At 45.5% G+C, this 144,179-nt stretch overlaps 2 pseudogenes; both read right to left on the bottom strand.

Moving 5' to 3' along the window:
* Positions 1-44,131, bottom strand: part of LOC123453223 — a 58,697-nt pseudogene extending 14,566 nt beyond the window's left edge.
* Positions 44,132-49,772: 5,641 nt separating this feature from the next.
* Positions 49,773-109,240, bottom strand: LOC101607554 (annotated as a pseudogene).
* Between the last annotated feature and the right edge of the window lie 34,939 nt (positions 109,241-144,179).

The following is a 144,179-nucleotide window of genomic DNA, read 5'->3' as shown; positions in this document are numbered from 1 at the left end:
TTTGTCATCTGTACAATGAGATGGTAGAGCCATTCAAGTTGAGCCCTTCCTTGTTTTTCTGGCTCTGTTCTGAAGCTGAGCCAATGAGCAAGGGCGCGAGTAAGTCCCGTGTCTAATCCGCGGCCCTCCATCATGACTCCAGCCCGTCTTCACTACCGTCCTTCAACGCCTCCCCGGTGCACTTTCTCCTAGAGTCCTATCTCCCATCTAGCATCACCTCCAAGCTGCTTTGGCAAGCCCACCTGCCTGATAATTCCCCCAACATTCCTTGGCAGGCTCCTCTTTCTCCTCCTTGGCCAAGATTTAAGAGCCCAGAGCAGCCGTGAGCTCATGCGCTGCTCTGGGCTCATTACTTCAGAAAGACAACCTCGTGTGTGAAGGTGCGATTAATTGCTGTGGCAAGGAATTGAATCTAAATTTAATATCCTGAGACAACTTTAAAAAAAATTACCTCCAGTCTGGGAGGTTTGACTTTAAAGACTGTTACTCTCTCTGCTTTAGGATTTTGCAATTATGGCCAAAAACAAAAAACAAAACAAAACAAAACAAAAAAAACACCAGTAATGGTGCTTTAAATAAGTTGCTTTTAAAAGTTTTATTTATTTATTTCAGAGAGATAGAGAGGTATATATAGAGAGAATGGGCATGCCAGGGTCTCTAGCCACTGCAAATGAACTCCAGATACATGAGCCACTTGCGCATCTGGCTTATATGCATCATGGAGAGTTGAGCCTGGGACCTTTGGCTTTGCAGGCAAGTGCCCTAACTGCTAAGCCATCTCTCCAGCCTGCAGTGTGTGTGTGTGTGTGTGTGTGTGTGTGTGTGTGTGTTTGAGAAAGGATCTGACTAGCTCAGGCTGTTCTTGTTGCAATCCTCCTGCCTCAGCCTGAGTGCTGGCATTACAGGCATGTACCACCACAACCAGCCTCTACTGGTTTTGATTGGCTGAGGAGCAGGAGGGGCTCCCCTGGACCCCTCATATCTGTTAATGCTTTTAAACATCAGGACAACTGAGGCTATTATTCCCACTCCACAGGTGAAAGGACCTGGAAGGGAAGGCCTACAGTCAATGGCAAAGTGGGAGAATGGATTTGGAAGCAGACCTGTTTGACTCAAAGCACCATGTTCTCTCATGGTGCCCACTGCTTTATCCACCAGGGCTCGGGGTCTGCAAATAGAAATTGAAGGGAATCAGCTCATGGTGACGACAAGCAGTGAGTCCTGTCTTGATCATACCTTCCCGTGCCTTATCTTTTGTTTCATCCCAAGATTAGGACATTTGAAAATCTTTAGACTTTGGGGAAAATTACTTAACATTTTAAATCTTTAAGAAAAATAAAGCACAAGCATTGTAATTAGCAAGAAATGATCCTGGGGGTGTAGTGATGTCTCAGTGGTTAAGCACTTGCCTGCAAAGCTTAAAGACCAGGACTTGATTCCCGGGTTCAATTCCCCAGTACCCAGGAAAAGTCAGATGCACAGTGATACATGCATTTGGAGTTCTGTTTGCAGCTGCTGGAGGCCTGGGCACACTTTCTCTCTCTTTCTCTGTCTCTCTCTCTCTCTCTTTGTGCTTGCAAATGAAGTGTGTATATATATACATATATACATATATATATATATATATAGTTTTTATATATCATTTATATCACTTATATATATACATATAAATGATCCTTTCTTTACCACATAGCAATAGGAAGGAAATTTTGCTAGACATATAGTTTATAGAGGAGAATTTTTTTCTCAAGTAAAATTTCTAAGTTGGGCATGGTGGCTCTTGCCTGTAATTCCAGCACTTGTGAGGATGAGGTAAGAGAATCTCTATGAATTTGAGGCCAGCTTGGGCTACAAGAGTGAGTTCAAGTCAGCCTGAGCTAGAGTGAAATGCTGCCTTAAATATATACACATACGAGCTGGCCGTGGTGGCGCACGCCTTTAATCCCAGCACTCGGTAGGCAGAGGTAGGAGGATCACCATGAATTCAAGGCCACCCTGAAGCTACATAGTGATTTACAGGTCAGCCTGGACTAGAATGAGGCCCTACCTTGGGAAAGAAAAACAAACAAACAAACAAACAAAAAAAATATATATATATATATATATATATACACACACACACACATATACAAGTGCCATGGTGGCACATGCTTTTAATCCTAGCACTCAGGAGGAAGAGTTCGGAGGATCACTATGAGTTCAAGGCCAGCCTGAGACAACATAGTGAATTCCAGGTCAGCCTGGGCTACAGTGAGACCCTACCTCAAAAAACTACACACACACACACAACCTATCCTTGGGGATGGGGATATAGTTCAGTCAGTAAAATGCTTTCCTTGCAAGTATGGGAATATGAGTTTAATATCCAGAGCCCACATGAAAGGAAAAAACAAACAAACAAAAAAACCAGGCACAGTGGTGTGTACTTGTCATCCAGTGCTGGGAGGTGGAGACAGCTGGATGCCTGGGGCTCACTGGCCAGCAGTCTAGCCTACTTAGCAAGTTCCAGTCCAGTGAGAGACTCCAACTTAAACAAAAAAGTGTTCAGGGCCTGAGGAACAACACCTGAAGTTGTCCTCTGGCCTACATACATGCTTGCATGCACACACACACACGCATACTGGCACACACACAACTATGCATGCACACACAGAAATCATATAATTTGAGCCGAGGATGCAGCTCAGTTGGTAGAGTGTTTAACTTGCATGCATGAAGCCCTGAGTTCTGTGCCAGCACTACATGAACGGGGCAAGGTGATGCATGCCTGTAATCCCAGCACTTGGGAGGAGGTTGTAGGAAGATCAGAAATTCAAGGTGATTCTCAGCAACAGAGGAAGTTTGAGTAAAATCCCTCAAGAAATTATATTGAAGTACACTGCAGAGCTAAAATTTCTCCCATACCTGTCTTGCCACCATCATGTACCCCATTCTTAATATATTCATTTATTTGAAAGAGAGAGAGAGAGAAAATGGGCATGCCTGGGCTCCTAGCCACTGCAAATGAACTCCAGACACATGAATCACCATGTGCAACTGGCTTATGTGGATTCTGAGGTAGGGTCTCACCCTAGCCCAGGCAGACCTAGAATTCACTGTGGAGTCTCAGGATGGCCTCGAACTCACAGCAATCTTCTACCTCTGCCTCCCGAGGGCTGGGATTAAAGGCATGCACCACCATGCCTGGCCTCTCCGGCCCAATTTTTAAAAGTATTTTATTTATTTAAAAACTTCTGGCTTTTCCTTAAGAAAGGTGAGCATATGATTAAGGAAGAATTACTTGAATGCTAATACAAATATAAGTATTTGTTAACAAACAAGCAAGATGGATGCTAAATATGTGTGTTGCCAGATAAAATTTGAACATCATAGAATGGTGGTGTGGGGAAGAAGCAGAAGGCAAGAGGAAGGAACCACAGAGACCTCTTTGGGTGGTTTCAGCTTAATTTAGGTTCAAGGTCAACAAAGTTTAGTCTATAGTCAAATTTGGCCCACCATCTGTTTTTCAGTGCTGTATGAGCTAAAAAGAACTTTTGCATAGTTAACCATTGAAAAAAGTTATAATAAAAATATTTTGTGCCACACAAAAATTAAATGAAATTCAAATTTCAATGTTTATAAATAAAGTTTTATTGGAACATTGCCATGCTCATTCAATTATGGAAGCTGCTGCTAGAGTCTGCACTGGAGGAGACAGTTCTCATGTCACAGAATGCTGTGATTGGCATTGCCTTCAAAGTGCCATGTGTCTACCATCTTAGCTCCTATACCCATGGGCAGTGGCACAGGGAGATGGGTGCGAGGGGAGAGGACAGCCCTCCTGGCATTGTAGCTTCAGAAACAAGGGTGGCTTGTGAGCCTTCTGGGAGCCACCCTCTTAGCTGCTCTTCTGCAGCCTGGGTTGGCTGGTCCATCTTCTCTTCAGCTTGATTAACGTCCTAAGAGCCCCGTCTTTGTACACTCATGGCTCCTGCTACTTTTGTGCATGCCTGAGTGTGTGTGCATACATGTGTGTGTATGTGCATGTGGAGGCCAGAGAACAGTCTTGGGTGTCACCTTCAAGTGCTTTCCACCCCCTTTTACTTATTTTTATTTATTTTCCAGGTGACGGAGACAGAGAGAATAGAGAAGAGAAAGGAAGACAAGAGAAGAGAGAGAGAATGGGTGAGCCAGGGCTTCTAGCAGCTGCAAAAGAACTCCAGATGCATGTGCCATATTGTGCATCCAGCTTTACATGGGTACTGGGGAATCAAACCAGGGTAATTAGGTTTTGCAGGCAAGTGACTTAACCACTCAGTACCCTCTCTAGCCCTCCCCCTTTTTGAGCCAGGGTCTCATTGACCTGGATGTCACCAATTAGGCTAAACTGCCTGGTCAGTGAACCTCAAGCATCCACCTGCTCGGATTATAGGTGCTCGTCACCACGACCAGCTTTCTATGCGGGTTCTGGGGATCACACTCATGCCCTTAAGTTTGCATGGCAAGCACTTTACTGACTGAGCTATGTCCTCGGGCCCTCTTTCTTCTTCTTAAAGATCTTGTGCTCCTTCTGATGGCCCAGTGACCTCGGTGTCGGGGATGTTCTTGCTCATCCGCTGTGGAGCTCTTCTGCTGAACCTACTTTCTCTCACCCTCCACGGTCCACGACCCTGCAGGCAAGTTTCACCTTCACACTCACATATCTTTCCTGGGCAACTTCAGCTCCCAGGAATTCAAACATCTCTCTTCGATGGATGGCTCCAGAGTCTGAATCCTCGGGCCTGGACTTGCTGTAGAACTACCAATGTGTACTTCCACTGTGTTTGTTCGTGTGCTCATTGGTTATACATTGAGACAGTCTGGCTCCAGCACTGCGCTGTGGACTGCATACAGTGGTGCTCAGGAAGACGTTAGTCCAGTCCTAGGAGAACAGATTGAGTCAAAGGAATGATTGCAAAAAGCTGACTCCCCACTTTGACCAGTGCCCTAGAGCAGAGAGCACAGTGCTATGAGATTACAGCGAGGGGACAGAATGCAACACAGAGTAGTCAAGCCACCTGACCAAGGAAGGGAGGAGATATTCTGAAATGCTGTGGGAAAGAGACCACTGAATGACCACATGCAGGCTTCATTTCATTAGCTACTGTGTTGTAGCTGTAAATGGAAGAAACCCAGCTCGAGTTAGCTTAAGAAAGATGGAGTCAGGTATAGTAGCTCACAACTGTAGTCTCAGCACTTAGGAGGCTGAAGCAGGAGGGTTGCAATGAAGTTGAGGCTAGCATGAGCTACCTAGCGAGTTCCAGGCCAGCTTGGGCTGCAATTTAAAACCCCATCTCAAAAAAAAAAAAGAAGAAGAAAGAAAGAAAGAAAGAAAGAAGGAAGGAAGGAAGGAAGGAAAAGGAAAGAAAAGAAAGGAAAAGAAAAGAAAGCAACAACAAAAATAGAAGTGAGAAGCCAGGCATACAGTACGTTTGCCTATAATCCTAGACTTTGGAGATGGAGTAGGAGGATTAGAAGGTCCAGGCCAGTCTCAGGTACACACATACGAGTTTGAGCCCTATTTGGAATACAAGAAACTCTTGTCTAAAAAATAAACCAGGGCTGGAGACATGGTTTAGCTTGCCTGCCTGCGAAGCCTGAGGACCCAGGTTCAATTCCCCAGGACCCATGTAAGCCAGATGCACAAGATGGCGCATGCATCTGGACTTTGTCTGCAGTGGCTGAAGGCCCTGGTGTGCCCATCCTCTCCCTCTCTCAAATAAATAAATAAAATATTTTTTTGAAATAACAAACAAATTAAGGAAATAAATGTTAAGTTTTAGAAAGAAGAAAAGGTATCCACTTGACTGGATTGAATAGCCCCTTGGGGAATACAGTCACCTCTGAGTCCATAAGGGCAGTTCCAGAGATGACCTAATGAATGAGTCAGTCTGCTGGTGGATTCAGAATCCGAGTAAACTCCTGGCAGGAGCTGTGGACGGTTGGGCCTGGTTGGAGTAAAATGGCCTCTAGGTTGTGTTCTTGGGATTATAGCTTGTCCTTGCGCCTTCTTGATAAGATTCTACTCACCCTCTTGTCTGCCATGATGTGGGCTGCTCCATCAAGCCCACCTCACCATGATGGACTAAAACCTCTAAAATGAATTTTCTTTTCTCTCTTAAAAAAAAAAGAAGAGGGCTGGAGAGATGGCTTAGCGGTTAAGCGCTTGCCTGTGAAGCCTAACGACCCCGGTTCGAGGCTTGATTCCCCAGGACCTACGTTAGTCAGAAGCACAAGGGGGCGCATGCGTCTGGAGTTTGTTTGCAGTGGCTGGAGGCTCTGGTGCACCCATTCTCTCCCTCTCTCTCTCTCTCTCTCTCTCTCTCTCTGCCTCTTTCTCTGTCTGTCACTCTCAAATAAATAAATTTTAAAAAAAATTTTTAAAAAAAGAGCCAGGCCTTCAATCCAGCACATGGGAGACAGAGGTCAGAGGATTGCCATGAGTTCAAGGCCATCCTGAAACTACATAGTTAATTCCAAGTCAGCCTGGGCTAGAACAAGAACCTACCTCAAAGAAAAAAAAAAAAAAAAAAGGAGGAGGAGGAGGAGGAGGAAAAGACCTGAGTTCAATTCCCCAGGACCCATGTAAAGCCAGATGCACAAGGTTGCATTTGCGTCTGGAGTTCATTTGCAGTGGCTGGAGGCCCTGCCATGCCCATTCTCTCTCTGTGTATATCTGCTATCTGCCTCTTTATCTCCCTCTCTCAAACAAATAAATAAGTAAAAACCAAAAGTTTTTTTAAAAGGAGAAAAAGAAATTTTGCTGTTATAGATGACTGGAAATTCTAAGGACAAGAAAGTTTGAGGAATGACATAATGCAATGACTCTAATTGTCACCCAGGGTTGTGTAACAAATCTCCTGACTTAACAGCTGAAGACATAACACCTTTATTGTTTCACACTTGGTCGGTGTCAAGAATCTAAGGATGACTTAGCTAGGTGACTCCAGCTCAAGATCTCTCCCAAGGGTTCTTCCAGGCATGTCTATCATATGGCCCACAGGTCACATCTGGCCCAAAATGTCTGTGAATGTAGACCAACACAAATTTTTTTTTATTAATTAAATTATTTTTTATTAACAACTTCCATGATTATAAAAAATACCCTATGGTGATACCCCCCCTCCCCTCACTTACCTCTTTGAAACTCCACTCTCCATCATACCCCCTCCCCATCTCAATCAGTCTCTCTTTTACTTTTGATGTCTTCATCTTTTCCTTCTCTTATGATGGTCTTATGCAGGTAGTATTAGGCACTGTGAGGCCATGGATATCCAGGCCATTTACAACACAAAATTTTGAACTTACTTAAAACATTATGAGGACTGGAGGGATGGCTCAGCGGTTAAGATGCTTGCCTGGAATGCCTAACAACTGGGGTTTGATTCCCCAGTACTCACAAAAAGCCAGATACACAAAGTGGTGCATACATCTGGAGTTCATTTGCAGTGGCTAGAGGCCTTGGTGCACTCATTCTCTCCTCTCTCTGCAACTAAATAAATAAAATATTTTTTAAAAAACATTATGAAGCCAGGCGTGGTGGCGCATGCCTTTAATCCCAGCACTTGGGAGGCAGAGGTAGGAGGATTATCATGAGTTCGAGGCCACCCTGAGACTCCATAGTGAATTCCAGGTCAGCCTGGGCTAGAAGGAAACCCTACCTCAAAAAATAAACAAACAAAAAACATTATGAAGTTTTTGTGATTATTGTTTGTAACTTGATCCTGCAGTTCTCAAGCATAAACTTTGTTGAGGACAATATTGTGTCACAATGTCAAAAGGTTGTACACACCTAGGCCATTGTCCAGCAGTGTGGTCATCCTGAGATTTGATCGGAGCTCAAGAACATGATTCCAGGATCAGTCATGTGTGAACTTCACAACTGCAGGGGCTGTGAGACCCAGAACCTCAACTCTTTACCATGTGGGTTTCTCCATAGCAGAGTTCTGACTTGGGGGCTGGAGAGATGGCTCAGCACTTAAGGCACTTGCTTGCAAAGCCTACTGGCCCAGGTTTGATTCCCTAGTACCCATGTAAAGCCAGACACACAAAGGGGTGCATGCATCTGGAGTTCATGGGCAGTGGAAAGAGGCCCTGGTGACCACTCTCTTTCTCTTTCTCTCTCTCACCCTACATAAGTAAGTAAATAAAAATATTTGAGAAAAGAGTTCCAAAGGGAATTGAGCTGATTGTGTGTGAGAGAGACAGAGCCTCTGAATGAAGCTGCAGTCTTTCAAGATCACACATTGGCATGGACACCAGGAAGTGGGAGATGACTTCAGAGGTTGTCTGCCGTCAGCTCCACCCATACTTCTAAATTTCTCCTGGCCTTGACTTTCCTCTGTTTTATATCAGGATGGAAACGAGATGGCCACAGGGGTTCCGAGCTCTGTCCCCATATGTGAACACATCCTGAAGAGGAGAACAAGAGCACTTCCAAATGCTCTCCAGAATAACTGTCTCCGGACCTTCTTCCACGCCTCACCCTCCCATTCTGAACTAGTCACTTGCAAGATAGATGAACTTTCTATGAGGCCACTAGGTTCCTACGACAGGAGCTGGAGATAGGAGCAGCTTCTCTGAAAATACGGGCTGTGGGGAGGGATGGTGGAGACCTCTGGCAAGTCCTGCACCTGTCCCAACCGCTAGCTGCCCCTTCTTCCTTCAATGCCCATCTGATCCTGTGTAGGGAGTGCGTCACACCGGGACAAGTCAGTCACAGCAACGCCGGCTCCCTTTGCCATCACTTCACATTTCCCGGCTCTTCGGTACTTAGAAGGGGGTCATGTGACGTAGCTGTAGCCATGAGATGTAGGAAGTCTGCTGGGAGGCGCCTGAGGAACATGTCTTATGCTACTAAAGGACAGCCTCAGGATGGCTGGGAATGGCCTAAGGCACAATCTCCCCCTAACCTCCACAGAGACTGACTGAGGCCCTTAGGACCCCACAATGAATACCAATGACCTCACGAGGAGGAACCTCAATAGAATGGGGGTGGGGGAAAAAGGGATATAAGAGTATAACCTTTATTTTAATTTATTTTTTCAAAAAATTTTTTTGAGGTAGGGTCTCACTCTAGCCCAGGATGACCTGGAACTCACTCTGTAGGCTGGCTTTGAACTTATGGTGATCCTTCTACCTGTGCCTCCCAAGCGCTAAGATTAAAGGCATGCGCCACAATGTCCTGCTAAGAGTACAACCATAAATACCTTCAAAAACTGGTACTTTTGCCGCTGAGACTACACAGTTACTTCCAGGTCAGCCCGAGCCAGAGTGAGACCCTACCTCGAAAAACAAAGTACGGGGGGACTTTTTCTAAGAACAAGCAGATTTGCATTTTTAGAAGGTCGCTCTGGGAACCGCATGGAGAAATGACTGGGGGTCAGGGTCCTGGGAAGACAGGGTCCCTGACAGCTTGTCTTGGGTGGGCTCAGTGGGAGACACACACTAGAGGTGAACAGCCAAGCTGGAGCTGAGTCAGGGACTTGAAGCCACAAAGTCAGATTATTTTTGGAAAATATCCTTAACCTTGTCACACCATTTCAATGTCCGCTTGTCCTTGCTGGAACCTTGTGAGTTGGGTAGAAACTTATATACCCTTTTACTTTGGGGAAATTCTACCTAGAAGCTTTCAAATAGTTTGTTTTATTTTGCTTCTGATAAACTATGTAAGCATTTGCAAAGAGGTTTCCCCCATGAAGGCGTGAAGGAGAAAACTTGATTCATGCTGCTATTGTTATGACTATATGATATAAATTATCATCTAAAATGCCTAAATGGACATTTTAAAATATATTTGTATATATATATTTTCAACCAGAGGGAGACAGAAAGAGAGAGAGGGGAGGGAAAATGGGCCTGGGCATGCCAGGGCCTCTAACCCCTGCAAACAAACTCCAGGCATATGCACCACTTTGTGCATCTGGCTTTACATGGGTACTGGAGAATTGAACCAGGGTTGTTAAGCTTTGCAGGAAATCACCTTAACCACTCAGCAATCTCTCTAGCCTCTAAAAGAACTTTTTTTTTTTTTTTGAGGCAAACTCAACAGACTGGCCTTTTATGCAAGAGAGGGAGAGAGAGAGGAGAAAAGAGAATTGGCACTTGGCACGTCAGGGCCTCCAGCCACTGCAATCAAACTCCAGGCGTGTGCTCCACCTGGTGTGCATGGGCGACCTTACGTACTTGCATCACTTTGTGCATCTGGCTTACGTGGGACCTGAAGAGTTGAACACGGGTCCTTAGGCTTTGCAGGGAAGTGCCTTAACTGCTAAGTTATCTCTCTGAGTTACTTCCTACAGCTCCCAAGTCTTTCACAGTTGCTTGAATTTTAGAAGAAACCAATAGAATTGAAGACATCAGAAGCTGTCAGCTTGTCTTATATAATCCAAAACAAACAGAATTGCAATGGCTCTCTGGGAAAGTTCTCAAGGTATGAATAAAGCCAGAGAGCTTGGACTTGGGAGCTATCCAGTTCTAGGTTCTAATTCTGACCCTAACACCTACTAGTTACCCAACTCAGGGTGAGTTATTTAATGTTTCCTCTGTATCACATGAGTGGTATGGTGTGTGTGTGTGTGTGTGTGCATCAGGTTGGGAGGTCCTGCCAAGGATCTCAGAGAGGAGAGTTCGTGGCAAGCTGCCTGGACCTCAGTGGCTGATCCCATACAGGCACTGAATAAGTGGTAGCTGAATGTGAAAGTTTCTAATAAAATCGCCATGGGAACATTCCCTTATTAAATCTCGCCTGCTCCAGGCTAAACACGTTAAACATTTCATGTGGATAATTCAAAGAGCCCACTGTGTTTATGCTAGGTTTTCTTTGACTTCAGAGCAGAAGTGGGTTTGGCAGTGGGCACCACTCCTCACGGGAGACACTGCAACCCTTCCGAGCAGGAGCGAGTCTAGGAGCCCAGCGCTCCCACCAGCTCCCTCTGGCCCAAGTCAACAGGCCATGTGTCTATCTGGGGTTTTGCCATGCGCTTTACTATCTAGCTGCCCGCCAGATATCACGGAGGTATGCCCCTGCCATAGCCTCCCCATGGCCTTGGTAGGACTGGAGCCAAGAGGTCTTGGGGATTCAGAGCTTCTGCTGGCAGACACTCTGCCCTGGCCATTTTGCTCCTCCCTCACCTCCCGTCCCCAAGCAGCTCCAGGCCTGCCCTTGTCTCCCACAAGCTGTTATTCTTGCCAGGCCGTCTGTCCTCCTATGACACTGCATGACGGCTGCCAGGCGACTATAGAGGGGGTCCGAGTGTGTTGGGCGCTTCCAAGGCGAGTGCCAGTTACAGAGGTGGCACTTGTGTGGGGGAGGCCCTGGCTCGTCTGTGTTTGCCCTTCCCTTCCTTCCCATGAAGGTGGCGATGATGCTGTCAGAGAAAGAAAGCCAGACACAGCACATTCCCCTGGAGCACAGGATCTGGGAAGGGAAGGAGTGGGGGGTGGAGAAAGGATGGGGCTCTCTAAGCGTAGACTACAATAATGGGGTGTGAATGTGGCCATGGAGCCTCCTTAGGAGTCAAAACTGAGTGAAGGCAGGAGAAATTACCCCCAAAGAGGACCTTCCCTCCTTTCTCCTTCTCCCTGGAAAGGACCCTGAGCGACCCTCACAGCCCCGGCCTGGGAGAAGAACCAACCCCACTGGACCCCAAGTTAAGAGCAGGAAGGCAGGACATGCCCCCAAGTTGTAGGGGTTTGGGACTAAGCGGTGTCACTAGGCAGCTAGTAGACAGGTCTGGGACCAAGGGTTCACTCAGATTAGGACGCCCGAGGCTGATCCTGCCCCAGCACCCTCGCATATGTGGTTCCATATGTGGAGATGCCTACACCGCACATGCATGGCTGTATTTAGTTGTTGGCAGCTGCCAACTTGCTGCTGGCACCAATGAAATCCACCTCACAAGCTTCTGCGTAAATATCCCCTTGTCAATAATTTCTTTCCCACCAAACCTAGAATGCCACCCTCTCATTCCTTGTCCACCTCCTCTCCTCCACCGTTTTCTCATGGGCCTTATCCATACAGACAGGCACCTGCACAATTCCATCCACAACGGTCCATGAATAAGACGGTGGTCCCAAAAATTATAATGAAAAACTTCCTATTCCCCAATGATGTCACGGACCATCACATGACTCATGCGCAGTATGGTGGGGAGTGGGGGGCTGCTGTTGTCAACAAACCTACGGCCATGCCAGTCCCATAAAAATGTAGCCCAGTCAATTATGCACATACATAATATGTGAAAATAATAAACTCTGTTACTTGTTTATGTGTTTACAATACTATTTTCATCATTATTTTAAAGTGTACTTCTGCTTATAAAAAATGTTTACTATAAAACAGGATGCCCTATCATGCCAGAGGCAGCCTCACGCCCGTCATGGTTACCCAGCCTCTGGATAGACCTGCATCTTCTAGGTTGGCGTAAGTCGGCTCTGTGCTGTCCTCCACTCACAGTAGAGAACGGCCGGCCCGGCGACGCCTTGCTGGGAGCGCGGTGTCCGGCTCAGCTGCACTCTGCTGGGTCTCTCTCCTTTGTCTCTCCGCCCAGCTTCGTAAGGAGAGACGTGGAGTTTTGTTCACGGCTGCATCTCAGCCCTAGAGATGTCTAGTTTATAGAAACTGCTCAATAGATATTTTTCAAAGAAGGAGGAAAGGGGGGCTGGAGAGATTGCTCAGTGGTTAAAGGAAAGCCTGACAGCTTGGGTTTGGCTCCCCGGTACCCATGAAAAGCCAGGCTCACAAAGCGCTGTAGCATCTGGAGTTTGTTTGCAGTGGCAGGATGCCTTGGTGAGCCCATACACACATCCCCTCTCTCTTAAGTAAAGAAATAGAGAAATTTTAAAATGAGGAAAGAAGGAAGTGAAGGAGGAGAGAAAGGAGGGAAGAAGGAAGGGAAAGAAGGAAAGAAAAAGAAAGGAAGGAAGAAAAAAGGAATAAAGAATCAGAACTAAGTCGAGCAGTTGTCTGGTTAGTCCCTGGCTAGCTTTTATGGTTTCCATCCCAGAATTCCACGTTGAGGACATTTCATATTAAGTCCACACAGAGGCATAAAGAACTGTTGTCCCTGCAGAAGGTTTGTGGTAGCTGGGCTTGGTTGACAGGGAGCCCTTGAACTTGGGCCTTTTGTGTTTGTTTGATTTCTGAGACGGGTGGAGTCTTGCTCTGTAGCCCAGGCTGTCCTGGCACTCATAATGAAGCTTCGTAGCCTCAAAGTCATCTTGACTTTCCTGCCTGAGCTTCTGGAGTGCTGGGATCACACACTTATTTATTTATTATCATTTTAAATATGTTTTATTTATTAGAGAGAGAGAGAGAGAATGGGCACTCCAGGGCCTGTAGCCTCTGCAAATGCACTCCAGATGCATGTGCCACCTTTTGCATCTGGCTTATGTGGGTCCTGGGGTAATGAACCTGGATCCTTTGGCTTTGCAGGCAAACTCCTGAACTGATAAGCCTTTTTATTGTGCATGTGTAGGGTTGTGTGTGTGTGTGTGTGTGTGTGTGTGTGTGTGTGGTGGTCACATGTATAAATATATCATATGTATGGGGACACGTGTGTGCAAGTCTGTGTGCAGGTGTGTGTGGAGGTCAGGGGTCTTCCACAGTCACTGCCCACCTTACTCTTTGAGATAGGGCCTCTTGCTATATCCAGAGCTCACAGCTTTGACTAGAAAAAGGAGCCAATGAGCTTCAGGGGTTCCTGGTCTCCACCTGCCCAGCGCCGAGATTACAGGTGCATGCCACCTTGGCCACAAGCCAGCAAGCTCCAGTGACATTCCTGTTTTCACTTTCCCAGTGCTGGGGTTATAGGCTCAAGACACTATGCCTGGCGTCTTACATGGGTGCTTGTGATCTGAACTCAAGTTCTTATGTTTATGTGGCAAGCACTTGACTCACCGAGCCATCTCCCAAGCCCCCATGCTCTTTTCTTTCTTTTTTATTTTTTTCCAAATTTTTATTAACAACGTCCATGATTATAAAAAATATCCCATGGTAATACCCTATCCCTCCCCCCACTTTCCCCTTTGAAACTCCATTCCCCTCCCCATTTCAATCAGTCTCTCTTTTATTTTGATGTCATGATCTTTTCCTCCTCTTATGATGGTCTTGTGTAGGTAGTGTCAGGCACTGTGAGGTCATGGATATCCAGGCCATTTTGTATCTGGGGGAAGCACATTGTAAGGAGTTCTACCCTTCCTTTGGCTCTTACATTCTTTCCACCACCTCTTCCGCATTAGACCCTGAGTCTTGGAAGGTGTAATAGAGATATTATAGTACTGAACACTCTGGTCACTTCTTTCCTTTCTTTCTTTTCCTTCTGAGTCATCCCAAGGTCACTGCCATCTGAAAAGAGAAGATTCTCTACCAAAAGTGAGAATAGCATTAATATAAGGGTATGAAAATTAAGAGAAGTGCTTACTGAGCAGTTTGATAAGCATAGTATATACATTTAGCCAGACAGCAACAGACGTTATACCCCCAGGACTCAAGACTACCCCGTGTTAAGTTTTCAGTATCAGGAATGTATTTCCTCCCATGGAGCGGGCCTCCAGTCCAATTATAGGGCAGTTGGTTTCCACCATTACATATATGCCACTATTGCACCCGTTGGCTCATTTGGTCTGGTTGGCCAAATATAAGGCTTGCAGTGTCCACTGTTGAGTATCTTCACTGTTGTTTTCTCTTTCTCCCATTGAACTGCATGCAGAATGGCTTCTTCTAGCTTTCTGTCAGCTGGTCTACATGGAGGAGCTTATCAGCTCAGTTTCAGCAGGATTTCTCAGTGGCCTTGCAGCCCAAGTATGTGGAGTCTTCAGCAATAGGGTCTTGCCATCTATTCATGGTGGGAAACCAAGGGCCTCGGCAATGGCCTATACTGTTTTGGGGGCATCAGGGACCTCCCTGGCCAACAACTCACTGGAAGGTATCCCATCCCTACCATGCTCTTTTCTTAATGCTGCCTCCATGGCCAGTGAGAGCTCTGCGTGGGCTGGCGGCACTTCCTATGGGAAAAGTGGCATGTGTGTGATGGAACTGAGGCCTCACTGTGATACGGGTAACTGTTAATGTCCTGGTGGCCCAGAAAGTTATGTTCACCAGTCAGTTGACTCAGCCGCTCGAGGGGACAGAGGCAGCTCATGAAGATCCTGAGCTTGACACTGATCTGATGGCTCCCAGGCCTCATTTTCCTGCCGCATTGAGCTCTGCAGGTGCTCTGACTCAGCCCGTCCTGGAGCAGCCCACCCTGTGAAACTCTGCCTCTCCCCTCCGTTCTCTGGACCCAGATGAATTCATTCCCACAAAGGCTAATCGCTGACGAAGGCTGAGTTGCTAATCCTTCTAGAACCCAATGAGATAACCCTGTAAAGCTCAAGTCACCTGCTCTAAACCCAAAATGGATAGAAGCTAGTAATTACAGCACAGTGCCTCATGTCCTAGGAGCCTGATAATTGTTTTGTGGCTGTCGTAATTGTCCCTGAGGTAGGTGGGAGGCCAGGGCCTCACATTCTTTTTCTTGTCCTTCCTTGGTCCAACTATTTGTCACCCAGCTTCCAGCAGTCTTCCCCAGTTGAAATGCACTCACAGCATTATCTCTTTCTGGCTTTGCAAAGAGCAATGAAGTGGCTTGATAGTCCCATTTCTTGAAATAAAGAAACTGAGGCTCTCTCAGGCCAGAGCTCTTTCTACCATGCCTCCCAGCCTCCCTTATTTCCCTTCTCCCCTTCTTCAGTCTAAGAAGAGCCACCAGACACTGGCTGGGGTACAAAGAGAGGAGTTATAGTGTTTGTCTTCTGTTTTCTTCAGTGGCTCTGGGGTGTGTGAGGAACTGCATTGTTTGCACAACACAGGAAAGTCTCTGCCAAGCTAGCCTAGTGAGTGTCTAGCATTCACTTTTAACACTGGAAGCTATAAAGAATTCTCTAGCATTCTGATTGAGGGCTTGGTCTGAGGTGCTATTTTTCTTCCAAGAAGCCTTTCCAGGGTGAAGGAGGTGAGGATGGGAGCAGAGGATCAGAGACACGTGTTTGCATGACTTGGAACTGTTTCCTTCATTCTTTATTGTTTGAACCTTGACTCATTTGGCCATTTTTATTTATTTATTTGAGAGAGAGAGAGAGAATGGGCACGCCAGGGCCTGTAGCCATTACAAACGAACTCCAGATGCATGCACCCCCTTGTGCATCTGGCTCACGTGGGTCCTGGAGAATTGAACTGGAATCCTTTGGCTTTGCAGGCAAGAGCCTTACTCACTAAGCCATCTCTCCAGCCCCTGGCCATTTTTATTTAAAGCTAAGATTGGCCATGGATCGTGACGCACATTTGTTACTAATGCGGAGGACTTGTGGACTAAAGAGCTAGAGCCAAGTGGATGCTTAGTGTCCTGACTCATGTCAACACAGCATGGTGGCTGGGAAGATGGCTCGGTGATCACAAGTCTGGGGACTGGAGCTCCCATTCCCGTCCCCGGGTAAATGCTGGACGTGGTAGCATGTACCTGTGCTTCCAGGGCAAGGGAACAGAGGTGGGAGGATCCCCAGGGCCTGTTGGCTAGCCCAGCTTATGAGCTCCAAGTTCAATGAAAGACTCTGCTTCAAAAACAAGATGGAGAGTGACTGAGGATGAAACCCCAAGCACGCATGCATCCACATGCATGAGCACCTTCACATGCATGTACCCCTATGCACACACATGCACACTACACAGGGAAAGAAAGCAAAAGTCAAAATGTAAGAGTAACTGAAGGTTGACCCATGTTATTCAGGGACTTGTACTAAAATTCACGGGTGTCGGGATCACGCGAGGAACGGCCTGCTGCGCTTCTCTTCCGGGGAATCCTACGAGAACGTCACGCTTGACTCTCTCCCCCTAGACCCCTTCTGATTCCTCGCTGGCACCTTCCTCCTAGGAACTCAGGCAAAGGCCTGGGAACTCTCCGGACCCCATCTACTGGATGTCTAGTTAGGCCTCAAGCCAGGTAATCCATACCCTAAACATCTCACAAAGCCATCCCATCTACCTGTACCCCTCCGCGTCTCCACCTTCTCGTGGTGCTCAGGCCCCACTCCATTTCCTTCACACGATCGACACTAACTAACCATAGATCCGATGCTGTCACGCCGGCCTCTCAGAGTGCTGCAGAGCTACGCCACTGCCTAGAGAGACTCCAATAGTACGGCCACTAGCACAAGGCCTTCCACAAGCTAGGCCCCCAGACATCTGTCCTCGCATGATGCCTTAGCACCGCAAAACCATCTTGTATTGGTTCCCATTCTCTGCTGGCAGCACCTCCTTGCCTGCCTCTATGCCCTGTCTTTCTCAGCGGTGGCTCTGTTACCTCTCTCACCTCAGTTCTACAATGAGCTATTTCTGTGAGTAAGTTCTCTATCAAGAAGGAGAGGGCTGCGTCTTACTCATCTGTGCATTCCAAACACATGGTATATTGAAGGTGTTCCAAGACTGTTCCTTTGTAACTGACTAAAAGATTCACAGTAGTCTGGTTGATCTGTACTGGACAATTTCATGGAATATTCTAACATATAATTTATGTCTCTTTTTGTTGCAAAGATAGCAGATGAACACCACATATCATGTCTGCTATAGACTGAATGTTTGTGTCCTTCTAAAATTTGTAGGTTCAACTGGATGTGGTGTTCCACACCTGAATTCTTAGCACTTGGAGGCTGAGACAGGTAGATCTTGAATATGAAGTTAGCCTCAGCTACATAGTGAGAGCCCATTTCAAACCAAAACATATGGAAACCTCTAGTGTGATGGTATTAGAAGGTGAGTGTTTGGTAGACAATTGTGTTATGAGGCCAGAGTCCCACTGAGTGGGACCAGAACCCTTTTAGAAGAGACCCAGTCAGCTCTCTTCCCAATTTCTGCCATGAGGAGACACAAGAAGTATGCTATCTTCAACCCCATAGAGATTTTACCAGAGCCTAATGGTGCTGACACTTTGATATCAAACTTCTAACCTTCAGAACTATAAGGAAAAAAGTTTTGTTGTTTAAGCCTCTCATCTGTCAGACCTCTCTTTCAAACACAGACCTCCTCACGCTCAACACAGAATGGACTCTGGTGGACTTCAGTCCGGTCCTTCCGGTGGCCTAGTGTCAGGGGTCATGCCACAGACAGCAAGGGCGTTGCCCATCTTGTCCACTGCTTACCCCAGTGCCCACAATCCATGGTAAGCACTCGGCACATATTGGCTGAATTGCTTACTTCATGAGTTGGTAAATGTTAGCATGAGGTCAGGGTTTGTTGGTTGGCGTAGAGAAGCCAGGCATTTGAGAACTTGATGAGGGTATGTGGATGGATACCAAAATCTCCTTTTCCAAGGGGGTAAGAGGACCACTTTTTGTCCTAAACCCAGATCATAGGATGTTCTTAGAGTCCCTTGGGCCAAAGCCTCCATGAGTAGGAGAAAAGGTTTAGAGGACCAACAGCTCCTAACACCCTAGGAATGGGGTTCTTGGAAAGGCATATCACTTCTACTTTGGGACTGAAGCTCATCGCCTTCCAAGAATGTGACTGAAGGCGGCAAATTCAAGTTCAAAAGAGATTAGATTTCAAGGCAACTGGAAGCTATTCAACCAAAGCCAAGTTTTACAGGGAGCGTTTCCGTCTCCTCTCTTCTCTTCCCTCCAGGGCAGCCCAGGGCTTGTTGGAACCGAAGAAGAACTGACAGTGCCTGTTTCTCTAATTGGGGAATGGAGAGATGGAAAATCAGGCTCTGGACCTGTTCATAAGCCTAAGGACCATCTGAGGGATCCATGCCAGGGCACTCCTGGGAGATAGATAGCTTCTGAATAAAGCCATGGTGGCCAAGATGCCTGGGCTCGACCTGAGCACACATGTCCAGCAGTGAGAAAAGACCATGGTCTCTGCAGGCCCTAATTAAAAAGGCCACCCATAACAGATTGAAGCCTTATGTTTGTGCAAGACTTCCAAGTTACAAAGACTGCTCAATTTTAATCACAGCCCCTCAGTGAAGTAGTAGGGGAGATACCACCAACACAGAAGAAACCTGGGGCTAGTGGAGGCTAAGAGGGCCAAAAAGATGGCTTAGTAGTTAAGACACTTGCTTGCAAAGCCCCAGGTTTCATTCCCCAGGACCCATGATGCACAAGGGGGCATGTGCATGTAGAGTTCATTTGCAGTGGCTAGAAGTCCTGGTGCGCCCGTTCTCTCTTTCTCACTATCTGGATCTCTCTTTCTAGCTCTCAAAATAACAAGAGAGAGGTTAAGAGGCTTAAGAATGACCATACCTGGTGTGCCTACTACAGCTAGGCTTTGATGGACATTGCCCCACTGCACTTGGCGAACTTCTAGGCACCTCCCTACACCAGCAATGAATCCTCACAGTGACCGTGAAGCAGGCGCTGCTTTTGTTCCCATTTGTACCGATGAAGAAACAAGCTCAGATACATTAAGTAACTTGGTGAAGACCATAAAGCTGGTGATGATGTGTGACCAGAGCCAGCTCTATAACTGCTGCTCAAGGCTAAATTGCTAACCTCTAGCTGAGGCCTAAAATCTCCTCTAACCAGGAGGCACAGGCAAGAGGATGGACAGGTCAAGGGTAGCTTGGGCTACAAAGTGAGTTCAAGGTCAGCTAGAGCAACTCTGTGAGACACTGTCTCTAAATAAAAAGCAAAAACAACACTCAGGAGGCAGAGGTAGAAGGATCACTGTTAGTTTGAGGCCACCCTGAGACTACATAGTTAATTAATTCCTGGTCAGCCTGGACTAGAGAGAGACCCTACCTCAAAAAGCCACAAAAAACCAAACCAAACCAAACCAAAACAAAACAAAAAACAAAACAAAACAACAACAACAAAAAAAACAGCTCAGTGGGTGAGTGTTTGCCAAGCGTGCAGTCCTGAGCCCTACTAAATAAATCATTTTCTATGCTAAGAGGAAAACCGCATCCACAGATTTTTCGGGGAGAGGTAGAGGATTCCCCATGTTTGAACTCTGTCTGAAGATGAGGTCTCCATCCCCAACAAATCTTCCCACAGCAGCCACTACATGTCACCATAGCAGGCCAAGGACTCTCTGGGAGACTAAAGGGATCAAACACATTAATGCAAAAGCTAGCGCACTCATAAACAGAGGACAGTCCTGGGGAAGCACATGTTCAATTGTCTTGTTGATTTTAGATGACTTTTACTGAGTGTTTCTTTTATGTCCTGTCCTGTCATAAACCTTATTCAACCACACAAGGATGCTATGAAGCCTGAGTTCTGAGAGGCTGTTGCCACCTAATAATCCTACTAACCTGTGGGCAGAAAAGTTCTTGACTGCTAGTATAAGATGACCTGTATTCTAAACCACCATTATAGGTTCCTAAGGGTTTCTCCACTCACGCCCCTCCATGGTTCAGTCAAAAACCCACAGCCATTTAGCACTGAAGACCCTTCGCAGGAATTCAAAGCAACATGGCTCACAGTGCCACCTCTGCCCACCGGGAGCTGACAGACTCCTCCCAAATTCATCTCCTACACAGCTAGCAACAGCAGCGGGTGAAGTGGTGCTTTGTTTGAATAGTAAACCAGAGTGTTCCAAGCGTGAAAAACTTCAGATATAAAGCACTGGAAACAAAACAACACACAACAAACAAACAAACATGGAAATCACTTTTCATTCCCTCATTAGTACTAACTTTAAAACATCTATTTATAGCAATAAAACAAGTTTACTTAAAATAGTTCCCTCATTATGAAATAAAAACATACACCGTTCAGAAGCTTAGCTGCAGAGGAGTGGTGACATGCCTTGGAGTAAAAGCCATACAACCACTTACATTAATTAAGCTTAATTTGCATTAGTTATTATCCCATTTAAGCTCATCTGTTCCTCTCAGATCCACTTGCTGGTCAGTTTTTCCCCCTTTTTGTAGCGCCTTTGGATCCTCTGGAGAAAACTTTCTCTTTTTCTTCTCAAGTCCAACCCAAGGGCAAACAAAATAAATAAGCACAAGACCTTGGCTGGCTTTACAAATACACACACAAGGAGATAAGCAAGAGAGCGCACAGCCAGCACTATGTGTCAAGAGAATACAGTAGACGAATGGCTCCCAAACATTATCTATGCACCTCTCAGTGTCTCAGGCATTTCTCCATGGTGCCCCTTGGCAAAAGGCCAACACTTTCACTCATTAAAGAGTTATGTAATGAGAGCCAAACAACTTAATAAGTATTTATGGCTTAAAACTTAGTAGCCATTTGAAAAATTAACATACAAAAGCTTGAAAGAAAATATATTTGTATTTCATTACTAAATAATTACAGTGACTTATTAACGGGTACTACACAATTTCCCACCGTGTAGAATCAGTTTGGACACATCCACCATCCTTTTCTCTCTCACATTGATTTTCACATGTGACCTATTGTTTCTTTAAGCACACTTGTAAAAAAAAATCATCAAAAGGATTGTGGTAGTTGAGAAATTTCCAAATGGGAGGAGGCCAAAAATCCTGTTATTCTCAACTTCATGCCTGGGAAGTGGTTCAGTTTTTAAGCTGCAGTTAGAATGCCTGTCTCTATGTGTGCATTTGTTCTGGATTAAGCACATGGGGGAGTAAAATTACCAACCTGAAAAATATATTTTAAAAAACACACACAGAAAAGAACATGGCACACACTAATATTGAAATTGTACATTTTCTCCAGTGAGGAGTTTGCAAGCTGTCTGACAAGTATTTTCTTAGAGAAAATTTCACATTTTGAAACACCCTAGGAACTTCTGGAAGTGCACCCTGCGTATCTCAGCAACTCACAGTTCTGTCCAAGGAAACATTGTGAATGTTCAAAGGAGGAACAAAATACTTTCCATAAGGTGGTTTACAGAAGACTTCACGGAGGAGAACTGCAGCTGAGGTTGCGAGTTTGGCGGGGGGAAGAGGAAGGAATGGGAACAGGCTAGAATGGAAGGGGTTTTATGTAATGGAAGCCGGAAGAAGACAGGCTGGAGGGAGATGGGGTAGCAGAAAGGACACAGCAGGCTGCAGCCTGTGGCAGGGGAATCTCAGCAATCAGCCTGGCGACTGTCTTTGGTCTCCCTCCACTTTCTGAATGCTTACCAGTTAATCATCTCATCTAGACTGGACGCTCTCAGGACAGGGCCTGTGCCATCCACAGCAAGTACAGAGCTTTATACAAAATGTGCTTGTAGTAAGTCTTGACCACACAGACACACACTCCTAGCTGAAGGCTAGCCTAAGGGTTGTAGATTAAGGGCTCTGCAAAAAGAAACCAAGGAAATGACAGAGATTTCTGTGCCAGGATGGGTTCCTGCTTCACTTGCCCACTTGGCTAATTCTTAGAGAGCAGGTGAGTTGTTGCCGTGGCCTTTTCCTGGGCAGACAAACAAATATCTGCTCCTCCTAGATAGAGCAGCAACGACAGACCAGAACTTCTTAATGATCCTACCAAAGTCCAACCTCGTGAATTGATGAATTTATTGGGCTTACTCATAGGAATGGGTGTGACCCCAAAGCAACCACATTACCAAAAAAAGCCTCACACCAGCATGGATGACAAGTCCCCCAGAGCTGCATGTGTGAATGTCCCTTTTTCAGCTGACCTTCTACATGCTATACCCTCTAGCTCCTCCAGAGACCACATGGCCACCTGGACCGCCTGCAGCTGGGGCAGAACTACACACGGCTGGCAGGGAGGAGCTGGCGGCAGTGGTTGAGCTTCAAGTGAGGGACTAATGATCCTTCCCCACCCCGTTCTTCTAGGAGGGGAGGTGACAGGCCCAATCTGGAGACTTTTAAATAGTCTCGCCTGCCCTGATGCAGATGGTAATGGCCATTATCCTCAGAAGGCAGCGTTTTACACAGCATGAGCATAGTGCCTGTGTCGTTTGCAGACAGTGTAGCAAATGTTCCTTTCCAGATCTCTTATCTGGTGCATCTCCACGTCTTACCAGGAGGGCAAACCTCCACACTCTCAGCCAGCCACGCCTCCTGACAGGCCTCTGTTCCCACGCAGCGAGCGGCCCAGATGTGGTAGCAGCTCATCTGAGAGCTGTTTGTGTCTCTCTGGTTTACAGTGTAAACAGCATGTAGACTGCAGCTTTGGAAAGCCTCAGTTTGTTCAGGTCAATCCTGGCCCTGGATGTGGTTCTGTGCAAGATCTCAGGCCAACAACGCACGGGAGGTTCGCGGTAGCTTTGCCGCGGCCCCTTTTGCCAGCCAGGAAGAAATCCTCCGGGCTTCCTTGCTTTCACACCTGTCCTTAGATCCTAGACTTAGGCTGTTCGCAAACAGATTGTGTCCTGGGAGAAAAGAGGGGCTTACACTTCCGTACCTCATTCCTTCCTTCTCATATACCCTGGATTTAAAGCAGACTTAATAATAACAAATGTCATTTTCATGACCAAGCAGCAGTATGCATCTGCAGCTGTATTACCAAAAACAAACAAAACAAAACAAACCCAAGGGCTATAGAGATGGCTCAGTGTTGAGGGTGTTACTGTAAAGTCTGCAGGCCTGGGTTCAATTCTCCAAGTATCCTATAAATGGGATTGCTAGGTCAAAGTATTAAATCAAACAAACAAAACAACTTCCTTTCAAACAAATACATGTTATTCGAATTTTCTGGCTTCATTGTAAATATATTCATAATTAGTAGTATCTTTTACTTGTAGAGAAGCGGAATTCTATCAAGCCTAACTCATAAAGAGTTCTGTTTACAAGGGAAGTCTATTGTTTTCCTCTTAATTCCTTTCATAAATGTGAAAATGCTTTCTCTGCTTCTCACGGTCTTTTAAAGGTCTGGGTTTACAAAGTAGCAATCAAGAGACATTTCAATTCCTCCCAGGTATTTTGTCTTCAATTAGAGAAAATTACCACCAGTCGTACAGTAATGCTTCATGATTCAACCACCCAAGCTTCTCATGAGGACCTTGCTTCAGAGTAAAACTCATAACTTCTTTAAATCTATCTCTTTTTGTGTGTATGTGTGCATGTGGATGTATGCTCTTATGTGTGGGTTCACATGTATGTGTATGTGTGCTCTTGGTGTGGGTTCACATGTATGTGTATGTGTGCATGTGGATGTGTGCTCTTGTGTGTGGGTTCACATGTATGTGTGCATGTGGAGGCCAGAGGTTGATATTGAGTGTCATTTCACTTACCACCTTATTTATTTATTTAGAGGTAGGGTCTATCTGTAGCCCATGCTGGCCTGGAATTCACTATGTAGTCTCAGATTGTCCTTGAACTGACAGTGATCCTCCTACCTCTGCCTCCCAAGTGCTGGGTTTAAAGGAGTGTGCCACCTCGCCTGGCTTACATACTTACTTACTTTTTTTATTTTAAGGCAGGGATCCTCTCAATCCAGAGCTCTCTGATTTGACTAGACCTGCCAGCCAGTGATTCCCAGGGATCCACCTGTCTCTACCTCTACAGCCCTGGGATTAAAGGCGCTTACCACCATTCCTGGCATTCATGTGGGTTCTGAGCATTCAAACTCAGGTCTTCACAGCAAGCACTTCACCCCCTAAGCCATCTCCTCACCACCCCAAAATGTATCTTAGAAGGTGAGAACTGGGGGCCTAGAATACAGCTCAGTGGCAGTATACCAAGTGAGGTACAGGGCAGAAAGGAAGGGAAGAGGGAAGGAAGGAAGGAAGAAAGGAAGGAAGGAAGGAAGGGAGGGAGGGAGGGAGGGAGGGAGGGAGGGAGGGAGGGAGGGAAGGAAGAAGGATGAATGGGAGAAGGAGGGGAGGAAGGAGGATGGGAAGGAAGAAAGAAGGAAGGGAGGGAGGAAAGGAGGAAGGGAGGGAGGAAGAGAAGAAGGAAGGACTGAGGAAGAAAGCGGAAAGGAGGAAGGGAAGAAGGAAGGAAGAAAGGGAGGGAGGAAGGAGGAAAGGAAGGAGGGAGGGAGGGGAGGAGGGAGGGTGGAAAGGAAGGAAGGGCTGGGGAAGAAGGAAGGAAGGGCAAGCAGACAGCAACAACAAAAGCATTATGGCCGGTGTGGTCTCGCCCACGTAGTTCTAGCTAATTAGGAGGCTGAAGCAGGAGGGTCGCTTGAGTCCGAGAGTTCTGAGCTGTAGAGCGCTATGCCAATCCGGTGTCTGCATTCAGTTCAGCATCAATATGGTGACCTCCCAGGAACCAGGGAACCACCAGGTTGCCTAAGGAGGGGTGAGCTGGAAAAATAGCATTATGCTATTGATTCACTTGGCAACAGTCCTGAAGAACAGTAATCTAGACAAAAGTTTGAAAGTTGCCCTAAGTTCCTCCTATTATGAATCTATCTTAAGGTAATTCTGACTCTTGCTTTCCTACAGGGGGACATGAGGGTCTCTTTGACCCTTGGTATAAAAATGACCTCAGGTCAAAAGCCTTCCCTGGGATTGGTGAATTGCATCTTCACCTGAACTGACCATTACAAAGGAAACGCAGACCACATCCTGTCCTTTGCACTGTTTTTCTACTCCCTGTTTGGGTGAACACTCACTACAATGTGGGCGCCATGAAGTCAGGCACTCCATGGCTTTATCGCCCGTGTTTACAAAGGAGTCTACCAGGTAGTTAGTGGCCGAAGGTATTTTTGAAAGAAAGAAATGAGAGGCAGAAGAGATGGCTCAGTGGTTGAGGCACTTGCTAGCAAAGCCTGGAGGCCCAGTTTTCAATCTCCAATACTCACATAAAGCCAGAGGCCCAAAGTGGAGCATGCATCTGGAGGCCATTTGCAGTGGCAAGAGGCCCTGGCATGCCTGTTCCTCCCCACCCCATGCAAATAAATAATAAAAATATTTTTAAAAAATTAAAAAGGGGCTGGAGAGATGGCTTAGTGGTTAAGGCACTTACCTGTAAAGCCAAAGGACCTCAGTTCGATTCTCCAATACTCACGTAAGCCAGATGCACAATGTGGTCCATGCATCTGGGGTTCATGTGCAGTGGCTGGAAACCCTGGCTCACCCATTCTCTCTCTTCTTCTCTCTCTTTCTCCTTCTTTCCTTCTCAAATAAATAAGTGAAAATAAAATATTTTTTAAAAATTTTTTTAAAAGAGCTTGAGAAATGGCTTAGTGCTTAGGGCGCTTCCCTGCAAAGCCAAAGGACCCAGATTCAACTCCTCAGGACCCATGCCAGCCAGATGCACAAGGAGGCGCACACATCTGGACCTTGTTTGCATCCACTAGAGGCCCTGGTGTGCCCATTCTGTCTCTCTCTCTCTTTTTTTCTCTCTCTCTCAAAGAAATAAAGAAAAATAAAATATTTTCTAAAAAATAAGAAAGGGGCTGGAGAGATGGCTTAGCGGTTAAGCACTTGCCTGTGAAGCCTAAGTACCCCGGTTCAAGGCTCAGTTCCCCAGGACCCATGTAAGCCAGATGCACAAGGTGGTGCATGCACCTGGAATTCGTTTGCAGTGGCTGGAGGCCCTGGTGCACCAATTCTCTATCTATCTGCCTCTTTCTCTCTCTGTCACTCTCAAATAAACAAATAAATAAGATTAAAAAGAAGAAATGGGGGTTGTGGAATGTAGCTCAGTTGGTTGACCATAGACGAGACCTGGGTTTGACACCTACCACTGCATAAACCCACTGTGATCACACACACTATAGCCTTAGCATTTGGGAAGCAGAAGCAGGAGGTGTAAGAGTTCAAGGTCGTCCTTGACTACAAAGTGTGCTCGAGGCCAGCATGGCCTACATAAGACTCTTTCTCAAAGAGACAGGAATGGGCTGGATGAAGTGTCACGTGAAGAAGTGCGAGGGTGACACATGAGGCCACAGAGTGCCAGCCAGCTCTCAGCTCAGGGAGTCTTCAGCCATCTTCTTCCTCTTGCCTCTCTGACCGCTAGACCATTCTTCTGGTCATTTTGCTTAAGGATGACCATGAATATATAAATATCCTTGGAATAACTTTCCACTAACTTGGTTCCTTAGAACAGAAAATTTCTGCTGCACAGATCCGGGGGCCAGAGGACCAAGGTCAAGGTGCTGGCAGAGCTTGCTTCCCTCCCTGCAAAGGCTGTGGGCAGATTACTTGCTTCTTTCTATGTTCTGGTGGCTCCTGACAGCTGCTGGGTTTCCCTAGCTTGTTGTTGCTCCACCCCGTCTCACTGTCACATCATCTTCCCCTCTTCTTTTTCTTCAGTTTTCGTTTTTCTAAATATTTTATTTTTATTTATTTATTTGACAGAGAAGGAGGGAGAATGTGTGTGTGTGTGAGAGAGAGAGAGAGAGAGGGAGGGAGGGAGGGAGGGAGAGAATGGGAACGCCAGGGCCTCCAGCCACTGCAAACGAACTCTAGACGTGTGCGCCCCCTTGTGCATCTGGCTAACTTGGCTCCTGGGGAATCCAACCGGGGTCCTTTGGCTTTGCAGGCAAATGCATGAACTGCTAAGCCATCCCTCTAGCCCTATTTTTCTTTTTTATCTTAGAGAAAGAGAGATAATTGGCCTGCCAGAGCCACTGAGGTGAGATCTGGAGGATGGAACATGGGTCCTTAGGCTTCGCACAAACGCACCTTAACCACTAAGCCATTGATCCAGCCTTTCTTCAGTTTTTTTCAATGAAGCTTTTGGTACTTTTTTTTTAATTTAATTTTTTAGGGCTGGGAAAATTGCCCAGTGGTTAAAGTTTAAAATTATGACCTGGGTTCAGATTCTCAAAGACCCACATAAAAGCCAGATGCAGCTCTCCTATGGCAAGATGGGAGGTGGAGACAGGAGACTGGCCAGGAGCTCCCGGGCCACAGCATGATGGATGAAGCGGTGGGTGAGAGACCCTGCCTCAAAGCAAGGCAGAGGGAGGGACTGACCTCCAAGGTCGTCCTCTGACCTCCACACACCCGCTGTGAGACGCATGTCCCTATGCTCACACAGATGAACACAGCACACAAAGACAGTAAAAATGTTTTAATTAATTTTGGGGGCTAACATACAAAGCAATGGGTGTCATTATGGAATTTTCATACATTGTCGTACTTTGTTCTCATTCATACCCTCCCTCCCAGGCATCTTGCCCTGCCTAGCTGGTTTCCTTCCTTCCCTTAGTTAGTTCCCCTTCTACTTTCATTCCTTGTATATTCCGTTACCCAATCTTTGTCCCTTTTTTTAAAAAAAGTATTTATTTATTTGTGTGTGTATATGAGAGAGAGAGAGAATGAGTGTGCCACAGCTTCCAGATGCAAACAGACTCCAGATGTGTGTGTCACTTTGTACATCTGGCTTATGTGGGTCCTAGGGACTAGACCCTGGGTCCTTTGGCTTTGCAGGCTAGTGCCTTAATTGCTAAGCCATCTCTCCAGCCCTCTTTGTCTCTTTTTCCTTTTTGTTTTTTTTTCAAGGTAGGGTCTTACCCTAGCCCAGGCTGACCTGGAATTTACTATGTAATCTCAGGCTGGCCTCGAACTCACAGTAATCCTTCTACTTCAGCCTCCCAAATCCTGGGATTAAAGGCGTGCGCTACCACAAGGAAAGAGACTGGGCATGTCAGGTCCTATAGCTGCTGGAAATGAACTCCAAATGCATACACCACTTTGTGAATCTGGCTTTATGTGGGTACTGAAGCATCAAACTCAAGTCATTAGGCTTTGGAAGGAAGTGCCTTAACCACTGAGCCATCTCTCTAGCCCCCTCTTTGTCCTTTTCTTTATGAACTTTTATTCACCTGTCATGATATACTTTCTAGTTTTATGATCTACACACACATAAATAACTAAGTTTTTAAAGTTTATGTATAATGAATGTTCATGTGTGTATGTGTGTACCTGTGAAAACTTGTTTTTATGCAGTTAGTTCTAATAGCAACCATATGAGACAGGATCTACTGTTAAGCCCATTATGCTAGTTAATTTCTGGTTGTTAACGTGACAGGATTTAGAATCACCATAGAAACAAATCTCTGGTCATGTTCCTAAAGTGTATAAAAAAGGAGAAGGCTTAAATTTTTTTTTAAAAAAGGAGAAAGCTTATCAACAAAGTGTGTATCCATGTCTGAACTAAAAGAGAGAGAGAGAGAGAGAGAGAGAGAGAGAGAGAGAGAGGGAGAGAGAGAGAGAGAGGGAGGGAGAGAGAGAGAGAAAGCTAGCAGAACTTTCAGCATTCACTGTTCTCTACCACCTCCCACTGCTGTGACCATGTGACCCTGCCTCCCCTACTTCTGCTATGCCTTTCCCGTCATAATGGATAAAACCGTAAGCCAAAAACAAACTCTTTCCTTCCTTTAGCTGTTTCTGGCTGGGCACTGTAGCCCAGCAATGAGAAAGTAATGGATCCAGCCACTTTACAGAAAGTTGCCATAAGCCTGAGTGCCAAGAAGCATTCTCTTATGGAAGTTGGCTACATTAAAAAAGTCTCCATTTTGTGAAGATAATGTTGCTGCTGCCAAAGGCTGTCCCTTTATCTGAATAAAGCCATCCCCCACACAGGCTCCAGTGGCTCTTCCCTGTGCAGTGTGCTGGGGATGCTGTCTGAATTCAGAGGCTCCACAGATGAGTGAGTGCCATTGTGCTGTAGAAGATTCTCCATGTTTAGATCGGAGCTGCGTGCCAGCTCCATCCACCCAGCTCCCGCCTCCACCCTGGAACCATTCCTTCTTGCCGAAGCCTTCAAACGTACTGACAATGTTTGTGGTCAACGGTGCAAGTTAGCACCACCAGTGGGACACTTAAACATTAGCTAAATGACCTGTAACTGCTGCAAACCAGTTAAATATCGTTCTTTAAGAATAAGACAGAGAGTCAACATTTCAGGCACGCCTTCCGAGCCACTGATCTTTGTCCTTGATGTTGGCCTTGCGGGGTGGGGGTCTAGCTTTCCTACCTGAGAAAATGACCGGATTTGGAAATAGGGCCTTGAAAGAGGTAAGAAAGAATGTTAGAGAGGCCCTCTAACTCACTCTGACTTGTGGGTTTGGGGGTTTTTTGGGTGTGTGTGAGAGACAGAGAGAGAGAGGGTTTCATGTAGTCAAGGCTGGCCTCAAACTTACTCCATCATTGAGTGGCTTTGAACTGATCTTCCTGACTCCATCTTCGCATGACAAGGGCGCACCACCATAGCCAGCCTGACTGGTGTCCTTAAAAGAAGAGCAACTGAAACATACAAAGACACAAGGGGCATGCACACACAGAGAACAGATCATGTGACAGCCACAGCAAGACTGTGGCAAGGGAAGGAGAGAGGCCTCACAGGACAGACCTTCCTGACATCTTGATCGTGGATTTCTCCTTGCCAGCATGGTGAAAAGTAAAAGTCTATTGTTTGAGGCGCTTAGCCTGCAAACTAATATGCACACCACATGACTCTCCATTGGGGACTTTGCTTCATAAAACCAGCTGAAGCCCCAAGCTGATGGGGTTGCCAACATGTTTTTGTTTCCCTGCCTTAGCAGCAGGAGAGGGAGGGTGGCAGAAGATAAAGAAGATCCTGGAAAAGTGCTGGTGGCTTCACATCCCTCAGATGGGAAGGGATACTGGTCACTACTGCTCAGGGGCCACTGGTCAGAACCAGTCCCATGAGCCTCAGACAGGAGCTCAGGCAGCTGTTGGAGAGCATCTGTGTCTCTGGGGTATTGGAACAGTTGCACCTTATCTCTGGCTTCTTTTTTTTTTTTTTTTTTTTTTAATCTATTGACAATGTATTATCTTCTTTAATCAAGCACACACTTATTAAGCCCAACTTTGCGATCAGCACTGTGCTGGGAATTAATGGCAGACAGGTTCCAAGAGAAATAAAAGATAGGCTTCCTAGTAGCATAGATTCTTTAAGGAGATAACACTCACAGATAAGGTGGGAACAATAGACAATTTGATACGGAAGCCTCTGCAAGCAAGAGGGAGATGCTCAGAAAAGGAGCCATCTAGAGGACTGAGCAGGGAAAATCAGAAATGAGGAAGTGGTACTTGGGCTTGTAGAAGGTTTAAACAACATCATAAACTAAACATGGCCAGTACCTGTAATCCTAGCTCTTGGAAGGTGAAAGCAAGAGAATTAGGAGTTCAAAGTCATCCTCAGCTACATAGAGTTCGAGGCCAGCCTGGGATATATAAAATCCTAATTAAAAAAAAAAAAAACAAAAAAACACAGGGTCCTGAGAGCTCATCATTGAAGTAGACTTAAAATACACCCTCCAAGGCTCAGGGAATTTTGCAGAAGAGGAGGATGAAAGACTGTAAGAGCCATGTTATGCCCAGAGGCATTGCCTCCCCTAATAACTGACTGCTGCTCCCACAATGCATAACCCCACAACCGCATGGGGAATACCTACACCCCCACTGAGGAGGACCCCCCCAGTGGAATGGAGGCAGGGATGAGGGAAATGATGGTACCAACATGTAATTTATCCATACAAAGTATGTTCTTAATTAAAAAAAAAAAATTGGCCAGGTATGGTGGTGCACACCTTTAATCCCAGCACTTGGGAGGCAGAGGTAGGAGGATTGCTGTGCACTCAAGACCACCCTGAGGATACACAGTGAATTCCAGGTCAGCCTGGGCTACAGTGAGACCCTACCTCAAAAAATTTATTTTTAAAGACATTTTTTTTTACCCTGAGGCATGGTCCCCCACTACCCTACAGGGACTGACTGAGGTCTTCATGACCCTACAGTGAATGCCATATAACCCCAATGTGGAGGGCTCCCAGTGTAATGGGAGCCTAGGAGAGGGAATAAGAGTACAACCTGTTATAATTTATATAAAATTTAAGAAAAAAATTTAAAGTGTCCCTTTATTATAGTTGGTATCCCCTCTTCGAGACCCAAGTCTAGAGAACCAACCATCAAGTGAAGATCAATAGTTAGCTCGATATGAACTCTAGGCAATGTCTTGGATGTGGGATAACTTCTGCTTTGATACATTTCTTCAGCTCGTGCTAGTGGACAGAGCTTGCTTGTGGCAGTCCCTCTATTGTCCCCAGAGTGGTGACCCCTCTCTGAAGCCCATAGGTAGAGTGAACCCCTATGGAAGACTTAAATACCTAGGAATGACACTGTCATACACAATGTGGAACCATCTCTTTTTTAATATTATTTATTTATTTTTGGTTTTTTGAGGTAGGATCTCACTGTAGCCCAGGCTGACCTGGAATTCGGTATGGAGTCGCAGGGTGGCCTCAAACTCACAGCAATCCTCCTACCTCTGCCTCCCGAGTGCTGGGATTAAAGACGTGTGCCACCACGCTCGGCTATTTATTCATTTAAGAGAGAGAAAGAGACAGATAGAGAGAAAGAAGGGGCACACCAGGGTCTCCATCCACTGTAAACAAACTCCAGACGCATGTGCCACCTTGTGCATCTGGCTTGCGTGGGCCTTGGGGAATCAAACCTGGGTCCTTTGGCTTTGCAGGCAAGCATCTTAACTGCTAAGTCATCTCTCCATCCCAGAACCACTGTTAAGCCTGCCAACCCTCATGTCCAGCCCTGCTTCTGCCACCACCATCCTCCTTCAGATGTACAGAGCAAGGGCATCAGAAGCTCCCAACATGCTCTCACCACGGGCAGGGCGCTGCCAGCCCAATAAACGAGCAGGGAAATAGTAAATAGATGCTGTCACTGGCCCTCCAGAGGAGTCTTGTGCAATCGCCTCGCCAATGCTGCTGCCACCGCTCCAGCTGGGGACCAGAGAAGCTCCAAAGAGAGTGCGTCCCTGCAGACAATGAGCCAAGTCTCTGCTGGATGAGCAAGGTGCTGGAGGCTGTGCCCGTGGACAGGGCGGGCCACTGAGATTGGGATCTGCTGGCTGTGTTGAAACCCAGTCTCCAGTCTCGTGTTGGGCCTGGAGGAACAAAGCAGTCTACAGATAAGCACACTGGGTTGGAAGTCTGGGTCAGGATATGCTCACCTCTGAGAACAGCTTCCTCGGCTGCTGTGAGAACTGAGGTCTGGACATGCCTGCCTGCCTGTGGCTTTGGCCTCCACAGCAAGGCGGAGGAGGGGAGAGAGGGGAGAGTGTTGAGACATCAACTGGGAGGTAGAAATAATTCTCAGGGTGGTTACACCAAGGTGGCTGCTGGAGGAGGAAGGGAGTCACCGAGGGAGAAACTGCTTTGCAGGGGCTGCTAAAGGGGTGGTCCCTCTTATCACTTACAGGAGAGCCTAAATTATTTCCCAGCTTAAGACATCTCCTCTTAGATTGAAGAGATAGTTTAGCAGTTAAGATGCTTCGCTGTGAAGCTTAAGGGCCCAGGTTCAATTCCTCAGGACCCACATAAGCCAGATGCACAAGGTGGTGCAGGCATCTGGAGTTTGTAGTGGCTAGGGGCCCTGGCATGACAGTGCTCTCTCTCTATAATAAATAAATAAAATATGTTTTAAAAACATCTCCTCTAACTCCTATGTTTTGCATGATAAGGCTCAGAGAGGCAGCGCAAAGATCCAAAGTCGAACAGCAAATGAGAGTAAATTCAGGATAGCGCACGTCTCCCGGATGACTGCCAAACCACTTCCCTCACACTGCTGTCGGGGGAAATTCATGAGCACATATGTTCACGCATACACGCACACATACATGGGGACAGCAACAGAGCACACGTTTACCGTGGGTAGTCATGCTTCTGCAAGGTGGAGAAGGACCCTGAGGAATGCTACCTGGGCCTCCTCGGCATAGGTCACCACCTCTGAGAACAGCCTCACAATCAATCAATACAAAGCACCTGTTTCCAGCAACATGCCCCCAACCTTCCATCCCAGGTGAGCTTCTCATTGTCACTTAAAGTTCCATTTTGTCATTCCAGAGGAAATCCTCAGGCCTGGTTCTGATGCAACCACAAAGACATCCTTGCTATATTTGCACTATTTCACGGGATAGATTCCACAACCCTGCAGTGTAGTCTTCCTGGAACTGAAGGGAGGGACAAGAGGGATTTGGCCCACTGGACAGATGTCGTCCACAATGGACCTACAATGGAACTCTCTGAGAGAGTTTCACCCGGCCTGGAGGCTCCCACTGTAACCTCAGAACTTGGGAGGTAGATGCAGGAGGATGGGGAGTTTTGAAGCCAGCCTGGGAGTATGGAGAAAACCCAGTCTCAAAAATATTTAAAGGCTGGGCTGGGGAGGTGCTCCATGAGTAAAGTGCTTGGTGCACAAGCATGAGCTCCTGAGTGGGAGCCTCCCACACCCACGTCAGACGCCTGGTACGCCGGGGTGTGTCTGTAATCCCAACACTGGGGAAGTGGAGGTGGGAGATCCCAGAGGCTCACTGGCTGGCTGGCTGCATCAGTACGCTCTAGGTGAGGTGAAAGACTGTGTCAGAGAATGCAGTGGAGAGCCAGGTGTGGTGGTGCACTTTAGCCTCAGCACTCAAGAGGCAGAGGTAGGAGGATCACCGTGAGTTCAAGACCACCCTGAGATTACAGAGTGAATTCCAGGTCAGCCTGAGCTAGAGTGAGACCCTACCTCAAAAAACAAAACACAAATAAATAATTAAAAAAAGAATAAAGTAGAGACAGATTGAAGAAGACCACGATGTTGACTTCTGACCGCCACACACACGTGGCATGCATTCATCATGGATCACACACACGAACACGCGTTCACAGTGGATCTCACCCGTGGGTATCCACACACATGGACACGTGTTCACCGTGGATCAGTTACCCATGGCTACCCACACACACGGCATGCATTCACCATGGATCAGTCACCTGTGGGTACCCACACACACGGCATGAGTTCACAGTGGATCAGTCACCCGTGGTTACCCACACACACGGCATGAGTTCACAGTGGATCAGTCACCCGTGGTTACCCACACACACAGACACGCGTTCACAGTGGATCAATCAATCACTCGTGTGTACCCCCACACACACATGCACATGTTCAATGGATCAATCACCCGTGTGTATCCACACACATATGAATACATACATACACTACATGTACACTTAACAAAATTAAAGGTAGGGATGGAGAGATGGATCAGCAGTTAATGTGCTTGCCTACAAAACCTAGTACCCTGGGTTCAATTCCTCGGTGCCGTGTAGAGCCAGATGCACTAAGTGGTGCGTGTATCTGGAGTTCATTTGAAAGTAGCTGGAGGCCCTGGTGTGCCCATTCTGTCTGTCTCTTTCTCTCTCTTCTCTCAGTCTTTCTCTGCTTGCAAATGAATAAATTAAAAAAATAACAGAAAACGAGCTAACATTCTGTTTTAAAAGAGTTAAAGATAGCTAGGAGGGTGGATGGGGAGGAGAGGCCAGTGACCAGAGACCGTCGCCAGAGGTCAGGGACACCTCCTCCACCTCTGAGCCGCTCGGGCGGGCGCACCTCTTCTGTGTGTCACTGCAGCTGTGACAGCTCCTCAGGTGTGGACTCGGAAGGAAATGCTGCCAATGTTTGGAAACACTCATTCTAAGCCAGGCTGGTGGTGGCACTCAGCTCTACTTAGCGGTGATCCCGAACCACTTAAGCCTGCGTTCTCACACGTAAAATGGGGAAGATGATGTGTGTGGCACCTAAAATAATGCCTAGCCCAAAGCGCTCCTTCATATAATCAGTGTATTGATACCCCCTTATAGACCTACGTCTTATTTGGTTTGGAGAGAGCCAGAGAAAAGTATGAGGTCAATGAGTAGAAGCTTCCTTTTCATTCATCACCTCTCCTTTCCTCTTTCCTTTCCACCATATAAAATGTTAAACAGATGAATTTATCTCTGCTTCCTCTCCCTCCCCCTTCTCTCTCTCTCTCTCCTTCTCTCTCTCTCTCTCTCTCTCTCCCAGCTCCACTGCCCAGATAGGACACAACTATTCTGATGTGGCTCCAGGCACAGCTTAGCCTGCACTGGTGTCTCCTGGGTCTCCAGCTGTTCTCCCCACACTGGTAATTGTCCTGGCCCAGTACCTCTCCCAGGTGAATGAATGGCAGGAGCCTGGCACGCCTGGGTCCCACCTGGGCACCCCTCAGGAGCATTAGCATATTTCCTAGGCTCTCCTTTTGAAATTCCACACCAATAATTAAGGATTTCTAATTCTCTAGTAATTGAGTACCATTTGGGACTGGTTAAGCAGATGCTATCTAAATAATTATCTATTACGCATCGCTTCCCTCTGTGTGGCCTGTGAATGGCTTGTCAAGAGTGAACATAAAACACCCCCCACCTGCCTCTGCTTGCATCTGATAGATTCTCTCCTCCCTGCTGCTTTACCCTCTTCTTCCCCTGCCTTCTCTCTCTCTCTCCTTCTCTCCTACACCGCCACGGCACACTGGCGGCTCTGTTGCAGTTCCAAACAAAATGAGCAGCGGGATCTTTCTCTGTTGTTGTTTGTTTAGGTCAGTGGTAGAACAGACTTGACTAGGTGACACTGTTTATAGTGTTCAGGAGGTAGGTCCTTGACTAAGGCAGTCTAATTTCTAACTTAATCAAACCATCTGGCAATCCAGCAAGATGGATGCAACTATATTTATTTCACCAATTAAGAAATAGCCAGGCGTGTTGGCACACACCTTTAATCCCAGCACTCGGGAGGCAGAAGTAGGAGGATTGCCAGGAGTTCAAGGCCACCCTGAGACTACAGAGTGAATTCCAGGTAGCCTGGGCTAGAACAAGACCCTACCTCAAGAAACAAAACAAACAAAACAAAACCCAAAACAATAAAAGGAGTGGAAGTAGATGCCCAATGTGGTGTCCCTTTAAACTTAGATGTTCTGAAATCCAGGTCCCCAGCTGATGGCAATTTGGGAATTGAATTCTCATGGAGGCAGTGTATTGTTGGGGACGGGTTTATGGGTGTTACAACCAGCTTCCTCTTGCCTTTGTTTGGCACACTCTTCTGTTGCTGTTGTCCATCTGATGTTGGCCAGGAGGTGATGTCCACCCTCTGCTCATGCCATCATTTTCCCCTGCCAGTAAGCCAAAATAAACCTTTTTTTCCCCCTGCAAGGTGCTCTTGGTCGAGTGTTTTCTGCCAGCAATGTGAGCCTGACTGCAACACCCATTACCCTCAAGTGCTACATGATCTGACATGTACAGCATATGAGACTGTATGAAAATCAAATCCCCCTGTGATACAAATTAAATTCTGGAGTGATATGGAACACAGATTATACCCTTCAAATTTAAGTGTGTTCTATCTTTCCCTCCTTCCTGTCTTGTCCCTCCCTCTCTGTCTTGCTGAGATCCAGCCCAGGGCCTCATACACGCTAGGCAAATGCTATGCCACTGAGTTCTTTCTCCGTCTCCATCTCCACGCCAGGACCTCTCTCTTAAGGCTACGATAGCTACAGCAGCCAAGCCAAACGCTCAGGACCCATGGTATCTGAACCTCTGGAATTGCCTCCAGCTCCCCGAGGGCAAGGATTGTTTCCTCTTGGTCTCTATCCACCTCTTCAGCACCCAGTCTGTGTGCCACACATACTAGGTCTTCAACATTTACTTTGTGAAAGAGTTCCTAGGGCCCTCTCATTGCAGGTTGGGCCTCAATGATTTGGACACCAGCAAGGAGCCGCCACCTTAAATAGTAACTCTCTTATGGTCCTGTTTTACCATTACACACTTCTGTTATATACTAGGGGCCCACAAGGTCTAGGGATATAGTGGATATACAAAAAGTGCTTACCAAATGAACTGAGTTACTGAAAGTGACTCTAAGGCAGATTTTTGAAAGAGAACAAGGGTGCTTAAGTAGTCTGTGAGCTGGAGGACATCAACACCAGCCCCCTGAGTCTCTGCCCACCTGTCAGTCCCCTCTGTCTATGCGATCGCTGGTGGCCGAGGCACAGCTGCAGTAGAAAACACAGTTGGATTAAAAGGTTGAAAGCTGGTGTGACAATGCGTGCTGATAAGCCCAGCACTTGGAAGGCAGAAGCAAGACGATCTCCTGAAAATCCGAGGCCAGTCAGTTTATGTGGGGCTGTGGATCCAACCCACAGCTTAGAGTAGGCTAGGCAAGTGTTCACCCACTGGGCTACCTCCTTGTCCTAATCCCACATTTTAAAGACTCTAGGGCACTGGGGAGATGGCTCAGTGATTCAAAGTGCTTCTCATGCAAACATGAAGGCCTGAGAGGGCTTGAGACTGGCTGAGTTTGATTTCCCAGCGCCTCCACCTAAACAGCTGACCATTGCCACGCATATCTCTAACCCCAGTCCTGAGGGTAGGGATCAGAGATTGGTGAATCACTGGGACTTGCTGATCAAAAAAATGGAGAATGGGCTGGAGAGATGGCTTAGCGGTTAAGCGCTTGCCTGTGAAGCCTAAGGACCCCGGTTCGAGGCTTGATTCTCCAGGTCCCAAGTTAGCCAGATGTACAAGGGGCGCACGCGTCTGGATTTCGTTTGCAGTGGCTGGAGGGCCTAGCGCGCCCATTCTCTCTCTCTATCTCTATCTGCCTCTTTCTTTCTCTATCACTCTCAAATAAAGAAAAAATGAACAAAAAAAATTTAAAAAATTTTTAAAAATGGAGAAAATGACACCTCAGAGTTGAGAGACTATCTTAAGGAACCAGGTGGTTGATCAAGAAGAGAAGGACATAGACCAAGGTTCTAGTCTGACCTTCACACGTGTGTACAACAGTGCCCGCCCATCTGCACGCCCACATACATACCCATCACATCACATCCCACCTCATATATAGTAAGACATTATTTTAATGTAAAAAACAAGGGCTGAGCATATGGCTTAGCTTTGTAAGCTTTCTGGCACAGTTTTGATTCCTCAGTACTCACGTGAAGCCAGATGCACAAAGTGGCACATGTGTCTGGAGTGAATTTGCAGGGGCAGGAGGCCCCAGTGCACCCATAGCCTCTTTCTTTATCTTTCTCTCACTCCTTCCCTCCCCCCCCACATGCACACACAAATACATATAATAAAATATATTTTTTAAAAAGAAAAATGGGCTTGGGCTGGAGAGATGGCTTAGCGGTTAAGCGCTTGCTTGTGAAGCCTAAGGACCCCGGTTCGAGGCTTGGTTCCCCAGGTCCCACGTTAGCCAGATGCACAAGGGGGTGCATGCATCTGGAGTTCGTTTGCAGAGGCTGGAAGCCCTGGCGCACCCATTCTCTCTCTCTCCCCCTCAATCTGTCTTTCTCTCTGTGCCTGTCGCTCTCAAATAAATAAATAAATAAATAAATAAATAAAAATTAAAAAAAAAAGAAAAATGGGCTAGAGAGTTGGCTTAGTAGTTAAGGCACTTGTCTGCAAAGCCTAAGGACAAAAGTTTGATTCTCCAGAACCACATAAGCCAGATGCACAAGGCAGCTCATGCATCTGGAGTTTGTTTGCAGTGGCTAGTAGCCCTGGTGTGCCCATTCTCTCTCTCTCAATAAATAAATGAATACAAATATTATTTAAAAAATAAAATAAGGGGCTGGAGAGATGGCTTAGCGATTAAGCCTAAGGACCCAAGTTCAATTCCCCAGAACCCGCATAAGCCAGATGAACATGGTGGCACATGCATCTGGAGTTCATTTGCAGCATTCTCTCTCCCTCCCTCTCTCTTTTTCTTTCTCTGTCAAAAAAAAAAAAAAAAAAAAAAAAAAAAAAAAAAAAAAAAAAAGCCTGTCATGGTGGTGCACACCTTTAATCCCAGCACTTGGAAGGCAGAGGTAGAAGAATTGCAATAAGTTTGAGGCCACCTAGACTTTGCAGTACCTGACACTACCTGCAAAAGACCTTTGTAATAGGAGGAAAAGATGATGATATCAAAATAAAAGGGAAGGTGAGGAGGGAATTACAAATTACAAAAAAGTGAAGACAACATGAAGCAGCTTGACAGGACCCCTCATTCTGGTTACCATTCTACAAAATATAACCACCAACAAACAGGAAGGGAAGCAGTTCAGACAGAAGGTGGAAAAAGCTTCCCTTTAAAATCATGGACTCTGGCCAATAAATCCAGACCCAGAATTTGGTTGCCACCCACTGTGAGCTGTTAGCCATGGAGACCCGTGAGTCCCCAAAACAATGCAAGCCATTACCAAAACACTTGATTATCTGTCATAGCTAAAATGTAAGGTCCTATTGCTGAAGGCACCACAGGCTATGACCACAAGACATCAGAATTCACGCTGCAACTGGAAGGGAAACTAGGTCCCACCTGGGTAGCCCTCATAGTGCTGGAAGGCCCTATGAGAGCTGCTGGAGGAAACAGTCACCAACAGCATGAATAAGCAGGGCACTATAAGATCAACCAACCAGACAAGAAGCACACACTTGTGCAATAGTGGCATGCAACCTCTGTGGGTAACTGACTGTTCTCTGATTGGACGTGAGGACCATTCAGTGGGAAGAGAATTCATATCTGGTCCAGAATCCCATTGTCAGGAAACTCATAGACTCTACAGACAAGTCCCCTCTGCTCTCTGGAAAAGAAGAATGGGCTTGAAAACAACAGCAACAAAAGCTTCCTATTATATCGCATACCCCTCTTTAACTCAAGCTGCTCTCGCTTTTTTTTTTTTTTGGCAAATCTGCTTTACTTTACAGATGGCGGAGAAAACAAGAAGTTAACTGACTGCCCACCATGAAATGTGTCACCTCTACCATCTCTATCATGGCCCAGGAGAAATTGCTTGGGAAATGATGGTACAAATACTGCTCTGACTGCTGGCCTGACAACCAGCCTCAGGTTGATGGTGACAGACACAGTGGTCAATCAAAACACAAATCCAGAAGCTACAGAGCACACAACACTAATCAGACTGCCAACAAGCCTGCTATGTCTCAGGGAGCACTGCAGAAGAGGGGGTGGAAAGATTGTAAGAGCTACAGAGTGGGTAGGAGTATCCTGAGGCATGGTCCCCTTCTGCCCCACAGGGACTGAGTCCTTCATGACCCTAAAGTGGCTACCATAACCCCACTGTGGAGGCTCTCCAGGGTAATGGGAGATGGGGTCAGAGGATAAAATAACCTGTTATAATTAATATAGAATAAAAATTAATATAAAAAATAAATAACAGAGGGCTGGAGAGATAGCTTAGTGGTTAAGCGATTGCCTGTGAAACATAAGGACCCCGGTTCGAGGCTCGGTTCCCCAGGTCCCATGTCCCATGTTAGCCAGATGCACAAGGGGGCGCACGCGTCTGGAGTTCGTTTGCAGAGGCTGGAAGCCCTGGCGCGCCCATTCTCTCCTGCCCTCTCTCTCTCTCTGCCTCTTTGTCTGTCACTTTCAAATAAATAAATAAACATAAAAAACAAAAAAAAAATTTAAAAAAAATGTTTTTTTTTTTAAATAATTAAACAACAGAGACTAATTGGAAGGGGAGGGGATTGAATGGAGTGTGGATTTGAGAGAGGGAGAATGGGGTGGTAATTATCATGGTTTATTGTCTATACTTATGAAAGCTGTCAATAAAAATCATAAAAATTTAAAAAAAAGAATTCCTAGGCTGTACTCAGTTGATTTGGGCTGCAGGCTCATTAATCGATTTATAATCATTAAACAAACATTCCAGGAGTGAAAAGTCACCCAACACCTTTGGGTTTAAGTCCACTTGAGCCTGGAACTCAACCTCTGCTCCTGACGTACAAGACGGCTTACCTCCGTGCGCCGGGCTTTAGGAGCTAGGCTTGCAGTCTTCTTTCCAGCTTTCCTTACAGCTCGGGGTTATGTCCTCCCCTAAGGCCTTTTTGCCTTCTTAGTAGAATGAGGGTCCCCCCCACCGAAGTCTCATCTACAAATCTAACCTGCTAAGCATCTATGACGGCTGAGGTGGGATAAGAGCGAACTGTGCGAATATTCGTGTAGTGATAGGCCAGAAATAAGACTGCACAGAAACCGGAACAACGAATGTTAAGAGACAAAGTCTGGGAAGGAACAGCCCTGGGGTAAGAAGAACAAACAAGATGAACAGAGGAAACAGCCAACAGTGAGAAGAGAAGAGGCTCAGGGCAGTGGGCACTGGGTGGCTGTAGAATATGGCGTCTATTAGTCCCACGAGAGGAAAGAAAAGTACCTGTGACCAGGCAGGGCTTTCAGGCAGCACCCCGAAGGATGGGGATCAAGGCTGTGTGCCCGGCAGAGATCCCTGGGGAAGTTATTAAAAATGTAGGCAAGGAGCTGGGGAGATGGCCCCACATGAAAGAGGAGCTGAGTTTGGAACCCCAGTACCCACATAAAAGATAGATGTGGAGCTCACCTGGAATCCTAGCACTGGAGAGGTGGAGACAAGTGGATCCGTAGGGTCTGCCAGCTAGTCTGGACAAATCAGTGAGCTTTAGGTTCAGTGTGAGACTCTGTCTCAAAAGATAAGATGATGGCGGGGGGGGGGGGGGGCGCTGGAGAGATGACTTAGTGGTTAAGGCACTTGCCTGCAAAGTAAAAGGACCCAGGTTCAATTCCCCAGCACCCAGGTAAGCCAGATGCACAAGGTGGCACACGTGTCTTTTGCAGCAGCTGGAAGCCCTGGTACACTCATACTCTCTGTCTCTTACATAAATAAATAAAAAATAAAATAGTTAAAAATAAATAAGATGGGCTGAGGATATTGCTCAGTGGTTAAAGGTACTTTCTGGCAAAATCTGATGCTCCCAAGCTCAATTCCCCCGTACCCACTTAAGACCAGATGCACAAAGTGGTGCACGTATCTGTAGTTTGTTTGCAGTGGCTGGGGCCCTAGTGCACTCATTCTCTCTCATCACTCTCTCCCCCACTCAAAAAAACACAGATGGAGAGCGACTTAGGAAGAAATCCAATGTCAACTTCCTGCCTCTGCATGAAAATGCCCCCGTGCACATGGATCTTCCCATACAGACATATACACAAGCAAAACATGCACGTGAGCTTGGGTGTGATAGTAGTGTTTGTGAGTCCAGGACTGGGGGTGGGGGGCTGAGGCACAGCTTTCCCAGAAAGGAAGGAAGGAAGGAAGGAAGAAAGGGAAGGAGGAAGGGAGGGAGGGAGAAAAGGAAGGAAGAAAGAGAAGGGAGGGAAGGAGGGAGGAAGGGAAAGAAGGGAGAAAGAGAAGGGAGGGAGAGGGGAAAGGAAGAAAGGAAGGAAGGAAGGAAGGAAGGAAGGAAGGGAGGGAGGGAGGGAGGAAGGGAGGGAGGGAGGGAGGGAGGGAGGGAGAAAGGAAGGAAGGAAGGAAGGAAGGAAGGAAGGAAGGAAGGAAGGAAGGAAAGAAGGAAGGAAGGAAGGAAGACAGAAAAAAAGAGTGAAAGAAAGGAAAAAGGCCAAATAACCAACCAGAAAACCAGATGCCCCAAGCCTCACCACTGGAGATTTTGATCCAGCAAATCTGGAGTGGGCTCATGAAATTCTCTGAAAATAGAAGCTGCAAGTAGTCTCCTGCCTCAGCCTGACTTCAGAGTCCAAGGTTGAAGGAAGTGCTCACGGGGGAGGGGGGTTTCTGGTGAGGGAAGGTGGAATTCTGGGAATGGTGGAACCCACCTGTTTAGGAGTGGAGCAGGCTCATGCTTTATGGTAGAAAAGCTGATCTTGTCACTGCCCACCTGTCGCTGGTCAGTTTGTATGAACTGTGTGCCTGGCTTCTTTCAAGCAGGAGCTCCGCGCGTAGCCCAGGCTGGCCTCTAACTTTCAGTCCTCCTGCCGCGCCTTAGTGTGTGAATCCCGGGCAGCGACTCGGGCACTCCTCGTGACCTGGTTGACAAACGTGCATGAGCGTGAGGATGTAGAGATGGCCCTGAGAAGGAAGCTGCAAAGGTCCAAGGAGATGGTCCTTGTGGCTCAGAGGGCAGCGCCTCAAGCCATGCTCCAAAGCGGAGACACAGAGTACAGGCTTGGAGGCAGAGTGCCTAGACTGGCATCTGGGCTGTGCCTGCTGGGTTCACAGACACGAGCGCAGGAGGCAATAAAACTTCAGGGCTGTGCTTTATCTGTTGGTCCTGATCCCAGCTCCAGCAATGACTGTGTTCCCACGAGCACTGCTGAGCTTCGCCATCCCTCCCTCTCTCCTTTGTTGAATGGGGGAGACTGATAATGGCCACTTCCTAACCCTGGGATAAGGCTGAGGGGAGTTAGACATGGTCCACGCTCAGAAGAGTGCCTGGCACACGCTAAGCGCTTGATGACTGATCTCACTCTGATCTGATGGCGCGTCTCTGGGGTTTCCGTCGCAACATCAGACCAGTGGCAGAGAGATGCTCTTGAGGTTTCAACAATATGTATTATTACCTTCACTCGCGACATACTGCTCATTTCCTCCGTAAGCCAGTGGGATTCGCCCATGTTCAGAGCCATGTCTCTAATTCTGACAGGAGGTGTCTCAAGTTGCCTCTCTTAGCCACAGTGTGAAGTGACCCGCCCAGTTGTCTCACTGCCCCTCAGGTTCCAGGTGGCGATCAGCCATTTCCATCAATCACCTTGCAGATAGTGAGCAGTGATGCATCAACAACACTCCACCATTGCTGTAAGTGTCTGATGGCTTTAGGCTGACTTCATTACAGAGACAGAGAAGGTCTCCATCCAGCATGACAGTCACATATGTGTGTGACTACTGAACACAGGAAATGTAGCTACAGCAATGGAGAAACTGAACCAGACCTCCCCTCCCCCCCGCCAGGGTAAGTGGTTACTCTACTACACAACGCAGAATTGGACTCGAGTCCATTGTTAATAAAGTTGGGACAGGACCTGTGTCTCCTGACTCCTGTCTTCCGTGCCATTTGCATCGAGAGCACTTCCGAACAAAGCTCTGTGGGAGGGGGTCACTCTTCTCCCTGGAAAGCCTTGTAACATTAAACTGGATTATGGGGCATTCTTTCCCCTAAAGCCCTGAGAACACTCTGTCGGGAACACAGAGCAGAAGACGCAGAAACGCCGCCTGCAGAGCTACACACATTTCTTAAGTCTCTAATCCTCAAATAAACAGCTCCACTCTTTCATCTTCTCCGGATGACACCTCCTTTGTTAAAGCTGTCAAACTCGGTGACACCTTAAGCCCCACTGGCTACATTAGTGGCATGTTGCAGGGGGAGCGGGAGGGGGCTGACCTGGCTGGGTCATAGCTTCCTGTGCATGGGGCTGCTAAGCAACATTAGCACACACCCCTCATGTCCATATTCCTAGGGGTGGCGTCTGAGGGGACAGGATGAGGTTTATCACTAGGAGCAGGCCAGAGGTAACGCAGGACAGCAAGGCTTTCCAGGTTAAACATCCTAGCTCTGCCTCTTACGCCTGGGTGACCTTGGGAAAGTTACTGGGCCTCTGTTTCATCATTTGTACAACGAGACAATCGCCTTGGCCACCTCATAGTATTGCCATAGGATTAAAAGGGTTAATGCATGTAGATCATTAAGAACAATGCTTGGTGCTTAGAAAAGAAGGCCCGATAAACACTGGCTGTGTTTTAGAGTGGGCTGTGACAAGGAAGTTGTGGTTTGGGAGATAGTGGGGCACAGGCTGGCTCTGGCAGATGGCTTTGAGCCCGTTGCTTAATGTGTCTGTGGGTCAGCATTTTTTAGGTCTAAGTTATAATGAGAACAATGGGGCTCCCTTATTAAGAAGATGAGTGAGAACAGAGGAGTGGCTGTGAAAAGAACAATACGATTTTTGTGTGACTCTATATTGAGGGGGGGCATTCTAAAAAACTTTCTCTGCTAATAATATTTTCTGGGAAGCCAGACTATTCTACTGTAGGGCAGTTGCGAGGTTTTATGTCAGGATCCCAGATCACTTCAGAATCAGGGGAGATCCTGCAGCCTAAGAAATAATGAACCGTGACTAGGAAATATGGCCAGGCTGTGCTGAGGTCTCGAACAATGCTTTACAGTGTTTAATTGGTTGCCAACACTTGAAAAGAAGATTTAATGTAAGTTTCCAGCTTCTCTTGCAAAATCAGACAATACTGCAATGGAATTCAGGCCAGGCAGCCAGGGCTAGCACGAGGTGCAGGCCCTTAGCCATGAGACATTGCCTACGGACCCACCCTCTGTGGTCCCTGTATCTAGTTCCACCCTTCCTTTGATTGATGGGAAAATGGAAGGATCCAGTTTCCCAACCCCCAGGCTAGTGACCCTTCCTCTACACCAATGGTTTCTCAAACTGAAGAGGGCCTCAGGATTGCCTGGGGACTTGTTGAACAAGGTTAGGCCCATTCCCAGAGTTTCCGCAGGTTTGCATTTCGAACCGGTTCTCAGAGGGTGTAATCAGGGGTGCACCCTGAGAACTCCTGTTTTGCAGCAAATCACTTCCTTTCTGAGTCCTCATCCCAACTCAGCTGGCCATTGAGCTGTTGCTGTCGCTACTGTCCTGTTTTTCCATGGTTGGGATTGTCTTCCTCACCTCCTTCTCCTCCCCCTAGCCCTCTTTCTAATCCTCTCAGTCTCCTATTTTGTTATTGTTATTTTGTTGTCCCCTTGAGAAAAGGGGTCACTATGTAGCCCGGGCTGGCCTGGAACTCGACCCTCCTGCTTCATCTCCTAGTGCTGGGATTAAGGTGTGGGACACCTGGTCAGAGTGCCTCTTCTTAGCCATTCTCTTACCACCACCCTTGCTTTTCTCACAAGTTTATTTACTGAAGAACAGTTGCACAGTTGCGGGAGCATTTAGAGTCCCCCCCCCCACCAAGTCCTTAATCTGCCTATGTACCCACTACTGTTTCCCCTTTCCAAGATCCAGACTCCCCAGCCACCCTAGGGCAGGGTGATGGCACGCCCAGGGGCACACTGCTCTGGGAATGCAGATGTTCATCACCAGCTGAGGCCTTCCAGCGTCAGATCCAGGGGGCGGTAGTTCCAGAATTTTCCACTGGGCATGAGACCCTCAACACTCCACCCTGAAGCCTTTGCACCTGGTCCGCCGGGTGCCAGAGTCTTTACACATATTTGCACCCACATAATCACCATGTACCTCGCTATTGCTTGTCTCCCCTTGAGCCCTTTCTGTAGCCAGGTGCCCAGGCGCGCCCCTGCAGCCCCAAAGTCCGGGCAGCCTCTGTAGGGTACAAGGGCTGCAGCTCCCGGAGAGGAGCAACACGATCGCCCCCCCACCCCCCACTCCAGCAGTCATTGGTGTTTTTCTTTTATCCCCAGACACAGAAACGCGCTGGTTTGCCCAGCTGCTACCCTGGGCCCCTGCGGGTGTGCGCCCCGAGTCTCGGCGCCGCGCCCCGGCGCGCTCCCGCCCGCGCCTTTGATGTGCCCCCCACCCCCAGCAGCGCCGCCCAGGTCCCCGAGATCCAGCTGCTCGCGCCCGGCCTCCCTGCCCGCGATCCGCAGCTGCCGCCCGCCTGCAGGCCCGCGCGATTACTGGGTTTGCACCTGGAAACGCCCCAACCCGGCTTTGCTGAGACTCTGGCCCCAGGGTGGCGCAGGAGCGGCTGGGGTGTCTGGGTCAGGGGGAAGCCCCTGGAGAACTCTGGCAACCAGGAGGCTAGGCAGGAACTTTTATGGGAGAGAGAGGAGAGAGAGGAGAGGCGATGGTACTTGGCACCGTCTCCTTTGATTTCTGGTATCACCATCAATGGTGGAATATATCTTAAGCCCCGTGTGTGTGTGTGTGTGTGTGTGTGTGTGTGTGTGTGTGTGTGTGTGTGTGTACACGAGGGTTTCATGTAAACCAGACTGGCTTCCAACTCACTGTGTCACGGAGGATGGCCTTGAACCTCCTGCCTGCACCTCCCAAGTGCCGGGATTACAGGCATGTGTCATCATACCTGGTTTCCATGGAACTGGGCTCGAACCCAGACCTTCTGTGCATTCTCGGCAAGCACTCTTCCAGCTGAGCTACCTCCCGGGCCCCCAGCCCAAGTCCCTGGCAGAGTCGAGCCTTGAATGTTCTCTCCTCACTTGCTCCAAAACGGAGAGCGCCCTTGGATCTGGTGTTTCCGCGTGGTCCGCAGTCTGCTAACCGAAGGAGACGATGGAGGCGCCTGAGCAGACTCCCCAGGACCCCTACTTACCACGAGTTTCTGCTTTTTCCCTCTTTGGAAAGATATTTATTGAGTATAAATAAATGCCCTATGCATTAAATATAAAAAAGTTCACTATTCATTAAAAGTCAGGCTGAAATACTGAGGGAACCATAGATCCAAAATACCACCTCGTGGTACAGCAGTGACAATTCACCCCTATGTTAGACACATTGATAACTTGCTCACAGGACACAACAAAACCTATCAAAATAGGCCCATCACTTTCAGCCACCACGACAGACAATGGTTTTGCATCAGGAGATGAGCAGTCAGCCATTTATCAGATCACAATAAGACTGCAGGGTTACATCACTGTAGAATTTAAAGATTCTCATCTCCTTGCTTTTATTTAAAATCATTGTTAATGAATAAAAACAATCATACAAGGTCAAGGTTACTTTCAAGTTAGTCTCTTTAAGAAAAAAAGAGTTCAATTTTAGTGCAAAGATTCCCTCAAGCAATATGTTTCTTTTTAATTTTTTTTAAATTATTTATTTATTTATTTATTTATTTGAGAGTGACAGACACAGAGAGAAAGACAGATAGAGGGAGAGAGAGAGGGAATGGGCGCGCCAGGGCTTCCAGCCTCTGCAAATGAACTCCAGAGGTGTGCGCCCCCTTGTGCATTTGGCTAACGTGGGACCTGGGGAACCGAGCCTCGAACCGGGGTCCTTAGGCTTCATAGGCAAGCGCTTAACCGCTAAGCCATCTCTCCAGCCCTCTTTTTAATTTATTTATTTATTTATTTACTTACATACTTTTTCTGTTTGTTTGGTTTTTTTTTTTGTTTGTTTGTTTTTTCAAGGTAGGGTCTCACGCTAGCCTAGGCTGACCTGGAACTCACTCTGTAGTGTCAGGGTGGCCTTGAACTCACAGCGATCCTCCTACCTCTGTCTCCTTAGTGCTGGGATTACGGTGTGCGCCACCATGCTCAGCTTATTTTGGTTTTTTCAAGGCAAGGTCTCACTCCAGTCCAATCTGACCCGGCACTCACTATGTAGTGGGGTGGCCTCAAACTCATGGCGATCCTCTTACCTCTGCCTCCAAAGTGATATCTCATGTGCCACCATGACTGGCTTCTTTTTTTTAATTATTTTTAAAAACTATAATATTGAGGCCAGAGAGATGGCTCAGTGGTTAAGGTGCTTGCCTGCAAAACCTAACAACCTGAGTTTGACACCCCAGTATCCATGTAAAGCTTGGTGAGCCCATTCTCTCTCTGTCTCTGTCTCTCTCTGATTGAAAATAAATAAAAATATTTATTTATTTGTTGTTTGTTATTTATTTATGATAGATTTATTTTGCTGAAGACAAACTCCAGACACATGTGCCATTTGGTAGAGTTGGCTTTCCATGGGCCCTAGGGAATTGAACCAGGGCCAGCAGGCTTTGCAAGCAAGCACCTTTAACCATTAAGCCGGCCCTCCAGACCCCAGAAATGAGCTTCTTAACTGAAAAAAACAGGGCTGGAGAGCTGGCTTAATGGTTACGGCATTTGCCTGTGAATCCAAAGGACCTAGGTTCTATTCCCCAGGATCCATGTAAGCCAGATACACAAGGTGGCACATGTGTCTGGAGTTCATTTGAAGGGGCTGGAGGCCCTGGAACACTCATTCTCTCTTCCTCTTGCACGCTCTCTCTCTCTCAAAAATAAATAAATGACTCTTTTTAAAAAAAGAGAGCAAAGCCCAGTGTGGCGGCACACACCTTTAATCCCAGCACTAGGGAGGCAGAAGTAGGAGAATCACTGTGAGTTCAAGGCCACCCTGAGACTCCATAGTGAATTCCAGGTCAGCCTGGCTTAGAGCAAGACCACACCTTGAAAAACCAAAGAGAGAAAAAAGAGTAGTGTAAGTTTTCCTTCAAAGAAAAGAAAGAACCTAAATCTGTTATGATGGATGACATTGGAAATACGTTTAGTCCTAGAACACGTCTTTATTTTACGTGATGTACTGGAATGATGTGAGTCTATGAAGCAGAGATCTGTGGCAATCCTGATTCACCCATCGGGACTCCATCCTTGATTTTTTGTGTGTCAGTAGGGACACCTTCTGGAATTGGGGGTGCAGGTGCTGCGTCGTCCAAGAAAGACCTATCTTCATCAGCCAGGGCATCCGACTCCGGGTCTGAGTCACCCCCATCTGGTTCTGGGGTGATTCTGCCATCCCTGAGGCTCAGCGCTCCCTTGGATTTCATTCGCTCCATAACATCCTCCACCTGGTCGCGTGAATCCTCAGTCTGGTCGCTTTTCGCCAGCCTGTGTGCCGTCTTCGTCTCCCTGCCTCCTGGTTTCACGGCCCGCACCACGTCTTGGTGTCGTTCGTTGCCTGCACGGTGGCGTAGTTGACTTTTGGGCAGGTCGTGTGTGCCCCTGCTGCTCAAACATCTGCTTTTGCTTTAAATCTGCAAAGTTTCCCGGTTGACCGTATTCTTGCCGGACCCTCTCTCCTCTTCTTTATTTGATCCTTAAAGCGCACTACTAGCTCAGCAGCCAACTGGGAAATCTTTTTTTTTTTTGTCAATGGATTTTGCCCTGGTATTCACGGTGCCAATGAAGTCAGGCTGGGCAGTGGAGTGCAGCTCTGCTGGCTTTTACTTTCCTGAACAACTGGTTCATCTTGGCTGGCCATGAAGAAATCCAGACACTTTGGCTTTAATTTCAACATTCTTTCTACCTGCTGCTCTGGATGCTTGCCCCTAGGGTATGGAAGAATGGTGACTCCTACAAATAGGGGCCTGGAAAGAAGAGCAGCTGACATGGTGGGGGGGGGGGGGGGTCCCCTGGGATGGAACTTACCTAGCCACCTGCATTTAGTATAATAGCAATGGCTGGTGTTAATTTCTCACTATCCTCCCCAGACAAGACAGTGTGCAAAGGGCTTGAGTTGTTCTCTCATTTAATTCTACTAGCTCTGATGGAGAGGCACCCACTGTACAGGTGAGAAACTAAGGCTTAGGAAAGGTTGAATCCTTGCCCACAGCCATGCATCCAAGTGGCGGAAGGAGATTAACCCCCCACTCCCCACCCCCCACTCTGTGTCCCTCCACCTGTCCCTGTCCCCCAGCTGGATGGCTCTGGAGTGTGCATATCAACGCTTGTCAGCTGGCCTTCTAAATAGTGCCCTAGGGCTGCAGAGATGGCTTAGTGGTTCTGGTGCTTGTCTGCAAAGTCAGAGGACCCAGGCTGGATTCCCCAGTACCCACTTAAGCCAGGTGCACAAGGTGGCACATGCATCTGAAGTTTGTTTGTAGTGGCTAGAGACTCTGAGATGCCCATTCTCTCTCTCTCTCTGAAATAAATAAAATAAATAAATAAAAATTAAATAGTAGCTTAACAAGTGAGATCAAAAGAAAGCCAGGATTTTCCCAGCCTGCTGTCAAGCCCTAAGCTGTTCTGTTTGTCAGGCCGTTGGTACCCTTCCTGTATAGATATGGCCATGAACTGAAGCATGAGTCTGAGGGCCCAGGACCCCTGCCCCAGCCACCAGCCTCAAATGCACAGGGGAAAAGACAGGAGGCCAGGGAAGCTTTTACCTGGAATGTGACAGTAAGAGGGGTAAGTGGTGTCCCCTCTCTTCTTCCCTAAAGGGACTGATTCTCACTGCTCATCTTCAGTCCTGGTGGTACAGGGCTCAGGAGCCAGGGCCTGGGAGGCTCTGGCCTACCTTGGTCCCAGGTAAATTTGAATGGTGATAGGTATGAGTACCTGACCCTTGTCCTCTACATGCCCCCTACCTCACTGTGGTGCTACACCCTACACACGCACCCTTAGCCTAGCCAGTGGTCAGCAAATTGGAGGATGATCCCACAGCAGCGTGTTAATGTGAGATGAGATGTTATGGTTGTACCTGGCTATGGTTTAGGTGCATTTAAACAAGCAAACAAAAAAGGAAATGGGCTCATGATGGTCAGCAAGAAAAACAGGAAAGAGGGATGGGGAGATTGCTCAGTGGTTAAGGCACTTACCTGCAAAACCTAATGACCTGGGTTTGATTCCCCAGTACCCACATAAAGCCAGATGCACAAGGTAGTGCATATATCTGGAGTTTGTTTGCAGTGGATGGAGGACCTGGCATACCCTTATTTCTTTCTCTCTCTCTCTCCTTGCAAATTATATATATATATATAAATAAATTATTTATTTATTTATTTATTTATTTATTTATTTATTTATTTTGGTTTTTCAAGGTAGCACTTCGCTCTAGCCCAGGCTGACCTGGAATTCACTATGTAGTCTCAGGGTGGCCTTGAACGCATGGCGATCCTCCTACCTCTGTCTCCCAAGTGCTGGGATTAAAGGTGTGTGCCACCATGCCCAGCTATAAAATATATTTTTAAAAACAGGAAAGAGCCAGAAGACCCAAGATATGGTCTCCAAGGACACATTGCCAAAGACCATTCCCTATAGTTTGGTCATGCCTTCTAAATTTCTGTCACCTCCCAGTAAGTAACCATCAAATTGCAGCCCAACAATAGGTTGGCAAATTTATAGCTCAAAGCCCTCCTGATCCAATCAAGTCTACAAAGCCCACCAACTGCAGTTAACCTTTAGCATCCAGTCTTTGGGGGCAGTTTAGATCCAAACTATAATATAGGCCATAAGATTTCTGTAGCAACTATTCAAATTTACCCTTGTAGGGTGAAAACAGACATCATGTAAGTTATTTATGAACTCAGCTGCCCTGTGGTACAGTTTACGTGACTCCTGATTTATTACTTATCTGCTCCATACTACCAAAATCCTAATCAAGGACCTAGCCTGATGGGTCAGCTTCTTCTATTTGTTTGATGGTTTTTAAAATGTCTCATGTAAATTCACTCCCTAGCTGAGGATAGCCTTGAACTTCAAATCCTTCTGCCTCTATTTCCTAGTGCTGCTATTACAGGTATACACCACCCCCACTGGTTTATTTGATTGTGAGAATTAAACCCAGGGCTTGGTATGTGTTAGGAAAGCACTCTACCAACTGAGCAACATCCCAGCCCTGTTAGAGGCACTCCGAAATGGAGCACTGCTGAGCAGCACCCGGCAGAAGGAAAGCGCTCGGCAAAGCGTGCGCTGGTCCTGAAAGCTTTTGTCCAGATGCGAGATAGCCATCATTTGATTACCTCAATCACACGGCTCCCGCTGAATTCACCAGGGCAGGGAAGGACAAGCTTCCATGTGTTAAGGGAAAAGAGAAACAAACACTTGGGAACAGCTGCGGTGGTTACCACAGAAGACACAGTTGCAGGTTAAAGCAAACACCTGGCCTGGGAAAGCTCAGTCATTCTGTACACATCACTGAGTGTTTACAGTCTGCCAAAGACTGAAGATCCTGAGCCACTTCACAGGCTGTCCCTGCTAGTCAGGTGCAATCGCTGTTGGCAAAGCTGAGGATGCGGCTCAGTTAGTGGGGTGCGTGCCTTGCCTGCATGAAGCCCTGTATGTGAGCCCCAGTAGTGCACCAAGTAGGAGTGCTGGCATGTGCCTGTCATCCCAGCATTCCGGAGTCGAGGCAGGGAGATCAGAAGCTCCAGGCTATCCTTGGCTACATAGGAAAGTTGACACCAGCCTGAGATCCTAGACTCTGTTTAAAATTTTAAAAAAACCTCAATATTGTAGAAATGGGTAGAGGAAAAAAATTCACTGTAAAGATGACTGGGAGAAAGGAGAAAAAACTTAGAAAGCAAGAGGGCCACAGATAAAGAAGATGGATTAGGAAGGAAGGGAGGGAGGGAGAAAAGAGAAAGTGCACAAATGAGATTATGCCGTTTTGTTCTTTCTACTTTCCAGTATCCTTCAGCTTTTCCCAGTGACTAAGCATGTAACGTAATAATCAGATTTCTCTCTTATGAAAAGGGGTACCTTCAGCCCCATTATGGTGGGGTCCTTATAGTAGTCTATTCATTCTATGGCTTACACTCCTACACTTGGGGTAGATTGTGTGTGTGGTCACATATATAATCTGAAGTCATGAGACAATTTCCAAAAGCAAGCAAAAACTGAAAGGGATTTAATTAATGGAAAAAAATGGAAAAATATCCACATTATATGCCTCTTCCTTGACAGCACCCAAGTGTATATGGCTCCGGGCAGCTACATTCTAGGACAAAGCTTTGGTCTTTCTGGCTTGAGATGTCAGAGGCTAGTGTTTGGGGCTGCCAAAACAGGAATTGAGAGCACAAATCTTTTCTTCATTTGACTCAAGGTCTCATGTGGCCCAGGCTAGCCTTACACTTTACGTGAAGCTGAAGATAGCTTTGAACTTTTGAAGCTTCTGATTCTAGTTCCCAAGTGCTGGAATTGTAGGCATGGCCCTAGCCCCGCATGGCTTTGAAATCCTAACTCCTGATGTGATGGTGGTAGGAGATAGGACCACTAGGAGATGGTTAGGTCTGAGAGAGAGCCCTTTTGAGTGGGCTAATGCTCTAGTAAAAAGCCCTAGAGAGCAGCCTCGGTCTATTCACCTGGGAGGACCCAGTGAGAAGGTGCAATCAATCAATGAGCCCCAAACATTAATTAATGTATATCATAATAGAACTTTCAAACAACCAAAGATTTAGAGAACATTTTAAAACCCACCATTCAGTGGGAAAGCACCCTGAACAATGATCATATGACTAGTGGTGAGCTCAAGAAATGAACACTTGCAAAACACCGCATCTTCTGGTATCTTGGGCTTGGATTTCCTAACCCCAAGAATTTTGAGACATTGGTATTTATTGATGATAAACTTCCCAGTTCAAGGCATTTTGTTATTGCTGACCAAATAGATTAAGACAAGAAGGAAAGATAAATTCAAAAGAATATTCTTTTCTTTTCTTACTTTAAGGTGAAGATTTTATGCAAGCACAACATTGCACTGTGTACTTAAAGCCTAGAAATGTAAATTATATGGCAACAATTGCACACATTTTGCTGTTATAAAATGTTAGCATTTTCACAAAGCATTATAATATAATAGACTGTTAAAGATACATTTCTGCAAGCCCTAAAGCAGCTACTGAAATAACCTAATACATATAGCTAAGAAGCTATAAAATTAAAATAAAACTCTAAAAACCTGTGATTACCTAAAAGGAAGCTAGGAAAGGAAAAACAGAAAAAAGAAACAATAAAGTTAGAAAAAAAATTGCAAACGAAACACTTCAATCTAATACTTTCCATAACTTACTGCATGTAAGTAGACTAAACACGTACAAATTATCAGAATGGATAAAAAAAGCAGCTCCTTCCAGGTCAGCCTGGGCTAGAGCAAGACTCCACCTCAAAAAACAAAGCCAAACAGCAGCTCCAGGCCAGGCATGATTGTGCACACCTTTAATCCCATCACTCAGGAGGCAGAGGTAGTAGATGGCTGTGAGTTCAGGCCAGCCTGAGATTACGTAGTGGAACCCAAGTCAGTCTGGGCTAGAGGGCAATCCTAACTTAAACCCTCACTCCCCAAAAAGGAGCTCCAACTAAGTAGAACATACTTAAAATGTAAATACACAGATGTACTGAGAATAGAAGATGAAACCCAACTTCAGGGCTAGAGAAATGGTTTAGCAGTTAAGGCACTCACCTGTGAAGCCTAAGGACCCAAGTTCGATTCCCCAGTACCCACGTAAGCTAGACACACAAGGTGGCACATGTGTTTGGGGTCTGTTGGCAGTGGCTAGAGGCCCTGGCATGCCCATTCATTCATTTATTCATTCTTTCACTTTCTCCTTCTCTCTGCCTCTTTCTCTCATAAATAAATAAATAAATAAAATATTTTTAAAAATAAAAGTAGACTTCAAGCCAGGGATGGTGGCACATACCTCTAAATCCAGCACTTGGGAGGCAGGGATAGGAGGATCATTATGAGTTCAAGGCCAGCCTGGGACTACAGAGTGAGTGCCAGGTCAGCCTGGGCTAGAGGGAGCCCCTACCTCAAAAGAAAAAAAAAAGTAGACTTTAAGACAGACTTCAATATTAGAAAGAATGAAGGACATTTGATTGTACTGAAGGGTTAACTCATCAAGTAAACAGAGCACTATGAAACATGTGCCTCTAAAGATAAAATAAATAATGAAAGAAATGTGATAGAACAAAGGAGAAAGAGACCAATGCAGAATCAAGATATTTGTGTGTGTGTGTGGTATGTATGCATGTGTGTTTGTTTGTGGGCACATGTGTGTGCAGGCATGCATGGACATACATGTATATGCATGTAGAGAACTTCTAGCACCGTTCCTCAGGAATGTCCACCTTTTTAAAATATATTTTATTTATTTATTTGACAGAGAAAGTGGTAGAGAGTGAGAGAGAGAGAATGGGCACTCCAGGTCCTCTAGCCACTGCAAATGAACTCCAGATGCATGTGCCCCTTTGTGCATCTGGCTTACATGGGTCCTGGAGAATCAAACCGGGATCTTTTGGCTTTGCAGGTAAGCACCTTAACCGCTAAGCCATCTCTCCAGCCCTTATCCACTTCTTTTTGAGACAAGGTCTCTTGTTTGCCTGGAGTTTAGCAATTGGGCCAGACTGGCTGACTATAAACTCCAGGGACCCACCTGTCTCCACTTCTCCAGTGCTGGGATTATATGCATGTGCCACCAGGTCCAGCTTTAAAAGGGTGCTGGGATTGGATTCAGGACCTTATGCTTGCAAAGCAACCACCTTACTAACTGAACTATCTTCCCAACTACTGATAGAACAACTGGGCGATAAATTAGAAAAGATGTAAAAAAGTTTAGCAACATCACCAATGAACTTGCCCTTGTTAGTATTTTTATTGATTAATTATTTATTTATTTGAGAGAGACAAAGGCAGAGAGAGGGAGGGAGAGAGAGAGGCTGGGCATGCCAGGGCATCCAGCTACTACAAACAAACTCCAGGCGCATGCGCCATCATGTGCATCTGGTTTACGTGGCTCCTGGGGAATCGAATCTAGGTCCTTTGGCTTTGCAGGTAAGTGCCGTAACTGCTAAGCCATCCCTCTGGCCCCCTAATTAATATTTATAGACTAAACTACTCAACTACAGAAGATATTACACATGGAACATTTACCAGCACAAAACGTACAGTGAGTCATAAAATGTTTCCACAAGTTTTGAAGGATTGAAATGTTATAGAACATATCAGTTATGGATCAGAATTAAATTAGAAATCAGTAACAATAAGACATGTAGGAAAGCCCCAAATATGTTGAAATTAAATAATATCTTTTATTTATTTATTTATTTGCAAGGGGAGGGGGGAAAGAAAGAGAATGGGCACACCAGGGCCTCTAGTCACTACAAACTGAACTCCAGATGCATGCACCACTTTGTGTATCTGGCTTTACGTGAGTACTGGGGAATTGAACATGGGTCATTAGGCTTTGCAGCCTTAACCTCTGAGCCATCTTGCCAGCCCAAGTGACATATCTTTAAATAACCCATGAATCAAGAAGGAAACACTGGGGAATTTAGAAAATACTATAAAAGAATGAAAAAATAATACAAAATTTGCTAGATATATCTAAAGCTATTTATTTATTTTTTGTGACAGTCTTGTATAGCCCAGGCTAGCATTGAATTTTCTAATATTTTATTTTTATTTATTCATTTGAGAGAGAGAGAGAAATAAGTAAAGACAGGAAGAGAGAGAGAGAGGGTTAGGATTAGGCAGAGAGAGAATGGGCACATCAGGGCCTCTAGCCACTGTAAACAAACTCCAGATGCATGGGTGTGGTGGTTTGATTCAGGTGTCCCCCATAAACTTAGGTGTTCTGAATGCTAGGTTCCCAGCTAATGGAGATTTGGGAACTAAGGCCTCCTGGAGGCAGTGTGTTATTGGGGGTGGGCTTATGGGTGTTATAGCCAGTGTCCTCACCAGTTTTTGGCACTCTATCCTGTTGCTATTTTCCCCCTGATGTTGGCCAGGGGGTGATGTCCATATCCTGCTCATGCCATCATTTTCCTTGCCATCATGGAGCTTCCTCCTTGAGTCTGTAAGCCAAAATAAACCTCTTTTTTTCCCACAAGCTGCTCTTGGTTGGGTGATTTCTACCAGCAATGCGAACCTCACTGCAACAATGGGCCACCTTGTGCATCTGGATTATAGGGGCCCTGGGGGATCGAACCTAGGTCCTTCAGCTTGGCAGGCAAGTGCTTTAACTGCTAAGCCACCTCTCCAGCCCTAGCCTTGAATTTTCTATGCTGCTGAGGTTGACCTTGAACTTCTGATTCTCCTGCCTCTACCTCCAGAGTGCTAGGATTACACATCTACGCTTTGGTGCCTGGTTTATGCAGCACTGGGATCACACCAAGACTTTGTGCATGCCAGGCAAGCACTCTGCCAACCGACCTACATCCCCAGCCCAAGTAATACGATTTAGGTGATCAATATTTCCATGTTATGAATCTGGGTTACAAAAACATTAAATCCAAAGTAAAAGTGGAAAATGAAAGTACAAGGAATAGAAGTAACTGAAATAGAAAAAAGAAAAGTAGGGAGGTGGATCAGCTGTTTAAGGTGCTTGAAAATCCTAGTAAGATTGGTCAAGACAAAACATAGAAACATACATTTTTGGTAGAGATCAAAGAAGATATTGTTATGGATTCTAGGTCAACAAAATTATAAGGTCCTATTATTATCAATATTTTACTAATAATAGCAACCTTATAAAACAGAAACCAGGCTTGAGAGATGGCTTAGCTATTAAGGCGCTTACATGCAAAGCCAAAGGACCTAGGTTCAATTCCTCAGGACCCATGTCAGCCAGATGCACAAGGCGGTGCATACATCTGAAGTTCGTTTGCAGTGGCTGGAGGGCCTGGAGTGTCCATTCTCTCTCTCTCTCTCCATATATATATATATATATATATATATATATATATATATATATGCCTTTTCTCTCTCAAATAAATAAGTAAAAATAATTTTTTTCTAAAGAGAAATTTAAAACTAACTCAATAAGCCCTTAACTTATTAAAATTTTAATTTATTATAAAAAATTTCTTCCCAATAAACTTTCAGGCCTCAGTATATTTTATGTGACTTCTATCAAGCATTCAAATGCAAATCTGGGGCAAAATGTTTCAAAAAATAGAGTATCAGGTTGATTAAATATGGTCACAAGTTCTGTGCATTGTTCTCAAGAGATAAAATTTATTTTCTGTCACTCTGAACGCAGGCTGAACTTTGGCTCACTTTGTCTAATATGTTATGGCAGAAATGACTCCTAAAGGTTCCAACCAAGCCTGGTCTATGAGAGGCTTGCTAACATCCACTTTCATTCTGGGAAGCCATCACCCTGCCCTGGACAAGCGCTGGGCTGTTAGAATTATAGGGACCTCCATTGCTGAATCCCCTACCTACGAGTCATGTTCACTAATAAATCTCACAGCAAATCCCACAATAAAAACAAAATCCCTAATGGCTGTGGAGTTAAATATGTCCCCCATCATTCTGGGGAGCCAGTTGCCATGCTGGAGACAGACTTGGGCTAGATTGCTGAGTGATGAAAGACTATGTGAAGAGAGAAAAAATATATAAGCTAAAGACTTATTTAAAAATAAGACACACAGCTGGACATTATGGTGTATGCCTGTAATCCCAGCACTCAAGAGGCAGAGGTACGATTGCTCTGAGTTTGAGGCCAGCCTGGGACTACAGAAGGAGTTGCAGGTCAGTCTGAGCAAGGGTGAGACCCTACCTTGAAGGAAGGAAGGAAGGAAGGAAGGAAGGAAGGAAGGAAGGAAGGAAAGAAAGAAAGAAAGAAAGAAAGAAAGAAAGAAAGAAAGAAAGAAAGAAAGAAAGAGAGACACACAAAAAACTACACTGAAATTTGATTTCACGAACAATTGCTGACAAAGTTGTGGGGACAAAGGAACCCTTACACATTGTTGGTGGAATATAAATTACTCCAGTCACTATGACAGTCAATATAGGAGTTCTTCAAAGAACTACTATATCACTCTTGGGGATATATTTAAAGGAAATGAACATGCAAAAAAGAATGTCTGTATATCCATGTTGATGGCAGCATTGATTATTATTCACAGTTGCCAAGGTGCCCATCAACAGAAAAAATGGGTAAGAAAAATATGGTGTGCAAATTTTATTAGCTACTTTCTCTTTTCTGTAACCGAATACCCAACAAAAAGCCACTTGAGGAAAGAAGAGTTTATTTCAACTTACAGTTGGAGAAGATAGAACCCTTTAGGGAGGGGAGGTATGGGGGCCGGAGCTTAAGGCAGCTGGTTCAGTCAGTCCACAGTGAGGAAGCAGAGAGCAATGAATGCTGGTGCTCAGCGCTCTCTCTCGCTTGCTCTCTCTCTCTCTGGTTTTTTGAGGTAGGGTCTTACTCTAGCCCAGGCTGACCTGGATTTCACTGTATAGTCTCAGGATGGCCTTGAAAAACTCACATGATCCTCCTCCCTCTGGCTCCAGAGTGCTGGGATTAAAGGCATGTGCCACCACGCCCAGCATCTCTCTCTCTCTCTCTTTTTTTAAGTACTAGAACAAGGTATTTATTTATTTGAGAGAGAGATAGTGAGAGAGAGAAAGTGGCATATAGAGAAAATGGGCATGCCAGGGTCTCTAACCATTGCAAACAAATTCTGGACGCATGAGCCACCTTGTGAATCTGGCTTATGTGGGTACTGGGGAATCGAACTTGGATCCTTAGGCTTTACAGGCAAGTACCTAACAACTGAGCCATCTCTCTAGCCCCTCACACACTAAATAGCCCCTTATACACATCCTCAGGAATTGTCTCTTAGGTGATTCTAGATTCTGGCAAGTTATCAAAATTAACCATCATGGGCTGGAGAGATGGCTCAGCAGTTAGACACTTGCATAGAGCCAGATGCACTAAGTGGCACGTGCATCTGGAGTTCATTTGCTGTGGCAGGAAGTCCTGGAACATCCATACTCATTCTTTCTCTCAGTCTGACTCCCAAATAAGTAAATAAATTAATCACTGCAAAGATAGAAAAGCATTATGAGCTGTGAACAACCTTAATGAATGCTAATGCATGGTTATAAAAGGCAAAATTCTGGGCAGGGCATGGTGGTGCATACCTTTAATCTCAGCACTCAGGAGGCTAAGATAGGAGAATCATTGTAAATTCAAGGCCATCCTGAGACGACATAGTGAATTCCAGTTCAGCCTGGGCTACAGCAAGACCCTACCTTAAAAAGAAAAAAAAAGAAAAAACAAAAAAACAAAACAGGAATGGTAGCATGTGCCTTTAATCCCAGCACTTAGGAGGCAGAGGTAGGAGGATCACTGTGAGTTTTGAGGCCAGCCTGAGACTACAATAGTGAATTCCAGGACAGCCTGGGCTATAGCAAAATCCTACCTTGAAAAACTAGAAAGAAAAAGAAAAGAATTGAAATTAAGATGTTGGACAGAATATCTACCTTGAAAAGAAGAATAGATACATTCAAGGTGATACAGGAGGGAAAAATAATAATCAATGTTAGAAGAGGTGATGACCAAATGAAAATGAAGAAAATAGCAGACTTCAAAATCACCAGCATGATTAATAAAAAGTCTTGGGCTGGAGAGATTACTCAGTGGTTAAGGCACTTGCCTGCAAAGCCTAATGACCTGGGTCCAGTTCTCCAGTACCCATATTAAAGTCAGATGCACAAGATGGCACATGTGTCTGGAGTTCATTTGCAGTGGCTGGAGGCTCTGGCACACCTATTCTCTCTCTCACACATCCCTTGCAAGTAAATAAATAATATTATTTTCTAAGTCTGGTTATCGATTCCTCAATCAACAGGCACAAACTAATGAGCTAGATCAGAAAACAGCAGTTCTCCTTTTGCCATCCTCAATAAATCACCTCCCTGTCAAAGACAGATGCCACCTTAGGGAGAAAGGATGGAAAATGATATTCCAAGCAAATGGAGTTAGGAAACAAGCAGGTGTGGCTATGCTAATATCTGACAAAACAGACCTCAAACCAAAGTTAATAAGAAGAGATAAAAAAAAAAGGTCACCACATACTGATGAATGGGACAATCTACCAAGAGAACATTACAATTAAACTTATATGCACTGAACATAGGTGCAGCTCATTTTATAAGACCAACTGAACTAGGTACAAAGTCAAAGCTATAAATCCAACAGGAAAATTAATAGTGGGTGACTTCAATACCCCATTCTCGCTAATAGACAGGTGATCTAGTCAAAAAACAAGAAGGGTAGCACTGAGTCAAATGACACCAAACAGATATTCACAGACCCTTCCAACCATACACTTCAGAATACATGTTCTGTCCGTAGATCTTTCTTTAAAACAGATCACATATTAGCACACAAATTAAGTATCAACAAATTTAGGAAAATTGAAGCAGATTTTTATGTTTGATCTAGCCATAATGCAATAAAACTAGTAATTAACAAGAAAAACTACAGAAAATATAACTTCTATAGATTAAAAAAACACTATTGAATAATGAATGAACCATGAAGAAATCAATTAGGAATTAAAAAATTTCGAGCCAGGCGTGGTGGCACATGCCTTTAATTCCAGCACTCGGAAGGCAGAGGTAGGAGGATCGCCATGAGTTCGAGGCCACCCTGAGACTACATAGTGAATTCCAGGTCAGCCTGAGCCAGAGTGAGACCCTACCTCAAAAAAAAACCAAAAAAACAACAAAAAAAAAAAATTCAAGCCATGTATGGTGGCACACGCCTGTTTTAACCCCAGCACTTTGGAGGATAGCTGTGAATTCAAGGCTATCCTGAGACTACATAGTGAATTTCAGGTCAACCTGGGCTAAAGCGACACCTTACCTTGAAAAAAGTAAATTCCTAAAACTGAAAGAAAATGCAAACATAGCATACCAAAACCTATAGGACACAATGACAGCAGTTTTAAGTGGGAAGTTCATAACTAAGTGCCTATGTTACAAAATCAGAGAGCTCTCAAAAAATAATGTAATGGGGTTGGAGAGATGGCTTAGCAGTTAAGATGTTTTGCCTGCAAAGCCAAAGGATCCCGGTTCAATTCTCTAAGACCCACGTAATCCAGATGCACAAGGGGGCACATGCATCTGGAGTTCATTTGCAGTGGCTAGAGGCCCTGGCACACACACACACACTCTCTCTCTCTCCCTCTTTCTCTCTCTCAAATAAATAAATAAAATATTTAAAAAAAATTTAAGGATGTGCCAGAAAGAAAACATCACTTTACACAATTAAAATATTTTGTTCAAGGGCTGGAGAGTTAGTTCAGCGGTTAAGGTGCTTTTCTGGAAAGCCTAATGACCCGTGTTTGAGCCCTAGAACCCACATGAAGCCAGATCACAAGGTGGCACATGCATCTGGAGTTCGTTTGCAGTGACTAGAGGCCCTGGCATTCATTCTCTCTCTCTCTCTCTCTCTCTGTCTGTCTCTTTCTACTTGCAAATAAAAATATTTTTTAAAGATTTACATTCAAATGCCTGGAAAAGAGTGAACATTGTCATAATGATTTCTAAAGTGGAGCCTCACATATATCATGTATTCTTGCTGGTTTAGGAGTACCTTCCTTCCCATAAACCATGCTTTGGATAACCATGTCAGCATATGATTTTTATTTTATGAGGACCCCAGTTTGGATCCCCATTACGCATGTAAATGCAAGATGGGCATGGTGGCACTCCTGTACTCCTGGCACTTGGGAGGTAGAGACAGCAATCCTTGGGGCAAGCTGGCTAGTTAGACAAGCCAAACTGGTAAGCTCTGGATTCAATTAAGAGACTCTATCTCAGTAAATAAGGTAGAGAGTAATCAAGGAAGATACCCAATGTCAACCTCTGGCCTCCATATGCACACTCATACGCATGCACCCACACATGTGAGCATGTGTACCCACATAGATGCATGCCTACATGTGCAGAACAACAAAAAATAATATCTTTTAAATTTAAAAACAGAAGAAAAGGCTGGAGAGGTGGCTTAGTGGTTAAGGCAATTGTCTGCAAAGCCAAAGGACCTCGGTTCCATTCCCCAGGACCCACATAAGCCCCATGCACGAGGTGGCGCATGCTCTGGAGTTTGTTTACAGTGGCTGGAGGCCCTGATGTGCCCCTTCTCTCCCTCCCTCCTTTCTCTTTCTCTCTCTCTCTCTGCTTCTTTCTCTCTCTCAAACAAATAAATAAAAATAAAATAGTTTAAAAAAGAAGAAGGGTCAAAGGATTTGGAATCCTGTGGGCAGAATCTTACTCAAGCCAGTGTAGAAAACCAGGTATGGAAATTTTTAAAAAATTTATTTTATTATCTATCTATCTACCTACCTATCTAGCTATCTATCTATCAAGCAATTGACTGATCAATTGATATTCCTTCGTATATCCACCTATGTGTGTGTGTGTGTATGTATGTATAGACATAGATAGATATACAATCAACTTTTTTATTTTTGCAGTCTGGGGAATGAATCCAGGATTTTTTTTTTTTTTTGCACATGCTAAGCAAGCACTGTACCAACTGAACTACAACCTCAGCCTGTGAAAATGATTTTGATGGTTGGATATCGGAGCAAGAGTGCTCTCTGGGGCACAAGGTAAATGAATGGGCTATGGAGCAGGGAAAGGAGATAAAACAGCAACTAATTAATGGGGGGCTCAGGCCCAAAACAGGGAGTCCTGGAGGCTCCCAGAGGAAGCAATTTCGCATGCATATAAAATATCTTTTGCTCCCCAGTAAAGGTTTGTTTCCCTAGGGGTCAGAACTTGATCAAATTGAATGAGGAACATTTTGGGTTTGAACTCACCTTTTGAATCAGCACTTTCCCACCTTCCCAGTTTCACCCAGGGTCATGTTCATTTCTGCCAGCTTCTCAGGGTCCATGAAAGAATAAACCATAGCTGGGCATGGTGGCACACACTTTTAATCCAGCACTCAGGCAGAGCTAAGAGGATCTCGGGTTTGAGGCCAGCCTGGAACTACAGAGTGAGTGTCAGGTCAGCCTGTGCTAGAAGGAGACAATACCTCCAAAAAAATAAAATAAACAAACCAAAAAAGAAAAGGACAAGCCATGGTGACTGTGACATCATCTCTGTAGGTTGCAGGCCACAGTTGCTCATATGTGGGGTTTGGTGAGATCTACTTCTCCACAGAAAGGAAGGTGAGGATTGTGTCACTGCTATTGGTGAGGCAGACCTGGGCTCCATACACTTCTCCCTGGAAAGGGAAGGTGTGGCCTGCAAGAGCCCTTCAGAGCTGGACTGGGGCCAAGGCTGGGAACCTGGGCTGAGACAGGTTTGAGTGCTCCCTGGGATCTGGCTGATATCAATAATCTCTGCTATGCAAATGAACAAAAAATATCTTGTCTAGACCAGAAAACAGAACTCGGTGGGAGGTCGCAAAAGGGTGTGGTGCAACTGGAAACAGAAAAATTCATTTCATCTGGCCTTGAACAGAACAGGATATTCATCAGACTAGCTCCCGGGAGGCAGGTAGCAGCAGAGCCCAGCTGCCAAAGCGATGCTAAGACCGAGGGCTCGCGGGCTCTGCCAGGCAAGTGTGGCGTGGGAACTAGCGAGCATGGAGAAGATGCTGTGCTTTGCTAGCCTGTTCCTAGTGATGTGCTATTTATTTATTTATTTATTTATTTTAGTCAGGGTCTCACTATGTAGCCCAGGCTGGCTGAGCATTCTGGCCTACACCTCCTAAGGGCTAAGGTTACCAGCAGGCATGTGCCACCACAGGTGGACGTTGAGTGATATTCTCTCATTCATTCTCTCTCTCCCCTCCCCTATGTATTTTTTAAAATTTTATTTATTTATTTGCAAGCAGACACACACACAGAGAGAGAGAGAGAGAGAGAGAGAGAATGAGAATGGGTGCACCAGGGCCTCTAGCAGCTATCAACTCCAAATGGTATGTGCCACTTTGTGCATCTGGCTTTACATGGGTACTGGAAAATTGAACTCGGATCATTAAACTTTGCAGGCAAACACCTTAACCACTGAGCCATCTCTCCAGCCAGTCACTTCTCCCCTGTACTCTCTGTATTTTTGAGACAGGGTCTGCTACAACCCAAGTTGGCCCTGGCTAACCTGGAGGAAGGGATCCTTCCACCTCAACCTGCTGAGTTCTGCCATTATAGGTGCCTGGCCATTTGGTGATGCTTTTTACTATTTATTTTCCTTAGTCCTCCATCTTCCCACTCAGGAAGCTGGGCGGACAGAAAGGAAAGCCCAGAGCCTCCCTCGGCAGCCAACTCCAGATGCATGCCCCCCCCCCACTTCCTTGTGTCTCTGGCTAACGTGGGTCCTTTTCCTCTCTCCCACCCTTCCTTCTTTCCTTTGGGTGCCAGGGCTTACATTCAGGGCTTTGCATATTTTAGGCGCACGTTCTGCCACTGAGCTACATCCCTAGCCTCAAAGGAGATTTTTAGGGACCAAGGGTGGAATGTTACAATGAAAGGGAAGTGTTTGAATGCAAGTTGACAAGTGGTAGATTCCCCCCACCCCAACACCCCAATGAGTTTTGTGTATCTGGAGCTGGCATTAAGACCACTGAGAAGAATCTCAAGCTTCTTTTTTTTAATGAGAGAGAGAAAGAATGAGGTGCACCAGGGCCTCCAGCCCCTGCAAACTCCGCGAGCACGTTCCACCTTGCAGGTACGTGCCACCTTTCACTCCCATGCCGCCTGTGCGTCTGGCTTACGTGGGCTCTGGGGAGTCGAACCTGGGTTCTTAGGCTTCACAGACAAGCTCCTTATTAAAATATATTATTTGAAGTGGCCTTTAAAATTTTTGTTGTTATTGTAAATACCTTATTTTAACTTTTTCTGGTTGTTGGTATAGAAAGGTTCAATTGATATTTTTGTATATAGCTTTTAATAGCTTTTTAATTTTTTTTCTATTTATTTGAGAGAGAGAGAGAGAGAGAGAGAAGGAGGGAGGGGAAGGGAGAGAAAGAGGCAGACACAGAGCGAGAATGGGCATGCTAGGGCCTTCAGCAGCTGCAAAGAAACTACAGACGCATGCACCCCCTTGTACACATGTGTGACATTGCACACTCGCATCACTGTGTCTGGCTGTGTGGGACCTGGAGATTCAAACATGAGTTCTTAGGGTTCACAGGCAAGTGCCTTAACCACTAATCCATCTCTCCAGTCCTGTTACAGCTTTTTTGTTTCCTCCTCTTCTTTATTCCCTCTCCCCTCCTCCTTCTCAAGGCAGGGCATCATTATAGCCCAGGTTGGCCTTGAACTCACTCACCACAGTCCTCCTACCTCAGGTTCCCAAGTGCTAGGTTTAAAGGCACAAGCCACCATGCCCAGCTGTTTGCTTCTTTTAGACAGGTACTTGCTGTGCAGACCTGGCTGGCCTTGAACCTTTAATCCTCCTGCTATGCTCTTCCTCTCCTAAGGCATTTGTTATCTTGATTTTACTATTAACCATTCACAGATACACTTCATAATTTTATTGGGATTTTAAAAGTCCCCTGGTTATTCGAATATTTAGTGTAGATGATGGCTCCAGAACCGAGAGAAGCCAAGGCTTGCCCAAGGTCACATAGCAAGATGAGGCCTGAATGGCACAAGAGCCCTGGACTCTCAAGTCTTAGTCCAGTGACTTTCCAATGGTGCATTCTTTAGAAGATGCTGAGGTGGGCGGGTCACAAGGTAGAGACCAGCTTGGGGAATACAGTGAAATTCTACCCCAAAACTAACAACAACAAAAAGCTGGGTGTGGTGGTGCACGCCTTTAATCCCCGCAATAAGGAGGCAGAGGTAGGAGGATCACCATGAGTTCAAGGCCACCCTGAGACTACATAGTGAATTCCAGGTCAGCCTGAGCCAGAGTGAGACTTTAACTCAAACAAACAAACAAGCAAACAAACAAACAAAAAAAAACTAACAAAATGTGGGGAGAGAGGGTTCATCTCAGTTGGTAGGAGTGCTCACCTGGCGTGCCCAAAACCCTAGGTTTGACTCCCAGTGACATATAAAACTGGGTGTAGTGGTATGTACCTGTAATCCCAGCACTCAGGAGGTGGAGGCAGAAGGACCAGAAGTTCAAGGTCATCATCTCCTACACTGAGAGTTTGAGGCCAACCTGGGCTACCTCAGACCCCATCTCAAAATAAAATAAAAGATGTATATAAAATGGGCTGTGGAGGTGTAATGATGTTGATAAAATTAAAAGTCTACTGTGTCCTGAAGACAAGGCTAGACTCTTTTTTTTTTTTTCTTTTTGGTTTATCGATGCAGGGTCTCACTCTAGCCCAGGCTGACCTGGAATTCACTATGTAGTCTCAGGGTGGCCTCAAACTCACGATGATCCTCCTACCTCTGCCTCCCAAGTGCTGGGATTAAAGCGTGCGCCACCACTCCTGGCTTAAGGCTAGACTCTTCTTTTACATTCCTTCATTTGTTCTACCTTGATTCACAGAAGATACCCCGAGGTTCAGAGAGGTGAGGTCATCATCCTTATGTTGCAAAGCAAGCAAGGAACTAAGGTAAAATTGGCACTCAGGTCTGTCGGGCTTTGAATGCTGCCCTCTAGTGGAAGAAGCAAGAAAAAGGCACTAGGTCTGAAACCAGAACCCTAATTTTGCATTTTTTTCCTCCAAGTATGCCCAAATAAAATGGAGTCAATTTTAACTATTTTTATTTATCTATTTGACAGAGAATGTGTGTGTGTGAGAGAGAGAGAGAGACAGAGAGAGAGAGAATGGGCATGGCAGGGCCTCTAGTTGCTGCAAACGAACTCCAGATGCATGTGCCTCTTTGTGCATCTGGCTTACGTGGGTCCTGGGGAATCGAACCTGGGTCCTTAGTCTTCGCAGTCAAGCACCTTAACTGCTGATCCATCGCTTCAGCCCCGATTTTAACCAATTTGTTTTTTGGATACATGTATCACTATATAGCCAGGCTGGCTTCAAACTCTTTTTTTTTTAATTTTTTTTTGTTCATTTTTTAAATTTATTTACTTGAGAGTGACAGAGAGAGAAAGAGGCAGAGAGAGAGAGAGAGAATGAGCGTGCCAGGGCTTCCAGCTACTGCAAACGAACTCCAGACGCGTGCGCCCCCTTGTGCATCTGGCTAACGTGGGTCCTGGGGAATCAAGCCTTGAACCGGGGTCCTTAGACTTCACAGGCAAGCGCTTAACCGCTAAGCCATCTCTCCAGCCCGGCTTCAAACTCTTAATCCTTCTGACTCAGGACCCTAAATGCTGGGATTTTAATAGCCACCCAATTTACTTACTGTTACTGAACCTTTATTAAGTAGTAGTCTTTTTTTTTTTCTTATTTTTCTTTTTTTTTAAAGATAGGGTCTCACTCTAGCTCAGGTTGACCTGGAATTCACTATGGAGTCTCAGGTGGCCTGGAACTCACAGCGATCCTCCTACCTCTGCTTTCCAAGTGGTGGATTAAAGGCGTGCGCCACCACGGCCGGCAGTAGTAGTCTTTTTTGCTCATTACCTCATTTGCCCTCTACAGACTCCCTCCAAGGCTGCTATTATACAGTCTCCATTTTTCAGGCAGAAACAGACTCAGGCTAGGTGTGATGGCTCACACCTCTCATCCCAGCACTTGGGAGATGGAGGCAGGAGGATCAGAAGTTCAGGTCATCTTGAGCTACACAGTGAGTTTGAGAGCAGCCTGGGCTACATGACACTTTGGAGGGAGAGCAGGGGAGGGAGGGAGGGAGGGAGGGAGGGAGGGAGGGAGGGAGGGAGGGAGGAAAGGAGGGAGGGAGGGAGCGGGGGAGGACACTGAGCTCAGGGAGCACACACCACCCTTTAGCGCAAAGCCAGAAGCAGACCTCAGGATTTCTAGCACTGGAGGTTACACCTCTTTCCCTCTCCCATTTTTTTTTTTCTTCTGTCGCTTGAACTGATTGTTTCTAATTTCTACAATTATCATACAGTTAATGTATAACATTTATGATTAACAATACAAATAACTCTTTAACTCTTTTATTTTTTTATGTTAGAGAGAGACAGAGAGAGAAATAGAATGAGTACACTAGGGACTTTCAGCTGCTATGAACGAACTCCAGATGTGTGCAGCTCTTTGTGCACATGCGCACCATAGCACGCGTGCATCACTACTGTGTGTCTGGCCACATAGTACTTGGAGATTTGAACATATCTTCTTAGGCTTCTCAGGTAAGCACCTTAACTGCTAAGTCATCTCTCCAGGCCCTCTTCAACTTTTTTTTTTTTTTTTTCAAGGTAGGGTCTCCCTCTAGCCCAGGCTGACCTGGAATTCACTATGGAGTCTCAGGGTGACCTGGAACTCATGGCAGCCCTCCTACCTCTGACTCCTGAGTACTGGGATTAAAGGCGTGCGCCACCATGCCTGGCAGCTCTTCAAGTCTTAAAAACAATTATATGAAAACAAAGACTTCCACTGAAAACAAGCAGGAGGAGGGGCGATAAGCGAGGATAACAGAAAGGGTTGACATGATCAGAGTACATTACTATGTGGAAATATCATAATGAAACCCCTGACCTTGTTTAATTAATATGCTCTAAAAAATGAGCCAGGCAGGGCTGAAGAGATGGCTTAGTGGTTAAGCATTTGCCTGGGAAGCCCAAGGACCCTGGTTCAAGGCTCAATTCCCCAGGCTCCACGTAAACCAGATGCACAAGGCGGCAGTGAATGAAGGCCCTAGAGTGCCCATTCTCTTTCTCTCTGTGTGTCTGTCACTCTTAAATAAATAAATAAGCCAGACATTTGAACAGATGCTTCATTAAGGAAAATATACAGATGGAAAATAGAGAAAATTTTGGGGCTTGAGAGATAGCTCAATTGTTAAGGTGCTTGCCTGCAAAGGCTTAGGACCCAGGTTCAATTCCCTAGTGCCCACGTAAAGCCCGATGTCCAAAGTGGCACATGCATCTGGAGTTAATTTTCAGTGGCTAGAGGCCCTGGCATGCCCATTCTCCACACCCCTCCTTGAAAATAAATAAATAAATATTAAAAATAAAAGAGAAGCTGCTTAGCCATTTGTCATTAAGGAAATGCAAACAAATTAAAACAACCATGAGGTGCTAACCCAATCCTATATACTAAAATCCCTAAGTCTGAAAAAGCCAACTGTTGACCAAGATGTACAGAAATAGGAATCCCTGTCTTTTCTGGGTGGATATACCAGGTGGTGCAACATTCGGCCTTTCCTCAAAATGTTAAATTTACAGTTATCCTATGGCCAGCGATTCTACTCCTACATCAAAGGAACCGAAGACGTGCTGTGGCAGCTCCCCTCCCTTCTCGTTGCTGCCAGAAAGCACCCGACCCAAAGCGGCTGATGCGAGGAAAGGGTTTATTTTGATGGAAAGGCTCCAGGGAAAGCTCCGTGGGGCTGGGGAAAACATGGTGTGAGAGAAGCTAGACGTCATTTCCTGGCCAACAGCAGGTGGACAGCAGCAAAAGCGACTGTGCCAGACTGGCAAGCGAGGCCGACTGTCACGCCCGTAAGCCCAGCTCCATGGTACATCACCTCTATGAGGCGCTAATTCCCAAATTGCCACCAGCTGGGGACCTAGCATTCAGAACACATGAGGTTATGGGGGACACCTGAATCAAACCACCACACCAGCCTACAGTGAGAATTGGTGTAAAAATTCTTACAGCATTATTATTCATAACAACTCAAAAGCTCTTTAGGAAGCTGGGTGTGGTGGCACACGTGACTATAATCTTAGAGGCTGAGGTAGGAGGATTACTGTGATTTCAGTGCTAGCTAAAGTGAGACCCTGCCTCCAAAAAGAGCAAGGGAAAAAAAGCCAGACACAGGGGACACATGCCTTTTATCCTCGCACCCTAGAGGCAAAGATAGGAGGATCAGTGCAAGGCCAGCCTGGATTGCAGAATGAGTAAGAATGAGTTCCAGGTCAGCTTGGACTAGTGTTAGACCCTACTTCAAAAAGAAAAACAAAAAGCAAAAAAGGGCTACAGAGATGGCTTAGCGGTTAAGGTGCTTTCCTGCAAAGCCAAAGGACCCAGGTTTGATTCCCCAGGACCCACATCAAACCAGATGCACAAGGTGATGCATGCCTTTGAAGTTTGCTTGCAATGGCTAGAGGCCCCGGCATGCTCATTCTCTTTCTCTCTCTCTCTCAATAAATATTTTTACAAAAAGCAAAAAAAATCAGGGCATGTAGCACATATATTTTTTCCTAAAAAAATCTTTATTTATTTATGAGAGAGAGAGAGAAAGAGCAAAAGAGAAAGGGCACACCAGGACTTCTAGCCACTGCAAATGAACTCCAGGTGCACGCACCACCATGCGCATGTGGGTTCTGGGAAACTGAACCTGGGTCTTTAGTCTTCACAGGCAAAAGCATCTTAACTGTTAAGCCATCTCTGCAGCCTCATGGCACACATCTTTAATCCCAGCACTCAGGAGGCAGAGGGAGGAGGACCGCTGTGAGGTTAAAGCAAGCCTGAGATTACATAGTGAATGCCAGGTCAGCCTGGCTAAAGAGAGACCCTACCTCAAAAAAACAAAACAACAACAAAAGAGTTCATTAACTTTTAAATGAGCAAACACAGTAGGGTGCTATTTCAGTGTTCTGCTTCCTTCCCACTCTCACCTCTGCCGTGCTGAGGGCAGAGCCCACAGCCTTGTGCTTGCTAGGCAAGTCCTTCTCAACTGAGCTAACTCTCCAACCACTAGGCTATTATTTCATGGTTTTGTTGTTGTTGTTTATTTTTATTTATTTGAGAGCAACAGACAGAGAAAGAAAGAGGCAGAGAGGGAGAGAATGGGCGTGCCAGGGCCTCTAGCCACTGCAAATGAAACTTCAGACACATGTGCCCCCTTGTGCATCTGGCTTACATGGGTCCTGGGGAATCGAGCCTTGAACCAGAGACCTTAGGCTTCACAGGCAAGCGCTTAACTGCTAAGCCATCTCTCCAACCCCTACTTCATGTTTTAAAATCATTTGTGTGCATGTGTGTGCATGTGTGTACACACGTGTGTGCCGGGACTGGTACTCATGTGGAGGTCAGAGGACAACTGTGAGGTGTCTGTGCTCTTCCATCTTCTCACAGTCTTTGGCTCCATCTCCCATTATTGGAAGCTTGGGTGCCACTGAACACAGCGGACAGGCTTTCCAAGAAAAGTGATTTTAACTGCTGATCCATCTCCCCAGTCTGTATTTCATGGTTTTTAAAGAATTGGTCCTTGCTACAGGATGAGTGAACCTTGAACACATTATGCTAAGTGAAAGAAGCCAATCTTTAAAGACAATGTATTTATATAAGATGTCCATAATAGGCAAATTGGTAGGGACAGAAAGTGGATTGATTAAAGATCACCAGAGATTGTGGGGGGAGGGTGTGCTACTAACAAGCATGGAACTCTTTAGGGGGTTGATGGAAATTAGGTAGTGGTGGCAGTTGCAAAACCTTGGAAATTTACTGAAAATCATTGAATTTTACATTGCAAAAGAGCAAATTACATACCAGTTAAAACTATCTATTAGCTGGGTGTGGTGGTGCAAACCTGTAATTCCAGTACTTGAAGTCTAAGATGGGAGAATCAGGAATTTAAGGTCATGCTCAGCTACATAGTAAGTTCAAGGCCAGCTCATGGGGCCAAGCAACCATGCAACCGTGCACTGAATCCTCTGAAACTGTGAGCCAAACCAGTCTTTCCTTCTTTAACTTTTTTTTTTTTAGATATTTTGATCAAAGGTATGATAAAACTGACTAATATAAATAAGTATATTGAGAGGGCTGGAGAGATGGCTTAGCAGTTAGGTGCTTGCCTGTGAAGCCTAAGGACCCGGGTTCAAGGCTCAATTCCCCAGGACCCATGTAAGTCAGATACACAAGGGGGCACATACATCTGGAGTTCGTTTGCAGTGGCTGGAAGCCCTGGCATGCCCATTCTCTCTCTCTCTCTCTCTCTGTTGCTTTCAAATAAATAAATAAAAATAAGCACAATTTTTTTTAAAGTACATTGAGTGTCTCCAAGTCTTGATATTAATCATGATTCTTCACTCTTGCCTGGAGGTCAGTGGAGAGCACTGGAAGAACCGTTAAGATGCTAAGGGCATTCACTGGTCCATGGCTCCCACAGGTCAGGACAGGCTGTGTGCTACTCCAAATCTGGCAACAGCAAGAAATCATAAGCTGGAGCCCTTGGTCTGGATGCACCAGGCTAGTTCATTGGACTCACGTTCAGTCTTTTCTGGACCCCAGGACTGGGTCCAATGTGAGCCAGAGTGGGCTGCACCTGCTGGCAACTATTCAGGTGCGGGGAGGAAAAGACTCAGCTTTATCAGGGAAGGTCTACCCCAGAGGCCCACTGGGCGCTCACAGATGGGCGGCCACATCACCAGAACATTCTGCACATGTTCTGCCTGGAAAGCCCAGTCCCTGCCGCCCACACCAATCTACCTAATGACTGGGCCCAGTGGGGAGGGGATTTGCTCAGCATGCTGGGTGGAAGTTGTCCTGCCAGAGAATCCCAGCTTTAATTAAAGCCATTAACGAGGATGAAGTGAAAGACTGTAGCCCTTGTTAGACCTCTTCTACCAGAAGTCTGGGTTGTAGAACAGTCCAGAAGCAAACACTCCAGAAGACTCTTTGTTAGTAATTACTCCCCAGCCCAGGTTCTTTTTTGGCTTATAAGGTGGCAAACCAGCATGTGCCAGGACGCCGGGTTCCCCTGGGACCAGGGTGTTAAATTGCAAGGTCTCAGGAAACCAGGAAGGAACAGCCATCTACCTCTTCACTCCTATGAGGACGTTTTCTCCAAGCAGAGAAATCACAGCAAAGAGCACCTGTGCTGTTTTCCTGAGCTGTCATAACTCCGTACAAGTCACAGCTTCATACCTAATTCTCCTGGAGGCAAGTCCTTTCCCTCCAACCACTTAGACTCCATGTATGGGCTCCGTTAATTGTGGAAAACAACTTTCCGTTTATTTTGTTCTCATGAATTCATCTGCTAATCCTAAAAGATGAGTAATTTCATTCCTAGTTTTTAGATTATGTAACTGCAGCTATGAGAGCTTAACAATTGTTCAGTGTCATGCTGAAAAGACATGGCAGAGCCAGAAAGGTCTCAAGTCTGATCCCAGGGAGCATTGTAACCCTCATGCCATTCCGCTTTCAAGGGACCGGCTCACCATGGACAGTACCTGTCCTTATGGGAGAAGGCTCCTTTTTTAAAAAATTTTTTGAGGTAGGGTCTCACTGTAACCCTGGCTGACCTGGAATTCACTCTGTAGCCCCAGGCTGGCCTTGAACTCACAGCAATCCTCCTACCTCTACCTCCTGAGTGCTGGGATTACAGAAAGGCGCCACCGTGGGAAATAATCCCAGTAGCATATACTCTAAGGAGGGCGCTCCTCTTATGGGACTTGTGATCTATTTTTGGAGATGAGTCTTCTTCCTTAGCCAGAAGCACAGCACTGGGGCTTGGGAAAGTCAGGGCCAGGGGCCAGAGATGGATCTGTTAACAGGATGCTTGCCTAGCATTCATGAAACGTTGGGTTCTATCCTTGGGCACTGCATTAACCAAGTGATATGATACACACTTGTAATCCTAGTACTTGGGAGGTAGCAATAGGAGAATCAAAAGTCCAAGGTCATCCTCAGCTACATAGCAGTTTGGAGACCAGCCTGGGATATGTGAAACAGTGTAAAAAAAAAAAAAAAAGAAAGAAAGAAAGAAAGAAAGAAAGAAGGAAGGAAGAAAGAGAGAGAGAAAGAAAGAAATAAAGGAAGGAAGGAAGGAAGGAAGGAAGGAAGGAAGGAAGGAAGGAAGGAAGGAAGGAAGAAAGAAAGAAAACGAGAAAAAGAGCCAGGTCATTGGGCCAACAGTCCATTCAGAGGCCATAGTGCTACTGCAAAGATGCAGCGCACAGTGGCATCTGGGCTGCACTTTTGTGATCCCACACCACGTGGTTTGAGTTTAGAGTCTATCCACTTCCAGTGGCTGCAGACTCATAGCAGCTGCAACCCTCTGCCTCCCCCAAATCCCTCCCCAGCAGCCCCCCCCCCCCAGCTCCAAGAACCTCTGCTTGCAGTAAACATGACCTTGGCCTTCAGCAGCCAACATGACATTGGCATGTCGCTGCTGATCTGTAAACATAATTGTGTTTTCAATCTTCTGACTGAATTTTGTTACGGGGATACTAACAGGCAGCAGGTCTCTGTTTACCTGTAAACAGCAGCCCCACTCCCCAGTAGAGAGGTTAGGATGCTGTTTGTTTTTATTACTTTACAGTAAGAGGGAAAAGATGGTTTGTGACAGTCTGCCACACTTCCCTCCCATTCTCACATGACTCAGAAGATAGCCCCTTCCCCCCACTCTCCTGGGGTGTGCATGTCTGGAATGACACTGGACAATCTGACAATAGAAGTCCAATCCCATGTGGGTCGGCCACAGTGATTCCCTGGTCATAGAGGGGGCTTCCAGGAAAAACTCACCTGAGCCGGGCATGGTGGCACATGCCTTTAATCCCAGCACTCAGGAGGCAGGGATAGGAGGATCGCTGTGAGTTCGAGGCCAGCCTGAGACTACATAGTGAATTCCAGATCAGCCTGGGCCAGAGTGAGACCCTACCTAGAAAAACAAAACAAGAAACAACAACAAAAACAATACCTCACCTGAACACCTGTGCAAAATACCTGACAGAAGCAACTTAGGAAAGGAAGGGTTTGTTTTGACTCTCAGTTTGAAGATTGCCCACCGCAGTGGGAAGATGCAGTAGCTGGAGCTTGGCATGGCAGGTCACACTGTATCTGCCCTCCAAACACGGGGCGGGGGGGGGGGGGGAATGCTATCGTTCAGCTCGCTTCCTCCTTTTCTTTCAGCCTGGGACCCCTGTCCATGGAATGCTGCCACCCACATTCAGGGTGGGTTTGCCCTGCTCTGTTAAACTTTCCTGGAGACAACTCATAGAAGCACCCAGAGGTGGGTTTCCATTTGATTTTAAATCCATCAAGGTTAGCCATCCCAACCACCAAGTCACTTCCTGGGCATACTGCTGAAGGTCACAAGCTGTGGGCAACCCTGGACACAGGTGTGTGCTTTTAACAGAAATGTGTACTTCTGTTTGGAAGTCATTTTCTGCAATATTTGGCTTTCATGGTTAAGTGGGTGAATGATTTTTTTTCTCTTCCAAAGTTTGTGTTCTACCTACAAGGCTATTTAACCAAAAGCAGAGATAAGCTCTCATAAATAAATAAAATATATTTTAAAAGAAAAAATAGCCGGGCATGGTGGCACACGCCTTTAATACCAGCACTCGGAAGGCAGAGGTAGGAGGATCACCGTGAGTTTAAGGCCACCCTGAGACTACATAGTTAATTCCAGGACAGCCAGGGCTAGAGTGAGACCCTACCTCGAAAAAACAACAACAACCAAAAAAAAAAGAAAAATAAATAGGGTTATAGCTCAGTGATAGAAGGTATGCTTTGCATGTAAAAGGCCGTGTGTTCAATGTTCAATACTAAAATAGAATAGTGAAGAAAATAATTCCAGAGCTGGGGCTGGCTCAGGTGGTAGAGTGCCTGTCTAGTGCCCACCAGTCTATGGGTTTTATCCCCAGCACCAATAACTGGGCATGATGGTGTGTGCTTGTAATCTCGGCACACTGAAAGACAGCCAAGTTCAGGTCAGGACTGAGGCAATACCTCAAGAAGTAAAAGCACTCACTTCACCAGGCTACTTGAGACCCTATCTTTTCAACATAAAATAAAATATGTATAAAAAATAAAGCCAGATATGTTGACTCATGCTGGTCATTCTAGCATTCAGGAGGCTGAGGTAAGAGAATCACTGATTATGAGGCCAGCCTGGGCTGCAGAGTAAGTTTGAGGTCAACTTAGGCTAGATTGAGACCCTCCATCAAAAAATAAAAAATTTAAAAACCCAAACATTTTTAAAAAAATGAGATTTTTGAGGATAGAACCTATTTCACAGAGAAAACACCTCTGAAACAACGTGAAGAATACATCTTTGATGGCATCCTAAGGCATCTCCGGCTCTTAGCCTCAAAGCACCTAAACCAGGTGTGTGGTTCCAGGTGAGTGCTGGGGAATTAGAGGTCACCTGCACACCGTTCTGCTGCCCCCTCCCCACTTAGAGCACCCAGCAAGGCCTGTGGACGGCTCTCAGTGCGGAGGCTGCGGCCGGTGGTCGAGTGCCTGGCTGGAACAGCTCCCCGACGAGCCGATGGTCTGCTCTCAGACTGGAATGTCCGTGTCAAAAGCAGAGCAAAGCCTCCGGGAACTCACACATCCACACTGGATATGCAGAAGCTCAGAGATAGCCAGCTTTTCCCAGGACTGAGTTTCCTCTGTAGAGTAAACTTTACTTTATTGACAGCTAACCGGGCACCTAGCTGCACAAAAGCTCACATTCTGCGTAGGCACTGCCTACTCAGCCTCCCAGTGAAGGGTGAGGTGTGTGGAGAAGAGACTTGAAGAATGCCAGAGCGATTTATGATTACGACAAGCATGCTTACTATTGAGAGGCTGAGGCGAGAGGATGGCTGTGAGTTAGAGGGCTACACAGCCTGGGTTAAAGGATGAGATCTTTTGAAAAGAAGGGGATGGGGCTTGCCGTGGTGGTACACGCCTTTAATCCTAGCACTCTGGAGGCTGAGGTAGGAGGATCAGTGTGAGTTAGAGGCCAGCTTGAAACTACATAGTAAATTCCAGGTCAGCCTGGGCTAGAGCAACACCCTACGTCAAAAATGGGGTGGGGCTGGAGAGATGGCTCAGCAGTTACAGCCACTTGTCTGCAAAGCCTAATGATCCAAGTTCAGTTTCCAGCTACCTACATAAAGCCAGATGCATAAAGTAGTGCATGCAACTGGAGTTTGTTTGCAGCCACTAGAGGCCCTGGTGCACCCATTTGTTCTCTCTCTCTCTTTCTCTCTGCTTTTAAATAAATGAATAATATATATTTTGAAAGCTCAAGTGGTAGAGAATGGGTCAGTGTTTACCTAGCCTGCGTAAAGTCAGGGTTCAATCGCCAGCATTACATTAACCAGATGTGGCGGTGTACCCCTGTGCTCTTAGCACTCAGTGAGTGGGCGTGGAGACAGGAGAATCAGAAGTTTGAAGTCTAAGCCAGCTGCTGGAAAAGTAGAATCAAGTCTTGAAATGATGCTTTTCAAATTGTTTCTCTAGTATTATAGATGTAGGACAGTAATGTGCCATACCTGTATGACATATGTCTTACACATGTAGTACTTTGGTAGTAGTGACCTGCTTTATTTAATGATGTACCTGCTGTATTTAATGATGGTACTCTTAATCAATATGAAGTGACCTTTCTTTTCTTCTGTCTAGTTTTGTTTTAAAGTCAATTTTATCAGATATTAATTAAACAGTGAAACCTGCCTGCTTCCTAGTTCCTTTTGCTTGGAAAATGTTTTTCTATTCTTTCACCCTAAAATAGCTCTTTTATTGTGAAGTAGGTCTCTTAGAAGAGGCAGATAGATGGTTCCTGCCTTTTAATCCAATCAGTAGGTCTATGTCTTTTGAGTGCGGAAGTAAGGCCATGCGTATTCAGAATTATTATTGAAAGGTATATATTATTTCCTGTCACTGTGCTGGTTTTCTACTATGTGGGGGTTTTGTATTACTCATCTGCTTATCTATTAACAAAATGTGCTTTATTCTTCCCTGTGGCCTCATGGATGTGCTTGTCTTTCTCTTTACTCTGGACAATTCCAATGACAATCTTTTGTAGAGCTGGCTTAGTGGTCATAAATTCCTTGAGCCTTTTTTTTTTTTTGGTAAATCATCAAACATTTTATATTCTCTAATTATTATGGATAACTTTGCTGAATTGTCTTTTAGAACTCAAAATACATCATTCCAAACTCTCCTTGCTTTTAAAGTGCTGCTGTGATACCTGCTGTTATTTGGATGGACCTGCCTTTATACATGACTTGGTGTTTCTCCCTTGCTGCCTTCAATATACTTTCTTTGTTCTGTATATTTTAGTAGCTGATTATGATATGAGGGGAAGTTCTCCTCTGGCTTGTCTGGTATTCTCAAATGCCTCTTGTATCTGGATTGGCATCAGTAGTGGTTTGATTCAGGTGTTCGCCATAAACTTAGGTGTTCTGAATGCTAGGTCCCTAGCTAGTAGCAATTTGGAATTGGATCCTCCTGGAGGCAATGTGTTGTTGGGGACAGCCTTATGGGCGTTATAGCCAGCTTCCCTGAGCTGGTTAATTCATGCTGTCCCAGATATCTTGAAAATCCTGCTCATAACTTCTTATTAATTTATATTGTTAATGTTGGAATATTCTAGTTCTTGCACTTTGTCATCCAGCTCAGATATTCTGCCTTCTCCTCTTTGGTTCATTTTGTTGGGAAGGCTTAACACTGAGCTTTTTATTTGATTTATGAAAATTTTTATTTCCAGTATTTCAGTAGGGTTTTACTCTAGTCTCAGGGTGGCCTTGAACTCATGATGGTCCTCCAACCTCTGCTTCCCAAGGGCTGGGATTAAAGGCATGTACCATCGCACCTAGCTATTTTTTTTGAGGTAGAGTCTCACTCTAGCTCAGGCTGACCCTGAATTCACTATGTAGTATCAGGGTGACCTTGAATTCACTGTGATCCTCCTAATTCTGGCTCCTGAATGCTGGGATTAAAGGTATGTGCCACCACGCCTGGCTATTTACTTATTTATTTGCAAGCAGAGAGAGAATGGGTATGCCAGGGTCTCTAGCTGCTGAAAACAAACTCCAGACACATGTACCACTTTGTTCATCTGTCTTCACATGGGTACTGGGGAATTGAGCCCTAGTTGTTAGGCTTGGCAGGCAAACACCAAAACCAGTAAGCCATCTCTCCAGCCTGGGAGTTGTTTTTTTAATTTATTTGAACATACTTATAATCAATCTTTTAAATTCTGTTTCTTTGATTTGTTCAATTTAATTTGTTTTATTAAAATCTCAGTGAAGGTCATTTCCAGAGGATTAATTTTTGGAGGAGTTATACCACCCTGGTTTTTCATGTTGATTATATCTTTGCATTGTGACTTATGTGTGTCTGGAGCTGGGTGGTTGGTTGAATTCATTTCTTTAAAATTTATGTACTTATTTATTTTTTAACTTACCTTTATCCTTTCAGAGTGAGGGCTTACACTGATCAGGAGGGACTAAATTGATGTGGGTTATAGTGTCATTTCATTCTGTTAAACTAGTTTTCAGGACACCAGACTCAAATCACTCTGTTTTATATTTATTTGTCACCAGCTTCATCACCAGGCTGAAGACTACTGGGTGCTCTTAGCTCACCAAGGATGATGGGCAGGCCCAAGGCTCTTGGGCAAAAAGGGCGCACTATAATTGAAGGGTAGGGTAAAGATTCTGCAGTACACAGAGCTATGTGGAGATGAAGGGCAGACCTCTATGATAAGAACTTTAAAGCATTCAAGAGAGGGGCTTGAGAGATGGATCCATGGTTAAAAGTGATTGCTTCTAGCCAGGCGTGATGGCACATGCCTTTTATCTCAGTACTTGGGAGGCAGACATAGGAGGATCGCCATGAGTTCAAGGCCAGCCTGAGACTACATAGTGAATTCCAGGTCAGGCTGGGTTAGAGCGAGACCCTACCTCAAAAACAACTACAGTTGGGGGGAGGGGTATTACCATGGGATATTTTTTATAATCATGGAAAATGTTAATAAAAATTGAGAAAAAAATAACAACAACAAAAACAAGTGATTGCTTTGTAAAACTTATGACCAGAGTTTGGGTCACCAAAATCTATCTATGTAAAGCCCAACACAGTGGTGCACGCAACTGTAATCCAAACACACCTGTGTCAACGGGAGGTGGAGTCAGGAGAATTCTGGAGCTCGTGGACCAGCTAATCTGGCATCTACAGGGGCAAACAGAGAGAACAAGTCTCAAGCAAAATGGAAGATGCAGACTGACACCACAGGGTTATCCCCTGATCTCTGTTTACACTGTGGCACACACACGCTCACACATATACATCACACACACACTAACACACACACAGAAAACTTGAGAGAAACTGAAGACAATAGAAGGTAGAATCATCTCCCAGACTCATGTGTCATAAGAATCAAATGGGCTTGGTGGTATGTGCCTTTAATCCCAGCACTAGGGAAGCAGAGGTAGAGGTAAGAGAATGGCTGTGAGTTCGAGGCCAGTGTGGGACCACATAGTAAATTCCAGGTCAGTCGTGGCTAGAGTAAGACCCTACCTCAAAAAAAAAAAAAAAAAAAAAAAAGCCAAGCATGGTGGCACAAGCCTTTAATCCCAGCACTTGAGAGGCAGAGGTTGGAGGATCGCTGTGAGTCTGAGGCCACGCTGAGACTACAGAGTAAATTCCAGGTCAACCTGAACTAGAGCAAAACCCTACTTCCAAAAATAAATAAATAAATAAAAGAGGGCTAGAGAAATGGCCTTAGTAATTAAGGTGTCTACAAAGCCAAATGACCCAGATTCAATTCCCCAGAACCCACATAAGCCAGATGCACAAGGTGTCACATGCATCTGATGTTTGTTTGCAGTGGTTGGTGGCCCTGTCGTGCCCGTTCTCTCACTGTTTCTCTCATTCCGCTCTCTCTCAAATAAATAAATAAAAATCAATAAAATTTTTTTAAAAACAAGAAAAAAGATTCAATATAGTGAAAATGGCTATTTTTACAAAAGCAATTTACATATTCAATGCAATTCCCATCAAAATTCTAACACCATTCTTCATAAAGATAGTAAAAAAATCTTAAAATTCAAAATATCTCAGATAATAACCAGAGCAATCAAGAACACACAGAAAATAATACATAAGGGCTGAAGGGATGGCTTAGTGGTTAAGGCGTTTGCCTGCAAAGCCAGAGGACCCACGTTCAATTTCCCAGGACCCAAGTTAGCCAGATGCACAAGGGGGCACACATGTCTGGAGTTCGTTTGCAGTGGCTGGAAGCCCTGCCCATTCTCTCTCTCTCTGTCTCTCCATCCCTCCCTCTTTCTCTGTCAAATAAATAAGTAAATAAAAATAATATATTAAAAAAGAAAATAAGTAAATAATAGCAGGAGATGTCACCATACCTGATTTCAAACTGTATTACAGGGTCATAGTAACAAAACCAACATGATACTGACTCCAAAACAGACTTGTTGATCAATGAAACAGAATAGAAGCTCTTGGCATTCACCCATGCAGCTATAGCTACCTATTTTTTTTTTTAACTTATGGAAAATTTATTAAGAGCTACAGGTAAGGTAGAGCAGAAAAAGTAGGAAAGCTGTCAAGCCAAGAGGAATTCCTTCCCTCCTAGCATGGGAGATGCAAAGCCTAGAGTTACTCGGCCTTCACTTAGAGTGAGTCTCATCCACCAAGTCCCAATGTCTATGAGGGACCCTGATTCGCTGTTGGGCCCAGGAGGAACACCAACTTGGGACGGGCCTCCCCCACGGGTGCTAAGCCCATGAAAGGCTGAGGAAGAATCAGGACGCTGCTGCTACTGCTGCGGTTTGGATGACACTGAATCAGAATGGAGCTCTGGTCCTGCCAAGGCAGGCAGCATGGCATTCTTTTGGGCAGGGCCTCTTGACTGACTACCTGTAAAAATCTTTCTTGCTCCTACTCTGTCATTCCCTCCTCCTGAGAGAATACTCACGCTGCTTTTAGGGAAATGGGATGAAGGCTGCTCTACTCCTTCAAGCACAACGTGGCAATTAAAGGTCCTGGGTGGGGGGAATTTATCTGATGGCTTCAATGGGAAGGAATGTTCTGCGTGTTCTATTTTCTGTGCATTGTGAGCCAGCCCAGTGTCGTCTCGTCACCACCTGTGTACAGGTGCTTTTCTTTGCTCTGTTTCTTTGAGGCTTTGTAGGCGAGCATGCCAGGTACGCAGAGACTCTTCTGACTCTTCAGACTTCAGGAACAGTGGGGCTCAGATAGAGGCAGTTGTTTGAGCATGATGCTGTCTTCCCTTCTCATAAAATCCCTTATGCACCAAAAATGTTGTTGGGTGGGCTCTGGCCTTAGAACACGCAGAATCATAGGAGTCAAGCCTTGGGTTCTTATTCATAGTTAGCAAAAAATTGAAAAACATGGATGATAAGAGTAAATTATGTAAATATATTAAGAGTGAGAGATAAGGGGTCTGGAGAGATGGTCTAGTAGTTAAGGCACTTGCTGGCAAAGCCAAAGAACCCAGGTTTGATTCCCCAGGATCCACGTACGCCAGATGCACAGGGTGGCACATGTGTCTGCAGTTTGTTTCCACTGACTGGAAACCCTGGGGCACTCATTCTGTCTCTCTAGTTGCCTCTCTCTCAACTAACTAAATAACTAAATAATAAATAAATAAATAATAAAAAGAGTTAGAGATAATGGAGAGAAGAAAAAGCAGGAAACTCCGGCCAAGAGGAATTTCTCCACTCCCAGCATGATGGAAGAGGAGAGGGAAATATCAGGGGAAAAAAATCTTGTCACCTGATTTCTTGACAGAAATGCCAAAAGAAAACAAACCAAACAACAACAACAAAAACACTCTAACTGGAGAACAGATAGCTTGTTTGACAAACAGAACTTGGAAAATTGGTTGTCCCTAAGAGTAAGAATGAAACTAGATCCTTATCTGTCACAGTGCATAACTCCAAATGGATTGAAGAACACAACAAGAAACTTGAAATTGAGATTGCTAGGGAAAAAATGAGAGAAACCTCTGCAAGTTACAAGAATGGGAAAGGACTTTCTCAGTAGGGTTCTGGTCACCCAGAAGATAAGTAAGGTCAACAGTTGAAAATGGGATCTCATGAAATTACAAAGCTTCTCTGCAGCAATGGAAGCTGTTAGCTGAACGAAGAAACAGTCTACAGAAGGAGAGAAAATCTTTGCCAGCTATACATGTCACAGAGGGTTAATACACAGAATAATTGAACTCAGAAAACTAAACCACAGCAAAGCAAATAGCTCGATCAAAAAATGGAATGAAGCTGGGTGTGGTGGCACACGCCTTTAATCCCAGCACTTGGGAGGCAGGGGTAGGTGGATCGCCATGAGTTCAAGGCCACCCTGAGATTACATATTGAATTCCAGATCAGCCTGAACTAGAGTGAGACCCTACCTCGAAAAAAAAAAAAAAAAAAAGAATGACTGGGCTGGAGAGATGGCTTAGTGGTAAGTGCTTGCCTGTGAAGCCTAAGGCCCCCAGTTGGAGGCCCAATTCCCCAGAACCCATGTAAGCCAGATGCACAAGGCAACACATGTATCTGGAGTTTGTTTGCAGGGGCTGGAGGCCTGGTATGCCCATTCACTCTCTATCTATCTGCCTCTTTCTCTCTGTCTGTCTGTCACTCTCAAATAAAAATAAATAAATAAATAAATAAGTCTTAAAATGTAATGAAGAACTGAACATAGTTTGTGTGGAAGGGTTGCATGTACATAGAGATGTGTGTGTGCACGGGTGTGTGTTGGCATGTGTGGTATATCATGTGTATGTGCCATTGTAGTGCACTCACCAGTGGTGGGTGGAGAAAAACATCAGGTGTCCACTTCCATCTCTCACGTGACTATTTTTCCTGGTGATGGAGTCTCTTATTGATTCCAGAGCTTGTCATTCATCAGCCCTGGTGAATCTCTGGTCTCCTCTCACCCCCAGTACTGGGGTTAAGGACGTGCATGGGCATACCCAGCTGTTTATATGAGTTCTGGAGATTCCAGCTCTGGCAGTCTCAGCTCCTCTCACAACTTTATACTTGTGCAAGAAGCACACTTAGCTGCTGAGCCATCTATCTAGCTCCAGAACAGAAAGTTCTTAAAAGAAGAAATACAAATGGCCAATACATATTTTTAAAAAGTGTTCAATATCCTTAGCCATCAGGGGAATGCAAAGTAAAGCTACCTTGATATTCCATATCACCTCTTTCAGAGCAGCTTTTATGAAAACAAATAACCACTAATGCTGGCAAGGGCATAGGGAAAGAGAAACCCTTCTTCACTGTTGGTGGGAGTGTAAACTGGTATGTCAGCATGGACATCAGTGTAGAGGTTTCTCAAAAAACTAAAAAACCAGATGTACCGCATGATCTAGCAATACCACTCATGATTGTATTACCAAAGGACTCCATACTAAAGACATACATGCTCTTCAATGTTTATTGCTCCATTCTTTTTAAAAAACACTTGTTTGTTTGAGAGAAAGACCATTTATTTATGTTTATCTGAGAGACAGAGAGAGAGAGGCAGAGAATGAGCACACCAGGGCCTCCTGCCACTGCAAATGAACTCCAGATGTATGCGCCACTTTGTGCATCTGCCTGCATGTGGGTACTGGGGAATCAAACCTGGGCTGTCAGTTTTTATGTTCCGTTCTTCATTACATTTTAAGAATTTATTTATTTATTTATTTATTTTTATTTGAGAGTGACAGGCAGACAGACAGACAGAGAGAAAGAGGCAGATAGATAGAGAGTGAATGGGCATACCAGGGCCTCCAACCACTGCAAATGAACTCCAGATACATGTGTTGCCTTGTGCATCTGGCTTACATGGGTTCTGGGGAATTGAGCCTCCAACTGGGGTCCAAGCATCTCTAACCATTAATAAAATATGGTGCATGTATACAATGGAATTCTATTCAGCCATACAAAATGAAATTTATTGAGCCGGGTGTGGTGGCGCATGCCTTTAATCCCAGCACTCAGGAGCCAGAGGTAGGAGGATCACCGTGAGTTCAAGGCCACTCTGAGAAAATAGAGTGAGTTTCAGGTCAGCCTGGGCTAGAGTGAAACCCTATCTCAAAAAAAGCCAAAAAAAAAAGGCACCATGAAATTTACCAGAAAGTCAGTGGAACTGGAAAATCGTATAGTACATGAGGTAATCCAAGTACAGAAAGATAAATACTCAATGTTCTCTCTCATATGTGGATCCTAGCTTAGAACTTTTATATATGTGCGTTATTGTGGGAGTGAGAATGTGATGCCAGAAAATTAGAAATGTGCTCATGAAGGGAATAAAAAGAAAATGAGACTTTGGGCTGGAGAGATGGCTTAGCAGTTCAGGTGTTTGCCGGCAAAGCCAAAGGACCCAGGTCCGATTCCCCAGGACCCATGTAAGCCAGATACACAAGGGGCACATGCATCTGTAGTTCATTTGCAGTGGCTGGAGGGCCTAATGTGCCCATTCTCTCTCTGTCTGTTTCTTGCTCTCTTCTCTCTCTCTCAATAAATAAATGAAAAAATAAAAAATATTTAAAAGAGCCAGGCGTGGCGGCACACGCCTTTAATCCCAGCACTCGGGAGGCAGAGGTAGGTGGATTGCCATGAATTTGAGGGCACCCTGAGACTCCATAATGAATTCCAGGTCAGCCTGGGCTAGAGTGAGACTCTACCTTGAAACCCCCCCCCAAAAAAAATGCATATTTAAAAGAAAATGAGGCTTCAGCAGAGAAGAGAGGGACAGTAATAGACATGAAAGTCAAAGGGGGGGGGGGTGCTGGGCGTGGCAGGGAAGTGGGGCAAAGAGATGGGGAAGCAAAGGGGAGAAGGAGGGTTAAACAAGGCTAAGTACATGTATCCAGAACTTAAAAAGTGAAAACAAGGGATTATGCACAGTGTTTTTTACTTCTGGCTTAGTTTGAGTTTCCCTAGAAATGGAACCTAAGACAGAGATTCAAGAGCCGAGAGCGCGCTTTGCTGCCGAGCACAGCCGAAGCTGGACACTCGGCAGGGAAGAGGCGGGAACGGAGCTGGTGAAGGTGTGTTGACCAGGGATGGGCCCCGCACTCAGGACAGTGCAGCCTTCTCGCTCTCTCTCTCACTTTCTCTTTCTTTCTTTTCTTTTTCTCTCCTCCCTCTTCCATACCAAGCCCCTTCTTATTTTGAAGATTTTTTTATTTAATAGCTCACATCTTTTGGGGCTTCACCTAATCCGTTTATCACTCCTCCCGTTCCATTTGTTGAAGTGTGTGTATGAATGTGTGTGTGCGCACATGCGTGTGTTAATAGCCTTTCTCGTTGTGACAAAGTTCCTGAAAAAAGCAACGTGAGCAAGGCATGAAGGGGTCATGACAGGGAAGGCCACCGGAGTGCGAGGTGTTCATCGTGAGAAGTCCACAGACAGGAAACAGGGTGCGCAGGAAGTGAGGCCAGGCTATACCACTCCAAGGCTCTCCCCCAGTGACCCACCGCCTAAAGGCTCCACAACCTTCCCAAACAGTGCCACCGGCCAAGAGTCCAGTGTTCCAACACTTGAACAGGAAGGGGGCAGTTCACATTCAAACCACCAGTCAGCACACATCTTTTTTTTTTTTTTTTTAACATTAACCACCTATGTGACCTTAAATTGCTTGACTTAGGTAAAATTTTGCCCACCTTCCCTTATCATTCCCCCCCCCACACACACACATACACGCTTCCCTCCATCTCCCTGTGGCTGCTGAGTTCTGTCTCGTGGTCAGGGCCATTGTGTACATGTATGTACCTCACACATGCAGTCCTACTTCATGATCTGGCCTGCCTATTACTGTCTGACAATCAATATGTTGGTCAATTTTATTTTATTTTTGTTTGCCTATATTTACCAATAGCATATGGTCTAACAACCTTCATTTCACAGCTGAAGATTTCAGATTCAGAGAGGCCATGGATTTTCCCAAATCCACTACTCATTTCAGGTGCTGGGCCCCAGTCTCATGTGAGCAGCATCTGTGTTTTCTCTTTTCTTTCCTTCCTTCCTTCCATTCCTATTTTGTTTTTGTGAGGCAAGGTCTCACTCTAGCCCAGGCTGATCTGGGACTCATTCTGTAGCCCAGTTTGACCTCAAACTCACAGAGATCCTGCGAGCTCATCCGCTTGAGTGTGGGAATTACAGGTGTGAGCACCACACCTGGCCGCACCTACATTTCTTTCCTATTCCTTCGCTCAACCAAGGCCTCCTCTGCTAATAGTCCAAAGCCATATTTATTTTCTTTATCGAAATGTATCTGTCCTAGCTAATTTCTGTCAAACACCTTGCTGCTAAGAAGCAGAATTACACTTAATAATTTAATCAGTAATTTGTGTATTTCCTTAGCAGGATGTAACACAAACCACCAGGGAGTGAGATGGGTGACAGCCCCCAGCCCCACCGCGGCCTCACCCCAGGTGTAGATGTTTGGGGAGTGTAGCAGAAGAACAGAAGAGATCCGGTCACCTGGGGATAAGCCTTCCTGCAGCATCTAAAGATGGTGCCTTTGGGGCCCTGGGAGTCACTGATATTGCCAAATCTCAGGCCCAATTGCCGCCCCCCTCTCTGGCCTCTCCTCCAGGAAGCTCAGTCCTTACATAGCTAGACATCTCTGTTACTCAATCCCCAGCCCCAAGCAGCCAGCTCTGTCTTGATGCTGTGGGTGATCTCATTAGAGGGAAGGAGATGAGTCAACAGTCTCACAAAGACCTTCTGGCCTGCAATCTGAGAACAGGGTTAGGAAGAACAAAGCCGGGGTGGGGGGCGATGTAACCAAGAACTATCTCTTTATTGCTTTTGAGTTGTTTAAGAGGGGTTTTAAGGGATTAAGGTTAAAGAAATGTTGACTAGAGAGAGAGGAGAGGGTGTCAGTTGAACAGAATAGAGGCCTTTGTGCTGACTAAGGGGAGCAGCTCATTGAAAGAAAATCTCCTCTGCCTGGGCCGCTCCCGGGGGAGGGGCTGGAAGTTACCGTGAACAATGCCCGGGCTGCCAGCTGGGCAGGAGAGGCCAGGAGATGCGGGAGACCTTTGGGGTTAGTTATGAATAGGGTGCCAAGAACTAGAACCCCCCCCTCACACACACACACACACACACACGGACACACATGATTTTGCCCTCCAGTCCCCTCAAATTCTGGACCAATGTGCTAAGAAGACGTTTACTAAAAACAGCAGGCACCAAGAACGGTGAAGCCCCGGGAGACACGAAAGCATTCTATCAGCACAGTAGAGAGCTGAAAACTCAAACAGTCTCAGGCCAGGCCTACAGGCAAAGGCTGCTATCCCAGCTAGTGGGGAGCCAGAGGATCACAGGTTCAAGGCCTGTCTGGGCTATTGAGTGAATTCAAGGTTGGCCTGGGCAACTAAGTGAGACCCTATCTCAAAATAAAAAGAAGCTGGGTATGGTGATGTAACCCTTGAACCCCAGAACTCAGAAGGCTGAGGTAGGAGGATCACTGTAAATTCAAGGTCAGCCTGGGCTAAGTAAGTCTTACACAGTAAGACTGCATCAAACACACACATGCACACAAAGTAAAAAGAGGGCTACAGATGTAGCTGGTTGGTATAGTGCTTGCCCGGCACACACCAAGACCCCAGATTCAACCATGAGCACTGCAAGACACAAAAGAACAGAACACATTAGAAAGCCCACACACATACAACACAACCAAAACACGTTTGCAGTGAAGCATGGAAGAGCATCTTAGAGCACATATGATAGGATTCTTCTTCCTTCCTTCTTTCTCTTTTTAAAGAAGTATTTTATTTTTATTTGTTTATTTGAAAGAGAAGAAGGGAGAGAGAGAGAAAATGGGTGTGCCAAGGCCTCTAGCCACTGCAAACAAACTCCAGATGCATGCGGCACCTTGGCTTACGTTTGTACTGGGGAATCAAACCCAGGTCCTTAAGCTTTACAGGTAAGCACCTTAACCACTGAGCCATCTCTCCAGTCCCCTTCTCTCTGTGTGTACCTCCTCCTCCCCTGAGGGACTTCCTACCAGTGCACAGCCTGTGTCCCTCTGTCCTCTCCTTCGGTCTCATCCTCTGGAGATGATTCCTTCTTATAGACACTATGGATTCAACCCCCCCCACTCCCTCCGATGGAAGCGGAACCAAGAGGGGATTTCCAGTGACCAGAACTTTCCTCACTACCCCCTCTGCATCTCCACCTGCTGCCCACCCACAGCCAAGGTATAAAGAACAGATAAGGGCTTTGGGCAACAGAATGATTTATGCTCTTCTTTCAAGTGAACAGTCTCACAAAGCTCAATAATACTTTCTATTTTTATCCCTCACCAGATGTCACCCTCCCGTTCTTCCAGCAAGCCTGCCAGGCAGAGTCCCTGTCACGGGGAAACTCCACTGCAGCTACGGAAGTGGCAGGGCCACCGGAAGGGCCGCCCTTCATCCGTCCCTCCACACTGACCTGTCTGCTTTCCTGCTGTCCACATTGATTTCTTTCTTTAAAAGCCCATGCAGGGGCTGGAGAGATGTAAGGCGTTTGCCTGCAAAGCCAAAGTACCCAGGTTCGATTCCCCAGGACCCACCAAAGCCAGATGCACAAGGTAGCGCATGTGTCTGGAGTTCATTTACAGGGTCTGAAGGCCCTGGCGTACCCATTGTCTCCCCTCACCCCTCTTACTCTCTCCCTCTGTACCTATCTTCCTCTCTCTCTCTCTCAAATAAATAAAATAATAAAATAAAAAGCCCATGCAGCTGGGCACTTGGGAGGAGAGAGGAGGATATTCATGAGTTCTAGGCCATCCTGAAATGACATAGTGAATTCCAGGTCAGCCTGGGTTAGAGTGAGACCTTGCCTAAAATTAAAAAATAAAAATAAGGGCTGGAGAGATGGCTTAGCGGTTAAGCGCTTGCCTGTGAAGCCGAAGGACCCTGGCTCAAGGCTCGATTCCCCAGGACCCACGTTAGCCAGATGCACAAGGGGACACACACATCTAGAGTTCATTTGCAGTGGCTGAAGGCCCTGGCGGGCCCATTCTCTCTATATATATCTGCCTCTTTCTCTCTCTGTCACTCTCAAATAAATAAAAAATTAAAAATAAATAAAAATAAAATTAATTAATTAATTAAAAAACCCATGCAGAGCTTCCTGTGTTGCCCAGGCCTACAGGGAGCCCGGAGGTGACAGCTGGTTACATTTCTTGCTGCTTTTCCTCAATTCTCAAGTGAGCAGCTGTGGGGAGGGGGGAGCTGGTATGTCTATGGTTCTCACTCTTAGGAGGACAAGGACATTTTTAAAGTTTTCATGTATTTATTTAAGAGGGTGGGGGATAGATAAAGAGGGAGAGAATCGACACACCAGGGCCTGTAGCCACAGCCAACGAACTCCAGATGCACCACCTTGTGCATCTGGCTTACGTGGGTATTGAAGAATTGAACTTGGGTCTTTAGGCTCTGCAGGCAAGTGCCTTGACTGCTGAGCCATCTCTCCAGCCCAAGAGGAACTTTTAAATCACATGGGAAGCTTTTTGAAACATCCATTCTTACCGGGATATGCATGAGCATATCACAGGAGACTTTAAAACTTCATTCCCATAAAAATCTTTCTAGCCTGGAACATTCTGATATTATAATTTTGAGATAATGCTTAAATTTTTTTTCATTTCATTTTAACTTCCTTAATGATACCTGAATGACAGACCAACTGACATAGATCTCCTTGCTTGTATCTCTAGTACAAAGTGAAACGGATGTATCTAGCTATTATCTCATTATTAAGTTCACTGGAACAACCACAATTGCCAAAGAGGATAAATCTTGACAGCAAAAGAAACCCACAGGCTCCCTTCTGAACCCTGATCTTTTCCTAGAAACTCAGCTGAGGTTTCAAGTTGCAACAGCCAGAGCCAAAGCCAATCCATACTCAAGCTCAAACGGGTTTAGTATATCTGGTATGACAAAAGTGGTTTTTTTCTTTTGCTTGTTTTTAAAGCATGTGACTGGGGAGTGGCCCGTGGGTAAAGTGCTTGATTCCCAGCACATATGTAAATGCCCACATGTCAACTGCACCCCAAGGTCTGGGGATGCCGAGACAGCAGGATCCTCGGACTTTTTGACTAGCCAGTCTAGAACAGTGAGTTTTTAGGTTCCGTGCAAGACTTGTCTCAAAAAATAAGGTAGAGTGATTAAAGAAGACATTTGATGTAGACCTCTGGTTTCCATATGCACATGCACATGTTTATGCATGCCCCTCCCCCACACAACAAAAACCTGTTCCCCCCCCCCACAAATCCTGTAAACTGATTGTAAACTTTCTTTGAGAAAGTTTTTATTTATTTATTTATTTTATTTGCATATGTATGTCTGGGTGCACACCAGGGTCTCTTGTTTCTGCAAATTAATGCCCATCTGGCTTTATGTAGATGGCAGGGGGCTGAACCCTGGGACTGGCAGACTTTGCAAACAAGTGCCTTTAATTGCTGAGCCATCTCCCCAGCCCCTGACTGTAAACTCTCTATTGGGGTGTTTTGACCCTAGACAGTTCTGGTTGCTTCTTTTCTCTTCTCCTCTCCCCCCTTCTTTTCCTTTCCCTTCCCCTTTCTTCCTTTCCCTTCTCTTTCCTTCCCTTCTCTCCCGTTCTTTTCCCTTCCCTTCCCCTCTCCTCCACTCCTCTCCTCTTCTCTTCTCTTCTTTTCTTTAGTTTTCCTTACTTTCCTCTTCCTTCCTTCTTCTTTCTTCCTTTTGTTTGTTCATTCTCTCTCTCTTTATTTCTTTCTTCCTTGCTGATTCTCACACTATCTCAGGCTAACTGGAACCTAGAGCAATCCTATCTCAGCCTTCCAAATGACGGGATTAAAGATGTGAGGTACCATACCTATTTGTGGTTTTATTTTATTTTATTTTGGTTTTTTGAGGAAAGGTCTTGCTCTAGCCCAGACTGACTTGGAATTCACTATGTAGTCTCAGGATGCCCTTGAACTCTTGGCGGTCCTCCTACCTCTGCTTCCTGAGTGCCTGGCTTTTATTTATTTTATTTTATTTATTAATTTTTTTAATTTTTTATTTTTTGAGGCAGGGTCTTACTATAGCCCAGGCTGACCTGGAACTCATAGTGATCCTCCTACCTCAGCCTCCCAAGTGCTAGGATTGCAGGCCTGAGCTACCACACTGGGCTTAAAAAATAAAAAATAAAAAATAAAATAAAATAAAATAAAAAACCAATCAACCAACCAAACAACAACAAAAAACTTTTAGAAGCAGAAGCCAGGAAAGAGGGGCTGTGGCTGCCCTTACCTAGCATGTGTGAGGCCCTGAGTTAAGGAGCAGGAAGAGGAAAGAGGAGGGAGAAAGGAGATGTTGTCACTGACTCAACTTTAGTCAAGAAGAGCCTGTCTGTTTCCTCCATGTGATGACACCATGACACTATGGGAACCAATAAGAAAGGCCGTGGAAGCCCATCATGAGCTGGATGGAGCTGGGCTCCAGGGGACTGAACTGCAGGAGCTGTGGGCCTCCTAAGCACAGCCTGCAGATTGAAGTGGGCATGTACAGAGCATATTCCTTGCAGTGGAGACTAACAGTACTGCCACCAGATGTCACGCCTCAGAGCTCTGTCCAGGTGGCTCCTTCTAGTTCGGCTCAGGCAGCTTGCTGTGGAGATCAGGACACCCACGATCATCCCAGGAAGAAAGCTGGAGAGAGAAAGTGGGGTGGTTCAGAGAGAACAGGGCCTTTACTTGGTGAGGCCTGTACAGTAGGGTGAGTCACGTTTGCCTTGGGATCATTGTGTTGAGAAAGTTCAGAAGAACGAATGCTCTGGTCTGCTTCTTGTCATTTATTTAGTTTATGTATGTGCAGGCATGTGTGTGCATCAGTTTTAGTCAGTTCTTTCCTGCTACCTTGTTTTTACTTTGATTTCTCTGAGGCAGGTTATCTTGTTCTGTTCACTCTTCATGAGCTTCCAAGAAATTCTACTGCCTCCATCTTCCTTTTTGTGTTTTTTAATATCTATTTATTTGTGAGTAGAGAGAGAGAGAGAGATTATGGGTGTGCCAAGACCTCTTGCTGCTGCAAAAAAACTCCAGACCCATGTGCCTCTTTGTGCATCTGGCTTTACATGGGTGCTGGAGAACTGAACCTTGGCTAGCAGGTTTGGCAAGCAAGCGCCTTTAACTGCTGAGCATCTCTTCATCCCTCCATTATCCTTCTTGCTGAGGCACATTGGAGTTACAGAAGTCTGCCACATCTTCTGGCTTTTATTGAGGCTCCGGATCTGAGCTCAGCCACTCAGATTTTCACTGCAAGCACTTTGTCCACTAAGCCATCTCCTCAGCCCCTCTTCTCTGTTTCTAAGAGATTGTACTGGCTTCTGGGTAGAGGAGTGCAGGGTATTAGCAAGAGTGAGAAAGATGTCCATTAGAAGCATACTGAATATGAGGTTCCAGCTTGGACACAAAAATGCAAAAATAGGGCTAGACGGATGGCTCAGCAGCTAAGGTACTTGCCTGCAAAGCCTAAGGACCAAGGTTCAATTCCCTAGTACCCACATAAGCCAGATGCACAAGGTGGCACATGCATTTGGAGTTCATTTGCATGCCCTGGCATGCTTACTCTCTCTCGTTCTCAAATTAAAAAAAATTTGTTTTTTGATTTTCTAAGTTAGGGGCTCACTCTAGCTCAGGCTGACCTGGAATTCATTCTGTAGTCTCAGAGTGGCCTTAAACTCATTGTGAACCTTCTACCTCTGCCTCCCAAGTGCTGGGATGAAATGTGTGCACCACCATGCCCAGCTTTAAAATGTTTTATATAATTCAAAAATAAGAAAATTGGGCTGGAGAGATGGCTTAGCAGTTAAACGCTTGCCTGTGAAGCCTAAGGACCCCGGTTCGAGGCTCGGTTCCCCAGGTCCCACGTTAGCCAGATGCACAAGGGGGCGCACGCGTCTGGAGTTCGTTTGCAGAGGCTGGAAGCCCTGGTGCGCCCATTCTCTCTCTCTCCCTCTATCTGTCTTTCTCTCTGTGTCTGCCACTCTCAAATAAATAAAAATAAAAATAAAAATAAATAAGAAAATTGATTGATGTCTATGTGCTTATATTTGAAAAACTAGGTAGTTGTAATGGATATATAATTTACTGTATTGGAGAGAACTTGGGAGAGAATAGAGTTGAACAGATGATGTTACTTGTAACCATGGTAAAATACCTGGCTAAAGTAAGTTAAGGGAGGATTTACTTGGCTCACAGTTTACAGAGATATCATCCCTCATGGGATAAAGAAGACATGGCAGCTGGGACGGGCAGGGCCTGGGAGATGGGGGCGTGAGGCAGGTGTTTGTTCCATGGTGCTAACCAGGAAGCAGGAAGAGCTGGCACTGAAGCAGGGCCAAGCTGCAGCCTCTAGCTCTGCGCCCCTGGGCCTCCATCTAGCAGCTGGGTCTCATTTCAAAAACACTGCCATAACCCGCAGAAACAGCACTGCCACATGGCCACCAAGAGTCGAGACGTGTGAGTCTATGAGGGCGTTTCACGTGCAGACCCTGATAGGTGGTACGAAGATAAGGGAATCACGAACTCTTTTTGACTGTGTTAAGTTTGAGATATTTAAGTTGACAAGTAGAGATGTCAAGTATATTTCTAGAATTCTCATGACAGACTGGGGCAAAATAAACAAATGTAGGATCCACTAGCATATAAGGTTTAGAGCATGGACCACATTGTCTTTGTCTACAGTGAAACTAGATGCAGAAAAAAAAGTGTAAACTTGGGATCCAGTGCGCATTCACTCCGTTTCCAAACCGACAACAGGACTAGTATTAGCCAACATCCATTTGGATGGGCGACAAAACCCACGCATACATCCTTCAAATTGGTAGGAAGTAATATATATTTTAAAAAACCAAAAAACAAAACTGTTGCCCCATGTGGTGGCGCAAGCCTTTAATCCCAGCACTCGGGAGGCGAAGGTAGGAGGATCACCTTGAATTTGAGGCCACCCTGAGACTACATAGTGAATTCCAGGTCAGTCTGGGGTAGAGTGAGACCCTACCTCCTACAACAACAACAACAACAACAACAAAAACCTGTTAACTGGAGGCTGGAGAGACCACTCAGTGGCTAAAGGGGCTTGCTTGCAAAGACTGAAGCCTGAGTTTGATTCCAGGTGCACAAAGTGGTCCATGCATCTGGAGTTCATTTGCAGTGGCAAGAGGTCCTGGCATGCCCATACTTTCTTTATGTCTGCTTGTCTCTTTCTCTCTCAAATAAACAAATAAATAAAAATATTTAAAGTTTTTTTTTTTTTTTTTTTTTTTTTTTTACTTATTTAGTTGCAAGCAGACACACACACACACACACACACTAGGGTGGGGGGATGCAGAGAAAGAAAGAATAAATGAATGCTCCTGGGCCTCTAACCACTTCAGACTCCACCAGACTTATATGCTGCTTTGTGTATCTGGCTTTATGTAAACACTGGGGAATTAAACTGGGGTCATAAGGCTTTGTAGGCAAGTACCTTAACCTCTGAGCAATCTCTTCAGCCCCAAAATATTTTTTTTAAAAAAACTGATCTGGAAAGGATTATACTAAGTGAGGTAACCCAGGCACAGAAAGCCAAGCATCACATGTTCTCTCTCATATGTGGATCCTAGCTACAGATAACCAGGCTTCTGTGTGAGAAGGAAAAATCTCAGTAGCAGAGGCCAGTAAGCTAGAAAAGAGATAGAAAGGAAAGAGAAAGGAAGGGAGGAGGGTCATTAATATGATGGCACTGTAGATATGCAAGCAGAAGACTAGATTAATGGGAGTGCAAAGGCCCAAAATGAGGTCTGGGGAAGAGATTGAGCAAAGGAAAGGTGGAGGGACAGCTAATCAAAATCTAAGAGGATATAAATAAATCATATGGAAACCTATTTTTTTGGACAATGGAACACTCAGGAGTCATAGGTTGTTGCTAGAAAATTTTCAGTGCCAGAGATGGGATACCTTTCAGTGAGTTGTTGGCCAGGGAGGTCCCGGATGCCCCCAAGACATTATAGGCCATTGCCAAGGCCCTTGGTTCCCCACCAGGAATAGATAGATGGTAAGACCCTATTGCTGAAGGCTCCATATACTTGGGCTGCAAGGTCACTGAAAAATCCTGCTGGAACTGAGCTGATATCCTCATCCATGTAGACCAGCTGACAGAAAGCTAGAAGAAACCATTGTGCATGCAGTTTAATGGGAGAAAGAGAAGTCACCATTGAAAATACTCAACAGTGGACACTGCAAACCTTATATTTGGCCAGCAGGGCCAAATGAGCCAATGGGTGCAATAGTGGCATGTCTGTTATGGGGGAAACCAACTGCCCTCTAATTGGACTAGAGGTCCACTCCATGGAAGGGAATACATCCATGATACTGAAAACTTAAAACAGGAGTAGTTATGAGCCCCAGAGGTATAACGTCTGCTGTTGTCTGGCTAAATGTATATACTATGCTTATCAAACTGCCCAGTAAGCACTTCTGTTAATCTTCACACCCTTATATTAATGCTACTCTCACTTTTGGTAGAGAATCTTCTCTTTTCAGATGGCAGTGACCTTGGGATGACTCAGAAGGTATCATGGTGATGGAAAGAAATGACTGCAGTGCTCAGTACTGCAATATCTCTATCACACCTTCCAAGGCTCAGGGTCTAATGCTGAAGCGATGGCAGAAAGAATGTAAGAGCCAAAGGAAGGGCAGGATTCTATACAACATGCTCCCTCCAGACACAAAATGGCCTGAATATCCATGACCTTACAGTGCCTGACACCTACATAAGACATGATAAGAGGAGGAAAAGATTATGACATCAGCAGTAAAAGAGAGACTGATTGAGATGGGGAGTGGGTATGATGGAGAGTGGAATATCAAAGGGGAAAGTTGGGGGAGGGAGGGTATTACCATGGAATATTTTTTATAATCATGGAAGTTGCTAATAAAAATTTGGGAGAAAAAAAAAACTGAGTCAGATGTGGTGGTGCATGCTTTTAATCCCAGCATTTCACAGACATAAGTAGGAGGATCACTGAGTTCAAGGCCACCCTGAGACTACATAGTGAATTCCAGGTCAGCCTGGGCTAGAGTGAGATCCTACATCAAAAAACAAAAAACAAAAAAGAAGAAAGTAAGAAAGAAAGAAAGGAAGGAAGGAAGGAAGAAAGAAAGACCCAAAGTGTTGCCTGCACAAGGCATTGTTCATTGGGCTACAATAAGGACACAAGGGTTTGGAGAGGTTGCTTAAGGCACTTGCTTGCAAAGGCTAATGATACCTAGGGAAAGCCAGATGCACAAAGTTGCACATGCCTCTCCAGGTTGTTTGCAGAGACTGGAGGCCCTTCTGTCTGTCTCCTCTCTCTCTCCCTCCCTCACCCCTCCCCACCTCTCCTTGCAAATAAAGAAAAATTTTTTTTTTTAAATTTTTTTATTTGAGAGCGACAGACACAGAGAGAAAGACAGATAGAGGGAGAGAGAGAGAATGGGCGCGCCAGGGCTTCCAGCCTCTGCAAACGAACTCCAGACGCGTGCGCCCCCTTGTGCATCTGGCTAACGTGGGACCTGGGGAACCAAGCCTCGAACCGGGGTCCTTAGGCTTCACAGGCAAGCGCTTAACCACTAAGCCATCTCTCCAGCCCAAGAAAAATATTTTTAAAAGATCCAGGCACAGTATGTGTACCTTTAATCCCAGCACTTGGGAGGCAGAGGTCAGGAGGATCACTGTGAATTTGAGGCCAGCCGAAGACTCTAGATAGTGAATTCCAGGTCATCCTGGGCTAGAGTGAGACCCTACCTCAAAAAATATTTTAAATAAAAGAAAGAGGTTGGTTGACCTTCATGAAATGTGCCATTTCCACAATAGGATGATAGCAGCTTTCGTTCAGTAGATTCTTAGTGATGTAATTTCATAGGTGACATTGATGTCATATGGTGTGTCCATTCTAAGAAGTCATCTACCTACCTCTCTCCCCAAACTCTTTGTTACCCATCCTCTGATCCTTAGTTTGTAGTACCCTGGCCACCTTGCAAAGCCAATAGGAGCTTTCTTCAGTGTAGATAAGTGCTTCTGGTCATCATCTCTGTGTCAAGACATTCAAATGTACTTCTCGAGGTTCTGCCCACCTTGAGGACTGTTTTTCAAGTCTGTCCTATAGGGATCATGCTGAGAGGACAGAGTCCTGTAGCTTTATCTAGTACATTGTGTAGCAAATATAAATGGGACCACAGATTTTTGTTCTAATCAGTCAACTCCTCATAAGGAGGTCACTCATCTCGTCATGAAGAGCCACAGGAGTGTACCGTTGGCAAGAAGTCAATGTGGCCAGAGCCAAACATAAAATGGTGTGGCATCAAAACCTTCAAATGGAAGGCAGTTGGCATAGCAGGCTGGACTTCTTGTACAATGTTCTCTTGCTTTGATCATCACCCAAATTTGTAGACTTAGATGGTGGTACATGCCTCTTCTGATCTCAGTACTTGGAAGGTAGAGGCAGGAAGATTTCAAGTTTGAGACCAGTCTAGGCTACCTACTTGGCAGGACACTGCCTAACAAACAATCAAATAAACAAGCATCTAGCCTTATCTATGATCTGGTAAATAAGCTCTAAACAGCATGTTCAAATACCATAGATGTTATCTATCAAACTCAGAAAAGCCTACAGAGCATGTGTCTTTTTAATTGTAGTGAGACCCATATAACAACTTATCTTTCACGTTGGGGAATAAATTGATGTGTCTCAGGCCATTGGATACTCAGAACTATGCATGTCTTATTGAATTTAAATTGTTTGTCAGTTCCAGTTCCTTAGATCAGCACATCACCAGTATAGTACAACAGCATAATATCAAGAAGAAAAAGATCTCTCCAGCGTGCGTAAATGAACAGATTTTACCCATTAAATTGCCCTCTAAATATTTGTGTACGCCCATAAATTAATGCTTCTCTCACCTTCGGTTAGAGAAGGTGCTCTTGCAGTTGACATTGACTACTGGGGAGACGCAAAGCTTGTCAAAGTGCTGAGGAGAATATATGCCTGTGGGGTGCTCAACACTGAATGAGACGTCAATACCAACCCCTCCAAGGCTCAGGCACGCTGCAGAAGAAGGGGCAGAAGTAATGTAAGAGCCAGAGAATGGAGAGGAGTGCCGCGGGGTGCCATCTTCCTGACATGATGTGGCCATTGGCTTCGTGAACCCATAGCAAGTGTCACACACCCACGCTCTGCACAAGGTTGGGCCCAGCAGCATTCCGTCGTGGATGGAGAATGACAGCCTAAGGCCCCTGTCCCTCCCTGAGGAGCTATTGGCAGTTAATGGTGGTTGGAGGAGTGGGAGACGTTCTTTTTCAGTAGTGAAGCCACTGAACTACACATTCACAGCTGTTGCCTGCTCAACACTAAATGGGATATCTATAGCACCCTCTCCTAGGTAGCATCACAGAAGAGAGGACAGAAAGAATGTAAGGGCTGGAGGATAGGGAGACATGCTGTGAAATGCTGCCTCCCGGGGTCTGTCACACTCACAAACTCACAGCATCTGCACTGTCCTGCCCACTACTAACCCTCAACATTCCATTGTGGGGGAGGACCCCCTCCTCCCACAGGAGCAATTCGCAATTAGTTGAGAAAAAGAAGGGGCTCAGAGGGAGTAAAGGGGGAAAATGAGCAGGTAGTGGAGGGATGAATATGGTCAAATTTCATTGCATACATGCATGCAGAATTAAAAAAGCTAAAACTTCCCTAGCCTGTATCACGACAGAGAGCTCCACAACTGATAGACCTCCGAGGCAGCGCTGTGTAAGCGTGCCATTGATGTCGCCAGACTAAAGCAAACTGCTTCTTCAGGTCCTTATAAATTGGTGTGGAGTAAAAAAGAATTTGCTGATCAATAACTATAAAGCAGATGTCATAGTCGGGTGTGGTATAGAAGGATCGTTGAGTCCAAGCCCACCCTGAAACTACATAGTGAATTTCAGGTCAGTCTGGGCTAGAGCAAGACCCTACTTTGAAAACACCAAAAAACACAACAAAACAAAACAAGCAGGTGTCAGGAATGGTGCAGTCATGTCTGTTTCCATGGATGACAGGTTCTTGGACACCCCCCCCCCCACACACACACAGACACACTCACATGCATATTAAAATTGCTCATAGTCAAGCCCCTGGTATAAAATGTGTGGCGGCTGTAGGTGGTGGCACACGCCTTTAGTCCCAGAACTAGGGAGGCTAAAGTAGGAGGATCACCGTGAGTTTGAGGCCAGCCGGGAGCTATAGCGTGAATTCCAGTTCAGCCTGGGCTAGAATGAGACTTTGCCTTGGGTGGGGGGAGGAAAAAGGAAAAGAAAGAAAGTGGAAGGAAGGAGAGAAGGAACATGCCAAGGTTGTACTCTGCCCTCCACGTATGTGCCAACAGCCTGTGTGCACCCATGCACACACACATCACACACACACACACACTGTTGCACTTAAGTCATTTGCTTGCAAAGCCAAAAGGACCTGGGTTCAATTCCCCAAGACTCACATAAGCCAGATGCACAAGGTAGCACATGCATCTGGAGTTCGTGTACAGTGGCTGAAGGCCCTGGTGTGCCCATTCTCCCTCCCTCCCTCCCTCTCTCTCTTTTTCTCTCTCTCTCTCTGTCTGCCTCTCTCTCTCAAACAAATAAAAAAAATAATTAGGGCTGCAGAGGTTGCTTAGTGGTTAAGGTGATTGCCTGTGAAGCCTAAAGAACCAGGTTCAAGTCTGCAGGTCCCACATAAGCCTGATGCACATGATGGGGCATGCCTCTGGAGTCCCTTTGTAGTGGCTAGAGGCCCTGGTGTGCCCATTTTCCCTGCCTCTCTCCCTCCTCTTTCCCTCCCTCTCTCTGAAATAAATAAATTTTAAAAATTTTTAAATGTTTTTTAAAAAGTAAAATAAAGCCTCGCATGGTGGCACACACCTTTAATCTCAGCACTCAGGAGGCAGAGGTAGGAGGATCACCGTGAGTTTGAGGCCACCCTGAGACTACATAGTGCATTCCAAGTCAGCCTGGGCTAGAGTGAGACCCTACCTCAGAAAACCAAAAAGAAGGCTGGGACTATATCTTAACAGTACTACACTTGCCTTAGTACCTTCAAACCACAGTACCATAAAAAAGGAAGGAAAACTGGCTGGGGAGGAGCTCAGTGAGTAAAGTGCTTGCTGAACAAGCATGAGCACCTGCATTCCGATCCCTAGTGCCCACATGAAGCGCCAGGTCCTCCCGTGTAATCTCAACACTGGGGCGTGAAGGCAGATGCATTCCTGGGCTTGCTGACTAGCTGGTCTAGATGAATCTGTGCTGTCCAGGTTCAGTGAGAGACTCGGTCCCAAAAAAATAAGATGAAGAGTGACTGAGGAGCACACTCAATGCTGACCTCTGGGTTCCATATATGTATATGCATGCACATGCACACATGTATGTGCACCCATACACGTAAAAACACACATACATGTACACACATCATATGCACACATGTGGTGGTTTGAATGTAAACTGTCTGCTATAACCTCATGTGCTTGTGATTAAGCCTCATATTAACCCCCAGCTGGTGGCACTGTTTGGGAAGTTTGTGACGCCTTTGGGAGGTGGAGCCTTGCTGGAGGAGGTGTGTCACTGGGGACAGGCCTGGGGTGTCATAGCATAGCCTCACTTGCCACACTCAGTTCACTGTCTCTACTTCCTCCCTGGTGATGTGAAGATATGATACCTGGCTGTCAATATAATAATATCCAGGATATAAAAGAGCTCAAAAAAACTAAATAATACAACCAATCAAACAACCCAATTAAAAAGTAGGCTATGGAATTAAATAGAGAGCTCTCAAAAGAATAAATACAGATGGCATATAAACATCTAAGAAAAAAGTTCTACATCCTTAGCCATCAGGGAAATGCAAACTAAAACTATTTTGAGATTCCATCTCACTCCTGTCAAAATGGCTATCATCAAGAAAACAAATGACAATAAATGCTACAGATGATGCAGAAAAAGAGGAACTCTTTTACACTGCATCTGGCATTAAACAGTGGCCGTAAGAAACTTTGCCCCCCACCCCCCCAACACACACAGAGAGGCAAATAATTTCTCTTAAATCAGGCTGGGTGTGGTGGTACATGCCTTTAATCCCAGCACTTGGGAGGCAGAGGTAAGAGGATTGCCATGAGTTTGAGGCCAGCTAGGACTACAGAGTGAGTTCCAGGTCAGCCTGAGCTAGATGAGACCCTACCTCAAAAACAAACAAACAATGGGCTGGACAGATGGCTTAGCAGTTAGGGTACTTGCCTGAGAAACCTAAGGACCTAGGTTCAATTCCCCAGTACCCATGTAAACCAGATGCACAAGGTGGTGCATGTGTCTGGAGTTCATTTGCAGTGACTGGAGATCTTGTTACGCCTATTTTCTCTCTCCATCTGCCTCTTTCTTTCTCTTGCTCTCAAACAAACAAACTAGGATGGACTTGGAAAAAAAATCATACTAAGTGAGGTCACACAGGCTCAGACAGACAAGCACTGCATGTTCTTTCTCATATGCAGATCCTAACATGGCACAGTTTGAGTGTTCATAAGTTGCTGTAAGCATCACCATAGGTAAGGAAGCTGGAATGAGGCTTGGATAGAGGAGAAGCAGGGAGAGGTGGGAGGAGGGGATAGTTGACAGGCAATTGGAGAAACAGAACATGGGGGGCATAAAAGAGTCTGGAGGGCTGGAGGAAGGGAGGGAGGAAAGGGAGAAACATAAAACACACGATGGCATGAGTCAGTACCACAGAAACCTTGCTCCCGGTTAGCTAATCAAGAGATGTAATTTTCTTAGCCTGGCGTCGTGGTGCACACCTTTAATCCGGCACTTGGGAAGCAGAAGTAGGGGATCACTGTGAGTTCCAGGCCACCCAGAGGCTACACAGTGGTCAGCCTGGGCTAGAGTGAGACCCTACCTCAAAAACCAAGAAAATAAAAAGAGATACGATTTTCTTAAAGAGAGATAGAGGGATTGTTAGCCAGAAGCACCCAGCATTGGTAGAAAAAGCTTTACCCTAAAACCATGGTCTGTGGGGCTGGAGAGATGGCTCAGCAGTTACAGCAGTTGCAGGCAAAGTCTAGTATCAACCTGGATACAAGTCCAAGCACTCACATAAACCCGGATGCACAAAGTGGCACGGCACACGCATCTGGCGTTTGTGTGCAGTGGCTAAAGGCCCTTCCTCCCCCTCTCCCTCCCCCCCCTCTTTTTTTCCCTCCTTCCCCATCTCTCCTCTTGCAAATAAATAACAACTATTTCGGGGGGAAAAAGAAACAGCATTGGTTATTGCTGGTAAATCCCAGTGCCAGGATTGGGTTACCACCCAAAGTGAGCTATTGGTCAGGGAAGCCCATGAGGTCCCCAAAACAATGCAGACCGTTATCAAAGCAGCTGGTTACCCAGCAGAACTAAATGGTATGGTCCTATTGCTGAAACACCACCGGCTGCTGACGCAGGACACTGAGAGATCATGTAGGGACAGTGATGGAAGCCAGCTCCCTGCTGCATAGGTCTCAGAACTGTAAAGTACCATGCAAGGAAGAAGTCAAACTACCTTTATGTGTAGATGATATGATTCTATACATAAAGGACTCTAAAGACTACCAGAAAATTGTTAGAGCTGATAAATTCTTCCAGCAAAGTAGCAAGATACAAACTTAACACTCAGAAGTTCCTATATACAAATAACAAAAATGTTGAGGATGAAATCAGGGAAATACTCCCATTCCTGATCTTAAAACCTTATTACAGGGGCCTGGGAGATGGCTCAGTGATTATATGTGCTCACTTGTAAAGCCTGCTGGCTCAACACCCACATAAAGCCAGATGCAAAATGTGGCACATGCATCTGGCGTGTGTTTGCAGCAACAAACCTGCTGTGCCCATACACATTTACACACACATACACACACACACACACACAAATTTTAAGATCCTTTTTATAAAAAGATATATGAAGCTGGGTGTGGTGGTGCAGGCCTTTAATCCCAGCACTCAGGATGGCAGAGGTAGGAGGATCGCAGTAAGTTCAAGGCCGCCCTGAGACTCCATAGTGAATTCCAGGTCAGTCTGAGCTAGAGTGAGACCCTACTTCAAAAAACCAACAACAAAGAGAGAGAAAGAGAGGAGAGAGAGAGAGAGAGAGAGAGAGAGAGAGAGAGAGAGGGAGGGAGAGAGAGGGAGAGAGAGAAAGAGTTAGAGAGACAGAGAACCTAGATGTAAACTCAGGCCAGCTATAGCCATCTGAGTTTTGACAAAAATGCTAAAAATATTCACTGGAGAAAAGACAGCCTCTTTAACAAATGTGCTGGGAAAAGTAGATATCTATATATAGAAGAATTAAAATAGATCTTTATCTCTTTTCATGCCCAAGAACCAAGTCCAAATGGATCAAAAAACTTAACATTAGAGCTTACCAAGGATATGGAAAGAACTCATAAAAACCAAACAATAAAAAATCAAGTGCTGGAGCTGGGCATGTGGTGTATACCTTTAATCCCAGCGCAAGAGGTAGGAGGATCGCCATGAGTTCAAGTCCACTCTGAGACTACATAGTGAATTCCAGATCAGCCTGGACTAGAGCAAAACCCTACCTTGAAAAACAAAAATCAAGGGCTGGAAAGATGGCTTAGCAATTAAGGTGCTTGCTTGCAAAAGCTAACAACCTGAGTTTGATTCCCTAGTATGCACTTAAGGCAAGATGCATAAAGTAGCTCTGAAATTCGTTTGCAGTGGCTGAAGGCCCTGGCACGCCCTTTCTCCCTGTCTCTCCCTCCTCCCTACTGCTCCCCTGCTTTCATATAAATAAATAAAATGTTTTTAAACAATCAAACAAGCTGGGCGTGGTAGCACACATCTTTAATTCCAGTACTCGGGAGGCAGAGGTAGGAGGATTGCCGTGAGTTCGAGGCCACCCTGAGACTCCATAGTGAATTCCAGGTCAGCCTGAGCTAGACTGAGACCCTACCTTGAAAAAACAAACAAACAAAAAAATCAAACAATCTGGGCTGGGGAGATAGATCAAGGGCTAAAGGCACGTGCTTGCAAAGCCTACAAGTCTGGTTTCATTTCCCAGTACCCACATGAAACCAGAGGTACAAAGTAGTATATGCATCTGGAGTTCTCCCTGCTTGCAAATAAATTAATTTTTTTAAAAAATAAGAAAATCCAATCAAAAAAATGGGCTTTAGAACTGAATAGAGAGTTTTCAAAACAAGAAATGCAAATGGCCAATAAACATCTAAAACTATGTTCCACATCCTTAGCCATCAGAAAAATGCAAATTAAAACTACTTTGAGATTCCATTTCACTCCTGTCAGAATAGCTATCACCAAGAAAACAAATAACAGGTTGGAGAGATGGCTTAGTGGTTAAGCACTTGCCTACAAGACCAAAGGACCGAGTCAGGTTCGATTCCCCAGGACCTGTGTAAGCCAGATGCACAAGGTGGCACATGCATCTGGAGTTCATTTATAGCAACGGGAAGCCCTGGCATGCCCATTCTCTCCCTCTCCCCCCTCCCTCTCTCTCTCTAGCATACACCTCCCCCAAGTGTGGGTAGACCCTTCTCTGAGCCTAGGCCAACTGGCTTTCACACCTGATACAGGTGTGCCAACCTCTTCTGGAGATGATTCCCTGACTTCAAATAAATAATCTTACCTGGAATCATGGGAGAGAATTCCCCTTCTGGCTCTGGCTGCTGGCATCTCCTTGCCTGCATCCCCATGCCAATTTGCAAAATGTTCATATATTAAAGATCCCAGTTTCAAAGGGAGGGGGGATGGGACTAGGGGTGGTGGCACGCACCTGCCATTTCAGTGCTTAGGAGGTGGGGGCAGGAAGATCGGAAGCTTGAGACCAGCCTGGGCTACGCAAGATCCCGTCTTGGCAAAATAACCAAGGAAACAAGAGAAGACAAGAGCTAGGGATGAAGCTCTCTACCAGTACCATAACAAGAAAGAGAGGAAGAGCGGAGAGCGAAGAAGAGAGAGGAAGGGGGAGTGAAGGAAAGGAAGGAAGGGAAGATGCTGAGGAGGTAGTTTGGTGGTTAAGGGCACTTGCTTGCAAAGTTTGCTAGCCCCGGTTTGATTCCTCAGCACTCACATAAAGCCAGACACAAAAAGTTGCACAAGCATGTGGCATTTACTTGTAGTGGCAGAAGATATGGCATGTGTACACACACACACACATAATAAATAAATAAATAAATAAAATGAATAAATTAAAATAGTTTTTTAAAAAGAGGGGCTGGAGAGATGGCTCTGCAGTAAGATGAACTTGTTTGCAAAGCTTGCCCACCCAGGTCCGATTCCCCAGCATCCATATAAAGCCAGATACACAAAGTGACACATGCATCTGGAGTTCCTTTGCAGTGGCAAGAAGCCCTGGTGCACCCATTCTCCCCACCTTTCTGTTCATAAATAAGTAAATAAATTTAAAAGAAAAAAAAAAAGAAAAAGAAGGATGTATTGCCTCCAGGGAGAGCCATCTTGCCTCTTCCTGCTCCTCACCTCCATTCTTTCCTTTCCTCCTCACTTACTCTCTCATCCTGCACAGCCTTCATCCAGGAATGAAGGCTTGGCTTTCTCCGCTCTAGCCAGAGACCCAGGGGAGGTGAGACACAGCCTCTTCCTGAGGACCACCAGCAGATCGGGCTCTCAGAACCTTGGGCTCCTCTTGGACTGTAGTAACAGGTTTTGCCAGAACTCTTGCTTCCTGAGCACCCTGTATACCAACTCTGCCTCTCCCCTCCCTCCCCCCGCCCCCAGCCCAGCACTAAACCAGGTTGTCAGAGAACATTTTCGGTGATCACATTAGGACCTCTGCAGTTCCCAACATAATGGTTTGTGAGCAGTGGGAACCTAATAAGGTCATGTGGGACTATGCTAAGAAAAAAAAAAAAAAATTGTAGCAGGTTATAAAAGCTAAATAGGGATAGGGGCTGTAGTTCAGTTGGTAGAATGTTTGCCTAACATCCATGAAACCCTAGGGTCAACTCCCAGCACAGCACAAACTAGGTTTCGGTGGTTGAACGCCTGCCATCCTAGCATTTAGGAGGTTAGAAGGATCAGTAGCTCAAAGTCATTGTCAGCTACATACCAAGTTTGAGGCTAGCCTGGCTGTAAAAGACCCTGTCTCAAAAAAAAAAAAAAAAAAAAAAAAAAGCCAGGGTCGGGCATGGAGGCGCACGCCTTTAATCCCAGCACTCGGGATTAGGCAGAGGTAGGAGGATCATCACTACAGAGGGAATTCCAGGTCAGCTTGGGCTGGAGTGACTACCTCGAAAAACCAGAAAATGCAAAGAAACAAATAAAATGAAGTGTAAGTAAGCAGTACCCTGCTTTATCACCTAGGGGTCCTGCAAAAAGTTAATTTTTCTTTTGAGCTCTAGTCTTGAAAAACTGGGAAGCAAAGAAAAAGGAAGTCAGCAGGGCTCGCGCGGACAGAGGGAGGGGGCTCGCTGCACGGCACGCACCCCGTCCCCGCTCCCCTGGGAAGCGGCCGCCCGCCCGCCCGGCAGTTTCTAGAAAGCTTGGTTTCCAGCGGGCCTGGGGCAGGGCAGGGCGGGAGCGGCAGGTGGAGGGGCGCCGGGAGAGCAGAGGCGGGCAGCCCCGGGAACCTCGCGCCCCGCGCAGGCTGGCGCCGTCTCTCCCCGGTGGCCGCTCCACCTGGAGGTCTGGGCGGGGTGCCCCTCCCCGGGGCACCGGCTGCCAGCCTCCCCCACCCCGTGCCTCCCGCGGGCCAAGCCCCGGGGCGACCGCAGAGCAGAAGGAATTCAAAGGAGCCTTGTCGGGTACAGGTGTGCGCATTCCAGGCCTGACAGCCCCGGCTCTCCGGGCCGTTTGTCCGAAGGCGTTATGCAAAACGCCAGCCGCCTGCTTTCCCGCCCGCTCGCGCCCGGCCTCTGGCTCCTCCCGGCGCCCTGGCCTGCCGGGCGGCGCGCGGCGCGTGGGAGCCCCGGCCCGGAGCCGCCCTCCTCCGAGACGCGCTCCCGAGGGCCTCGCCGGACTCCCGCGTGGACCGTCCCGGAGCGCGAGTGCCCCGGCCGGCCTCTAGGTGGCAGGCTTCTTCCCCCGGAGACACAGAAGCGCCGTCACCCAGCTTTTCCACGGCGGGAAGGTGTGGTCCCGGGTCAGGGTGCTGCTGCTGCTGCTCCCGCAACTATTTATGCGTTTCTAGTGCACTCGCTCCCATCCTCCCTCTCCGTTACCCCTCCTCTATAGGAATACCGCAGAAGAGTGAATGGATGGATGATGAGAACGCATCATCCGCGCTGGGGGACGGCCCAGCCCTTAAAGGCACTTGCTTGCAAAGCCTGGTGGCATAGGTTCGATTCCCCAGTACCTACGTAAAACCAGATGCCCAGAGCGGTGCATGTGTCCAGAGTTCGTTTGCAATGGCACTAGTTCCAGGAGCGCCCATGTTCTCTCACGCCTGCTCTCTCTCTCTCTCTTCCTCCCTTCGCAAATAAATAAATAAATATGTTTGAAAAAGAAATCATCAAGCTGGGCGTGGTGGTGCAAGCCTTTAATCCCAGCACTGGAGAGCCAGAAGGAGGAGGATCGCCAGTGAGTTCGAGGTCACCCTACCTTGAAAAAGAAATTTTTTTCGCTCTTATTGTTCCAGCTCTTGCAGTGTTAATTGATACAAGCTATGTATTCACAATTAATGTATTAATAGAAAAAACATGGATAGTCAAACCTGATGATACTGTCCGCCTAAAGATTTAATTTCTTCAAGCTTAGGACATTCTCCCTTTTTGCATTTTTTATTGAGAACTTTTATGTATGAACATGTTGCAAATTAGTCATATTCCCATGGGGTATGTGTGTTTTGTAAAGTGTCCTCTGGGAGAGTAGTTTTATAAGCAGAGAATAACACAGGTTAGTACAGTTAAAACCCAGGCAAGGGCTAAGTTTCGCTGATGCTCAGGGACAAGTAGCGAAGTTACAAGAGGATTCAGGAAGCAACCAGGGCCAAAGGAGAGAGCAGGGAGGAGTGGGAATTCACACGACAGCAGAAGTGACCACCTTGAGGCTGGAAAGCAGAATCCTTATTTGGAGAAGAACCTTCAGATGATGTGAGCTTCCACTCTAAAACACAGAAAAACATCTGAAACAGCATTACAGCTCATTAGAACTGATAGTAAAACACCTGAGCCGGGCATGGTGACACACTCCTTTAATCTCAGCTCTCAGGAGGCAGAGGTAGGAGAAGTGCTATGAGTTCGAGGCCACCCTGAGACTACATAGTGAATTCCAGGTCAGCCTGGGCTAGAGGGAGACCCTACCACCAAAAAATAAAAAAATAAAATAATCAGAGGGCTGGGCATTGCTCTGATGGTGGAGTGGCGGCCTAGTGTGCAGGAATCGGGGTTTGGATCCACACATGGCATAAGCCATGCCTGGTGGCCCATGCCTGAAATCCCTGTACTTGGGAGGCTAAACAGGCGGATCAGGACTTCAAGATCATCTTTGGCTGCATAGTGAGCTTGAGGCCAGCCTGCATACCTACCTGAGGTGCGGCCTCTGTATCTCTCTCTCCATACACACATTCATGAGAAAAATCAATATTGTTTTAAAAATTCTAGTAATAACAAATTAGAGGGTGGTTGGTTTCCCCCATAATAGACATGCCACTATTGCACCCCTTGGCTCATTTGGCCTGGCTGGCCAATTATAAGGCTTGCACTGTCCACCATTGGGTATCTTCACTGGTGATTTCTCTCTCTCCCATTGAATTGCATGCAATGTGACTTTTTCCAGCTTTCTGTCAGCTGGTCTACATGAAGGAGGTTTTCAGCTCATCTCCAGCAGGGTTTCTCAGTGACCTTGCAGCCCAAGTATGTGGAGTCTTCAGCAATAGGGTCTTACCATCTATTCCTGGTGCGAAACCAAGGGCCTCAGCAATGGCCTGTAACGTTTGGGGGATATCAGGGAACTCCCTAGCCAACAACTCACTGAAAGGTATCGCATCCCTGGCACTGAAAATTTTCTAGTAACAATCTATGGCTCCTGTGTGTTCTATTGTCCAAAAAAGTAGGTTTCCATATGACCTATTTATAGCCCCTTAGATTTTGATTAGCCCTCCCCCGACCTTTCCTTCCTCAATCTCTTCCCCGACCTCACTTAGGTCTTTTCACCCCCATTAATCTGTTGCCCTACTCACATATATACAATACCAGCCTATTAAGTCCCCCGCCGTCCCTTTCTATTCCCTATATATCTCCTTTCTAGCTTACTGGCCTCTGCTAAAGAGTTTTCTTCCTACTCACACAGAAGTCCACTCATTAGTAGCTAGGATCCACGTATGAGAGAAAACATGTGAGGCCCACTCCATAACAGGGAATACATCCCTGATACTGAAAACCTACAACAGGGGTCGTCATGAGCCCTAGGGGTGTAACATCTGCTGGTGTCTGGCTAAATGTATGTACTATGCTCACTATGCCCTATAAGCACTTCTCTTCATGTTCATACCCATATATTAATGGTACTCTCACTTTTGATTAGAGAAGCTTCTCTTTTCAGATGGCAGTGACCTTGGGATGACTCAGAAGGCATCATGGTGCTGGGAAGAAGTGACAGAGGAGTGCTCAGCACTGCAATACCTCTATCTTCCAAGGCTCAGGGTCCATTGCAGAAGAGATGGTGGAAAGAATGTAAGAGCCAAAGGAAGGGTAGGACTCCTTACAATGTGCTGCTCCAGACACAAAATGGCCTGGATATCCATGACCTCACAGTGCCTGACACTACCTGCACAAGACTCTCAATAACAAGAGGAAAAGATCATGACATCAAAATAAAAGAGAGACTGATTGAGAGGGGGAGGGGATATGATGGAGAGTGGAGTTTCAAAGGGGAAAGTTGGGGGAGGGAGAGAATTACCATGGGATATTGTTTATAATTATGGAAGTTGTCAATTGAAAAATGAACAAACAAATAAATTCTAGTAATAGTAAAAAAAAGCTTTCATTTGGTAACAGTAACAACAACAAGCAAAAGGCTAACATACTCCTGGCTCTTGCCGTGTGATGCCTTGCCTCACCTTGTAATTCTGCCAGCAAGGAGGCCATTACCAACTCGCCCTTGACCTTTGGCCTCCAGAACTGAGAATGTAGAGGACAGGAAGCTAGTGATCCACAGCCTCTCTGTCACAAAGCCCTGAGCCAGCCCCAGGGGAGAAAGGAAAGAAAGCATTAATGCTCAAGCCCACATCAAGGCACAGAGTTCAGGAATTTATGGCTAAGTATTCTATAATTTTTTAAATTGCGATATTTTTAAAATTTGTTTTTTCTCTATGAAAACTGTTTTTATTTACTTATTTATCTGGAAGCAGAGAGAGAGAATGAGATTGAGCATACCAGGGCTTCTCACCACTGTCAGTGAACTCCAGATGCATGTACATCTGCTTTTACATGGGTACTGGGGAATTGAACGCATGCCATCAGGCTTTGCGAGCAAGTGCCTCTAACCACTGAGACGTCTCTTAAGCCCCAGCCCCTTTTTGAGACCAGATCTCATTCTGTAGCCCGAGCAGGCCTGAGACTCACTGTGCAGATCAGGCTGGCTTTGGACTTGAGGTAACCCTCCTGCTATTGCTTCCCTGAGCTGGGGTTACAGGGATGTGCTACTATGCTCAGCTTTAGAATACTTTTTTAATATTCTTTAAAATTTATTTAAAATACTTATTTTTATTTATTTATTTGAGAGAGAAAGAGACAGAGAGAATGGGCAACTCAGGGCCTCTAGCCACTGCAAATGAACTCTAGATGTATGTGCCACCTAGTGCATCTAGCTTTACATGGGTACTAGGGAACTGAACCTAGGTCTTTTGGCTTTGCAGGCAAGAGCCTTAACCACTAAGCCATCTCTCTAGCTCTAGAATACTTTTCTTTTTAAGACCAAGAACAGCTGTGGCAGCACATGCTGTTAATCCCAGCACTCGGGAGGCAGAGGTAGGAAGATCACCATAGGTCACTCTGAGACTACATAGTGAATTTCAGGTCATCCTGGGCTAGAGAGAGACACTACATCAAAAAACCAAAATAATAATAATTAATAATAATAATAATTAATAATAATAATAATAGACCAAGAAATATGCCAAACGTGGTGGCGCATGCCTTTAATCCCAGCACTCTGGAGGCGGAGGTAGAAGAATCACCAGGAGTTCAAGGCCACCCTGAGATCACAGAGCACATTCTAGGTCAGCCAGGGCTAGAGTGGGACCCTACCTCAAAAAAAGAAAAAAAAAAAAACACCAAGAAAAAAACAAAAACAAAGACCAAGAAATATATATACAAGTAAGTGTGCAGAATATAGATGAACATGTCAGCACTTTCTGGAGGACACTTTGCTGAAACACATTATGGAAAGACACAAAGGTACATAAAACTTCAGTATGTTTGTTACTGGGGAACCATCTGGAAACTAGTGCAGTGTACATGCGTTCTCAATTTAGAGCAGAGGGGAAATTGAATGACTGGAATAGAAAATAAGGTTGCCTTCATCTCATATGCCAACATAAATTGCAAAGAGATTCCAACTTTTTTTGTCTTCTCTCCCTTGTAATCTTATAATATTTTAAATTAAGTATTTATTCTCTCTCCATCTCTCTCCTTCTCTCTGGTACTGAAGATCAACCCAGGGCTTGGCACATGCTAGGTAAGCAGTCTACCATTGAGCTACAGCCCTAGCCCCTTTGTAACTTTAAATCTTGTGCCTGAGACCTTATAAGCCAGTCCACGTGTTTCTGCCTAAACTCCTCAGCAAAGATAGAATCAACATGGATTATACCCACCAGGAGACGCCGTGTGAAGAGAAGCAGAGACTGGAGAGACGCAGCTGCAAGTTAAAGATGCCCAAAGGCCGCTGGTGACATCAGAAAGTAGAAGAGTCAGAACAGAGTCTCCCTCCAAACCCTCAGAAGTCACCAGTCCATCAGCATGTTGGTTTTGGACTTCTTATCTCCAAAACTGTGTGAGAAGCAAGTTCTTTTAAGCTACCTAGTTTGTGGCCCTAAGAAACCCCCTAAGGAGGAAAAAAATCTTGGTCAGGCATTATTTGAATGAATTCTCCCAAAGACTATAATCAATAAGTGTATGGTATTTTTCTTTCCTTTTAAAATTTTTTAAAATTTGGGCTGGAGAGATGGCTTAGTGGTTAAGCGCTTGCCTGTGAAGCCTAAGGACCCCGGTTCAAGGCTCGATTCCCCGGGACCCACGTTAGCCAGATGCACAAGGGGGCGCATGCGTCTGGAGTTCGTTTGCAGAGGCTGGAGGCCCTGGTGTGCCCATTCTCTCTCTCTCTCTGTCGCTATCAAATAAATACATAAAAATAAACAAAAAATTTTAAAAAATTTTAATTTATTTATTTATTTGCAAGGAGAGAGAGAGAGACAGGAAGGAAGGAGGGCGAGGGGTGCACCAGGGCATTTTGCCACTGCAAATGAACTCCAGATGCATATGCCACCTTGTGTATCTGGCTTTACTTGGAAAGCAAACCCAGGCCTTCAGGTTTTGCAAGCAAGCGCCTTTAACTGCTGAGACATTTCTCCAGCCTCTCCGGGCCCCATAGTTATTTAAGACAGGGTCTCATGAAGTCTAGGTTGGTCTCAAACCCACTATGTAGCTGAAGATGTCATTGAAACATTTTTTAAATTTTTATTATTTATTTATTAGAGACAGAGAAAGGGAGAAAAAGAGGGAGAGAGAGAATGGGTGCACCAGGGCCTCCAGTCACTGCAAACAAACTCCAGATGCATGTGCCACCATGTGCATCTGACTTACATGGGATGGGACCTGGAGAATAGAACCTGGGTCCTTAGGCTTCCCAGACAAGCTTCTTAACCACCAATCCACCTCTCCAGCCTGACATTTAACTTTTAATCATCCTGCCGTCACCTCACCACAGCTGCGACCACTACTTCTGGTTAATGCAGTGTTGAAGATTAAACTCTAGCAAAAACTGACCTATGTCCCCAACCCCAAGTATGTGATTTTAATGGCATAATTGAACTACTTTTAATTTATTTGGAGATAAAATCTTGCTTTATTGACCAGACTGACCTCAAATTCCTGAATTCAAGTGCACCTCTTCCCTTCGTTTCTCACTAGCTGTGACTACGGGCATGGCTATCTGACTTGTATCTTTAATAAAGAGCCACCTGACAGGAGTGGAAGGGGAAGCTATTGGCAGGCATCTGAAGAGGGCTGATCCCTCCCTCTCCTCAGCCCCTAGCCCCAACCTGTACTCTGGCTTCCCCTCAGAAGACCAAAAGGCAACTTGGCTGGGTTCCCAGGCAGCTGCCCCCCAAGGGGAAGCCACCCAAGATTGCTTGTTACTCTGGGGGTAGGGTTACCTGCAGAGGAAAATGCCTCCAACACTGAGTAAAGGGGTAGGAAGCAGCCATGAGTTTCAGGGCGGTCTTATCCTTCAGATGTGAATCTGAGCATGCGCAGAACATGGCCCATTGAGGTTTTCAACTCACCGTCCCCTCCCTGGTGTAACAAGAATGACCAAACTGCTATTTAAAAGATCGGAAAATTCAGGATCTTAGGAGAAATGGTGGTGTACGCCTTTTAGTCCCAGCACTTGGGAGGCAGAGGTAGGAGGACCACTGTTGAGTTCAAGGCCAGCATGAGACTACATAGTGAATTCCAGGTCAGCCTGGGCTATAGCAAGACCCTACCTTGAAAACTAAAACAAAAACAAAAACAACAACAACAAAAGATCTTGTAAACTGTGTAAAGATAAGGGGTGGTGGGGGCATTGGAATCACACCAAAGATTCAACTTCCGTGGGAAGGGAATTCCATTGTCCCGACTCAGCCTTGCCTTAGAAGGCTGAAAGGAACAGGTCTGTCTGGGCGGTTCTTCCCTGGGCTGCCAGCCTCTGTTTTGGTTCTGCCAAAAAAAAAAAAAAAGAGAAAGAAAAGGAAGAAGAAATGCTCAGTTTATAAACACTGCCTGTGATTGTTAATCTCTTTTGTTGTTGTAGTTAACTTTCTCCTTGCTGGGAGAAAGCACTGGACCAGAAGCAGCTGACGGGAGGAGAGGGTTTTGTTTGTTTGTTTGGTTGGTTTTTTTTGGCGTACAGTCTCAAGGGGAAGGGAGCTTCAGGGAAAAGCAGGGTCTGCCAGAGGCTGGACGACATCTCTGCTATAGCAGCTGGAAGACAGCTGCAGGATGGTGGACTGGTTTCTGGCAAGGGGCAGCTGGCCGCAACACCACTTAGTCCACCCCCAGCAACACACCTCCCAAGTTGCTACCAGCTGGGGTTCAAGTATTCAGGATACGTAAGTTTATGGGGGACATTGGAATCAAACTACTACATTTCGTCCCTGGCCCCCATCAGTTGATGAGCATCCATGACGTAAAATGCAATGAATTCAGTCCAACTTTAAAAGTCCCCAGAGTTTTCATTATTCTCAACACTGTTCAAACATCTCCCATAGTCTGAGGTCTCTTAACTGTGAGCTGTAAAGCCCAAAACCACATAATGGCATAGAGCAAACATTCACACTGCAGAAAATGCCATTTCAAAACGGGGGGAGGTGGCGCACGCCTTTAATCCCAGCACTCAGGAGGCAGAGGTAGGAGGATCACCATGAGTTCAAGGCCACCCTGAGACTACAAAGTGAATTCCAGGTCAGCCTGAGCTAAAGCAAAACCCTACCTCGAAAAACAAAAACAAACAAACAAACAAAAATGACATTCAAGGAAATATTGAACCAATGCAAGATCTAAAACAGGCAAACATTGAACCCTGTAGCTCCAAATCTGATATCTGTAACCAGTGACAAAGTCTCTGGGGTTTCAATTCTGCCCCTCTACCTGGGCTGCTCACAGCCTTGGGGACAATCCATCCTGAACCAGCACCTCCCCTCGGCAGCCATCTCACAGCCCTGGAATGTCAAAAAGTCCTAAGGTCTCCGCTGTAAGCCACAGTTCATCCTCATGGCTCCACTGGGCCTCTACACAGAGACTCCCAATAACCCTGCCTCGAATCACCCAGTGGCCATTTCCAAAATAAAAAACAAACCACATTGCAAATCCAGTGACCCTTTCTTTCCTGCATTTGTCATAGTCCCATGGTACTAAGTGGACTGCCAATCTCTGGGCATGTGAAAGGACATTTCCTGGAAAGATTAGTGGAGGGGGAAAGACCCACCCTAACCATGGGCAGCACCATCATATGGGCTTGGGTTCTGGATTTAATAAAAAGAAAAAAAACCTAGTTGACTACCGGAATTCATTGTTTCCTGACTGCGGTTGCAGTGTGAGCAGCCACCTCCTCACTCCATGTCAATCTGCGAGCCAAGGCAAACGCTTTCTCCTTAAGCGCCTCCTTGTAAGATACTTGGCCACAACAATGAAATAAGTAACTAATACACTACCTTCTCTTACATAGAGTTCCTAGAGAGGGCTGGAGAGATTGCTTACCGGTTAAGCGCTTGCCTGTGAAGCCTAAGGACCCCCGTTCGAGGCTCGGTTCCCCAGGTCCCACGTTAGCCAGATGCACAAGGGGGCGCACGCATCTGGAGTTCGTTTGCAGAGGCTGGAAGCCCTGGCGCGCCCATTCTCTCTCTCTCCCTCTACCTGTCTTTCTCTCTGTGTGTCGCTCTCAAATAAATAAATAAATAAAATTTAAAAAAATTCTTAAAAAAAAATAGAGTTCCTAGAGAAAATCATGTAGCACCTATTGTTTCTGCTCAGAATTGTAGAAAGGGGATGATTCAAAGACAAGTATGACACTGCAGCGTTAAGCATTTGCTCAGGCTTTCCAGGAATTAGATAAGTGTACTGAAATCCTCTCCAACGAAACAGCACCATCCTTCACAGTGCGTGGTGAGGTTGTAAAAAAAAAAAAAAAAAGAAAGAAAAGGAAAAAGATAAGTCAAACAATATAATACCAAGAAAGAAATCTTTGTGAGAAGATGCAAAACTGGATAATCACCAGCTGGATCTGTCAGCTGTCCTGAGGGCATCCTCTGTCCCTGGTGCCTAGAGGTTAGATCCTAAGCAAGGAATCAGACAAGACTGAAGTTCAAAGCCAAGAGGAAGATCAGAGACTTAAAAAAAAAAAAAAGAAGAAGAAGAAGAAGCTGGACCTCTGCCAAGGGCTGAACCTTAGGAAAAGAGGGAGCTACAAGAAAATCCTGACAGGAGATGATTGCATGCAAAAGTTTGACTTGGCCTTGACTGTGGGTGGCAGGGAATCTTTTCAGAAAATTCATAGCCAGGCTCCACCCACCTATCTGATCTCTCTCTGTGTCTCCTGTACATATAACATATTAAGAAGGATCTAGCTATCTAACTCTTAAAAAGAGAGAAACTGGACCTGCGTGGTGGCGCACACCTTCAATCCAAGCACTAGGGACGCAGAGGTAGGAGGATTGTTATGAGTTTGAGGCCACCCTGAGACTACAAAGTGAATTCCAGGTCAACCTGGGCAAGAGCAAGACCCTAACCCAAAATAAATAAATAAATAGAGAGAGAGAGAGAGAAAAAGAGAGAGAGAGACTTGGGGCTCGGGAGATAGCTTAGTGGTTAAAGGCACTTAATTGCAAAGCCTGCTGGCCCATGTTCTACCAGTCACATAAAGCCAGATACACAAAGTGGCACAAATGTCTGGAGTTCATTTGAAGAAGCAAGAGGCACTGTTTTCCCCATGCCATTTTGTTTTTTTAGAGTGGGTTCCAGGTAGAGTCTCACTTTAGCCAAGGCTAACCTGGAATTCACTATGTAGTCTCAAGCTGGTTTCATGATTCTCCTACCTCTGCCTCCCAAGTGCTGGGCTTAAAGGTGAGTGCCATCATACTCAGTTCTGATTTACCCATTCTTTTTTTTTTTTTTTTTCTTCTCCCTCTCCCTCTCTCTTTCTGGGTGTGGTGGTGTAGGCCCATAATCACAATACTTGGGAGGCTGAGACTGGAAGATCTCCATACAAAGCCAGCCTGAGCTAAATAAGGCCCTGCTGTAAAACACAGAGGTTAGATATATAGCTCAGTGATACAGTGCTTGTCTGTGTAGCATGCCCAAGGGCCTATGAGGTAGGCAAGCAAGCATTGCTTAACAATCTGGTACTCTGGCCTGAGCTGCACATATACTTAACAACAGACTTAGCAACCTGGTACCCCTACTGCATTTAAACAATTTAACTAATCATTCTGACCTGCAATTTCCTAACAAGCCCTTAGTAATCCCCCTTTTGGGGTCAAACACATCCTGAAGCCTAGCCCACAACAGGGGCCAGCAGGTAAGTCCAACCTGGACTGATTTGGAGTACATATATGTTAAGGCAAATTGTGTCCTCTGAATAAGCTTTTTTTAAAAAATTAATGGGGCTAGAGAAATTGCTTAGTGGTTAAGGTGCTTGCCTGCAAAGCCAAAGGACCCAGGTTCAACTCCCCAGTACCCACGTAAGCCAGATGTACAAGGGGCGCATGCATCTGGAGCTCGTTAGCAGAGGCTGGAGGCCCTGACACACTCATTCTCATTCTCTCTCTCTCTCTCTCTCTCTCACTCCCTCCCCCTGCCTGTTTCTCTCACTCTCTCAAATGAATAAAGAAAAACAAAAAATACTTTAAAATTTTATTTATTAAGCCCGGCGTGGTGGCGCACGCCTTTAATCCCAGCACTCGGGAGGCAGAGGTAGGAGGATCACCGTGAGTTCAAGGCCACCCTGAGACTACAGAGTTAATTCCAGGTCAGCCTGGACCAGAGTGAGACCCTACCTCGAAAAACCAAAAAAAAAAAAAAAAAAAAAAAAAAAAAATTTTATTTATTATTCCCAGCACTTCGGAGGCAGAGGTAGGAGGATTGCTATGAGTCTGAGGCCACCCTGAGACTACATAGTGAATTCCAGGTCATCCTGGGCTAGAGTGAAACCCTACTTTGAAAAACCAAAAACAACAAAAAGATTATTAATTTTTTTTTTTTGAGAGAAAGAGGCAGATATATATGGAGAGAGAGAGAGAGAGAGAGAGAGAGAGAGAATGGGCACACAGGGCAAACAAACTCCAGATGTATGCACCACCTTGTGCATCTGACTTACATGGGTGCTGGGGAATTGAACCTGGGTCCTTAGGCTTCACAGACAAGCACATTAACTGCTAAGCCACATCTCTCCGCCCCTGAATGAACTGTTAAGGCAAATCTATTTGCCATTCATGATATTTTTTATTGTGTACCCATGAGTCCAATTATGGGTGCCGGTATAAGCATATAGCTGGGGCATTATTTTCAGCACACATGGAATGTACCAATGACTACACCACACCACTACAGGAAATGTTCCTGCTCCCCAGGCACCCATTAACTGCCTAGTAACCCTTGGGAGGGATAGGGCTCCTATGTCCTCCTCCATCATCCATAAGAGAACGTTGACAGGCCCACGACTGCACAGACCTTGTGCAGGTAAAGGCAGCTGCTGTGGAGTCATGAAGGTAACAGCCTCTTATGTCCCAAAGACGGTGTTCCAAAGCATTCCTCCTGTCCTCTGGCTGTCACATTCTTTCTGCTCCCTCTTGCACAGTGCTCTCTGACTTTGGAGGGTGTAATACAGATATCTTAGTTAGCACTGAGCATCCAACAGCCACTTACTCTCAGCACTTTGACAAGTTTTGAGTGTCCGCAAAGCTTCTCTGATCAAAGGTGAGATCAGCACTCATCTATGGAAACAAATATTAATATTTAGAGGGCAATTTGATGGGCACAACATATTCATTTAGCCAAACAATAGTAGTAGCTTCTCTTCTGAGGCCTATAACCTTCCCAGCCATAGACTTTTTGTTTTATTTTGTTTTTTTCAAGGTAGGGTCTCCCCTGACCCAATATTTTATTCTTAAAGGTAATAATGAGCTGGGTGTGGTAGTGCACGCCTTTAATCCCAGCACTCTGGAGGCAGGGGTAGGAGGATTACCATGAGATCGAGGCCACCCTGAAACTACATAGTGAATTCTAGGCCAGCCTGAGATAGAGTGAAACCATACCTCAAAAAAAAACAAAAAAAAGCCCCCCCCCCAAAAAAAATCTGAGCCCTTAAACATAATAATGTTTGAGCTGGCTGGAAGGTGGAGAGCTCCAGGCTAGCATGGTCTATCTACATAGTAAATTCCAGGCCAGCCAGAGCTAAAAAGCAAGGTCCTGTCTCAAATAAAACAAATCAAATGTAATATTCAACCCTGGAATGAAGTTATTCAGTAACAATTCTCAAATATTCATTCCTCTTCACATACTAGGGGTTCAATCTAATGCCTTTAGCAAGCTATACTGTATCACTGAGCTTAAACTCCAGCCCTGTTGGTATTTATTTATTTATCTATATTTTTTAAATATTTAAAAATTAGCCAGGCGTTGTGGTGCATGCCTTTAATCCCAGCATTCGGGAGGCAGAGGTAGGAGGATCGCCGTGAGTTCAGGGCCACCCTGAGACTACAGAGTTAATTCCAGGTCAGCCTGGACCAGAATGAGACCCTACCTCGAGAAACAAACCCCCAAAAAAAGAATATTTAAAAATTTATTTATGTATTTGAGAGAGAGGAAGAGAATGGGTATGCCAGGGCCCCTAGCCACTGCAGACAAACTCCAAACACATACACCACCTTGTGCATCTGGTTTTCGTGGGTACTGGGGAATCGAACCTGGTTCAGTTTTGCTGGCAAGTACCTTAACCACTAAGCAATCTCTCCAGCCCATGTGTGTGTGTGTGTGTGTGTGTGTGTATATATATATATATATATATATATATATATATATATATATATATATATATATATATATATGTATGTATATATATATAATTTAGACCTCAACCTTCTTCATAGCTGGGAGTATAGGCCTACACCACCAAACTGCTTCAGAGAAGGAAATGGCTCAGTGGTCAAAGGCACCTGCTGGCCAAGCCTGCTGGCTTTCCCCCCAGTACCCACCTACAGCAAAAAGTAGCACATGCATCTGGAGTTTGTTTGCAGCAGCAAGAGGCTCTGGCATGACCATGCACATTCACAAAAACAAATAAAGTATTTTTTAAATACACGAATGAGCACATCCTTTTTCAAAATACTTTTATAGTATAGATTAGCCAAAGAGTTTGAATGGTGCTCATTTCTCTAGAAACTGTCTTCAGGATGAATTGAACCCCAAGAAGCCCTCCCCCACACCCGCCTCAGTTTCAGAATCGGTTTTCCAGGATTTCTCATCACAACAAAGCTCCTGACACACTCTAGTCCATCTGTATTTTCTCTTGTCTCCTTCTCCTCTTCCACTACCACTTCCTCTTCTCCTTCTTCCTCCCCTTCCTCCTCCTTCTTCTGCTCTCCCTCTCTCGCTTTCTTTCTCTCTCCTCCATCCCAATTACAGTGATCCTCCTGCCTCAGTTTTTTGAGTGCTGGGATTAGGTGTGAGCTACTGTGACAGTCAGGTTCACTCACATTGCTGGCAGAAATCACCGGACCGAGAGCAGATTTGGGGAAAAAATGTTTACTTTGGCTTATAGACTTGAAGGGAAGCTCCACGGTGGCAGGGAAAGTGACAACATGAGCAGACGGAGGACATCACCCCCTGGCCAACATAAGGTGGACAACAGTGACAGGAGAGTATGTCAGACACTGGCAAGGGGACACTGGACATGATACGGGTGTCCCCAACAATACACTGCCTCCAAGAGACATTAATTCCCAAATCTCCATCAGCTAGGACCTGGCATTCACCACACCTAAGTTTATGGGGGCACCTGAATCAAAGCACCACAGCCACCGTGCCAGGCTCACTCCATCAAGCCAGCCAGCAATGGCCAGTTCTCTTTCCTCCCGGGTCCAGCATGGCTCCTCTGTGCTTTGATCCTCCCTCTCTTCCCTCACTCCCTTTAAGTCCTCCCAATTCCAAGATCTCCCCAGCTGGCTTAGCAGCCTGAGCTGTCCTGAAACTCTGGTGGATTTGTGCCGCATGGCTGGCAAAGAACTATTGCTGCCATTCTCTGGGTCACTTGGTTGAAAGGTAGAGGGCCTTGGATCATATAAGTTAGCTCTAGAATAAAAGGATGATCTGGGCTGGGGCTATAGCTCAGTTGGTAGAGTGTCTGACCAGCACACACCAAGACCGGGGTCACCTCTGGCACCACATAAGCTGGGCGCGGGGCTGCACACCTGTGATGCCAGCACTGAGGGGGCAGAGGCAGGAGAATCAGAAGCACAAGGTCACCCCAGGCTACACCACAAGCTGAAGCCAACCCTGGGCTAGCTGAGACCATGTCTCAAAATGAAAGATGCATGATCCACATGGTGTCTTATGGATTTGTCTGGGGTGGGGGTTGGGGGGTTGAGGTAGAGTCTTGCTCTAACCCAGGCTAACCTGGAATTCACTATGTAGTCTCGGGGTGGCCTCAAACTCTTGGTGATCCTCCTATCTCTGCCTCCCAAGTACTGGTATTAAAGGCGTGTGCCACTACGCCTGGCCCTTTCTTATGGAATTTTATTTATTTTTTTATTTTATTTTGTTTATTTCAGAGAAAGAGGCAGATAAAGAGAATGAGCACACCAGAACCTTCAGCTGCTGTAAATGAACTCCAGACACATGTGCCACCTTGTGTATCTGGCTTATGTGGGTCCTGGGGAATCGAACCTGGATCCTTTGGCTTCCCAGGCAAATGCTAAGCCATCTCTCCAGTCCATCTTATGGATTTTTAAATCATTATTGCATTTGCTTTGATTTTGAGGCAAGGTCTTCATCTATCCCAACTAACCTCTAACTCATGGTGATCCTCCTGCCTCCACGACACTAGTGCTGGGGTTATAAGCAGGCCATTTAACAGAATCTGTCAAAATGTAGACAACTTGCCAATGGACTCCCCCCAAAAATTCCAAGAATCCATTCTGAAAGAATATTCATCTAGTATACTATATATACATATAGTGGCATTTTTAGAAGTAAAAAGTTTCTAAGAATTGAAATATATCTTTCAAGAGAATGGTACATGTGTGGCCTTGTAAACGAAGGAAGTAGATTAGCAACTCCTAGCAAGGTCTCGCTATGTACCTCAGGCTGGCCTGGAACTTGAAATGTAGCCCTGGCTGGGCTCAAACTTATGATCTTACTCATTCCACTTCTACCGTGTTGGAATTACAAGAGTATACTATCATGCCACGTGAGTGTCCACTTTAAAAACAACAACAACAACAACAAAAAACCTCAGTTGTTTGCAAGCAGAAAGAGACAGAGAGGAGACAGCGAATGTGCACTCCAGGGCCTCTAGCAGCTGCAAAGGAACTCTAGATGCATGCGCCACTCGGTGCGTTTTGCTTTATGTGGCCACTGGGGAATCAAACCCAGGTCGTCAGCTTTACAGGACAGTACCTGAACTACTGAGCCATCTCTCCAACCCCAAACTGTTTTTCACTTACTTACTTAATTAGTTTTTATTATTAGATATGGACATATTTTGTATGTAAACATCACATGTTGGTGCCATCCTTTCCCTCCTCCCTGCCCCTTTTCTGAGGAGACCTTCAGTGACAGGCACTTAGGAGCCTCTGGATCGACGGTTTGGTAGGGGTTGGGCATCCTCGGTGTCTGTCTCCTTCACCCTTGTGCTGATATCAGTTAACTAAGAGAGCAGCGTTCTTCCTCATTTCCCCAACTCCTCTGTGGTCTCAGCTGGGGCTGGGATGGAGTGAGCTGGGTCATTTATCTCCTCAGGTCCAGTTCTCATCTGAAAAAGAGAAGCAGATTCTCCAATGGAGAGTGAAGTCAGCACTGGTTAAATGGTATAACTATTATTAATTTAGAAAGAATTAAAAGAGTTTAAACACGCTTATAATCTGAGGTTAATGGGAGCTTGACAATGGAAAGCAGAATCATTATCTGGATGATTCTGACTTGTTTCCCACTCCCAGATATGGTTTCCTTTCCACTAAGCTGATCTGTTAGCCAATCCAAGAGCAGTTGGTTGCCCACCATGGCTGTATGCCACTATTGCACTTGCATAAGCTTCACATTAGTTTGTTTGTTTCTGAGTCACTTAGACTTTGAGTTGCTTGGACAGACGTTGGCCACTTTCCCTCCCAGTAGCTCATGTAGCACCTTCAGCACTAGTGGGCTGATTGTCTGGGGACTAGCTCTACTCTGGATTCCAACCAGGCCTGATACCAACAGCATCTGGTGTCTTCAGCAGTAGGGTCTTACCATTAACCTCTGGTGGGTAATTAAGTGCTCTGACAGAAGTCTGTCTTGTTTGTTTTGGGAGATCTAGTAGGTCTCTCTGATCAACAGCTCATTGTGGGTGTAGACCACATCCTGGTACAGGGAATTACAGGCCAACACCAAGGGAAAAGAAAAAAGAAAAAGCCAGAGAAGAAAGAGAAACAGGAAAAATTTGAGGTTAGGTTTCATTTCACTCTCCCCAGGACCCTTCGATTCAGGTGCTCCCTTGAAGGTCCTCTTGAGGGTTGCACCTTTTAGTATGACTTCCAGATACAGGATTCTATGGCACCAGTTCAGTTTGGGTTCAGTTTTGTGTCCCACCTTCCCTTCCCCCAAGCCCTAGCACCCTGTTATTCAAGCCTCAAGATGCTATTCAGTTATGTCAGTAACTTTCAGGCCCAAACCGTCCTCCCCCCTTTTATTTTTCTGAAGTAGACTCTCACTCTAGCCTAGGCTGACCTGGAACTCACTCTGTAGTCCCAGGCTGGCCTTGAACTCACAGCAATCCTCCTACCTCTGCTTCCCTAGTGCTGGGATTAAGGGAATGCACCACCCACCCAGTGTTCACTTTTTATTTTATTTTATTTTATTTTATTTTATTTTTTTAATTTTTTTTAACAAATTATTTATTTATTTATTTGAGAGCGACAGACACAGAGAGAAAGACAGATAGAGGGAGAGAGAGAGAATGGGCGCACCAGGGCTTCCAGCCTCTGCAAACGAATTCCAGACGCGTGCGCCCCCTTGTGCATCTGGCTAACATGGGATCTGGGGAACCGAGCCTCGAACCGGGGTCCTTAGGCTTCACAGGCAAGCGCTTAACCACTAAGCCATCTCTCCAGCCCCAGTGTTCACTTTTTAAAAACAGCTTTATGTCTATGCACACATTTATGTTTTATATAGTTTTCTGCCTATTATAATATTTTACAGTAAAATGTTTTGTTCAGGTTTTGTTTGTTCTTCTTTCAAGGCAAGGTCTCACTCTAGCAGGCTGATCTAGAACTCTCTCTATAGCTCCAGGCTGGCCTCAATCTCATAGTGATCCTCCTCCTACCTCAGCCTCCCCAGTGCTGCAACTAAAGGAATGCACTACCATACCCAGCTAAAAAAAAATTTTTAAAAATATTTTTTATTTATTTGAGAGAAAGAGAAAGAGAGAGAAAGAGGTACAGAGAGAGAGAGAGAGAGAGAGAGAGAGAGAGAGAGACTCCAGATGCATGCGCCTCCTTTGCATCTGGCTTACATGGGTCCTGGGGAAATGAACTGGGTTCCTTTGGCTTTACAAGCAAACACCTTAACCACTAAGCCATTTTCTCCAGCACCATAACTTTTTTATTTTTTGAGATAGGGTATCATGTAGCCCAGGCTACCCTCCAACTCTTTATATAGCTGAAAATGACCTGTACTTCTAATCTTCTTGCCTCTGCCTCCAAAGCACTAGGATTACAGGTGTGTACTACCATGCCCAGTGAGGTGGTACAATGCTGGACGCTACCAGCTGAGCTACATTCCAAGACCCTGGTTTTTGTTGTTGTTGCTTTTCCTAAATGTTTTCATTGACAACCTCCATAACTACAGACAATAAACCATGATAGTTCCCTCCCCTCCCTCACTTTCCCTTCACAAATTCACTCTCCCTCACATCCCCTCCCCCTCTCAAATGGTCGCTCTTTTAGTTTGTCATCATCTTTTCCTCCTACGATGAGGTCTGGGAAGGTAGTGCCAGGCACTGCGAGGTCGTGGACATCAAGACCAATTTCTGTCTGTCCACTGCACTGACTCCCACATTCTTTCCTCCACCTCTTCTGCAATGGCCCCGAGCTCTTGGAAGGTGTTTTTTTGTTTGTTTGTTTGTTTGTTTGTTTTCTTCTTGAGATAGGGTCTCATATCCCAGGCTTGCCTCAAACCCAGTATGTAGCTGAGAATCCTTGAACTCCTGATCCTCCTGCCTCTACCTCTTAAAAGTTGGTTACAAGATGAGTCACCATGCCTGGCAAGGTTGCACTTTATGTAGCTTAGATTGGCCTCAAATTGAAGGTGATCTCTTGTCTCAGCTTCCCAAGAGCTGGGGTAACAGTTGTGTGCCACCCCGCCTGGCTTTGAAAAGGGTTTGGGGCAGTTTCTTCCAGATTTTCACTGCTAGGTCTGCCTGTTTCTCTTTTTGAGCTTTAACTCAAAAAACCTAACCTTTCCTGCCCAAATTTCTACCTCTCAGTTGGATTCTGGTCAAAATATTAAACATGCTGCTTGTCTTGAAGCTGGGCTTTTTGACGTTTTCTTAATACATTTTCTTCACTTTACAGACACACACACAAACACAACCACATGCACACACACACACACACACAAAACACACACGGAGTATCTTTGGAATGGCTTTTGCAGGGTAGTTTTGGACTCAATGCTCTAAGATGTCACCTAAACAAGCACATAATAATGATAATAATAATCCGTGTATTATGTGCATAATGGACCCTTTCCCTCTATGAGGGAGGGTGAAGGGGATTTGAATCAAGTGTAAGAGGTCTGAAAAGCTGGCTCATGCCTGTAATCTCAGCACTGAGTGGTTCAGGCAGGATTGCCATGAGTAAGTACCAGGCCAGCATGGGCTGCATAACAAAGTCATGTCTCACAAAACAAAACAAAACAAAACTAAACTAAACTAAACAAAACAAAGCACAAAAAGAGGTATGAGGAAGCAGTGACCTGGGTGCCCACAGCAGATCTTAACACTATGAACTCAAACCTATTGCTGTGATTGCTGAGTTTCTTCTAGAACCCTTGGTGTGAGAGGAATGTCAGTGTGGTTCTACCATCCTGGTCCCCTGGACTCCTTTCCTCCCACCACTTCCTCCTCTAGTTTTTCTGAGTTCTTTTGTTGGGCTGACAGAAGCCATAATTGCACTCACTGACAAGAGCCGGGCTCTGCTTTTCTCTCTTTTCCTTTATTTGCAATCTACAATGAGCCTTCCAAGTTCATTACCAAAGATGGTCCTGGTCAGGACCAAGGAGCCAGTGGCAGAAGCTTATTATCCAGCTTCCAGGACAGTGAGAGCTGGCCAGTGGCTGCAGGCATTCTGAAACAGTCATGTCCAATTAGGAGAAACATTAGGCACTTTCCTCGGGAGCCCCATTAACAAATTAGTACTACCACAAACTGAGAGGGACTGGATGGGACCAAATACCTTTTGACCACTGGATAATTTGATAATTTGGAGAAGAAACGGTGCAAAACACTGGTGTGTGTGTGTGTGTGTGTGTGTGTGTGTGTGTGTAAAGAAGGAATGCTAGGTGGTCAGGAAGGAAGATTTGATCCTGAATGCCTGTGCCACCCATGAAAGAAACCTTCCTAACACTGAGTTAAAAGTCAGGGCATTGGCAAACATGGCTGTCTTTAGCAGTTTGATCTGAGTTGAAACATAACCATAAGATGGCATAAGACTCAGGAAGGTAGCAACTCCCACGCCTCGGGAAGCTCCTATATAAGGACCCTTCTCAAGGTTATATAAGCAGTAACAATAGCTGGGGAGAGAGCGCTTCCACCTGTGGAAGATGCCTGCGAGCTGTGCCTTGAGCTCTCAGGATACAGATTTCTAGGTAGGGTTATCACCCATGCTGGGCTGGGCCTTTTCATTTTCATTTTCATTTATTTTATTTTTTAATTATTTATTTATTTATTTGAGAGCGACAGACACAGAGAGAAAGACAGATAGAGAGAGAGAGAGAGAATGGGCACGCCAGGGCCTCCAGCCTCTGCAAACGAACTCCAGACGCGTGCGCCCCCTTGTGCATCTGGCTAACGTGGGACCTCGGGAACCGAGCCTCGAACCGGGGTCCTTAGGCTTCACAGGCAAGCGCTTAACCTCTAAGCCATCTCTCCTGCCCATCATTTTTATTTTAGAGAGAGCGAGAAGTGTAGGGGAAGGTGGATAGAGAATTGGCCCACGAGGGCCTCAGCTACTGCAATAGAACGCCGGAGCTTGCGCCACCTAGTGGGCATGTGTGACCTGGCCCTAGCCTCACCTTGGTGCCTCTGGGCTGACGTGGGTCTGGAGAGAGATCCAACACGTGTCCTTAGGCTTTGCAAGCCAGCGCCTTAACGGCTAAGCCATCTCTCCAGCCCTGGGTTGGTCTTTTTGATGATGCAGCTGCCTTTGGGTTACCCATGCTCCTGTAAGTAACCCCTCACCCATGCTCTATAAGCCCAATAAACCCATGGGTTTACCAAGTTGGATTTTGGTGGCATCATTACTTTTGTTTGTCACTGGTGCCCTATCTGAGGTGTCTCCCCAGGAAAAGTCACACAATGGTCGTCCTTTCTGTCGTCAGCATTTCACCCTGGTGGATTTGCTGCTCTGGAGGAACTCTTGAAGATGACCTCAGTTAAGGAATTACATTCTTTTTTTTTTTTTTTGGTTTTTCGGTTAGGGTCTCATTCTTGCCCAGACTGACCTGGAAATTCACTGTGTGGTCTCAAGCAGGCCGCAAACTCACAGCAATCCTCCTACCTCTGCCTCCCGAGTGCTGGGATTAAAGGTGTGTGCTACCACACCAGGCAGGAATTACATTTTTTTTTTTTAAAGGAATTACATTCTTTTGAAATGAAATGTTATTGGTTTACTTCCAGAGAGTTTGTGGGCAGAGAAATAGGGAAATCAATGTCTCACGTGTCTACTGTGATAAAATAATATTAATTCAATATTTTATAGTCATGTTAGGTTTTCAGAACATTGTTTGAAAATGGCTTGCTCAAAGATAAGTGATAGTTAGCTCTCAGACTTTTTGAATTCCAAAGTCTTAATCACAATTTTGTTTTTTAATTTTTGTTGTTATTTATTTATTTGAGAGTGACAGAGAGAGAAAGTGTGTGTGAGAGAGAGAGAGAACCGGCGCCCCAGGGCTTCCAGCCACTGCAAACGAACTCCAGACGCCTGCGCCCCATTGTGCATCTGGCTAACGTGGGTCCTGGGCAATTGAGCCTGGAACCCGGGTCCTTAGGCTTCACAGGAAAGAGCTTAACTGCTAAGCCATTTTTCCAGCCCAATCACAAATTTTTTAACTTTTTACTGATAACCTCCATACATACACATAATGTACCCTGATCATAATCCTGTCCCACAACCTTCCTTTGTCTCCCTTCTCCTCTCTCCCCTCCATTCAATCCCCTCTTCTTTCCAACTAGTTCCTCTTGTATTGTTTTTATGTTTTAGTGAAAACTTCCGTAAAGTATAGGTAATATCCCATGTTCATAATACCCTCCTATGGCCCCCATCTCCCAAATCCTCAGTCCATTGAAACCCTCCTCCTTTCCAATTAGACTCTCTTCTATTTTTTTTAATTTTTTTTTTTTTTTACTTTTTTATTTATTAGAGAGCAACAGATAGAGAGAAAGAGGCAGAGGGAGAGAGAGAGAGAGAGAGAGAGAGAGTGGGTGTGCCAGAGCCTCCAGCCATTGCAAACGAACACCAGATGCATGCACCCCCTTGTGCATCTGGCTAATGTGGGTCCTGGGGAATCAAGCCTCGAACCGGAGTCCTTAGGCTTCACAGGCAAGCGCTTAACCGCTAAGCCATCTCTCCAGCCCAACTCTCTTCTATTTTGATGTCCTTGTTATGTCTTGTGTAGATAGTGTTAGCAACTATGAGGTCACGAATAATATCAAGGCCACTTTGTGTCTGGAAGACAGTATTATAAGCAGTCCTCCCCTTCCTTTGTCTTACTTTTTTTTTTTTTTTTTTTTTGGTACTGGTGTTTTGTTTTTTTGAGGTAGGGTCTCGCTCTAGCCCAAACTTGTCTTAATTTTTTTTTTTTTTTTGAGGTAGGGTCTCACTCTAGCACAGGCTGACCTGGAATTCACTCTATATTCTTAGAGTGGCCTCGAACTCACAGCGTCCTCCTACCTCTGCCTCCCGAGTGCTGGGATTAAAGGCATGTGCCACCACGCCCGGCTTGTCTTACATTTTTAAAATTATTTTATATGTTATTTATCTGCAAGCAGAGAGAGAGAGAGAGAGAGAAAGAGAGAGAGAAGAATAGAGGGAGGAAGGTGGAGGATAAGTGCTCCAGGGCCTCTTGCCTCTGTACCACAAAGAAGGGGAAGGAGGGTTTGAGGGATGGCTTAACAGTTAAGGCATTTGCCTGCAAAGTCAAAGGACCCAGGTTCAATTCCCCAGGACGCACGTTAGCCAGATGCACAAGGGGGCTCACACATCTGGAGTTCATTTGCAGTGGCTGGAGGCCCTGGCATGCTCATTCTCTTTCTCTCCCTCTCTCTCTGTCAAATAAATAAATAAGAAGGGGAAGGAAGGAAAAGGGAAGAGATGGGAAGGGAAGGAAAAAGGAAAGGAAATGGGGAAAGAAAGGAAAAGGGGGCTGGAAAGATGACTCAGTGGTTAAGATGCTTGCCTATAAAGCCTAACAACCCAGGTTCAATTCCCTAATACCCATGTAATGCCAGATGCACAAAGAGGCACATGTGTCTGGAGTTTGTGTGCAGTGGCTGGAGGCCCTGGCACACACATTCTCTCTGTCTTTCTTCTCTCTCTCTCTCCCTCCTTGCAAATAAATAAGTTAAAATATTAAAAAAAAAAACATATTTGAAAAGGGGGGAGGGAAGGGAAGAGAAGGGAGCAAGATTGGCAAAATTTACACCCTTTCATCATCCAAGCTCTCAGCTAACCCAGAGCCTCAAGGAGGGAACTTCCTTAGCCTGATTAAAGACAGTGACAAGAGCCGCTAGCTAGTATCATATTTACTGGTGACATATTAAAAACTATTTTTCCTCAAGTCTGGCAACCAGGAAAAGCTATCTGCTCTTATCAGCTTTATTCCAAATAAGACATGAAAAAGAAAAGAAATGGGGTGGACGCAATGACATAAAACTGGAATCCCAGCATTCAGGAGGTTGAGCAAGAATTGCTGTACATTAAAACACAGCCTGGGTTACATAATGGGTTCCGGGCTAACCTGAGTTATGTGAGACCTTGTCTCAAAAACGAATTTTAGGACATAAAAAAGTTTAAATTTAAAAGACTCAAATAAATAGAGACATGTGTTGTAGGTTAGAAACCTCAATCACTATTCTCAGTTAACATGGTGACTCTCCCAGAAGCATACAGTGGAGTGTTCAGAAATCAACCTACCCACTGATTTTCAATCAGAGTGCCCAGTCCAATGGAAATTAATATGTTTTAAACAAATGGTGCTGAAAAACTTCATATCTTTGATTGCTTAATTTATTTTTTATAAAAAGTTATTTATGTATTTAAGACAGACACAAGGAGATAGAGAGAGAAGGAATGATGCAGCTATCTCACTTAGCGCCGAGTTTTCAATGGCCACTTGTTCTGAGCACTTTGATGAGTTTTGATTCTCTCCAGGAGTCAGGGCTAAGTGTCCAAAGAAGTTTCTTTGACCAAACATGAGAGCAGCACTAATCTGTGGGCAGATATAAAATATTTGGAGGTTCCCTCTACCTTCTGTCATGTGAGGACACCCCTTACTCCCTCTCTCATTGCTAAATATGTGAGTAAACTCCACCCATCACAAACAGAGCTCCAAGGTAGATGAAAGCGTTTTCTTTAATATATATATATATATATATATATATATATATATATATATATATATATATATATATATATATGGTCTGGAGAGATGGTTTAGCAGTTAAGGTACTTGCCTGTGAAGCCTAAGGACACATGTGCACAAGGTCACACACACACACACACACACACACACACACACACACACACACATGCCTAGTGTGGTGGGACATGCCTTTAATCCCAGCCCTCAGGAGGCTGAGGATCATTCAAGGACAGCCTGAGACTACATAGTGAATTCTAGGTCAGTCTGGGATAGAGTGAGACCCTATCTCAAACAAAAAATAGAAAGGAAGAAAGAAAGAGAGAGAGAGACAGACAGACAGAAAGAAAGGAAGAAAGAAAGGAAGAAAGAAAGAAAGAAAGAGAGAGAGAGAGAGAGAGAGAGAGAGAGAAAGAAAGAAAGAAAGAAAGAAAGAAAGAAAGAAAGAAAGAAAGAAAGAAAGAAAGAAAGAGAAAGAAAAGAAAAGAAAGGAAGGAAGGAAGGAAGAAGGGAAGGGAAGGAGGAAGGAAGGGAAGGAAAGAAAGAAGAAAAGAAAAGTATAAATGGTTCAGAGAATGTCTGAAGACCATGGAGTAGTCATGTTCAGGGACCAGGACTTGGAGCCGCCTGGTATTACCTCCTAGGTTTCCCTGCGCCTGTCTGCGCAGTGCTTACCCAGACCCAGACCTGAGAGCACGTGGCCCTCATGGCAAGACTAGGGACCCTTGCCATTGACCGCTTCTACTTTAAATCTTTGCAAGAGTTGGTATGTTTGGTGAATGCCTGTAAGCCCAGCCCTCAGGAGGTAGAGGCAGGAGTTCATAGTCAGCCTGGACTACGTGAGAACCTGTCCCCCAAAACAAAACAAGGGCTGGAGAGATGGCTTAGCGGTTAAGCACTTGCCTGTAAAACCTAGGGTCCCCGGTTTGAGGCTTGATTCCCCAGGACTCACGTAAGCCATATGCACAAGCTGGCACTGGCATCTGGAGTTCGTTTGCAGTGGTTGGAGGCCCTGATGTGTCCATTTTCTCTCCTTCTCTCTCTGTCTGCCTCTTTCTCTGTCTGCTGCTCTCAAATAAATAAATAAAAATAAGCAAAGCAAAACAAATCAAAACAAAGTTAGTGTATTTTTCTTGCCTTCAAATGAATTCTCTATTCTTTCCTTTTGATAATATATTTTTGTTAGCATTAAAAAATAATTGACAAAGCTTTCAGAAAAATCTGGCTGGTAGCAGAGATGGAGAACAGTGGCCACCAGATATCAGACCCAGAAAGGTGACTGACTTTGCACAAATATGCTGACAGCCATATTTTTGGGACACTGAAAAATCCTTGGCCCAGTGTAAAGCTCAGGCTGCAGTTCATAATAAAAATAATCACCACAGCATCCCGTGCAAAGGAAAACACATGGTTTAGCCAGCTACGGACACGCTGAATATTAAAAGGAATACATCCAAATCCTATTTACACAAGTAAGTTTTTCTAGCGACTTGACTGAAAGTCATTGCAAATATCTTAAAAGTCTTTGAAAACTGGCAACTTGGCTGTTTGTGGTGGCAGTTTGGGCAATACAGTGAGACTGCCTCAGATTCTATTCTTTGAGTCTATATATGTATATAGTGGGGGTGTGCATGCGGAGGCCAGAGGAGAACTTTGGGCGCCATCCTCTGGTGCTCGGCCATGACTTTCTTGAGACGCTATCTCTCCCTCAATGTGCAGCTGTGGATTTTGGTCAGTGAGCCCAGTTTCTATCCCACTGCAGATTAGGGTGACAGATGTGCACGGCCACATTCAGCTTATGTGGGTTCTGGGGAGACGAATTCAGGTTGTCCCAGGCCCTCCTAGGTCCTCATGCATAGGTAGATGCGCTCTTAACCACAGAGCCATCTGTCTTCTCAGCTCCATTTTTATTAAAACATTTTCCTTTATACTTTTGTAGGGAATTTGATATCCATAAAGAGTATTTAATAGCTACTATTGATCATAAGTAATTTTTAACTGAGATTTAAGTTCTAATAGCAAGTGAACCTTCATTGAATCTTAGGAGATGCTAGCCACAAACTTAACTACTGCCTTGTAAGTTACATCCTAATATTTTTCTTGCTAGCAAAGCTCAGATACTTGGACCATAGTGCACAGATTAAGTAGGTTAGAGATCTCTGTTATCTGCAAAGTTATACAAGAGATTCCAGTTCAAGTTGACACAACATAAACTAGATTTAAAGCGCTACATTAGAGGAAAAAAATACACTTTATTGGGGCAGTTACAAAAAATGTTCTATTTAGAAGACACAGCATTATAAGAAAGAAAAAATATTTAGGATCATCATTCTACAATTGTTTAAATTTGCTTTTTTCATTCTAAGAATATTGTCTTTTTCAGAGAATGGCAGGTAGCTGGTAACACTTAAATCATGTGTCTGCACTTGACCAGAGGCCTCACTCATTTGTTAAGTTGGAACATTTTCTCGGTTCTCCTTGTAAGTCATGTCATTCATATTAGCGCTTAAGAACTGTATAGGCTTGTCTTAAACCTTTGTTTTATTCTGTTGTTGTTTTGTTTTTTGAGTTAGGGTCTCACTGTAGCCCAGGATGACCTGGAACTCATTCTATAGATCTAGGCTGGCCTCGAATTCATGCTGATCCTACCACCTCAGCCTTCTAAGCACTGGGATTAGAGGTATATACCACCATGCCTGGTTTGTTTTGAACATTTTCAAGTGCCTGAAATAAATTGCAGAATTTCCTAAGAGTAGAGGTATTCTGGTTAAGGATCAAAGTGTGGTCAGATGAAAAGCAAAATTAATAATACAAATGCAATCCACAACAAGAAAAATAATTTTTCTCAATGAAGAGTCTAGCCATTCTGTAGAGATGTGTCATTTCTAAGTCCCACTGGAAGGAATGGAGTAAGTTACCAATTTTGTTTCTACTACGTGTCTTTAAGCTGCCTTACTTCAAAAGAGAAGAACATTTGCAGGATGTAATATTGGGTAGCAGTACTGAGGTTAATTGTTACAAACTATTAATGTCTGCATATTAAATGGTTGCATCTTAATTGTCTATACAGATCATTGGTCCAATAACATGAAAACAGAGAACAGCATCTGGAAAGTTACCTCATCCAGTGTTCTGAGAGGAATGGGTTAATCATTCCTCCCGTTATTCTGCAGGAGAGTCCTTGTTTATAGTGAAATCTGATGGAAACTCCAGTGTCATTTATCTAAGCTACTGCATGAAGAGGGTGTTGAAGGCCATCACTACTGGAGAATCTACTTTTTACAGATAGAGGTGAATACCAGGGTAACCCCAAATCCTTCTTTTCTTGTGACAAGAAAAGAAATCCAACTGCTAGAATGAGATAAGTCATCTCTATTGAATCTGCCAGGACTCCGGAAACATCACAGAGGAAGTGGCAGATTAAACACAATGTTGCTCTCACTGCTAGTCTGAGAAATGCCTCCAGGGAGAAGACAGTAGACACTGAGGAGACTTAAAGACTTCAAAGCGGAAAATCAGATACTGCAGAGCTCAATGCTGCCAAGGCTCAGGGAATAATTTGGAAGAGGTGGCAGAAAGATTGTAAGAGCCGCAGGATAGGAAGGAGTATCCAGAGGCACTGAGTCCCCAACAGAGACTGACAGGTGCATTTATGACCCTAAAGAGAATAGACAACCTGGAATGAGAGCAGGGGACAGAGAATATAAAAGTATACAGAATATAAAGAATATAAAAGTATACAGCCCAGCCAAGCATGGTGGCACATGCCTTTAATCCCATTTTGGGAGGCAGAGGTAGGAGGATTGCCATGAGTTCGAGGCCACCCTGAAACTACATAGTGAATTCCAGGTCAGCCTGGGCTAGAGTGATACCCTACCTCAAACAAAACAAAAGAAAACAAATTAAAAGTATATAACCCAATGAGAATATGACCAATATGCAGTATGATTGTTCATGCAGTAAAGTTCGTAATCAATAAAAGTAAATAAATACTTGTCATGTGACAAAAAATGCCATAATGAAACTCATTACTTTGTAACCTAACTTAGAAATTAATTTAATAGTTATCAATTGCTAAGGGTGGTGGCACATACCTTTAATCCCAGCACTTGGGAGGCAGAGGTAGGAGAATTGCCATGAGTTTGACGCCACCCTGTAGTAGACAGCTTCAGGTTCACTGAGATGAACTTCCAGACCAGGCACAGTTATGGAGGAAGGGATTTATTGACGCTTACAGATCCAGGGGACGTTCCATAATGGCAAAAGAAGCTGGCCTGCCTTCACAGGCCCAAGCAGAGAGAGAGAAGCACAAGCCAAAAGCCAAAAGCCACAGCACACTTCAGGAACTCCAGCTAGGCACATTTTGCATATCTTTAGATTGAAATCTGAAACCCACCACCACACCTTAAGGTCCACCCAATGACACTGCCTCCATCCAGGTGGCTGCAGATGCAAACTATAAACAATAAAGAACTAAATATATTGGGAGCCATCTATTCAAACTACCATACACCCTGAGACTACAGAGTAAGTTCTGGGTCATCCTGGGCTAGAGTAAGACCCTAACTTAAAAAAAAAGCTGGGCATGGTGGGGCACGCCTTTAATCCCAGCACTCGGGAGGCAGAGGTAGGAGAATTACCATGAGTTCGAGGCCACCCTGGGACTCCATAGTGAATTCCAGGCCAGCTTAGGCTAGAGTGAGACCCTACCTCAAAAAACCAAAAAAAAAAAAAAAAAAAAAAAAAAAAAGGCTGGAGAGATGGCTTAGCAGTTAAGTGCTTGCCTGTGAAGCCTAAGGACCCCAGTTCAAGGCTCAATTCCCCAGGACCCACGTTAGCCAGATGCACAAGGGGGCACACATATCTGGAGTTTGTTTGCAGTGGCTGGAGGCCCTGGTGCGCCCATTCTCTCTCTCTCTCTCTCTCTCTCTCTGCCTTTCTCTGTCTGTCACTCTCAACTAAATAAATAAAATAAAGGCCAGTCTGTTGGGCTTGCCTCAAAAAAAAAAAAAAAAGAAAGAAAGAAAAGAAAAAAGAAAAGAGAGGGCTGGAGATGGCTGCTGAGCGATCAGAAGTACTTGTGTGGTGGCTGGAATGTGAGAGTTTGAATGTACGGCCCCTTAGACTCAGGTGTTTTATTAAAATTGGACCTCTAGCAGGCAGCTCCCTGCTACAGGAGGTGTGTCACTCGGGATGGATCCTGGAGTTGTGGGGTGAGTAGTTTGCTCTGGGGGTCGTATGCTTGTTGACGTTGGTTTCTCTCTTGGCTCTGATGCATGCTGCAGTGAGCCAGCCTTTTCTGCCATTGGCGGAACTTCCCCCGGACCTGTAAGCCTGAAATAAACCTGTTCTTTCCATAAGCTGCTTCTGGTCATATGTTTGTCCAGCAACTTGAAGCTGACTACAAATACTTGCTTGCAAAGCCTGATGACCCAGGTTCACTTCTCCAGTACCATGTAAAGCCATATGCACAAAGTGGCACATGTGTCTGGAGTTCATCTGCAGGAGCAGTAGTTCCCGGCACATCCATATTAACTCTTTCTCTATCTGTCCCTTTCTCTCTCTTAAATAAATAAATAAAATTTTTTAAAAGAGAGAAAAGGGAAGGAAGAGAGAAAGAAACAGAGAACGGAAGTGAAAATGAGCTGGTGTGTTCTCATTACACAGGAAAGTAGCTACCTGAGGCAATGGACATGCTAATTAGTTGAATGTGGTGATCATTTCACGATGTATACATACATTAAAACATCACATTGTATTCCTTAAGTATATACAATTTTGTCAATTATACCTCAGTAAAGCTAAAATAAAAAAAAAAAAAGAGAATTGGTGGGATGGGAGTTTTCTGGTTTGAAGTAGGTCTGACTCATCTGATTTTTCCCTTCTCTCTTCCTCCCTCTCAGTACTCTGAAGCTTTATTTGTTTCTTAAGATGGTTATAAAACAACATGTGCTAATTACAAAACAAAACAAAGAACAGGTGTGGTAGTGCACACCTGTAATCCCAACATGGGAGGCAGAGGCAGGAAAATCAAGTTTAAGGCCAGCCTGCGCTGTATAGTGAAATGTTGTCTCAATAATTAATTGTTGATTGATAATACATTTTTTAAAAAATATCAAGAAATGGGCTGGAGAGGTGGCTTAGTGCTTAAAGCGCTTGTTTGCAAAACCTAAGGACCAAGGCTTGATTCTCCAGTAGCCACGTAAGCCAGATGCACAAGGTGGCACATGTGTCTGGGGCTCATTTGCAGTAGCTAGAGGCCCTGGTGCACCCATTCTCTCACTCTATCTGTCTCTCTCTTTCAAATAAATAAATAAATAAATATCTTTAAAGCCTATGGCTGGGGTGGTCATAAGCCCTATGGGTTGTCTGGCTGCATGGACATGTTACATCCAACTGTTCTCTAAGGACTTATGCTTATGCCCATATGTTAATGCTACTCTCGCTTTTGGTTAGAAAAGCTTCACTTTGCTGTGAATATAATTTTGAACTTGTGTAAGTACATGAGAGAGAGAGAGAGAAAGAAAAGCTTCTCTTTTCAGATCGTGGGGACACTGGGGAGAATCAGAACTCATCAAAGTGCCTAGAAGAGACAGAGAGTGGATGTTCAGCACTGAGACATCCCTATCACGTCCTCCAAGGCCCTGGAACTACTGAGGAAGAGAAAGAATGTAAGAGCCGAAGGAAGGGGAGGAGCACTTTCAATATTGTCTTCCAGTCAAGTAGCCTTTATATTCATGACCTCAGAGTGGAGGATGCTACCTACACAAGACCTGCATAACAGAGGGGGAAATGACATCAAAACAGAACAGGGGGCTGGAGGGATGCTCAACAGTTAAGGCACTTGCCTGCAAAGCCTAAGGGCCCAAGTTTGATTCTCCAGTACCCATGTAAGCCAGATGCATAAAGTGGCGCATACATCTCTAGTTTGTTTGCAGTGGCTGGAGGCCCTGGCATGCCCATTCTCTATCTGCCTCTCTCTCTCTAATAAACAAATACATAAATGAAATATTTACAAAAATAGAGCAAGGACTAGTTGAGAAGAAGGGAGTGAGTCGAGGGGGTAGGAAGAAAAGGGAGGATGGTGGAAGGGTATTATGATCATAGTATATTGTCTATATGTATAAAGGTTGTCAGTAAAAAGTAAAAAAAAAAAAACTCACACAAATTAAATAAATAATTAAAAGAAGACAATGAAATTGCTGTAAGAAGTTTAGTTGCTGATGAAAAAGTGATACCTATAGAGCTGGAGAGATGGCTCAGCAGTTAAAGTCACTTGCTTACAAACCCTGATGGAGCAGGTTCGATTCCCCAGTACCCACATAAAGCCAAATACACAAAGTGGGACGTATGACTTGAGTTTACTTGCAATGGCAAGAGGCCTTAGCATGCCCATTACTCTCTCTTTCTCCCAAATAAATAAGGAAAGATAGAGAAGAGGGGGGAGGAGAAGGAGGAAAGCAAAAGTGATCCTCTGCCTGGTAACTCCATTATCACCAGGCCCCTGAAGCCCCGCGGCTTGCCACCCTCCTGCTCCTGTACCCCCCGACCAAGAATGGTTGGTGAAAATTGCAGTCAGTGTTTGCTGAGGCTTGCCATGAACTGCGTGCCCTTTGTGGGTTTCTCTCACCAAATTCAGGACTAGCCTGAGAGAAAGGCACTGTTCTGGGCTGGAGAGATGCCTTGGCAGTTAAGGAGTTTGCCTGCGAAGCCACAAGACCCAGGTTTGGTTCCCCAGGACCCACTTATGCCAGATGCACAAGGTGGTGCATGCGTCAGCAGCTGTCCTCTTTATTCTTTGTGACAAGTTCTCTCACTGATTAGGCTCAAACGTTAAGCTAGACGAAGCAGCCACAGAATCCCAGGGGCCCTAATTCCATCTCCCCAGTGCCAGATCACAGCAGCTTGTTGCTACACCTGGTTTTAAAAATTTTTTATTTATTTACTTGAGAGAAAGAGAGGAGGTGGGGGCAGAGATAGAGAGACAATGGGAGTGCCAGGACCTTCAGCCACTGCACACGAACTCCAGATGTATGTGCTACGTTGGGTATCTGGCTTACATGGGTCCTGGGGGATCAAACCTGGGTCCTTCGGCTTTGCAGGCAAATGCCTTAACCGCTAAGCAATCTCTCCAGCCCAATACCTGGTGTGTGTGTGTGTGTGTGTGTGTGTGTGTGTGTGTGTGTTTAACACCTGGCTTTTACAAGGGTCTTGGCAATCTGAATCCAGGTCCTCATGTTTGCATAGCCATCACTTTACTTGCTGGTTTACCCAGTGAGCCATCCCTAATACCACAAACCTAATCTGAGCCCTGTGCCTGTAACCCTAAAAGATCACCTGGCCAAAGAGGCCCAAACAATGCCTTACAGACCTCAGTCATGGGCAGAGGCCCACCTATGGTCCCTTCTGGTGGTGTAACGGACTGAGGGAGGACCACAGGCAAGGGAACCCTATTTAGCCTCCTCCAAGGTAACGAGAGACTTCATAAGTCTTCTCACTTCTTTCTTTCCTTTTCTTCCTTATCCGTCTCTCCCTTTCCCTTTTCATCCAACTGAAACCTGTGGGAAATGTGTGCATCCTCCTGAGCAGAAACCTTTTAAAATTTTTTATTCTGATTTCAGAGAGGCATGCGTTGATCCCCCCATTGTCTGTGAAGGAGCAGAGCTGAGACCCATAATTATCTCTTCTCCTGGCAGGCCTGAAGATGAAACAGACAGGAAGACCTGAGCGGATTCTCCTCAGATGCCACCTCTTAGCACTGGGCTTTGCGAGCCTGTTATTTGGGGCGCTGCAGAAGGCAAGGCCCCATCCCGCCGAGGATCAATGGGAAAATAAGCAGTTGCCTGTGAATAGGCTATGGTCTCCTGTGGTTGTCAGACCTCCTTGCTAATGGCTATTTATCCCCACTTAATTGGCACCTGGGCTCCCCCTCATTCTGTGCTAGTTGGCGCTTCCCACCACTGCCTCCTTGGGCAAACTCTGCAGCCTACTGTAAGGCGTGACAGGCCTTCCCAAGGGTCTTTTCCCAGAGGCTGAAGGTGCCCACAGTGACCTCAAGGTTGGGAGCCCTGTCACTGCCTTGCCCTCTGCTGCGTGATGTCACTCTGCTGATCAGGGCAGGGACAGCTGTCCTGGCTCAGCCCCAAGGTCTGCTCAGGGGCTGTGCTGAGGATGCAGGCCCTTGGGGCAGGCCTGTGGGACATACTTTTCCCGAGGCTGAGAAGGTGCTGTGCTCCTGGACATGGAAGATCCCAGAGAACTTCCGAGAATTGGAATCTAAGTTCTAAATTCATCTGGGCCTCCAGTTTTGCGATATGATAAATGGATACAATTTTTTTGTTTCTTTTTACCAAGTCTTATTTATTAGCATATATTAATTATATATAATAATGTATTTTTAAATATTTTATTTATTTATTTGAGAGCAACAGAAAGAGACAGACAGAGAGAGAATGGGCCCATCAAGGCCTCCAGCTGCTGCAAACAAACTCCAGATATATGTGCCACCTTGTGCATCTGGCTTATATGGGTATTGGGGAATCGAACCTGGGTCCTTAGGCTTCACAGGCAGATTCCTTAACCACTAAGCCATCTCTTCAGCCCCAGTTATACATAATAATGAATTTCATCATGACATATCCTTTTTTATTGTTTGTGAGGAGAGAGGGAGAGCAAGTATGAAAGACACTAAGTGATAGACACACTGTAAGTAAATTCCAGACACATGCACCACTTTGTGCATCTGGCTTTATATGGGTACTGGGGAATTGAATCTAGGCTGTCAGGCTTTGCAAGCAAGTTCCTTAAACCACTAAGCCATCATTTTCATATACCACGTTCATTTTCCAGTTAGTGTTTTGTCACCCTCCCCTCCTGCTCTCACTGAGCACCATCCTCTTCCCAAGTACTTCCCCCTCCTCCCGTCACATCTGAGGTGTTTGTTTGTTTGTTTGAGTCGGGGTCTCACTCTAGCCCCTCCTGACCTGGAATTTACCATGTAGTCCCAGGCTGATCTTGAACTAATGGTAATCCTCCTACCTCTGCCTCCCAAGTGCTAGAATTAAAGATGTACACTACCATACCTGGCTGTTTTTTTTAACCTTGTAAAACATTTTTTAAATTTTATTTTTATTTATTTATTTGAGAGAGAAAGAGGCAGAGAGTGAGCAAGAGAGAGTGTGCACACCAGGGCTTCTAGCCACTGCAAACCAACTCCAGACACATGCACCACCTTGTGCATCTGGCTTTTACGTGGGTCCTGGGGTTCAGACCTGGGGCATTAGGCCTTGCATGAAAACACCTGAGTCACTGAGCCATCTCTCCAGCCTGAGGAAGCATCTTGATTAGATTCATTGAAGTTGGATGACTCATCTTCACTGGGGATGGACCATTCCATGGGCTGCAGTCCCAGTCAGTATGAGAGGGAGGAGCGGCTGCACACTGGTGTTCATGACTCTCTGCTTCCTGGCTGGGGGCTAAAGCTGACCAGCTGCCTCGAGCTCCTGACGCCATGATGGACTGTAAGAGAGAGCTCCGAGCTGAAGTGAAACCTTCACTTCTAAACGGGATTTGGTCAGAAGATAACTGCTACAGTCACTGTTATTCATACTGACTACACATGACTACACTTTGTAAAAATATATTGGGAGAAAGAAAAAGTGTGTGGGAACACCAGGGACTCTTGTAGCAGCAAAAAAACTCCCTATGCTTGTGTGATTTTCTGCGCCTGGCTTACATGGGTCCTGGGAAATCAAACCTGGGCCAGGAGGCTTTGCAAGCAAGTACCTTTAACCTCTGAGCCATCTACTAAGGGCGAAAGGGATTTCATCCATACGCTGAATTTCCTTTTCTAGTAATTAATGACGTATTTATATGGGAAACACAGAGAGAGGAAGACAGAGACAAAGAAAGGGAGAGAGAAAAAGGAGTCTCCAGCAGATTCAAATAATCTTGATGCA

The sequence above is a fragment of the Jaculus jaculus genome, chromosome 6, assembly GCF_020740685.1.
Source record: "Jaculus jaculus isolate mJacJac1 chromosome 6, mJacJac1.mat.Y.cur, whole genome shotgun sequence".
Taxonomy (NCBI): Eukaryota; Metazoa; Chordata; class Mammalia; order Rodentia; family Dipodidae; genus Jaculus; species Jaculus jaculus.
This window is presented reverse-complemented; position numbering and strand designations above follow the sequence as displayed.